We start from the raw sequence: 144,179 nt of genomic DNA on the forward strand, positions 1-144,179 counted from the left end.
CTTGCTTAGTGATCCTTATGCAAAAAATAGAACCCATGATGAAATCCTAGGCTTTGATGAGAAGCACCTGCCCAGTCCAAAGATAGTAGAGAACTGATTTTGGTATTCATCCAGTTTTATGTTAAGCCTCAGACTCCCAAAACAAGTCTTTTGAGTAATCATTCCTTTAATAAATGTTAATTGAGGATGAGCACCTGTGCCAAATAATGTGCTTGCTATTCATGGTGCTTGCTTTCAAGGAGCTTATAGACTAGCTGTGGAAACTAGTATGCAGAAGATAGGGTTAAAGGACCAGCAGAGGTGAAGGTTGCATATATAGTGTAAATTGGGGCATTTGGGTTGGAAGACACTTTCTCAGTTTAAGCTTTTAAGTAATGTTAGGAATAGTTTGAGAACCTCATTGTTTGGCCATGTTACACAGTGTTTGAAGTCTGATTTCTAGTTGAGACAGGTTTGTGTTTAAACCCTGGCTCTGTCAGTTACCAGGTTGGCAATTAACTTAACCAGACCTCAGTTTTTCTCATCTGTAAAATGGGGATGATAACAGTACCAATTGCATGGAGCAGCTATAGGAATCAAATGAGATGTTACAAGTAAAACAGTTTAGCACAGTGCCTAGAACATCAAAAAAAAATTTTAAGTAGATTTATTTGGGAAATGGGAAGGGCTTCGTGAAAGAAAGGGCCTGAGGAAAGTGAAAAGATTTTAAGATTGTTAACCAGTAATAAAACACAGGTTAAATGAAATCACTGTAATAAAACTGGTCACCATAGTTTTGTGACTTTCTTATTCTTCGTAAGGTTCAACGAATAGTCTTAAATTATGGATTTTTTGTTGTTTGTTTTGTTTTGTTTTTGGCCAAGTGGCATGTGGGATCTTAGTTTCCTGACCAGGGATCGAACCACGCCCCCTGCAGTGGAAGTGCAGAATCTTAACCACTGGACTGCCAGCGAAGTCCCTTGAATTATGGATTTGAAATTGTTTCTTAATAAGCAAACAAGTCAGAAAAGGAATAGGGAGGAAGAATTTAGGTTACTAATAAGAGAAGATCATTGAGACACCTGACTACATCTAGACTAGAATGGGAAGTAAGCAAAGCCAGGAGACAACTCTTGTGTTAGTAGTTGGGAATGACATGGAGATTGAAGAACAGATGTTAGTAGTGAGGTGAATTAGTAAGGTAGAAGGATATAAGTTGTGGTCAGAGAAGGGAATTCCATAATTTTGAGATGAATAGAGCGTTTGACTTCTAGAAAGAAGTAAAAGGTGAAGGAAATGGTCTTTTTTTTTCCCGGAACTTTACAATAGACTTCTTTTTTATTTCTCATTAAACTTGTAAATATGGAAATGTACTTTTTTTTTTTAAGGTTGAAAGCAGGCAATTAAATATTATGGTCAACAGAAGAGGAACTTTTTGAAAAATACTGTAGGAATTTATGCCCATATTCCATAAATGTAGGAAATTTAACAATGGATTTCGTGCTTTTTAAAAAAGATTAGGCTTGATTCATACAGAGTCTTTTTTAATTGCTATAAACCTAGACCTTTATTATTTTTTATTTTATTTTTTTCTGCGGTACGCGGGCCTCTCCCTGCTGTGGCCTCTCCCGCTGCAGTGCACAGGCTCTGGACACGCAATCTCAGCGGCCATGACTCACGGGCCTAGCCGCTTCACGACATGTGGGATCTTCCCGGAACAGGGCACAAACCCGTGTCCCCTGCATCAGCAGGCGGACTCTCAACCACTGCGCCACCAGGGAAGCCCAAACCTAGACCTTTATAAGACAATATTGGTAGCTAATTATGTGCCAGATATTGTGATAAGTATTTCACATGTATCTCATTTAATCCTTACAACTCTTTGAGAAAGGTACTATTATTATCTGCATTTCACAGATGAGGAAACTGAGGTGTATGGAGGTTAGGGCACATAGCTAGTAAGTGGCTAAGCCAGTGTGGAGCTCTAGGTCTGTCCTAACTCTACAGCTCAAACTCTTCAACACTGCTTACTGCTTCTTAAACATGGAGTTGAAGACACTAATCTAGGAGACCTGATTCTATAACTGATTCTTTCTGTGACCTTGGATAGGTCACAGTTAATGATATTGTGAGTCTGTCTCTCCCTATCTGAAAATGAGAAGCAGTCATACCTGCCTTGTTTAATTGATAGGATCTTTTTATCAAAGGAGACAATTCATATGAAAATGCTCATAAAAGTAAAGTGATATAATGCAAAGAGAAGTCAGTAGTAATTCCATGGGGGCAAAGTACAGAGGTTGCAAATTTATACTGCCCTCTAAAATTCTCTGCTTACTCTCAGCAGGATAAAGCAGGGTTCTAAGACAGGTAAATATATAGACTTTAATAAGTTAAAAAAACAGAGACCATGTGTGTACTTATATATAATATGCCTTAGCTAAATCTTCTGAAAGTTTTCCAAGTGACAGACATTAAACTGCAGAGGAGTAATTTTGTCCTTCTTTTTCCAGCTCCTATTTATTTAGTGTCTGAATTGTTCATAGGGTTGGTTGTTAGTATATGAGTGTAGTTGGAGCAGTTTATAATCTAATGGATTTTTCTTTCTTTTTTCTAACATGAAGATGATTTGTCCTTGATTCGGAGGAATAGAATGGCTCTCTTTCAACAGTTAACATGTGTGCTTCCTATCCTGGATAATCTTTTAAAGGCCAATGTAATTAATAAACAGGAACATGATATTATTAAACAAAAAACACAGATACCTTTGCAAGCAAGAGAACTGATTGATACCATTTTAGTTAAAGGAAATGGTGCTGCCAACATCTTCAAGAACTGTCTTCAAGAAATTGACTCTACATTATATAAGAACTTATTTGGTGAGTTTGTTGGTAAAGTTATTTTAGAAATTCTTGGGATTATGTTCATCTTTGTGTTTGACAAACAAAACGAATCCAATTAGCAAACTGTACATTTAACTTGTTCTAAAAAGTGAAGTCTTTTATTACCCAAGTAGCATGGCTAAATAATTTCTGATGATAAATAGCTAGAATCTGTGTTGTTCAGGATATAGTAGGTGAAAAATAATAGGTAGTAGATGAAGCAGTCTTGTATTTGGTAGAGTGATGCCTTAAAAAAAATTTTTTTAATTGAGATATAGTTGATTTACAATATTATATAAGTTCCAGTTGTACAGCACAGTGATTCAAAATTTTTGTAGATTATACTCTGTTTATAGTCATTATAAAATATTGGCTATATTCCCTGTGCTGTACCATAAATCCTTGTAGCTTGTTTATTTTATACATGGTAGTTTGAACCCCTTAGTCTCCCTATCCTTATCTTCCCCTCAACTTCCCTCTCCCCACTGGTAACCACTAGTTTGTTCCTTATATCTTTGTCTTTATCTTATTTGTTATATTCACTAGTTTTATTTTTTAGATTCCACATACAAGTGATAAAATAGAGTATATGTCTTTCTCTGTCTTATTTCACTAAGCACAATACACTCCAGGTCCATCCATGTTGTTGCACATGACAAAATTTCATTTTTTTATTAAAAAAATATTTTTAATGAGTTATTAGAGTGATATTTTTGTTATGTTTTTCTTTCTTCAGTGGAAAAGAATATGAAGTATATTCCAACAGAAGATGTTTCAGGTAAAACAAAATTAAGACTTAGGACCAACATGAAATATTACCCTTTCATTTTTTTTAATGGAAGTTTCTGTTGTTACTAGGTCTGTCACTGGAAGAACAATTGAGAAGGTTGCAAGAAGAAAGAACTTGTAAAGTGTGTATGGACAAAGAAGTTTCTATTGTATTCATTCCTTGTGGTCATCTGGTAGTATGCCAGGAATGTGCCCCTTCTCTAAGAAAATGCCCTATTTGCAGGGGTATAATTAAGGGTACTGTTCGTACATTTCTCTCATAAAAGAAAAATAGGCTATATGTTGCCTACATATAAAAGTATTTAAAATACTGTTTGAACATTTGAAGCTATCTGAAGTAAAAAAGGAATTATTTGTTCTTTAATTAGTAACATTTTTGTTCTACTCTGCTTTCTTTGGTACTAGTAATCTTGTTTCCAAAAGAATACCATATATAATATTTAATCTTAACCTCTGTTTATATGAAAGGTAAGATTTATGTTTGAGCTATATTACTGTACCTGTATGAACACAGGAGGAGTTAAAGGAGCAATCTTAATGCTATTATGTATCATTTTAGGAGTGACTAGGTTTGGTATTCTTTCTGAAAGCTTTGAGTACTACTTTAGAATGTAGTTGAAAGAAATGGAAACCAGGAGCTCTGGAGTTTATCACAGTTATATTGCCAAATTCTCATTGGTGTTTTTTCAGTTGTGTTGTAAAATAAGGATTTTTCTCTTACAGGTAAAAAAGCTTTTCCCTAATTTGTGAGAAACATCTTAATAAAGGTCTTTAAAAAGACTACATCATCGATTTTTTTCCTCTGATTTAAAAAGTAATTTCCGTAAGCCTTCACAGGGTTATATAAGGATGAGATAATGTACATAAGCATAGTATCTGTCACATTGTAAGCACTTCAGATGCTAGTTATTAAGTTAAAAAATTGAATTCATGAAACATTACCATGAAGTGTTTTTTTTAATAGTAATGGGATTTATGAGAATTTCCTTTAGATGGTAATATCTGTCTAGTTGCTTTGTATATTATAGATATTATTTGAATTAAAAATCCATATCAAAAATTATTAACAAATAGAATTATGTAAATCTTCATTGGAATTTAAAAAAATAGTTTAATCATTTTGTTGTTGAGTAAGTGTTGGTGGGATGAGGAGGTGGAATACAGGCAATGGTAAGTATCTTTTTTTGGGTCCAGTCATATTTGACCTTTCCCAGGTCTGGGTCTATGGCAGACATCTGAGGCCAGGTGGAAAGGAGGTCTAATATTAAAAACTCTTCTTATCCTAAAACTCCTTTAGATCCCTTTAAATAGAGAATATAGTAGGAAGAAAGAAAATTTATCCTTTTTTTTTTTTCCCCCACAGAGCATAGGTGCTCTTTAATGACGGTTAAATAAAAATAGGCAGGAGTTCTATAGAAAACAGTATCCATAAGGCCCTGGCATGCATCCCAAGGGCCATGGGGGTGGGTCCTGTGCCACCCTGGCCGCAGCATGGCCCCTTTCTTCTGTGACTTGTGGGACGCTCACCACTTTTGGCCTGGGCCTGGGTCCCCAGAAAGCCCGAATCCTCTGCTGGGCAGAGAGCTGCCCTGCAGGCTCCACGAAACTTCCATGGGCCCAGGCCTGGCCTTATAAGAAGTCTGAGGCTCTGTGTCTGTCAGGGAGCTGCAGCAAGTTTTCCATGATGCAGGAGAGGTCCTGGCTGATGGGGGGGTGTGTGGCAAAGCCAGGAGCAGGTGTGCTTGTGAGAGTCTGGGGCCCACCAGCTGGACTCTTGCTTTGTTTCCATCCTGATGTGTTGATGCATTTATTTAAGTCCAAATGCATATGTCTTGATGCAAGACCTTATGTCAGTGAGAGAAAGTTTCTCCCTGCCATCATAGAGGGAATCAAATCATTTTTGACACTGGTATTTAATAAAACCTATATTGAGGATTCACTGTGTACCAGGCACAGGGCTACTAGATTCTTTTAATAATTAAGATGTGTTGTTAGCTGAATTGTGTCCCCCAAATTTGTATGTTAAAGTCCTAATCCTGAGTATCCCAAAATGTGACTGTATTTCAAGATTGGGCATTTAAAGAGGTAATTAAGGTAAAATGAGACCATGTGAGCCCTAATCCAGTACTGTATGACTGGTATCCTTATAAGAAGAGATTAGGGCACAGACACACCCAGGCAGTGGACCATGTGAAGATACCTGAGGAAGACGGTCATCAGCAAGCCAAGGTAAGGACTTCCCTGGTGGCACAGTGGTTAAGAATCCGCCTGCTAATGCAGGGGATATGGGTTCGATCCCTGGTCTGGGAGCATCCCACATGCTGCAGAGCAACTAAGCCTGTGCACCACAACTACTGAGCCTGCACTCTAGAGCCAGCGAGCCCCGACTACTGAGCCTGCGTGCCACGACTACTGAAGCCCGCGCACCTAGAGCCGTCTGTGCTCTGCAACGAGAAGCCACCACGAGAAGCCCATGCACTGCATTGAAGAGTGGCCCCCGTTTGCGGCAACTAGAGAAAGCCTGCACACAGCAACGAAGACCCAACATAGCCAAAAATAAAAATAATTAATTAATTTAAAAAAAATCTTGGGGAAAAAAAAAGCCAAGGTAAAAAAGCTTCAAAAGAAACCACGTCTTCCAACATCTTGAATTCAGACTTCCAGCCACCAGAACTCTGAAAAAATAAATTTCTGTCGTTTAAGCCACCCAGACTTAGTACTTTGAATGGCAGCCCTAGCAAACTAATACAAGGTGCTAAATAATTCAAAGCACGTTAGCTATAATCCTTTTGTTTGGCTGTACCCTGCAGGCCTGCAAGCCCTTTACTTGCCCCACCTGTAGACAAAGACCGAAGAAAAAGCCCAAAGTCAGTGACAGAGACATCAACGGTTTAATGCAGGGGTCCCCAACCCCCAGGCCACAGACTGGTACTGCTCTGTGGTCCATTAGGAACTGGGCCACACAGCAGGAGGTGAGCGGCGGGCGAGCGACCGAAGCTTCATCTGTATTTACAGCCACTCCCCATCGCTTGCATTACTGCTTGAGCTCCACCTCCTGTCGGATCAGTGGCAGCACTAGATTCTCATAGGAGCATGAACCCTACTGTGAACTGTGCATGCAAGGGATTTAGGTTGTGTGCTCCACATGATAATCTAATGCCTGATGATCTGAGGTGGTGATGCTAGTGCTGGGGAGTGGCTGCAGATGCAGATCATCATTAGCAGAGAGCTTTGCATACAGACCATAATAAATCAGTTGCTTGCAGACTCATATCAAAACTCTATCAGTGAGTGGCAAGTGAAAACAAGCTGAGGGATCCCACTGATTCTGCATTATGGTGAGTTGTATAATTATTTCATTATATGTTACAATGTAATAGTAATAGAAATAAAGTACACAATAAATGTGCTTGAATCATCCCAAAACCGTCCCTCCCCCCACCCCCGGTCCATGGAAAAATTGTCTTCAATGAAACTGGTCCCTGGTGCCAAAAAGGTTGGGGACCACTGGTTTAATGGATAGGGGGATTTTCCATGTCTGAAGTAAGGTCCCCCTGGAGTGACATTTCACTGTCTGGTAGAAGGGGGCGGGACATGGCATCAGGTACCAGTTACAAGGCGAATTGATGTCAGGTTGGCTCTTCAGTTACCAGGGAAACCAGCAGAGGTGCCATGCCCCTCACTGCCCCTTTGATAAGCTATCTTAGTGGAGATGTTCTGATCTAAAGTCAGAACAATCATTAGCTGGGACATAGTGCAAGTAGGTAAGGTCAGTAAGGTGAGTAGGGTGTAGGTGAAGCAGGCACTGGTTGAGCAGGGGATGTACAGAGAGCAAGAGAACAGCCATCTTGAGGGCTGGACCATGCACCTTTAAACAACTGCAAAATAAAGTTTGAACATGGGTCTACTTTGACTCCTTAGCATGTGCTTTTTAGGCAAATTGTCCAACTAAGCTGTATTAATATTTTTGAAAATTTCATGTGCTACCATCCAGCATAAAAATTAACTTTCTATTTGAGTTTGAGAGTTTATCTTGTTTGGCTTTATTCAGCTAGTCAGTTTTTTTATTTTTTATTTTTTTTTTTTGCGGTACGCGGGCCTCTCACTGTTGTGGCCTCTCCCATTGCGGAGCACAGGCTCTGGACGCGCAGGCTCAGTGGCCATGGCTCATGGGCCCAGCTGCTCTGTGGCATGTGGGATCTTCCCAGACCGGGGCACGAACCCGTGTCCCCTGCATTGGCAGGCGGACTCTCAACCACTGCGCCACCAGGGAAGCCCCAGCTAGTCAGTTTTAATAATGTATAAAAACATTTTCGCATTCAGTAAAAATACTGCATAAAGTATAAGTAAATGGTAATGTAATTAATATGTTATCCACTAGCCAAATCCTCATATGCACCTAGATCAGAGAGTAGGATTTAACCTCTTGCTGGATAAGTCCCTTTTTGCCCTTCTAATGATAATAATCAGTGTCATAATGGGATTTATTATGTTGAACAAATAGGTGAAATGTCAGATCTTTGTTAGGTTTATTTATTGCCTTATTTAATCCTTAATACCTTAAGAGACTCGTTATCCCTTTTTTTGTAAATGTGGAAATTTAGGCTCAGTGAAATGATGCAGGTTGCCAGAGATATGTGTCTCAGCATGTTCCTCCTTGGGTTTATCTGTCTGGGACTCTGTGCTTCCTGGACTTGGGTGACTATTTTCTTTCCCATGTTAGGGAAATTTTCGACTACAGTCTCTTCAGATATTTTTCTCAGGCCCTTTCTCTTTCTCTTCTTCTTCTGGGACCTCTATAATGTGAATGTTGGTGTGTTTAATGCTGTCCCAGAGGTTTCTGAGACTGTCCTCATTTCTTTTCATTCTTTTTTCTTTATTCTATTCTGTGGCAGTGATTTCCACCATCCTGTTTTCCAGCTCACTTATTCATTCTTCTGCCTCAGTTATTCTATTGATTCCTTCTAGTGTATTTTTGTTTCAGTTATTGTGTTGTTCATCTCTGTTTGTTCTTTAAATCTTCTCTCTTTGTTAAACATTTCTTGTATCTTCTTGGTCCATGCCTCCATTTTTTCCCCAAGATTTTGAATCATCTTTACTATCATTACTCTGAATTCTTTTTCAGGTAGATTGCCTATCTCCTCTTCATTTAGTTGTTCTTGTAAGTTTTTATCTTGCTCCTTCTCTGTTGTCTCATTTTGTCTGACTTACTGTGTTTGTGGTCTCCTTTCTACAGGCTGCAAGATTGTAGTTCCTCTTGCTTCTGATGTCTGCCCCCTAGTAGGTGAGGTTGGTCCTGCTGCTTGAGCAGGCTTCCTGGTGGGAGGGACTGGTGCCTGCCCTCTGGTAGGTGGAGCTGGGTCTTGTCCCTCTGGTGGGCAGGGCCGTATCAAGGACTGTGTTTTGGGGTGGCTGTGAGCTTAGTACAACTTAAGGCAGCCTGTCTGCTGATGGGTGGGGGTGTGTTTCTGTATTGCTGGTTGTTTGGCTTGAGGTGTTCCAGCACTGGAGCCTGTAGGCTGTTGGGTGGGGCTGGGTCTTGGTGCTGAAATGGGGACCTCTGGGAGAGCTTATGCCAATTAATATTCCCTGGGGCCTCTGCTACCAGTGTTCTTACCCCACAGTGAGCTACAACCAACCCCCACCTCCCTAGGAGACCCTCCAAGACCTGTTGGTAGGTCTAGCCTAGGTTCCTATGGAGGGACTGCTTTGTGCTGGGTCCCAGTGCATGTGAGACCTTGTGTGTGCCCTCCAAGAGTGGAGTTTCTGTTTCTCGCAGCCCTGTGCGGTTCCTGCACTCAAGCCCCACTGGCCTTCAAGGCTAAATGCTCTGGGGGTTCTTCCTCCCAATGCCCGACCCTCAGACTGTTTTGGAGGGCTATTTTTATGTGGAAATGCCCCTGTGTAGGTTTTTTTTTAAATTTAATTTTACTTCATTTTACTTTACTTTTTACTTCACTTCACTCCACTTCACTTCACTTCACTTTTTTACCCTCCTTCCTCAGTGTATGCTGGCCATTACCCCTTTGATAGGGGGTGTAAGTGATGTTGTGGTGACCAGAGCCTGCACTGGACGTTGAGTGGGGCCTTCCCTTTGCTCTTGGTTGTCACTGCCCTGTCTGGGGTGGGGCCTACTCCCTAGTTGTTGGCGTAGAGGCCCCCAGATCTGTTTCTTAGCTGAGCTGTGCAGGCAGCTCAGACTCTGGACTGGCCCAACCCCTGCATGTACATGCCCACAAAGCCCACAGCTGCTAAAGCCACACCCATCTCAGCTACGGGAGCACTTGTCTGGGTGTTCCGCAGGCACTGGATTTATGAAGCCGTCAGCAGAGGTGTAACTCCTCAGTTTGCTCATCTGCGAGGAGAGATTTCAGCTCTTCTTCCTTGGTCACACAGTCCCTGGGGCTCAACTGTGGTTTCAGCCCCACCTCTGCGTCTGCTCCCAAGGCTGCCAGAGCATGCAAGTCCATCAGGTGGGAGGGTGCTGGGGCAGCAATTGGGGGAAACAGGCAGCCCAGGTGGGGAGGGGGTAGAGGAGGTGATGGCCAGGGGTGTGTGAGCCTACTCCAGCGGGAGCCCTCCCTAGTGTCTGTGGAGGCAGGGGCTGGTGCATGGGGAGAAAGGCTGCAATGGCGGCCTCACCCTTTGCACGTCACTCAACAATGGCACTTTGCTTCTGTGGTGCTCTGGGCTTCCTTCCATGAGCATTCCCGGTTGCGGAGCTCCTCACTCCCGTTGTTACTGGGCCCAAGCTCGTTCTGCTCGACACATGGCAGGCCAATAAATCAGGAGACAAGTTGTTGGAACAAGGAATAATTATTTTGATTGGAAAGCTAGCAGACTGAGAAGATGGCGGACTAGTATCTTCAAAAAACCATCTTACCTCAGGCTGAATTAGGGCTCCTTTTATACAGAAGAGGGGGAGGGGGAGGGTCCACTGTGGCATTGACCAATGGCTGAGCAGGACCACTAGCTGTTGCTCGTTGACAGTTGCTTGCTTGGGGGAGGGGCCCACTGTGGTGCCTGTCAGTGGCTGAGTGGGACCGCTACCAGTGGCTCATTGATGGTCGCTCACTTCGGGGAGAGGCCCACTGTGGCACCAACCAATGACTGAGCAGGGCTGCTACAGCTCATGCCTGCCCCGCCAGTATTACTATTACCCACTGTCAATGTCCATTCCACAATCTTGTGGGAAAGGAGGCAATGAACTTTCTGGCCAGTTCCTACTGAACAGGGGCAATGAGGGAGTGATTGTGAAATGGAATTGATCAGCTTTGGGTCGGGAATACTCCTTAAAATTTTTAGTAACCAATACAATTCTCTTTATCTACAACTATTTGAATCTGATGAAATTACTTCTACAATGAAAATTTCACCTCAATACTTATTCTTTTTGAAGAGCAACCTTAACCCTTCTAAGGGTTCACAAACCCATTGCTCTCTAGGCCTCTCAGGAGTTATGTCATTTTCTGATGACAGTGGTGCTGCTTTAACCCAAGTGTGATGAATCCATGGCTTTACTCCAGCTAACTTGACAGATGAGTGTGTGGTAAGTAATATCACTTGTGGTCCTGTCCACCTTGCAGTCAGCTGGTGTTCAGGCCCTTGCTCTCTCCAGGTTTTAAGGAGAACTCAGTCTGTAGGCCAGAAAGGATATAAGGCTACCTTAGTTGGATAGCCAGACCTGCTGGAAGCAAACTCATGAACAAAGGTTAGTATAGTGCCCAGAGTTTTAACAGAATTGGCAACTGCTAGATCTTTCAGAGCATTTATATCAATAGATTCTCCCACCTGGGCAGACACCCGAATGGCCTACCATAGAATATTTCAAAGGGGCTAAATTTAAGTCTCTTCTGGGAGTCACTCTGATCCATAGCAGGGCAACTGGCAAAGCCTTAACCCAAGTTAAATTAGACTCGACTTATTTTAGCAATGCTCCTTTTTGATGTATAATTCATTTTCTCAGCTTTTCCCATTGATTGTGGTCTCCAGGATGAATGTAGCTTCCAATTAATTTGCAGTGCTTTAGACACTTGTTAGGTTATGCTAGAGACAAAAGCAGGCCCATTATCACTTTGAAGGGAGTTAGGCAGTCCAAATCGGGGGGATAATTTCCTTAAGGAGGACTCTAACTACTTCAGATGCTTTTTCTGTCCTGGTGGGATATGCCTCTACCCATCCTGAAAGTGTCCACAAATACAGGTGTCTGAAATTTCCTGTGGCTCGAGGCATTTGAGTAAAGTCTATTTGCCAGTCCTCAGTGAGGTAGGTTCCTCTGTGATGAGCCCCCATCTGGGGAAGTCTGATAGCAGTCTTTGGGTTATTTTTAGCACAAAGCATGCAATTTTGAGTGACTCACTGGATGGCCCTTTGTAAGTTAGGACCTATTATATATTTTTGAATCCATTATAAGGTGGCATCTCTCCCGTAATGGGTACTATTATGAATGTGCTGCAGCGCAATGTCCAAGAGTGCCTCAGGAATCAAAACAATTCCTTGTGCACTACATTTCCAGCCAGATGAGTTGTGATCAAGAGGGAATCCCTACTCTTTGGCCCTCTCCTTGTCCTTTCCTGAAAACACTGGCTGGTATTTTGACAAGTCAATCTGTGGGAGAAGTGACCCTATCCTGACTTGATAATCCCCTTCCTTTGCTGCTTTCTTTGCAGCTTGGTTAGCTAACCAGTTGCCTTTTATTCTATGAGTTTCACCCTTTTGGTGGCCTGGGCAGTGCATTACGGCCACTTGGGAGGGTTTATAGACTGCTTCTAATAGTGATAGGATTTCAGAAGCATGTTTTATGTCTTTATGTTTTGAAGTGAGGAGTCCCCTTTCTTTCCAGATTGCCCTGTGAGCATGCACCATGGAGAATACATAGTGAGAGTCTGTGTATATATTTACTCACTTGCCTTCAGTGAGTAGTAAGGCTCTTGTCAGAGCAATGATTTCTGCCTTCTGAGCTGAACTCCCTGGGGGCAGAGCTTTTGCTTCAACAATCTTTCTAAAGGTTACCACCAAATACCCAGCACATCACCTACCTTGGTCCGTGAAGCTGCTTCCATCAGTGAACAGTTCCATATCTGGCTCAGCCAATGGCTGGTCCGTTAAATCCGGTCTGCTAGAGTACGCTAGCTCGATGACATGTAGGCAGTTGTGCTCTGGGGATTATGCAGCATCAATTGGGAGCAATGTGGCTGGATTTAGGGTTGAAGAGACCAGGAGCCTTATATTGGGATTGTTTAAGAGAATGGCTTGGTACTTTGCCATTCTCCCAGAAGTTAGCCAATAGCCCCTTTTTGTTCCGGTAAAGAAAGGACATGGTGAGGGACATACACTGTGGTGGGTTGCCCCAAGGTAAACTTACGAGCTTCCAGAAGTATGTCACAATTAGCTGCTACAGCTTGAAAGCAAGTTGACCATCCCTTAGCAGTCTGTTCTAGTTATTATTATTTTTTTTTGCATTTGCCATATTCCAAAGATGTTTATTAGCTCCATGTAGCTATTGAATACTGCATTGCACGGTACAGATATAGAATATTTTCATTATCACCAAAAATTCTATTGAGCAATACTAAAATTATACCCAGATATTCACAGAGAAGGCAACCAAGTCTCAAGGAAATAATATAACTTCCCCAAGATCACACAGCTGTGTTTTTAAAGAAAAAGAAAACGACACAAAGGAAATAGTAACAGAGGCATTAACGAAACCCAGTAAGTTTCTGGAGCAGTCAAAGTAGGGTTTAAAAGTGCATACTTAGCTGTTAGCAGGGCTGAAGCTCTTGATGGTTGGTAAGATCTACCTGCCTGAATTTGGACATTAGCATTTTATGCAATGAATTAAAAGCAAAAAATCATTTCAGCGAATGGCTACCAGCTCCATATTTTTAGCCACTGCCGTGCTTCCAGGTTATGTTTATCACTTTCATATACAGGGCACCACTGTGAGATGTGATGGTTTATCTGACCCCAGAGAAATCAAGAAATCTTGTGGGGGTTATGGCTATATTTGAAAAGGTTGATTTTTAAATGCATCATGCAGACTGGCCCTGTTTTAAAAGGGATTCCTGCCATCAAATAATCAAAATGTAAACTCTCTTCTCACCTTGCAAAAGTCAAAGATAGTCCCTGCATCTTTATTATTTCGTTGAAATCCAAATATTATTTTTCCATTCTCTCACTTGTTTTCCTCACAGTGTGATCAACTATTGCCAAGGAAGGAAAGGTTAGATTTATCAGTCAAAGTTCCCTAAAGGCCCCCTAGGTAACTGAACCCTCAGGAGAAACAATCGTCATGTATTCTTTTTCTGTTGTTTCAGTATCTTCGTAAAGATTCATTTCAGTATGTTTGGTTCTGTAGCAGAGGTTCTGTGAAGTGCTTATCTTCCTCAGAGGTCCAGAAAGCCTGCGAGTCTGGACTTGGGCCTGCAGCAGCACCGAGTTGCACCAAGAGTTCCCTTTATTTTCTCTTGCATCTCTGTTCCTCCTTTTCTCTCTGCTGGATTAGCCATGGGGACTCCCAAGTTCTTCATTGTGTGGTCCTGGTACCAAGATTCTCCAGAGTGCTGGGCTGCCGGCTCCGTTGGTCCGAGCCAGGCGAGGGGCTTTGGGGGGCGTCTGTCTTCCGGCCGCGGCAGCGACGCGGGCGCTCGGCAGCTTCGCCGCTCACCCTTAGTGGCCCCAGTGGTCATAATGACTTTCTTCCATTCAGCCTGCTCTCTTCTCACTAAGAGAGGAAGGTGGGACAGCACAGTTGACACTGGGCTTAACTGTTCTGGAAAACGTGGTCCCAGTAGGCATACACGCTGGTACATTTTCCCCACCTGTACACTCCTCCAGCACTCCCAACCCAAGCCTCTTCAGTGAGCTTCACATCCTTTTCCTTATCCCGTAGCGCCCATCAACCCGCCGCTCCCCGGGAGACGGGAGACCAGCCCGGGGTCCAAGTCCTGGGCGTGGCAGACTCGCCCCTCTCCGGGCCCAGCTCCAGCTCACCTCGGCGCGGCCCGCCTGGGCGCCGCCATCTTGACCACTCTAGTTATTTTTGAGAAGTAGGCAAAGGGTCGAGGGATATTTCCCAGAGTTTGAATTTACACCCCAAGACTTATGCCTTTTTCTCTCATAGACATATAATTTGAAAGGTTTTTCTAAGTCTGGTAGTCCTAAAGCCAGGGCTGAGACTAACTTTGTTTTTATTGTTTCAAAGGCTGTTGTGCATTCCGTAGTCCAAGTAAGGGGCTCAAAATCATGTCCCTTTAAAGCCTCATAGAGGGGCTTTACTATGAGCCCATAGTTTGGGATCCAGATCCGACAGAACCCTACCATTCCCAGAAACCCCCTCAGTTGTCTGCAAGTCTTGGGTGTTCCAAAGCCTGCAATTGCCTGTTTTCTATCAGGCAAAAGACCCCACTCTCCTTGGGAAATGACAAAATCCAGATACGTGACTTGTTGCTTACATACTTGGGCCTTTTTCTGGGAGACCTTATATCCACAATTACCAAATAGTTCAGGGTTCTTATTGGTATTTTGTAGACACTTATCATATGTAGGGCTTGCGATGAGCAAATGGTCCACGTATTGGAGTAAGAGTCTTTCATCCAATATTAAGTTTCTAAGGTCCCTAGCCAACGTTTCCCCAAACAAGGTAGGGGAATTCTTAAATCCTTGAGGTAGGACTGTCCAATAATAACTGTTGGACTACCTGTGTTTCTGGATCCTGCCATTCAAAAGCAAACAGCTGCTGTGATTCTTCTGCAATAGGAAAGCAGAAAAAGCATCCTTCAAGTCCAAAACTGAGAGCCAGCTGTATTCTACTGGAATAGTTGTTAAGTAGAGTGTATGGATTAGGTACCACAGGGTGCAAATCTTGGACTATTTCATTAATGGCCCTCAAGTCTTGGACAAAGTGATACTCTGTTGAGTTTGGCTTTTTGACCAGGAGGATAGGGGTGTTATATGGGAACCTGCAAGTTTTAATCAGTCCTGTTTTCAAAAACTTTTCAAGAATTGGCTGAATTCCTTTTGGGCCTCTTGCCTCAGAGGGTATTGTTCTAGATTAGGTGTCCCAGCGTCCCCTTTTTAACGGGATTAGCATTGGCCTTCTCTGGGGTGCCATCAGCCCAACACTTCTGGCCTTACCTTTTCATAGACCTCGGAGGGGAAAGGGCTGTGTCTCCTTTTCTGGGGTGTCCATGAGTGCTATCTGTAGTCTTACAGTGTGCTCTGGTGGGACCCTGATGTCAAGCTGTCCTGGCGAAAAAGTTACTTGAGCATTTAATATACAAAGGAGATCTCAACCCAAAAGAGGGATTGGATACGCTGGAACATATAAGAAACTGTGCTTCAGGGTGAGGTCCCCTAATTGGCATTTTAGAGATTGTAAGAAAGAACGATTTTGTACTTCTCCAGAAACTCCCGTGACCGGGTTGGACTGAGATGTTTTCTGTGCCACCTTGGTGTTTGCCACAGGATATGTTGCACCTGTATCTATCAGAAAGTCAATCAACTTGTTCCCCACTGTCAGAGTTACCTGGGGCTCCTGGGGAAATTGAAATTGGACGCCTCAAATCGAAGGGAGCCCGGGCCTCTTCATCATCAGAGTGTTGCTCTCTTTGTACGATATGAGAGGCTCCTGTCTCCTTTATTGTCTTCTTTCTTATTCTTTAGCCCAGGGCAATCTTTTTTTCCAATGCCCTTCCTCTTTACAGTAAGCACATTGTTCTCTCCCCAATGGAGGCTTACCTCTCCGGGTTACTTGCCTTCCGGGAATCCAGTGCTGCTGCCAGAAAAGCTGTGTTGCGTCTTGCATTCCTTTCTGTCGCTGTTTTCTGTTGTTGAACGCTTTAAAAGCAACATCTACCAATTGAGAAGGGTTCATTCCAAATGAACCATCTAACTTTTGTAATTTTCTTCTTCTATCTGGGGTAATTTGCCCAGTGAAGGTCATGTTTACCATTCTCATATTTTCGGGGACCTCAGGGTCTGCATCAGTTTACCACCTATAAGTTTGATAAATTCTTTCTAGAAACTCTGACGGGTTTTTGGTGTATCTCCTGAATTTTGTTTAAGCTCTTTTGCCTGGGTACTCCCTTTTGAAGACCCTCTAAGATAAACTTCCTATAACGTTTCCTATCATACACTTCCTATACCGGAGCGGCATGTCTCCATTATGATCCCAGTCAGGCTCAGCAATAGGAACTGCCCTAAAATCTCTGTGCTCCACCTACTCATCCCTCCCTCTGAGCTAACCCCTGGCAACCACTAATCTTTTTAGTGTTCAGTGGTCTTTTTGTTTTCTCTTATATAAGATCTATTGGTGACTCTTGCATTTTGAATGGATCTTTTACCATCATGTACCATCTTGTATTCATCATTTGGAAAATATTTGTTTACTGAATTATGTAGATCTCCCAAATGTTGACACATTTCATTATTCAGTATTCAAATCACGTTTGTTAGTCTCACCAGTACCACCAATATCGGGGCAAATCTAAGTATTGGGAAGCTCTCAAGCTCACAGAGGTAGATACAAATTTTCTAAAATTTTAATTTTTGCTTAAAAGCTTGATTTTTATCATTTAGCTACAACACTATCAGCTGTTTTCTCAGACTCACTTCAAGAGAATGACTGTCAAATACTTAAGACTGTCAGTATTTTTTCAGTCATTCTTTTAAATAAAAATGCTATCCCATGAAAAAAGCAACTAGTTCAGCTTGCAATTCAACCACACAAATGCTTTTCCTTGAGACAATTGTTGTACTTTTGTATGTAGCATGAGGACTTTGTGTTTTTCCATTTCGTCAGTATTAAAATGATGTCTGCTCGAGTCATACTTAAAACAAATTTTACTGCTTCATTGAAAATATTCTTACATGCAAGTTGGCAATTTTTTATACTGTGAATATGTGGCAGTAATAGACCTTGGCTGCTACCAACTCGATTCATGCTAAGGTCAACAGTTTTACCACCATTGTATTTGTACCATCAGTGAAAATGGTAAATAACATCTTAGTATTGTTTTTGAATTTCCAGAGCCCCAAAGAGTTTCAGGAACCCTCAGAGATCCATGAACCATCCTTTAAGAACCAGTGGTGTGTGGTAACCATAAAATATTATTCGCTACAAAAATTAATCCAGAAAAAACTGTATTAAGGGAGAGCATTTAGTCTACTTCTCTGAGGTTTCCTTTGGCATAGAAGGAACTCTCTTTGCCCCTGCAATTACCTTCTTGGTGCCTTTTGGAGAGAAACTTGGGTATGCCTAGTAGCTCAATCTCATCTTCCCTCTTTTTCCTCTTCGGGAGCCAGCCAGACTGCCTGCAGATTTTGTGATTTTTGGCAACACAGCGGCCTGCTTTGGTTTTTCAGTATTTCCAGTAACTGAGTAGTAAAGTTTCATTTTGGGATTCCGTATTAGGAAATCTACACCTAAGTGTTGTCCTCAAAGTCTTTATCAGTAATAAAGATGCCAATTTAATCTATGTGTGATCATTTCTTTTTTTCAAATATTTATTTACTTATTTTTGGTTGCGTTGGGTCTTTGTTGCTGCGCGCGGGCTTTTTCTAGTTGCGTCAGGCGGGGGCTACTCTTCGTTGTGGTGCGCAGGCTTCTCATTGCGGTGGCTTCTCTTGTTGTGGAGTATGGGCTCTGGGCATATGGACTTCAGTAGATGTGGCACTAGGCTCAGTAGTTGTGGCTCGTGGGCTCTGGAGTGCAGGCTCAGTAGTTGTGGCACATGGGCTTAGTTGCTCCACGGCATGTGGGATCTTCCCAGACCAGGGATCAAACCCACGTCCCCTGCACTGGCAGTTGGATTCTTAACCACTGCGCCACCAAGGGAAGTCCCATATGTGTGATCATTTCTTTTACCCTTTATTGGTTCTGCACTCGGGTAAAAGAGGGGTGTATTATTTATTGGGCCCCACAAGCCCACAACAGATTGTATTGCCTGGTTGATCTGTTGGGATATACGTGATTAGCTTAGTGGAAGCAGAAAAACCATGATAACAATTGATAATTATGCGAGGTCCTGTTACATTTCTGGTATAATTGTGTCCAGACAGGTTTTAACCAGTGAATCCTTGGCACTTTTAATCCTTTGCAGCTCTGGCAATAAAAGGTAGTGTATAATTATCTTGTGAGCCAAGTGACTGTGTATTGTGGTATTGTGAAAAGAGCCCAGAATTTCAAATCCAAAGACTTTGTCTCTAAGCTCAGTTCTACCATTTAATAAGGATTTTAGCAAGCCCTTTATAACCCTCTTTGATCCTCGGCTTTTCTTTGCAGATCAATTTCTGCCTTACTTATTCCTTATAAGATTATAGTGGGGTCTAATGTGGGACTGCACATAAGAATTTCTGTGTTCTCTCTTAGCGGGCAGTGCTGATGACAGTGTCATTGGTCTCATCCCCAAGTAGCAAGCATCTTCTTCGATGTCAGACCTGGATAAACTGAGTCACAGCATTGTGTTCCACTCAGTGTTTTTTTTTTTTTGTTTTGTTGTGCTTTGTTTTTTAAAGGCCAGGTAAAACTTGAATAGATACTTGTTGTAAAAGATTCAGAGTATTGATATATAAAGTAAATGTTTAAGTCCTCCTTAATTTCTCCCCACTGCTACTTTCAATCTCATTCCCAGGGCTTAATCACCCAGGGGTAATCATTAAATTTGCTATGTATTTAATGTGTGTGATTGTGTATACATACATGTGCATAGAAAATATGAATGTTCTTGGGACTTCCCTGGTGGTGCAGTGATTAGGACGCCACACTCCCAATGCAGGGGGCCTGGGTTCGATCCCTGGTCAGGGAACTAGATCCCACATGCATGCCACAGCTAAGAGTTCGCATGCCACAACTAAGGAGTTGGCAAGCCGCAACTAAGCAGCCCGCCTGCCACAGCTAAGACCCAGTGCAACCAAATAAATAAATATTAAAAGAAAATATGAATGTTCTTTAGGTTGCTTTTTCACTCAACAGTATGCCTTGAAGAACTCTACTTTTCCATGTCAGTAGGTAAATACCCCATGATTTTTCTATGAAAATAGAAATCATAATCTTGGTTTCAAAGTTACAAGGAAACTAAAGATTTTTCTCTGTTCTTATCTGGTATATATAATCTCTATAGCATTTCAGATGATTACATTTCAGATGATTGCACGTACAATCTCCGTTTCCACCAGAATTCACTGTCTCTTGAGGAAGCGTATCCATTTTGAAGCTATTGTGATTGCTAAAGTAATTCATAGAACAATGTAATTTGGAATAATTAGGATATGCTTTACAGATGTCAAAGGTGAAAAAGCATGGGGGCAGGTATAGAGACTGGTGATAGGTTTGGCATGTGTAAAGGCACAGAGGTGCAAAAGAATAAGATGGGGTACTGAGGCTCTGAGAGATATATTTTAATTCAAAGTAGAAAATAATTGCTGTAAGAGAGGTTCAGATAAAGTGCTATGGGGATTATTAAGAAGAATTTTAACTAAGGTAGTAATCAATTGGGTATTGAGGATTAAATAGGATTAGAGTATACAAAGTTGGAGAACAGAGTTATTGGGAAGTATTTTCCAGGTAGAAGGAAAAATATGAAGAAAGAGAAAAATGCATGAAGTAGTTTTTGGAAAAAGTGAGTAGTTGTAGGGTCAATGAAAGTATTTAGGGAAACAAGTTTAGAAAGTTAGGATGGGAACCAGATTTAAAAGGGCTACAGATTATGGGCTTTGCTGTCTAGACATCATTCTAAAGGTAAAGAAGAACTACTGATTTTTTCAGTAGATGAGTTATATGACTGTAGCTGTTATAAAGAATAATGTAGTGGCAGAATTGAATTTCTATATAAAAGGAGTTTGGGAAGGCTAGTTGGTTGGACTTGAAGCTCAATTCATAAACACCATAAATAATACTGAAAAACATCATTTGTGCCAAAAAAGGGAGAAGGGGATGTAGATTATGCAGATGACTAAAGCCAAAAGAGAATCCAGCACCCTTTAAGCAGTCAGTCCCCATGCCCTCTTCCCCATTGCCCCTGGCAAACAATTCGCTTTTTGTCTGTGGGTTTATTTAATTTGGATATTTTATATAAATGGAGCCAAACAATATGTGGCTTTTTGTGTCTGGCTTTTTTCACTTAGCATAATGTTTTTGAGGTTCTTCACATTGTAGCATGTATAAGTACTTCATTCCTTTTTATGGATGAGTAATATTCCGTTGAATGTATGTACCATTTTATTTATCCATTCATCCATTGGTGGACTTGTGTAGTTTCTACCTTTTGGCTACTGTGATTAGTGCTGCTATGAATGGTCTTCTACAAGTATTTGTTTGGGTACCTGCTTTCAGTTCTTTTGGTTATACACCTGGAATGAGGTTATTTAGGAACTGCCAGACTGTTTTCAACAACAGCTGCACCATTCATTTTACATTCCAAACAGCAATCCACAAAGGATCCCATTTCTCCACATTCCCTGCAACACTTTGTATTTTTTTCTTTCTTGCTCTCTCTTTTTTATACATGTCCTAGTGGATATGAAATTGTTTCTCATTATCGCTTTCATTTGCATTTCCCTAATGGCTAATGACGTTGAGCATCTTTTCATGTGCTTTTTGGCCATTTGTATATTTTTGGAGAAATGTCTATTCCAGCTCTTTGTCCACTTTTCAATTGGGTTGCTTGTCTTTTTGTTGTTGAGTTGTAGTAGTTCTTTATATATGCTGTATATTAGACCCTTCTTAAAAATATGATTGCAAATATTTTCTTGAATTCTGTAGGTTATCTTTTTACTTTCTTGATAATGTTCTTGATGCAAAAGTTTGGTTTTTAATTTTGATGAAGTTTGATATATCTAGTTTTTCTTTGGTTGCTCATGATTTTGGTGTTATATTTAAGAATCCATTGCCAAATTCAGGGTCATGACGATTTACCCATTTTAAGAGTTTTATAGTTTGGCTTTTGTATTTAAATTGTTGATCCATTTTGAATTAATTTTTCTATATGGTGTGAGGTGAGGGTCCAATTCCATTCTTTTGCATTTTTGAACAGGGACAACAGGATATTCGTTGAAGAGACTATTCTTTTCCCATTGAATGGCCTTGGAACCCTTGTCAAAAAATCAATTGAACATTGAAGGAAAAACTTAAAGAAAAAAATAAATGAAAAGATACCTTGTATACATGAATTGGAAGAATTAATATTGTTAAAATGTCCATACCACCCAAAACAATATACATATTCAATGCATCCCTATCAAAATTCCAGTGGCATTTTCCACAGAAATAGAAAAAAATTCTAAAATTTGTATGGAACTACACACACAAACAAACCCCCCAAACCTCTGACTTGCTAGAGCCATCTTGAGAAAGAAGAATAGAGTTGGGGGCATCACACTTCCTGATTTCAAATTATGTTGCAAAGCTATAGTAATCAAAAGAGTATGATACTGGCATTAAAACAGACACATAGACCAATGGAACAGAATAGAGGGCCTAGAAATAAACGCAAGCATATATGGTCAGCTAATTTTTGACAAGGGTGTGAAGAATACACAACAGGAAAAGGGTAGTCTCTTCAATAAAATGAATAGGGAAAATGATATCCACATGCAAAGGAATAAAACTGGACCCATATCATACACCATACACAAAAATAACTCAAAATGGATCAAAGACTTAAACATAATACCTGAAACTATAAAACTTCTGAAGGAAAAAAAAATAGGGAAAAAGCTCCTTGACATTACTCTTGGCTATAATTTTTTGTATATGACATCTAAAATTCAGACAACAAAAGCAAAAATAAACAAGTGGGACTACATCAAACTAAAATGCTTCTGCACAGCAAAGGAAACAATCAACAAAATTAAAAGGGAAAAATATTTGCAAACCATATATCTGATAATGTCCAAAATATGTAAGCAACTTGTACAACTCAATAGCAAAAAAACAACTCAATTTAAAAATTGGACAGAGGAACTGAATAGACATTTTTCCAAAGAAGACATACAAGTGACCAATAGGTAAATGAAAAGGTGCTAATGTGACTAATCATCAGGGAAATGCAAATCAAAGCCACAATGAGATAGCAACAAACACCTGTTAGGATGGCTACTATCAAAAAGACGAGATAAGTGCTGGTTAGAAAGTGGAGAAAAAGGAACCTTGTACACACTTGGAGAGATTGTAAATTGTATACTCACTATGGAGTTTCCTCAAAAAACTACAAATAAAACTATCATGACCCTGCAATCCCTCTTCTGGGCATATAAACAAAGAAAATGAAATCAGTACCTTGAAGAGATATCTGCTCTCTCATGTTTATTGCGGCATTATTCACAATAGGTAAGATGTGGAAACAACCTAAGTGTCCATTCAACAAAGAATGGATTAAAAAATTGAGAGATTTTATATATATAATATATATATTCCAGCCTTGAAAAAGAAAGAGATCCTGCCATTTGCAACAACATGAATGAACCTGGGTGACATTAGACTAAGTGAAATAAGCCAGACACAGAAAGAAATGAAAACATGATCTCACTTGTATGTCAAATCTAAAAAAGTCAAATTTAGAAGTAGAGAGTAGAATTGTGGATGCTGGGAAGAAGAAAGTGGGGGAAATGGGGAGATATTTGTCAAAGAGCACAAAATTGCAGTTATATTGGATGCATACATATAGAGATCTAATGTACAGCATAATGACTATTGTTATTATAGTTAATAATATTGTGCTGAATAATGGAAATTTGCTAAGAGAATAGAATCAGGCGTTCTCATCACAAAAATATCACATGGTAAGTATATTTTTTATTTAAAATATAAAATTTTAAAAAATGGGCACTTGCTCTCAAGTGTACAGCACACACACACATCTTAATTGGCCATAGATTATGGGTTTATTCCTGATGTTCAGTTCAATTCCATTGGTCTATATGTCTATCCTGTGCTATTATCACACTGTTTTAATTACTGTAGGCTTGTAGTAACTTTTTAAATTGGGAACTGTGATCCTCCAACATAGTTCTTATTTTTCAAGATTGTTTCTGCTATTTGGGGGTCCCTTGTAATTCCATATGAATTTGAGGAAAAAGCTGATGGACTTTCAATAGGGACTGCATTGAATCTGTGGATTGCCTTGGGTAGTAGTGCCATCTTTACAATATTAAATCTTCCCATACATGAACATGGGGATTTTTTCCATTATTTAAGTCTTTAATATCAGCAATGTTTTGTAGTTTTCAGTGTACAAGACTTGCACTTTCTTGGTTAAATTTCCTCCTAGGTGTTTTATTCTTTTGAATGTTGTTTTCTTAATGTCCTTTTGGACTGTTCATTGCTAGTGTATAGAGACACAACTGATTTTTGTGTGTTGATCTTATACCCTGCAACTTTGTGAATTTATTAGCTCTATATTCCTTGTTGTTTTATTGGGAATTTTTATGTCTAGAATCATGACATCTACAAATAGAGATAGTTTTACTTTTTTTCCAGTTTTGAAGATTTTTCTCTCACCTAATTGCTTTGGCTAGAATTTTCAGCACAATGTTGAACATCAGTGATGAAAGTGGGCTTCCTTAGTGGGAAAGTTTTTAGTCTTTTACCATTGAGTACGTTAGTGGTTTTTGTTTTGTTTTGTTTTTTAATAAATGCCATTTGTCAGGTTGATGAAGTCACTTCCATTTCTAGTTTTCTGAGTGTTATCATGAAAGATGTTGGCTATTGTCAAATACTTTTTCTCCATTGAAATGATCATATGATTCCCCTCCACGTTTGTTTATTAATGTGGTATATTGCATTGATTGATTTTGTTGTGTTGAAACGCCCAGCATTCCTGGGATAAATCCCATTTGATCAGGGTGTATAATATTTTTAATATGTTGTTGGATTCAGATTGCTAATATTTTGTTGAAGATTTTTGCGTTTATATTCGTAAGGGATATTGGTTTGTCATTATCTTGTGGTGTGTTTGTCTGGCTTTGGTATCAGGGTAATGCTAGCTAACTTCACAGAATGAGTTAGGAAGTGTTCCATCTCAGCTGATTTTTTTTTTTAAATATCCTTTGGTGCAGAGCATTTGAAGTTCCTAGAAACTTCCTTCCTGATCCCACAGCAAAAGCAGCAGGACAGGACGTTTTGAGAATCCTTTTGCTATATGCCCTCCTGTCAACACTTTGAAGCAGCAGCAATAGCAGAAAACACAGAACAGAAGAAAAAGAGCAGGCTTGAAGAAGAGCAGGGGCATGAGAAAAGTTATACATAAAAGAGGTGGCACTTTAACTGGTTCTTAAGAAATTATTAATGATTATGGTATTTTATTAATAAAAATAAGCAAGGCTTTTGAGCAGTCGGAGGTGATAAAACTAGACATTTTGGGGCAGAAATCTATCTCTTCCTGAAATGGAATGGAAGAGGGTTAGGATGGATGGATGTGTGTAGGGGGAAGATAGGTGTGGTGGTGCTACTGCAGGAAAAGGGCAGGAAGCTGAGTACTTTCTATTCACAGTAGAAATTTTCTAGAACTTAATTACAGATCTCCAACTAGTTTTTCTTAGTTATCAGCTATTTATATCCAGAGATATGTATTAAATTGTGTTCTCCCCTTTACTACAAACTCACTAATGAATCTGTGAATCTGCAATCACACAACAGCAGAGTAAATATAAAATGTTCATACTTATTAAATGTTTCTTTTTATTATGCATTACTTCTTAGGAAATTGTCAGTCACTGCACTCTTACACAAAATACTTGCAGGGATAATAACAAACATTTCTTTTGCCAGAAACATATTTAATGAAAATATACCATATGCTATTTAAATTACGCTCTTAGTTCCTTGCATAGAACAAAAATTAATTTTCCTATATTTATTAAATGTAAGCTATGGATTTGGAGAGATATATTTGTACACATATTACTGATGAAAACTTACATCAAGGATATACAGAAAATTACAAATCAACAAAAAGACAGAAAACCTATCAGAAAAATGGGCAAGAGATTCAAACAGGCACTTCCCAAGAGTATAGCCAAATGGCCAACAAACAAATGAAAATGTGTGTAACCTTGTATAAAGAGTTATCAGAGAAATGCAAAGTACACCCACAGTGGGATACCACCACACATCTGCCAGAATGACTAAAATTCAGGACAGATAAATCAAGTGCAGATTAGGATATGAGACAATTAGAACTCTCAGGCTACCATGGGGGTGCAGACTGATTGAATCACTTTGAAAAACTGTTTAGCTTTTTTTTTTATGTTCTTTTTAAAAAAAAATTTTAATTTTATTTTTTATGCAGCAGGTTCTTATTGTTTAGCATTTTCTACTGCAGCTATACTCACAAATTATCTGACCCAGCAATTCCTGTCCTAGGTATATACCCAAAAGAAATGCTTACAGATTTGCATCGATGGCCATGTATAATTAGTTCATACCCATGTTATTTGTGTAAACCAAATTCTGGAGACCCAAATGTGCAGGAGATAAACAAATCGATATGCTCATAATGGAATACTAAACAGCAATGACTATAAATTAGTGACTGCTTACAATAATGTGAATGAATCTCACAGACGTTGACTGGAAAAACCTAGATGCAAAAGTAGCATGATTCCATCACATGAAATTCTAAAACAGGCAATACTAATCTATGACCTTAAAAGTCAATGGGCTTCCCTGGTGGCACAGTGGTTGAGAGTTCGCCTGCCAATGCAGGGGACACAGGTTCGTGTCCCGGTTCGGGAAGATCCCACCTGCCGCAGAGCAGCTAGGCATGTGAGCTATGGCCGCTGAGCCTGCGCGTCCGGGGCCTGTGCTCTGCAACGGCAGAGGCCACAACAGTGAGAGGCCCGCGTACCAGAAAAAAAAAAAAAAAAAAGTCAAGCAGTTGTTAACCTCAGAGGAGAAGGAGAGAAATGTGGTTGGGAGGGGGCAGAGAGGGACTTCTAAAGTGTTGGTAATATTCTAGTCTTTGACCTGGGTGGGGGTTAAAGAGGTTTTCTCACTTTGTGATAAACCTTTGTTCACTTTGGGATAATTCATTGTGCTGTATATTTATGATTTATGCATTTTTAATTTTATTGAGATATAATTGACATTTGACACTGTATAAGTTTAAGGTTTACAGCATGAGTTGACTTACATACACTGTGAAATGATTACCACAATAAGTTTAGTTAACATCCACCATCTCATATAGATACAAAAGAAAAAAAAATTTTTCCTTGTAATGAGAATTCTTAGGATTTACTCTTAACTTTCTTACATATCATACAGCAGTGTTAACTGTTAGTCATCATGTTGTACGTTATATCTCCAGTATATATTTATCTTATAACTGGAAGTTTGTACATTTTGACTCCCTTTATCCAATTGTCCCCTCCCCCTACACCCCACTTCTGGGAAACAAATCTCTTTTTCTATGAGTTTAGGTTTTTGTTTGTTTTTTAGATTCTACATATAAGTGAGATATTTACTATTTGTCTTTCTCTGTCCACATATTTCACTTAGCATAATGTCCTCAAAGTCCATCTATGCTGTTAAAAATGGCAGGATTTCCTTTTTATGGCTGAATAATATTCCATTGTATATATATGCACCACAACTTTTTATCCATTCACCCATTAGTGGTCACTTAGGTTGCTTCCATGTCTTGGCTACTGTAAACAATGCTGCTAATGAACATGGGGGTGCAGATATCTCTTCAACATAGTGTTTTTATTTCCTTTGGTTACATTCCCAGAAGTGAAATTCCTAAGTCATATGATAGTTCTATTTTTAATGTTTTGAGGAACCTCCATACTGTTTTCCATAGTGGTTGTACCAGTCTACAATCCTACCAACAGTGCACAGGTGTTCCTTTTTCTCCACATCCTCACCAGCATCTGTTATATCTTGTTTTTTGGGGGATGATACCCATTCTAACTGATGTGAGCTAATATTTCATTGTGGTTTTGATTTGCATTTCCTAATAATGAGTGATGTTGAGCATCTTTTCATATACTTGTTTGCCATTTGTATCTTCTTTGGAAAAATGTCTAAATGTCTATTCAGTTCCTTTCCCCCTTAAATTTTTTTTTTGCTATTGTTGCATGAGTTCATTATACACTTTGGATATTAACCCCTTATTAGATATATGGTTTGCAAATATTTTTACCCTTTCCATTGGTTGCCTTTTCATTTTGTTGATCATTTCTTTTGCTATGCAGAAGCTTTTTAGTTTGATGTGGTCCCACTTGTTTATTTTTGATTCTGTTGCTTTTGCTTTGTGTCATATCCAAAAACCATTTGCCAAGACCCATGTCAAGGAGCTTTGTTCCTATGTTTTCTTCTAGGAGTTTTATGGTTTTTACATGTAAGTCTTTAATCCATTTGAGTTAATTTTTGTGAGGAGTGTAAGATAGGGGTCTAATTTCACTCTTTTACATGTGAATATCCAAATTTCCTAGCACCACTTATCGAAAAGACTTTTTCTCCATTGAGAATTTTTGGCTCCCTTGTCAAATATTACTTGACCATATATGCAAGGGTTTATTTTTGGGACCTGGATTCTGCTCCATTGTTCTATGTGTCTGTTTTTATGTGTCAGTACCATACTGCCCTGATTACTATAGCTTTATAATATAGCTTGAAATCAGGAAGTATGATGCCTCCTGCTTTCTTCTCTCTCAGGATTGCTTTGACTCTTTGGGGTCCTTGTGGTTCCATCTAAATGTTTGGATTTTTGTTCTACTTCTGTAAAAAAAATGCCATTTGAATCTTGATAGGGATTGCATTGAATCTCTAGATGGCTTTCGGTAGTGTTGATATTTTAACAATATTAACTCTTCCAATCCAGGAACACAGGATACATTTCCATTTATTTGTGTCTTCTTCAATTTCTTTCATCAGTGTTTTATAATTTCAGAGTAGAGATCTTTCATCTCCTTGGTTAAGTTTATTACTAAGTATTTTATTGTTTTTGATGCTATTGTAAATGGGACCATTTTCTTTATTTCTTTTTCAGATAATTCATTGTTAGTGTATAGAAATGCTACTGTTTTTGAATGTTAATTTTGTATACTGCAACTTTACTGAGTTTGTTGAATAGACCTAAAGTTTTTTGGTGGCATCTTTAGGACTTTTTTATATATAAAATCATGTCGTCTGCAAATAGGGACGATTTTACTTCTTCCTTTCCAATTCTGATGCCTTTTCTTTTTCTTGCCTGATTGCTCTGGCTAGGACTTCCAGTATTATGTTGAATAGGAGTGTTGAATAGGAGTGGTGAGAGTGAACTCTTGTCTTGTTCTTGATTTTGCAGGATAAACTTTCAACCCTTTCACTAATGACTATGTTAGCTGTGGGCTTGTCATATACGACTTTTATTATGTTGAGGTACATTCCTTAATACATAAAATGTTAAGTTTTTTTAATCACGAAGGGATGTTGAATTTTTCAAATGCTTTTTCTGTGTCATTGAGATGATATTTTTTCATTCATTCTATTAATGTGATGTATCAGACTGACTTATTTGCATATGTTAAATAATCCTTGCATCACCAAGATAAAAATCCCAGGGATTTTGGTGAATGATCCTTTTTGTGTGTTGCTAAATTCAGTTTGCTAATATTCTATTGAGAATTTTTGCATCTATATTCATCAGGGATATTGGCCTCTGGTTTTCTTTTCTGGTAGTGTCCTTTTCTGGCTTTGGTATTAGGGTAATGCTGGCCTCATAAAATGAGTTTGGGAGTGTTCCTTCCTCTTTGATTTTTTTGGAAGCGTTTGAGAAGGATTGCCATTAATTCTTCTTTCAATGTTTTGTATAATTCTCCAGTGATGCTATCTGGTCCTGGTCTTTTTGTGTTGGAAAATTTTTGATTACTGTTTCAGTCTCCTTATTAATAATTGGTCTGTGCAGATTTCCTATTTCTTCTGAATTCAGTTAGGCAGTTTGTATGTTTCTATTTTTTCCATTTCAGCAGTGGGCCAGGATATGACTCAGCTTTCTGGGATGGGGGTAGACCAGGCTCCAGGGCTGCTAAGTCTCTTTGTTTGAGGACCCAAATCAGGCAGACCTGCACCCCACTGAGTTCCCTGGTTAGACTGTGCCACCAACTTGATTCTGCAGATGAGCCAAGCTGCTGGCTGGGACTACACCTGCATGCTGCAGGTTGGAACTTGGTCTGCCACATTCTGAGTGTTGGTTATTGCAAGCCCTTCCCCTCTTCTCTGTCAGATTCCTGGTGGTCAAGCCCCACAGACTTCCCTGCAATTCCCATGGGGTGAGACTGGCGTGCGGGCTCCCAAGAAGTGAACCACAATGCTGGGGGAGCTAGATGTCCACTCTGGGCTCTTTTCCAAATGGGGTAACCAGAGGTTCAAGGGAGACCTCTTGGCATGGTGTTGTGCCAGGCTGGGGGGAGGGGCAGTGCAGTCACCATGTAGCCACTCCTCTTACTTTTTTTTTTTTTAATTTATTTTATTTATTTATTTTTGGCTGCATTGGGTCTTCTTTGCTGTGCTTGGGCTTTCTCTAGTTGTGGCAAGTGGGGGCTACTCTTGGTTGCGGTGCACAGGCTTCTTATCGTGGTGGCTTCTCTTGTTGCAGAGCACAGGCTCTAGGCACATGGGCTTCAGTAGTTGTGGCACTCGGGTTCAGTAGTTGTGGCTCACGGGCTCTAGAGCACAGGCTCAGCAGTTGTGGCACACGGGCTTAGCTGCTCCGCAACATGTGAGATCTTCCTGGACCAGGGCTCGAACCCGTGTCCCCTGCATTGGCAGGCAGATTCTTAACCACTGTGCCACCAGGGAAGTCCCTCCTCTTACCTTTTTAATGTGGTCTCTCTTCGTTTCTGTGGTGCAAGGGGGTGTTTCACCCTCACTCCTGCATTCCAGGATTTTCTCAGTGCATGAATAGTTATTAGCTGTGCTTCTGTTGCCATCTTGGTGAAGACAATCTGCATTTTTTTTTGTATGTATAACATACTTCAATAATTAGCTGAAACTTAAAAGGGTATTTTTTTCTGGACACATGTGATGTTTATTATATCTACACTCATACCATGGTTGACCCAAACAAGACACACATTCAAGCCTGAAGTTGCTGGGGGAGTAACTTTGCCCAGAGTGAAGCCGAAGTAATGATGGGGAGGAAGAATTGTGTACAAATATTGCTGTAAGAGTACCTTTTGTTATATAAATTTTCTGAAGACTGCACCTTTTCCCCTTGGTTACCTTATAATAACATATAAGTTATCCTTAGATATAGTTAAATTATTTCCAGTTGTAAAGGAAAAGAAGTGTTGAAAATACCACACTATACGTTAATGCATTTGCAGCTGATTTACATAAGGAATGGTAATTTTTAAATTTCTACCACGAATATACCTGTTTTTTTTTTAAATAAAGTTATTTATTTTATTTTATTTTTGGCTGCATTGGGTCTTCATTGCTGTGTGCAGGCTTTCTCTAGTTGCGGCAAACGGGGTCTACTCTTCATTGTGGTGCATGGGCTTCTCATTGCTGTGGCTTCTCTTGTTGCAGAGCACGGGCTCTAGGTGCACGGGCTTCAGTAGTTGTGGCATGTGGGCTCAGTAGTTGTGGCTTGGGGGCTCTAGAGTGCAGGCTCAGTAGTTGTGACACACGGGCTTAGTTGTTCCACCGGCATGTGGGATCTTCCCGGACCAGAGCATGAACCTGTGTCCCCTGTGTTGGCAGGCGGATTCTTAACCACTGTGCCACCAGGGAAGTCCTGAATATACCTGTTTTAAAAGTTCTACCCAGGGATTCCCTGGTGGCGCAGTGGTTGAGAGTCCGCCTGCCGATGCAGGGGACACGGGTTTGTGCCCCGGTCCGGGAGGATCCCACGTGCCGCGGAGCGGCTGGGCCCGTGAGCTATGGCCGCTGAGCTTGCGCGTCCGGAGCCTGTGCTCCGCGACGGGAGAGGCCACAGCAGTGAGAGGCCCACGTACCGCAAAAAAAAAAAAAAAAAGAAAAAAAAAAAAGTTCTACCCAGAAGAACAAATAAGAGGCTTCAAATGAAAATCCTTTGAGCAGTGCCTCTCATACTCTGGTGTTCATCAGAATAACCTGATAGGATTGCTAAAACACTGCTGGGCTCCACCCCAGAGTTTGTGATTCAGTAGGTTTGGGATGGGACTCAAGAATTTGCACTTTTAACAAGTTTCCAGGTGATGTTCCTGCTGCTGCTGAACCAGGCAACCACACTTACAGTGTCAGATTAGCCCCCACGATCTGCCTTTTTACTTTGGGCATTTTCTATTTGTTAATTTCTCTTGAGTTTGATAAAATGAAGCAAAACCATGTACTACTCTTAACAAAATTTTATTCTAAAAATAGATCTCAGTAACAATGAAATGCCAAAAGTTGGTCATTGTAATAAAAAGAAAAAAGTAACAGAAATTTGCTTTACATTTTTTTCTGAAAAATACAAAATTATCACTGTAATATACTGCCAGCTCTCATTATCTGTATTTGAATTATTCATTCTATGGATTATCCAAGGAAATTTTAAAATCATAGGTTGAATTCTACCTAATATTTAGACATACATCTGAATTGCTTTTATCTTCAAGTAAATACATTATCAAAGAATGCAAATAAAACTGAACATTTGCTGAAGTAAACATAATAAGGAAGATAAATTTACGCTTAGGAAATGTGCTCCAAAGGGAAATACTGGTTTATATAGCTGTTTCCCTCAATTTCTGCAGATAACCAAAAAACAAAAACAAAACAACAAAGCAAAAACCCCCAACACCTGATTGCATTGAAGTACTGATATTTGAAAGTAACAAATTATACAACTTATATACAGAAAAAAGACATAACTAAAATATTTCGAACCTAAAGCACAGGAAACTTTAAAGGCAAATAATGACATTTAGTACTTAAAAAGTGGTTTTATATTTTTCAAAGTGCTAAGAAACAAGTATTCAAGAGAAGTTCAGTCCTGTCTACAAAGTTCTGACTGACTTAAAGTACTGAAATATCAAGAATGCAGGAGACAAATCAAATTTAGAAAGCCCCCATTACTATAAAACGTATCTTTAGTATATTTTGCAAAGAAATGAAGCAGTGTTTAAAAGACCAGTTATGGTTAAGTTAGTAACATACAACTTATCAGCCCACATCTCTTTTTTCAAACTAATGCAAACACATGTGTTTCATAATATTTCTTCCACATTGCATGTGTCACATCCATCCATCCTGTCATATCCATATTCTGGATAATTTTTATTATTCATTTCCATCACATCAATTGGCCATAATACACAGTGAGTAGAAATGATCCTTTTATATCAGAATTCTTGATTCTCTGCAAACCAAAAGCTGATCACAAAAGTTACATTTAATTCCTATTAAATGTATGTACATATTTTTTAGGACTTCTTAGCTCATTTTTGGACTGTCAGACATTGGTGTGATTTACTGTGACCATCTAAGATAGAAGAAACAATATCTTAGTACACAGTATGACTAAATACCTCTTTTGTCAAAACTTGACCCTGAGTTTTGAGTGCTGGAATATAAACTGTAAAGCTGAAAACACTCCAAAATATGCTGGCTGATAATGGTGTCCCTCAATATTGCGTGCTTCCTCTCCATTAACATGGTACATCTGAACGTGCCTCCCCTCGTCAGCACGGGAGGAAGAGGACCCAAATAAGGAAGCAGGAACTTTTCTGTCTTAAATACTCCACAGGAATTTATTCTAAAGTACACTGGTGTCTTAGTATAAAAATGCTGTTTCCCCAAATCTTTGAGTAACATTGACAGTGCACAAAAATGCGGCATTCTCATCCTATAGGTTTAGTAGCCTGAGGGGAGCCCCACAATCCCTGGCCTGATAAACAGCATTCATCTATCGTTTGGACTAAAGAGAGTTCTAAATGTTGCTTTGGAAATCATATAAGAGTCTCTTTTTTTAAGGCTAGGTGTGTTTACATTACGTTAACCATTTCTAGATATTGAAAGCAGGTCTACATCTGTTAAAAATGTTCACTAAATATAAAATTAACAGCTGAACATGAAGTAAAGCAATTTCCAGTGGTGACAGTATTCTCACAGTAGCAAATAATCTAACTTATTATTTAACACTAATAACTAAGTCTTTAAAACATTATTATGTTAAACATTGCAATTTACTGAAATTACAGAGGAAAAAAAAGGCAATTACATCAACTGCCATTGAAAGCACCAAAGAAGTTATTAAAAATACAGGCTCTCCAATGGCTCTCTAACAGGGATAAGCCCACATATTGTTTCTAGTTTTATTTGACTTTTTCTTTTGGTGGGGGAGGGCATGCATTTTGTTTTTAAACCAAATAACTAAGCTTTAAACATATGAAATATGCTTTCTGAAGAGACACTTCAACTAAAATTATACTTAAGACTTGGCTTATTCATATAATTTCTGCTATGTGGCAATGGTAATTAGGATATATCCAGCTCTTAACAGCACTGAGGTTCTTTGTGTGACCAACAAAGACAGCAAAATCCTGAGTGCTGAGACAAGCTCCTTATTTGTATGAACACATGGCATCATACCCTTCACTGATGATGTTTTCCAATTACTGGCCCTATGTGACCAATGACACAAAAAAATGGGACAAGACTTGTCTTACTATATATTTTCTAACCATTGCATTAACTGTATGCTACATATGTTCATTAAAAAACCCAAATCAAACCCTTTTTACCTTTAGCAATCATGAGGAATCTTTACATATTTATATAATACATTGTATATTATATTCATGGCCTGTTTATGCTATTTTCAAGAAGAGAATACTGTTCTGAAGTAATAATAAATCAAAATTAATTGATGGGGTTGTATCAATCTTCTTTCCATTGATCCTTGGAGTCCCTTAAATGATGGCATCATGTTCATCGCTGTAATACATCAAAAGTTAAAGTTACTTTATGTTTTGTATTTGTATCAAACTACTTATAGTTCATAATTTTAAGTAATAAATAAATTTCAGAATCAAAACTGTCATTGCTTTGTGTAAAGTTTCTTAAGAAAAAGTACCTGGTATACTGTATTGGTTAAGGATTCAAGCAGTGTATTCAGGTTGCGAAATGGACCTATGCTCAAATCTCTGCAGTGCCTGTGTGACTTTTCATCAATTAGCTATTATAACCCTCTTTAAAAAAGAAAACAACCAAAACAGCGATCATTTCTTGAGCATCTTCTATGTGCCAGGTGTTACGCTACAGACTTTACAACCATATCTCATTTAATCATCACAGTACCCCTAAGCAGAGAGAGGGCACTTTAAAAAAAAAAATATATATATATAATGTTATTTATTTATTTAATCAATCAATTCCATTTCGCAGAAGATCAGAAGCTAAGCAAGCATGTGAACTCTCGTCTTGACCACTGTACACTGTACTACATCATTTATATAAACGTGGGTAGGCACCCTGCTAGTCAACAGTAGAACCAGAATCAGAATTAAGTCTGTCTGCCCCAAACCCCATCTCTTACCACTTCACTCCACTGTCTCTCCATGCAACTCTAAGAAACACAGGAGTTAACACTATAATCAGTGTTTTAATCAGTGTTATTATCCAATAAATGAAAACTAGAAATGCTAATAATTACTAGGTATAGAAGGTCTCAGGTTCCTTAATGGGACAAATATTAAGTCCTTACTTATGGAATGTCATTATTTATAACTTCAAAGAAACTACTGGCTTTAAAATGCACTCTTTAAAAAATGTAGCACTAAGAAAAACATGGCCTATTAAACTGCAACACAATGCTTTCTCATCCCATAGACTGTAAGATACATCCATCTCAGAGGTGTTAAAATGTGGAAATACACAAAAACAAAAATGTGTACTTAGACTCAACTAAATATGGTGTTTTCACCATCTACTGGTTCTGATATGAATAAGACTCCTGTTAGAGTCACACTGCCTTCCTTACATGCCACACAGCTCTGTCCTTACAGTTATGGGGATTCTGGACTCTGATGTCCTCCACAGGGCATGCAGCATTATGTGGTCATGTATACGTGAGGAAAAAGTCCATAAAGCTAAAATTATATACTTTGTAGTTAAGGCACTTTAAAATGAAAACAACACATTTAAATTTAATTCCTTCAATATTTTATAGCCTCAAGTATATCAATAAATATTGATATTATAAAAAAGGAGTTGCATTAAATTTACTATAATCAAAATGTGCCTTCTGTTTAACTGGTGAAATTTACCAAGAAAACAGATGATAAGTATTTCTAGAAACACAGTGGTTTTAAAAAATATTTCAAATTTTAAAGCATTTTTAGAGTCAACTCTGTTTAGTCAGTTTCCTTCATGTATTTTTTTCTTTTATGGGTTGATCTAAAAGAGAAAAGGATGAATGTTTCTGAATGTGCTTTTAATCTGACAAAACACCACCTTGATGCGCTTTTAAAGTAAGTTCGATATGATGGATACTGTATGTGGAAGGTAACTTCTAATTTAAATATACTTTTTTTAAAGTCTGGTTTTCTTAGTTCAATGAAAAATTTGAGACATATTTTCATACTCTATTCTCCTCCTAAAAATTCATAATGTACATCAACATATCAAAGGCTTACAGTATTCTTATAGTAAAGTAACCTATTCTATTTTACTTTGCTCAATTAGTAGTTCCCAAGTGTTTCTGACATGGAAACCCTGTGTGAGACACATATGCCTATGACAACTTAAACAAATCTTGGATAATGGTCATCTATTCTATGGTATTTATTTTATACATACATTAACAATCAAAAGAATGGATTTGCTCTTGTACATATAAGGCTCAAAAGAAAAAACCGAAAGGACTTTGTTGGAATAACAAAAATTGGGAGATGATACCTCCAAAAACCATCAGATCTTTAGAATGACATAGTTTGTTGTTGGGGACTTGTTGATAACGCTCACCTGAAAAGACAGTTTTGCTACAGATTAACTGATAATGTATATTATACTAACAACTCAGTATCAGGGAAAATGAGGCTGTCAGAAGAATTTCTTTATTTTCTTTGTCACAGAAAGCAAAAATCACGTTTTTATCAAGGATGTTATTTTAGTATGTCTTGTGTTTGTCAGTAACACTAGGTCAACAGCCTCAGGAGACCTGATAATGGTATTTCTTGCAATTATAGGTATAAGCAAGTGAAAAGGACTAGCTAAACTTGGGTCTCTGGTAAAAAAAAAAAAAAAAGTATGACACTAATAAAATACAATCATTTTTATAGGTATATCCATTTGCATTTGCAAATAATTATAATCACAAGCTTGCACACAAACAATTTGCTTTGGGCATAGAGGATTAATGGGAATATAACTCATAAATCTATAAATTATTAATCCCTGAGATGAACACTCGCTCTACTCTGATATTTTGTCATGATATTTAAATACAGAATTAATAATAATAAAAAAGTCCTGGCCAATCAAAACTTACATGGTTCTATACCGAATGCCTCTTCTTGAATAATACATTTTGCATCCAATGTAAAGAAAAGATAAAACTCCCAGTGTTAATACAATACCACCAACAAAGCTGCCAGTATCAAATTTTGATCCTTTATTTTCCTTAGAAATAATAGTTGCTGTGACTAGAAGAAAACAAAAGGAAACAAAAAAATAAGGCTTTAGTGCTTTTTAAACATATTGTAATAAGCTAAAACATTCTGAATTTCTATGTAAGAATGCTGATCTGGGGACAAGGGGGAATCATAAGCACATCAAGGTGCTCTCCAGATGATTTTGTGTCTAGTGACTGCCTGGTTCTAGTTTTCTTCACTTGATCCAACACATCCCTTAAATCCCCAGTGCCTACAACCCCAAGATCTTTAGGTGAGACTGGGCTTGGATGGTCTACCAAAACCTCAGAGGCAGCAAGATTTGGTTAATTCTTTTATGAATTTTCTTAAGAGTTCATGCCTTAAACAAAACAGGTCTGGGTAACAGCTGAAATCTTGAAACTGGATCCAATTTGAGTAAATGTTTCTAATTGAAATTTCTCCTTTTGAATAAATTGGGAATTTTAACTATTTTAATTTTATGGAGTCAAGAGCCCCTGAGACATTAAAGTTGATTTCAATACATAAGTTGTAGTAATAAAAAAATAAACTATTTGGAATAGAAGTATATAAAAACACACAAAAGAAACCATGAAGTCTGCTATTTGTTATGATAAATGTAATCACTAGCTTTTAAACAGAACTTCAACTTTGGATAACTTAAAAGAGAATCTTAAGGTTTTTGAATTCATGGTTTCACAGGCATTATATTTTAAACAAATGCAAAAAAATAAAGAGTGCTGAGACTAATACTACATATGTGACTATATATAATACCATTAAAAAATATTTTTATGGCACAAATTAAAACCAAAGTTCTCCATGATTTAGGTTTAGAAATCATGGAGACTGAGCCTGCCTAATTCCTTTCTAGAATGAGGTTCAAAGAGTTAAAGGTATGACAAGTTTTCAAACCATGCAAAATAAAATCCCATGTTAGGATAAATTATTTATTTACGGATGGATCTCATACAGTCATGATTTGGCATGGTTAAGTTGGAAGCTAATTTTTTTAAAGGGACAAGATAGTTACTAAGTCAACTGACTCTTCCTGATCTCTACAACTAATTTATTTAGGAAATGAGAAATAATTGTCTAAATTTCTACATTTTTACAGAATGGAATGATGTAAATGTGGCATTTTAACAACTATTTTTTCAGCATAGGAAAAATAGGTCCATTTTTATACATACTTGTTACTGATGAAGAAACAGACGTCACCGAACTATTGTGGGTTGTGGTCATTGTGGATGTTGATATCTGGGATATATTTTGTGAAACACTTGTGATTTTGAGTGTAGACCTTAAGGTGGTGGAAGTCATATTTGTTGAGACCTCTGGTGTTATCATTTTAGATGTTGCTATGCGTTTTGAGGTGGTGGCTGTCCCGTTATTTGAGACTGAAGCAACTAGAATTGTTGATGGTTTTGCTGTTTTCAAGGTAGTGGCGGTCCCGTTATTTGAGACTGAGGCAGCTGCAGTTGTTGATGGTTTTGCTATGGGTTTTGAGGTGGTAGCTATCATCTTTGAGACTGGGGAAACTGGAGTTTTTGATGGTTTCACATTGAAGTTGGAAGATTCACTTGTATGGCTGAAAAGTACCTGTGGGGCTGCAAGAATATGAAGAAACATTAAAGCCAGAGCTATGACGTAGATAATTAACTCCCACTTCACTGACTTTCGTGGTCATACATAAAGAAAAAGGTCTAACAAACACAGCATCATGAAAGATACTTAGCTTATTAATACTTTGCACTACACAGCAAGAAGCCATAAAACGTATAGTAAAATATTCAACAGGAACCAAGCCTGGATTTACGTAAAGTAAGAAATTTTTGTGAACGTATGGGAAAAAAAGAAACAACCCAGAAGACTGAGTTCTTTCGATACAGGGACAGTGTCTTAACCATCTCTGTGTCTGAATATTCCATGCTTCATGTCACAAATATTAGTTGAATGGATTATGAAACCAATGGATATAAAAAGGGTTTTTAAAGTTTAAGGTTTCTCTGCCACATTCTTCCAAAAAGCTTTGAGGACAAACAGTAGCTGCATGCTTCTAACCCCCCAGGAGGATGTGAGCATGAGCGAGATACTCTTCCTAAGAGTAAAACCAGCTTCCCATGGTGCATTAGGAAGTGAAACAACATAACAGAACGTGGCTAGTTGGAAATCTCACACTCGTGATAATTTTCTGTCATTGGGAAGGTATTTCTAAAATTATTTCTGAAACCTTTAAAAATGCAAAAGCCGGGCTTCCCTGGTGGCGCAGTGGTTGAGAGTCCGCCTGCCGATGCAGGGGACACGGGTTCGTGCCCCGGTCCGGGAGGATCCCACATGCCGCGGAGCGGCTGTGCCCGTGAGCCATGGCCACTGAGCCTGCGCATCCGGAGCCTGTGCTCCGCAACGGGAGAGGCCACAACAGTGAGAGGCCCGCGCACCGCAAAAAAAAAAAAGCAAAAGCCAATTTTGTAAAGGAGAATCATTGGTGTTAATTTAAAATAAACAATTGGAAATAGATAAATAAGCGCTATGACCAAAAATAAATACTAAATATCTATATATGTACAAAATGCCCTATGACCAAAAGCAAACCTTTCTGTCTTAACAATATTCTTTCATACTCTATCTTCATTGTAACATCACAACCTAACTGATATTTACAACTAAAGATAGTTATTATAATTTAGTATATACTATTTAAGGAATGAAAAATCTCTTTGCCCTATTAATAGGATGTAATTTATTTCTGTGTTTGTTTCCTAGTCTCAAAGTTTACTTGCAGGTTTAGTGGTTTGTTATGTTGCCTATATACTCCCATTTTACTCTTTATGGCCAAGAACTAAAGTGGAAAGAATTACCCACCGGGCTTGCCTTCTCCTTTCCCCCAGTGACAGCAGCACAAGGCCTTCAGGTTCTCTGTACCACTGCTGCTGTCACATACCAGAAGTGATTACTTCATGCATTATCACCCTTTCACAATTATTCTGGACTTTTTTTTTCTTTTTCTTTTTCTTTTTTTGCGGTATGCAGGCCTCTCTCACTGTTGTGGCCTCTCCCGTGCGGAGCACAGGCTCCAGACGCGCAGGCTCAGCGGCCATGGCTCACGGGCCCAGCCGCTCCGCGGCATGTGGGATCTTCCCGGACCGGGGCATGAACCCGCATCCCCTGCCTTGGCAGGCAGACTCTCAACCACTGCGCCACCAGGGAAGCCCCTATTCTGGACTTTTTATTCAAAGAATTCAAATATTTATTTTCAATTTTACAGGCTGGTTTTAATAGTGCTTATCTGCCCATCTGCTTTTACTCTTTAAATTCCTATCACATTTTGTGAACTTTGGGTCTTTACTGTGTGATCTCTTCCACTGAGTATTACCTAATTTTTAAAAAAAGACCAAAGGAATCAGTACTTTCGTATTATATAGGTGAATAAATCATAATTATTCAAGTAGAATGCTATGAACTTGGACTAATCTTTTATTATTCAATTCTGAATGCTCTATAAACATATAATTTAGCGTTGAAATAATCACCTATTATTTTAATGTAGAGAATGAATTCTATTATAATGAAATTAAATACAGCAAAGAACCATCATTTATATAATATCTTTAGAACAGAATGATCTTTCCAGAGTAAAACAATGAACACAATTCTGCTTTTGGATTCCACACACACACACAGCCTACTCTCTTCTCCCTGCCATAATAAGATATTCTTCAGAGATACTGTATGAAGTAACATGGGCAAAAACAGGGAGCTGTAACAGGTTAGTTCTTCACTAAGAAAATCCAAATGTGTTACAGAAACCACTAAGCAGCTAAAATTTTCTATAAATTGACAAAACAGGCCAATAATTTTTATGTTAAGGTGTATTTCACGATGTTTAAATGGGATAACTGCAATGCAAGGATGCTCTCTTCAAGGTCAGAACTCACATTCCATGACTCAACCCCCTTGTCTGTAATATAAGTAAACGGTCATTTGTGCTCCTCTGCAAAAGAGAACATCCCACCACGGACATCTGGGTGTCTTCCTTCTCCCTTAACTGTTCAGCTACTGACCAGTGCCCTCCAGGGCGTGGTTCAGTGAGTACCTGCAGAGATGTCAGAAGAACAGAGCATCCATGCAGGGCTTGGAAAGGGTTTAGCCCTATCTGACTTTGCTGTTTTAGCCAGTCTCCCCCTGCCTCTGAGAAGCAGAAGTTGTAAAGGCGTGGAGGGTGGGTGACATGAGTGAAGGTGGTCAAAAGGTACAAACTTCTAGTTATAAAATAAATAAGTCATGGGGAGGTAATGTACAGCACATGGTGACTACAGTTAATACTACTATATTGTATATTTGAAAGTTTTTAAGAGAATAGATCTTGAAAGTTCTCATCGCAAGAAATAAAATTTTGTAACTAAATATGATGAAATAGGTGTTCTATGTTATATACATTATTATATATTATGATAGATGTTACTTATTGTGATCATTTTGCAATATATAAATCATTATGTTGTACACCTAAAACTAATATAATGTTATACGTCAATTATATCTCAATCAAAAACAGTACAGAAACATCAAATCAAAACAAAACAAGTTATAAAGGCCCAAAGAGGGTACGTTACTGGAGAGTGTCAAGTGTGCTCTGTGTCCACCGCCACCTCTGCCCACGGAGGAAAAGAGGAGAACGCAGCCCCTCGCCTCAAACTAAGCCGAGGGAGTCACCTGAAGAGCAGGCCCAGTATCTCCTGGACCTGAAGCGACAAAGACTAAGATTTGACTCAAGCCTGAAAAGTAACTCTAAAGGCGAGAGGCTATGGCTGAGCTGTCTCTACCTGTCAGCAGAGTTTAAAAGGCTGCGCTGGGAGTAGACTCTTATTTCCACTGACAGCAAAGGTGCGTGTTTCCCAAGAACCAAACCAGGCCCCGTGAAACACAGCCAGCATGGGGCTGCCTTAAAAGATAGCCTCCCCAGAGAGTTCTGCGCAGAGGGATGAAGATAACCAGCAGAGAAGTGGAACACCGAAAGCTAGGGGCCAAGGGTGTGTAGTGAGGGGGTCAGCTGGAGGGGAGGCCCTACTGCATCAGGGGAGCTGAAGGGGGAAGCCCCAGCTGTAGGGTCTCCCCGGAATCTACCAAAGAGAACCACATCCGCCACCTAGGGGGCACCTTCGTCAGATGAGAACATCCCAGCTGGCTTTTCCCCTTAAGCCCCTTTAGGCCTGATCCTGGAAGGGTAAAAACCAGGAGAAGTGAGGGGGAGAAAGGCAGAGCAAGGAAGGAAGCCGACAGCGTCAAATTCCCCACTGTCGGTTCCAAACGTGAAGCAGGCCCAGGCTGGCAGAGGGAGAAATTCCAATCATTGTAGACTTTTATTTATTTTGGTATTATTCTGAAAACGAGAGACACCTTACTAAATACAACTGATTCAATAAACTGGACCTACGTACTATGGATAACACCTCAGCTAATGTAAGTGGAGGTGCGGGAAGGGGTGTATGTGGCACACAGTTGTTAACACTTATTTAGTGTTATGTGTCCCCCTAAAATTCATATGTTGAAGCCCTAACCCCCAGTAGTTTAGGATGTGACCTTTTTTGGAGACAGGGTCTTTCCAGAGGATTATAATGAAGTTAAAATGAGATTATGAAGATGAGCCTTAAATACCTGGTGTCCTTATAAAATGGGAAATTTGGAGGTAGACAGACATACGGGAGGAACACCATGTGAAGATGAAGGCACAGATCACGGTGATGCTTCCAACAGGCCAAGGAAAGCCAAAGATTGCCAGCAAAACACCAGAAATGAGGCGAAAGGCACAGGAAAGATCCTCTCTCAGGGGGCAACAACCCTGTCGACAATCTGACGATACATCTCTGCTGTTTACACTACCTAGTTAGTGGTCCTTTGTGTGGCAGCCCTAGCAAACTAATGCACTCAGGACCACAGTTCTTTCACTGCTAACAAAACGTGTCTTCAGGCAGCTGTGCCACAGCACTCGCCAGTGGCTGTGCTGAGCTTGTTCCTTTCACAGATCCTTGCAGCTAATCACTGTGAGATGAATTAAGTCATTCGGTACTTGTCAAACTACTCTCAAAACTTCTTAAATGAAACCTAAGATCACCTATAGATTTCAGAGCTATAAAAATTTCTTGACCCTAATTCTTGGTTTCAACTAACATAATCACAGGAAAACAAAGTGAAGGGCTGTAGTAAGAGCACCCATGCACCCTCCGTCCCAGCAACTGCCATGTTCAGGCGCAAAAGGGACAAGACAGAGAAAGTACAAATGGGGATGAGTTGATGTTTTGTCACTGCTGAAAAAATACTCAAGACAGTCCAATCAGCACTCCGTTCCTGTTCTGTAATAAGAGAACTATCCCTGGAGCACAATTTTTCTATGACAGAATTCGTACTTCCATGTACTGAGCTCTTCTCTTTACCAAGTGCTAGTGATATTTTTCAGGCATGGTGGGAACGAGCTCAAGCTCTGGATCAGCTCAGCCACTTACTTGCTGGGTTACCTTAGACAAGTTACTTAACCTCTCTGAGATTCAGTCTCCTTCCTCATCTATAAAAAGGGATATCACAGGGGTTTGGGAGAAATAACTGACATAATTTGTATTGAGCACTTAGCACAGTGCCTCCTACGGAGGACCTGCTCAATGAATGGTTACTCTGTATCTCAGCATTTGTTTTACAGAATATACCTCTCCTACGGAGCTGCACTACACAGTTCCCTTATAGGAGGCTGAGTAGTAGTCAGTCAGATCTACTTCCATGATTATCACCACTGCCATTTGAATAACAGCACATCAAAGAGGATGCTCTTAAAGGTATTTTCAGTTCATTGATATAAATATCCAAGAATAAAAAAGTGATGTTCCAGGCCTTTTTCTATTAACACCAGCCAGCCACCTTCTTATTACAGCAAGACCAAGGACACGATGAAGCAGCCTGTTTTTTCCTAGTACCAAGTAAAAGTACTCATCCTCTTCAAAGTCTGGATTTATTCCAAGTATCTTTGTATAACTGTGTTGTGTTGAAATAACTTTCTTTACTCCTATAACCTTGAGCCCCAAACTATCTAAGTGCCATTTTTGTCCTTTAACCTAAATATTTCAAAGTTAAGAGTGACAATTTGTTTTCTTTGGGGTATCAGATACACACTTAAACCAGAGTTGAAAATTCACATTCACTTTTTTAAAAAATCTCAGTTATTTTAAAACGGGATAGTAGTAGTTTTTCATTTCCTATTATAGCTGTCAAAAATACAGAGCTACTTAAGATCATGGATCATAAATTTCTGGTGCCACAGAGTCATTTTGAGGGTTCTATGATTCTAAGTACAGACTGCAGCTAGTACTAGTCTTGTGTGTGTCTCTTGGAATATTTTTAAACACTGAGAACCTTGAGAACCTCTTTCCCATAGATTTCCACGGATGGGGTTGGGGATGGTTTCATGATGATTCAAGCACATTTCATTTATTGTGCACTTTATTTCTATTACTACATTGTAATATATAATGAAATAATTATACAACTCACCATAATGCAGAATCTGTGGGAGCCCTGAGCTTGTTTTCATTTGCCACTCACTGATAGGGCTTTTTAAAATTTTATTTATTTTTTGGCTGCATTGGGTCCTCATTGCTGTGCGTGGGCTTTCTCTAGTTGCGGCAAGCGGGGGCTACTTTTCGTTGTGGTGTGCGGGCTTCTCATTGTGGTAGCCTCTCTTTGTTGCGGAGCACGAGCTCTAGGTGCGCGGGCTTCAGCAGTTGTGGTGCATGGGCTCAGTTGCTCCACGGCATGTGGGAACTTCCCAGACTAGGGATCAAACTCACGTCCCCTGCATTGGCAGGCAGATTCTTAACCACTGAACCACCAGGGAAGTCTGCTGATAAGGTTTTGATATGACTCTGCAAGCAAATGATTTATTATGATCTCTGTGCCGTCAAACTTCTCTGCTAATGATAATCTGTATCTGCAGCCACTCCCCAGCCAGATCATCAGGCATTAGAGTCTCATAAGGAGTGTACAACCTAGATCCCTCGCGTGCACAGTTCACAGTAGGGTTCGAGCTCCTATGAGAATCGAATGCCGCCGCTGACCTGACAGGAGGCGGAGCTCAGGTGGTAATGCAAGCAATGGGGAGTGGCTGTAAATACAGATGAAGCTTCCGTCACTCGCCCACCGCCCACCTCCTGCTGTGCGGCCCAGTTCCTAACAGGCCACAGACTGGTACTGGTCTGTGGCCTGGGGGTTGGGGACCCCTGCTATAGAGAATCTAAGTATCAGTGTAATCCCAGAAGTACTCATTATTTAGAAAGCAAAGGGGCCTTTCCTCATTGTACAAAGTCAGTAGATTCATTATGAAAATTCTCCTTGAATTCAAATTACCTGAGGACCAAAAATCCACAGAACTGAAAAATATAGATTAGAAAAAAACTTAAAAAGTTATCTTTTAAAAAAATCAAGAAAAATCTAGATTTAAAACAATCTAAGAGAAAATTGGGCTTTAAAAAATATATCATCATAAAGAGCTGTCCATTTTCTGAAAATCAAATATATTTTCCTAAACTTCTAAATTCAAAAATTAAAATTCCAAAAAGGAAAAAAAACCTCTCTCTCTCTATATATATGAACACAGAAAAATAACAACTGGGGTATTTTAAATAAGTTATAGTACATCTGCAATAAATTCTGTTCCCACATTTTGTTACACTATCATCACTCTACCTAAATCTTTTAATATAAACTCTGGCAGGAGCTGAAAGAGGCATTTTCAGTCAAGGCAATTATCTGCCTTACGGACAGTGAGAACTAACAATTGTGACACAGTCCAGGTTTGTTTAAGGAAATTCATTCGGAAGGGCGATCCTGTGCATTCCCAGAGCTGTACAGAAAGCAGATGAGCAAGAGAGGGTCAGAAAAGAAACTTGGCTTTTCAAGGCAGTCAGAACCCAACTCAGCCAAGGCTGAGCTGGCCGGGGCTGTGTAGACAATATCCAGGCTTTGTTATGATATTGCTATAGGTCTTGCCCATTCTATTTCATTACCACAGACCCAGCCCACAATTTGTAACCCTAGCTAATTAAAAATAAATAAATAAATAAGGCAAGAATCACATTCACAAGGGCATCAGGCAAGCTGATATTATTTTTCCTCTGTTCCTGCTCCAAACCTTCCCAGCCTCTCATCCTGGCAATCTTCACTCTCCACAGAATAGAATTCACTCTATCTGCTATTCTTCCCCAACACATTCCAGTCAGCCTGGCTTCTCACTCCTCCCAGCACTGAGTATTATTGGGCTGGCCAAAAATTCATTCAGGTTTTCCCCTAAGACGTCACAGAAAAACTGGAATGAACTTTTTGGCCAACCCAATACCTACTCAGTGCCAAGAACAATGCTAGGAGGCTCTGCAGAAACAAGAAAGATGCAATCCTTCTCAGGTACTCCTTTATTTTTAACTTTATTTTATTATTTATCTTCTTATTTTGCATTTTTCTGGACTCTTAATTGTATTATCTTACCTTTTAAATGGAATTAGTTGGTTATTAATTGCAAGAACTACATCTTGCATTTTCATTTTACTCTACATAAGTGCCAGGCACAGTTTTGGAAGAACTCGATCACTTCTAGCATGTGCTCCACACTATGCAAGGAGGGAAGGCCAAAAGCTATCTCTTCACCATGATGACAAGGCCATGGTCTCCTCTGCTGCCTAATCTTCTGCTACTCTTTTCTGCTCCAGAAGATTTACTGAGCTTTCCCTATGCAGTTTATTTATTTCTGTTGCTTTGTTATATTACTTCCTCTGCCTGGGATGCTTCCCACCCATTCTTTACCTGGTGAAACCCTATTACTGCTCCTGGCCCAGCTCAGAAATTACACTGAAGTTATATTAAATGTACAAAACAGGCCACGTAAAAGACAAAGATTATCAACTGGATAGCAAAACTATGAACTGTTCATAAGCAATATATCTTAAAACTAAGATTCCAAAAAGCTGAAAGGTATTGAAAGTGAAGGTATAGGAAAGAAATATACTATACAATTACTAATCAGAGAAAAGGTGATGAGTGGTACTGGTTCATGATGGTGACATGGGAAGATCCTAAACTCACCTCTTCCCATAGACACACTGAATCTACAGCCAATTACACAACAATTTCCTCTGGGAAAAAAGACACCCCAAAACTGGCTGAGTGACTCCTACACATCGGGCAAATGAGAAAAAAACCAACACTGAGGCAGGTAGGAGAGGCTGACACAATCTCGCCATAAACTCTGCAACCCGCTCCGGCCCTCAACCTGCTGCAGTGACACACAATCAGAAGGGAACTCAAAACCCGTAGCTTCTCCCTGAGGAGTGAAAGGTTTGAACCCCACATCAGGCACCCGACTTTTAAGACCTGCACCTGAGAGGTGAGCCCTCTAAGCTTTGAAAACCAATGGGGCCATGTCCTTGAGACCCCCAAGGCCATAGCCAACTGAGAAATGGCTCTTAAAGGGCACTCATCTTCAGACTCACCCCACCCCAAGGACCAGCTCAGAGGCAGTCAATTGAGAGGCACCCAGACTTTATGTGAAAGAGGCTCATTTCCTAATCTGAAAGTTTGGTATGAGCAGAAGGAATCTAATCTAACACATGTCTAAGGGCCTATTGGGGTACCCTCTAGGGACAGAGGTTGGCGGGCACCATCTTTTTGCTCTCCCTCACTCCAGCTCACCAGGATCTCCCAGAAAGGAGCCTATGCCCATCTCTGGTGCCCCAACTTTTGTGGTTGCTGCCAGGGGAGACCTTTAGAATGACTGGCTCTGGTCAGCAGGGTATATGCTCACAAGTTCCACAGGACTGTAACCAACAGAGAAAGAGCTCTCAACCAGCTACCACTCCCCAGGACACAGCAAGAGGCAACAGACCCAGGAGCTCAGCCTTTCTGTGAAAGAGGCCTATTATCTTATCAGCTAGGCCTGAGGGGCAGGCTTCTAATTAAACACACATCTAAGGGCTGACCACAATCCTTTCCAGAGACCTGGGGGGTGGGTGCTATCTTCATGTTCTCCCTCTGCCACACTCCAGAGCACCAGTGTATCCTGGAGTGGACTTGTATATGCGTCTGGTGCCCTGTTTTTTGTGGCTGCCCCTCCCCCCCACACACACCACCAGGGGATGCACTTGATTGCCTGGCTCTGGAGGCCAGGGGGGGCTTGTGTTCCTAGGTCCCATGGGACTGTAACAAATGCAAAGGTAGTTCCTGGCTGGCTGCCACCCCCAGAGAACCGTGCAGATAGCAGATCTTTCTGAGAGAGAGGCCTTCTTGCTTGTCCAGGAGCTTTGGCCTGAGGGGCAGGCTTAGGGTTTGGCACACTTTTAGAGGCCGACAAAGGCGCTCTCGGGAATGGAGGCCAGGGGACACCATCTTTGCACTCTCTCTTTGCCTCATTCCAGGTCTCTGGGATCTTCTGGAAAGGAGGCTGTCCATTTTTCTGAGGCACCAATTTTGTGATGCTGCCCAGGGGACACCTCCAGATCACCTGGCTCTAGCTGCCAGTGGGACTTGTGTTTGTGGTCCCAGAGAACTGTATATATTTGCATACTTTGAAAGCTGTTACCTGAGGGTTTAGCTTCCAATCAGGTTTAGTCTAGGTGTTGACTGAGATCCTCTCCTACACTGACAGGTCTTGGCATACTCTCAGCTACTAGAATCCATTAAAAACAAAATAGACTACTTAACAATCAAAAAAGTTTGAGAGACAACCAAGAGCTAGGGCAGGATTGAACAATAAGGTTCATCTCCTACATGGACTCACTCCTTCAAGTCTGGGCAAGGTGGCTGTTTCATCTAATGCATAGAAACCAATGTAGAGAATCAAGGAAAATGAAGAAACAGAGAAATATGTTCCACAGGAAAGAACAAGATAAAACATCAAAAAAAGACTTTAATGAAACAAAGATAAGTAATTTACCTGATAAAGAGTTCAAAATAACTGTCATAAAGATTCTCACTGAATTTGGGAGAAGAATGGATGAATACAGTCAGAACTTCAACAAAGGGAAAATATAAGAAAGTATCAAAAGAAGTCACAGAGCTGAAGAATACAATAACTGAAAAATACACTAAAGGGGCTCAAGAGTAGACTAGATAAAGCAGGAGAAAGGATCAGTGAACTCAAGGACAGGACAGTGGAACTCTCCCAATCAAAGCAGCAAAAAGGAAACAGAGTGGAAAAAAAAGTGAAGATACTTTGAGGGACTTACAAGACAACATCAAGCAGACCAACATTTGCATTATAGGGGTGCCAGGAAAATAAGACAGAAAGGGGCAGAAAATTTATTGAAAGAAAATAATGGCTGAGAAGTTCCCCAACCTGGGGAGGGACTGATATCCAGATCCAGGAAATCCAGAGAGTTCCAAATAAGATGAACCCAGAGAGACCCACACAAAGACACATTATAATTAATGTGTCAAAAGATAAAGACAAGGAGAAAATCTTAAAAGCAGCAAGAAAACCCCCCAACCTATTCCATATAAGGGAATCCTCATAAAAACAACAGATTTTTCAGCAGAAACTTTGCAGGCCAGAAGGGAGTGGCACAATATATTCAAAGTGCTTAGAGGAAAAACTGTCAACCAAGAATACTCAATCTGGCAAAGTTATCATTCAGAATTGAAGGAGAGATAAAGAGTTTTTCCAGAAAAGCAAAAGCTAAAGGAGTTCACCACTAAACCGGCCTTATAAGAAATGTTAAAGGGACTTCTTTAAGCTGAAACAAGAAGGTGCTAATCAGTAACAGAGAACATATTAAAGAATAAGTATCACTGGTAAAGGTAAAATTCAGAATAATCTAATGTAAAGGTGGTAGATTAATCACTTATAGAGCTAGTATGGAGATTAAAACACAAAACTAATAAAAATAACTATAATTATAATGATTAGTTGAAGAATACACAGGATAAAAAGATGTAAATGTGACATCAAAAACATAAAACGTGGGGGTGGGGAGAGCAAAACTGTTGAGCTTTAGAACCTATTTAAATTTAAGTTGTTACCAGCTTAACACAGACTGTTATAAATAAGTTCTTATATGTAAGCTTCAAGGTAACCACAAAGAAAAACACCTCTAGTAGATACACAAAACATAAAAGAATCTAAGCATACCACTAAAGTATGTCATCAAACCACAAAAGACGACAACAAGAGAAGAAGAAAGGAATACAGGACCTGCAAAACAGCCAGAAAACAATTAACAAAATGGAAGTAAGTCCATACCTATCAACAATTACTTTAAATGTCAATGGGCTAAATTTTCCCATTGAAAGATACAGAGTGGATTAAAAAAACCCACCCATCTATATGTTGCCTACAGGAGACTCACTTCAGATACAAGGACACAGAGACTGAAAGAGAGGGGATAGAGAAATATATTCCCTGCAAACGGAAACAAAAAGAAAGCTGGGGTAGCTATACTTACATCAGACAAAATAAACTTTAAAACAAAGATATTAATAAGAGACAAAGAAGGGCATCACATAAAGGTGTTAAACAAATAAGAAAATATTTGTAAATATTTATGCACCCAACATAGGAGCACCTAAATATATAAAGCAAATATTAACAGACCTACAGGGAGAAAAAGACAGCAATACAATAACAATGAGGGACTTTAATACCCCACTTACATCAATGGATAGATCATCCAGACAGAAAATCAATAAGGAAACACTGGCCTTAAATGACATGTTAGAACATAGAGACTTAACAGATATATACAGAACATTTCATCCAAGAAGCAACAGAATGCACAATCTTCTCAAGTGCACATGGAGTATTCTCCAGGATAGATAATATATGAGGCCAGAAGACAAGTCTTAACAAAGTTAAGAAGACTAAAATAATATCAAGCATCTTTTCCAACCACAATGGTAGGAAACTAGAATTCAATTACAAAAAGAAAACTGGAAAATGCACAAATATGTGGAAATTAAACAACATGCTACTGAACAAATGGGTCAAAGAAGAAATCAAAGAGGAAACAAAAAATACCTTAAGACTAATGAAAATGTAAATACAGCATACCAAAACTTATGGGATGCAGCAAAAGTAATTCTAACAGGGAAGTGCATAGCTATAAATGCTGACGTCAGGAAACAAGAAAAATCTCACATAAACAACGTAACTTTACACTAAAGAAACTAGAAAAAAAAACAAATTGAGACTCAAAGTTAGTAGAAGAATTAAAATAACAAAGGTCAGAGTAGAAAAATGAAATAGAGACTAAAATGACAATAGAAAACATCAATGAAATCAAGAGCTGCCATTTTGAGAAGATAAACAACAAATGGACAAACTTTCAGCTAAAGTCAGAATTGAAAGAGGTGACATCAAAATAGATACCACAGAAATACAAAGAATGTTCAGACACTACTATGAACAATTATATGCCAAAAAATTGGACAACCTAGGAGAAATAGATAAATTCTTTGAAACATAAAACCTTCCAAGACTGAATCATGAAGAAATAGAAAATCTGAACAGACCAATAGGGAGGTTGAATCAGTAATCAAAACCTCCTAAAGATAGCCTCATCCACCAGAAGGCAGACAGCAGAAGCAAGAAGAACTACATTCATGCAGCCTGTGGGAAAAAAAAAACACATTCACAGAAAGATAGACAAGATGAAAAGGCAGAGGGTTATGTACCAGATGAAGAAACAAGATAAAACCCCAGAAAAACAACTAAATGAAGTTGGAGATAGGCAACCTTCCAGAAAAAGAACTGAAAATAATGATAGTGAAACAGATTAAACCTCAGAAAAACAACGAAATGAAGTGGAGAGAGGCAACCTTCCAGAAAAAGAATTCAGAATAATGATAGTGAAGATGATCCAGGACCTCGGAAAAAGAATGGAGGCAAAGATAGAGAAGATGCAAGAAATGTTTAACAAAGACCTAGAAGAATAAAGAACAAACAAACTGAGATGAACAATAAAATAACTGAAATGAAAACTATACTAGAAGGAATCAAGAGCAGAATAACGGAGGCAGAAGAATGGATAAGTTACCTGGAAGAAAGAATGGTGGAATTCACTGCTGAGGAACAGAATAAAGAAAAAAGAATGAAAAGAAATGAAGACAGCCTAAGAGACCTCTGGGACAACAATAAACGCAAGAACATTCGCATTATAGGGGTCCCAGAAGGAGAAGAGAGAAAGGACCTGAGAAAATATTTGAAGAGATTATAGTTGAAAACGTTCCTAACATGGGAAAGGAAATAGGCACCCAAGTCCAGGAAACTCAGAGAGTCCCATACAGGATAAACCCAAGGAGAAACATGCCGAGACACAAAGTAATCAAATTGGCAAAAATTAAAGACAAATAAAAATTATTGAAAGCAGCAAGGGAAAAATGACAAATAACATACAAGGGAACTCCCTTAAGGTTAACAGCTGATTTCTCAGTAGAAACTCTACAAGCCAGAAGGGAGTGGCATGATATACTTAAAGTGATGAAAGTAAAGAACCTACAACCAAGATTACTCTACCCAGCAAGGATCTCATTCAGATTTGAAGGAGAAATCAAAAGCTTTACAGACAAGCAAAAGATAAGGGAATTCAGCACCACCAAACCAGCTCTACAACAAATGCTAAAGGAACTTCTCTAAGTGGGAAACACAAGAGAAGAAAAGGACCTACAAAAACAAACCCAAAACAATTAAGAAAATGGTCATAGGAAAATACATATCAATAATTACCTTAAATGTGACTGGATTAAATGCTGCAGCCAATATATATACTGTCTATAAGAGACCCACTTCAGACCTAGGGACACATACAGACTGAAAGTGAGGGGATGGAAAGAGATATTCCATGTTAATGGAAACCAAAAGAAAGCTGGAGTAGCAATACTCATATCAGATAAATAGAATTTAAAATAAAGAATGTTACAAGAGACAAGGAAGGACACTACATAATGATCAAAGGATCAATCCAAGAAGAAGATATAACAATTATAAATATATATGCACCCAACCTGGACCACCTCAATACATAAGGCAATTGCTAACAGCTAAAAAACAGGAAATAGACAGTAACAAAATAATAGTGGGGGACTTTAACCAATGGACAGATCATCCAACGGACAGATCATCAAAATGAAAATAAATAAGGAAACACAAGCTTTAAATGACACAACAGGCCAGATAGATTTAATGGATATTTATAGGACATTCCATCCAAAAACAGCAGGTTACACTTTCTTCTCAAGTGCACAAGGGACATTCTCCAGAATAGCTCACATATTGGGTCGCAAATCAAGCCTCAGTAAATTTAAGAAAATTGAAATCATATCAAGCATCTTTTCTGACCACAACGCTGTGAGATTAGAAATGAATTACAGGGAAAAAATGTAAAAAACACGAACATGTGGAGGCTAAACAATACGTTACTAAATAACCAAGAGATCACTGAAGAAATCAAAGAGGAAATCAAAAAATACCTAGAGACAAATGACAATGAAAACACGACGATCCAAAACCTATGGGATGCAGGAAAAGCAGTTCTAAGAGAAAAGTTTATAGCTATACAAGCCTACCTCAAGAAACAAGAAAAATCTCAAATCAACAATCTAACCTTACACCTAAAGGAACTAGAGAAAGAAGAACAAACAAAACCCAAAGTTAGCAGAAGGAAAGAAATAATGAAGATCAGAGAAGAAATTAATGAAATAGAAACAAAGAAAACAATAGCAAAGATCAATAAAACTAAAAGCTGGTTCTTTGAGAAGATAAACAAATTGATAAACCATTAGTTAGACTCATGAAGAAAAAGAGGGAGAGGACTGAAATCAATAAAATTAGAAATGAAAAAGGAGAAGTTACAACAGACACCGCAGAAATACAAAGCATCCTAAGAGACTACTACAAGCAACTCCAGGCCAATAAAATGGACAACCTGGAAGAAATGGACAAATTCTTAGAAAGGTATAACCTTCCAAGACTGAACCACGAAGAAATAGAAAATATACACAGACTAATCACAAGTAATGAAACTGAAACTGTGATTAAAAATCTTCCAACAAACAAAAGTCCAGGACCAGATGGCTTCACAGGTGAATGCTATCAAATATTTAGAGAAGAGCTAATACCCATCCTTCTCAAACTGTTCCAAAAAATTGCAGAGGAAGGAACACTCCCAAACTCATTGTATGAGGCCACCATCATCCTGATACCAAAACCATACAAAGGTACTACAAAAAAAGAAAATTACAGAATATCACTGATGAATATAGATGCAAAAATCCTCTACAAAATACTAGCAAACAGAATCCAACAACACATTAAAAGGATCATACACCACGGTCAAGAGGGATTTATCCCAGGGATGCAAGGATTCCTCAATATAGGCAAATCAATCAATGTGATACACCACATTAACAAATTGAAGAATAAAAACCATATGATCATCTCAGTAGATGCAGAAAAAGCTTTTGACAAAATTCGACACCCATTTATGATAAAAACTCTCCAGAAAGTGGGCATAGAGGGAACCTACCTCAACATAATAAAGGCCATATACAACAAAGCCACAGCAAACATCATTCTCAAAGGTGAAAAACTGAAAGCATTTCCTCTAAGGTCAGGAACAAGACAAGGATATCCACTCTCCCCACTATTATTCAACATAGTTTTGGAAGTCCTAGCCATGGCAATCAGGGAAGAAAAAGAAATAAAAGGATTACAAATTGGTCACTGTTTGCAGATGACACGATACTATACATAGAGAATCCTGAAAATGCCACCAGTAAACTACTAGAGCTAATCAATTGGTAAAGTTGCAGGATACAAAATTAATGCCAAGAAATCTCTTGCATTCCTACACACTAATGATGAAAAATCTGAAAGAGAAATTAAGGAAACACTCCCATTTACCACTGCAACAAAAAGAATAAAATACCTAGGAATAAACCTACCTAGGGAGACAAAAGACCTGTATGCAGAACACTATAAGACACTGATGAAAGAAATTAAAGATGATACCAACAGATGGAGAGATATACCATGTTCTTGGATTGGAAGAATCAGTATTGTGAAAATGACTGTACTACCCAAAGCAATCTACAGATTCAATGCAATCCCTATCAAATTACCAATGGCATTTTTTACATAACTAGAACAAAAAATCTTAAAATTTGTATGGAGACACAAAAGACCCCGAAGAGCCAAAGCAGTCTTGAGGGAAAAAACGGAGCTGGAGGAATCAGACTCCCTGACTTCACACTGTACCACAAAGCTACAGTAATCAAGACAATAAGGTACTGGCACAAAAACAGAAACATAGATCAGTGGAACAAGATAGAAAGCCCAGAGATAAACCCACACACCTATGGTCAACTAATCTATGACAAAGGAGGCAAGGATATACAATGGAGAAAAGACAGTCTCTTCAATAAGTGGTGCTGGGAAAACTGGGCAGCTACATGTAAAAGAATGAAATTAGAACACTCCCTAACACCATACACAAAAATAAACTCAAAATGGATTCGAGACCTAAATGTACGACCGGACACTATAAAACTCTTAGAGGAAAACATAGGAAGAACACTCTTTGACATAAATCACAGCAAGATCTTTTTTGATCCACCTCCTAGAGTAATGGAAATAAAAACAAAAATAAACAAAGGGGACCTAATGAAACTTAAAAGCTTTTGCACAGCAAAGGAAACCATAAACAAGACTTAAAGACAACCCTCAGAATGCGAGAAAATATTTGCAAATGAATCAACGGACAAAGGATTAATCTCCAAAATATATAAACAGCTCATGCAGCTCAATATTAAAGAAACAACCCCATCCAAAAATGGGCAGAAGACCTAAATAGACATTTCTCCAAAGAAGACATACAGATGGCCAAGAAGCACATGAAAAGCTGGTCACTATCACTAATTATTAGAGAAATGCAAATCAAAACTACAGTGAGGTTTCACCTCACACCAGTTAGAATGGGCATCATCAGAAAATGTACAAACAACAAATGCTGGAGAGGGTGTGGAGAAAAGGGAACTCTCTTGCACTGTTGGTGGGAGTGTAAATTGATACACCCACTATGGAGAAGAGTATGGAGGTTCCTTAAAAAACTAAAAATAGAATTACCATATGATCCAGCAATCCCACTACTGGGCATATACCAAGAGAAAACCGTAATTGAAAAAGACACATGCAACCCCAATGTTCATTGCAGCACTATTTGCAACAGCCAGGTCATGGAAGCAATCTAAATCCCCAACAACAGATGAATGGATAAAGAAGATGTGGCACATATATACAATGGAATATTACTCAGCCATAAAAAGGAACGAAATTGAGTCCTTTGTTGAGACATGGATGGATCTAGAGACTGTCATACAGAGTGAAGTAAGTCAGAAAGAGAAAAACAAATATCGTATATTAAGGCATGTATATGGAACCTAGAAAAATGGTACAGATGAACTGGTTTGCAGGGCAGAAGTTGAGACACAGATGTAGAGAACAAATGTATGGACACCAAGGGGGGAAAGCCGTGGGGGGCTGGGGATGGTGGTGTGCTGAATTGGGCAATTGGGATTGACATGTATACACTGATGTGTATAAAACTGATGACTAATAAGAACCTGCTGTATAAGAAAATAAATAAAACAAAATAGAAAAAAAAAAAAACAAACCCTAAAAACAAAACAAAAGAAAAACCTCCTAGCAAACAGAAGTCCAGGATAAGACAGCTTCACTGGTCAATTCTGCCAAATATTCAAGAATTAATACCAATCCTTCTCAAAACTCTTCCAAAAAAACAGAAGAGATAAGACTTCAAAAGTAATTTTAAGAGGTCAGCATTACCTTGATACCAAAATCAGACAAGGATGCCACAACAAAAGAAAATTACAGGCCAATACCCCTGATGAATATGGATGCAAAAATCCTCAACAAAATATTAGCAAACTGGACTCATCAATACATGAAAAGAATCATACACCATAATCCAGTGGGATTTATTCCAGTGATGCAAGGATGGTTCAACATCTGCAAATCAATGTTATATACCACATTAACAAAATGAAGGATAAAAACCATATGATTATCTCATTAGATGCAGGAAAAGCATTTAGGAAAATTCAACATTTATGATAAAAATTCTCTGCAAAGTGGGTACCGAAGGAATGTACCTCAACATAATAGAGGCCATATATGATAAGCCCACAGCTAACATCATACTCAATGGTGAAAAGCTGAAAGCTTTTCCTGTAAAATCAGGAACAAGACAAGTATGCCCATTCTCACCACTTTTATTCAACACAGTATTGGAAGTCCTAGCCCGAACAATTAGGCAAGAAAAAGAAATAGGGGCTTCCACTGGTGGCGCAGTGGTTGAGAATCTGCCTGCTAATGCAGGGGACACGGGTTTGAGCCCTGGTCTGGGAGGATCCCACATTCCGCGGAGCAACTAGGCCCGTGAGCCACAACTACTGAGCCTGCGCGTCTGGAGCCTGTGCTCTGCAACAAGAGAGGCCACGACAGTGAGAAGCTCACGCACCACGATGAAGAGTGGCCCCCACTTGCCACAACTAGAGAAAGCTCTCACACAGAAACGAAGACCCAACAGAGCAAAAATAAATAAATTAATAAACTCCTACCCCCAACATCTTCTAAAAAAAAAAAAAAGAAATAAAAGGCATCCAAATTAGAGAGAAAGAAGTAAAATTGTCAGTATTTGCAAATAACATGGTATTATAAATAGAAAACCCTAAAGACTCCACAAAGAAAGTGTTAGAACTAATAAAGAAATTCAATAAAGTTTCAGGATACAAAATCAATATACAAAAATCTACTGCGTTTCTATACACTAATAACAAACTATCACAAAGAGAAATTAAGAACCAATCCCATTTACAACTGCATGAAAGAGAATAAAATACCTAGGAAAAAATTTAACCGAGTAGGTAATGGACCTGTATACTGAAAACTATAAGACACTGATGTAAGGAATTAAAGAAGACACAAATAAATGGAAAAATATTCTGTGATCATGAATTAGAAGAACATTGTTAAAATATCAACACCATCCAAAGCAATCTACAGAGTCCATGCAATCTCTATAAAAATTCCAATGGTATTTTTCATAGAAATTGAACAAATGATCCTAAAATTTGTATGGAATCACAAAAGTCCCTGAGTAGCCAAAGCAATCTTGAGAAATAAAAACGAAGATGGAGGCATCACACTTTCTAAATTTAAGCTATAATTACAGAGCTATAGTAATCAAAACAGTATGGTATTGGCGTAAAAACAGACATATATATCAACAGAACAGAACAGAGAGCCCAGAAACCACACATGTATGGTCAATTAATTTATGACAAAGAAGCCAAGAATATACAATGGGGGAAAGAACAATCTCTTCAATAAATGGAGATGGGAAAACCAGACAGCCATATGCAACAGAATGAAACTGAACCGCTATCTTACACCACACACAAAGCATTAATTCCAAATGGGGTAAGGACTTAATAGTACCTAATGTAAGACCTGAAACCATAAAACATCTAAAAAAAAATAGGTGGTAAAGTCCTTAAGTCTTGGCTATGACTTTTGGGATTGACACCAAAAGCAGAGACAACAAAAGCAAAAATAAACAAGTGGGACTACATCAAACTAAGATGCTTCTGCACAGCAAACGAAACCATCAACAAAATGAAAAGGCAACCTATTGAATGGGAGAAAATATCTGTAAATCATGTATCTGTTAAGGGGTTAGTATCCAAATTATATGAAGAAGTCATATAACTCAATAGCAAGAAAACCAGTAATTTCATTTAAAAAATAGGCACAGAATCTGAATAGACATTTTCCCAAAGAAGACATACAACAGACATATGAAAAGTGTTCAACATCACTAATCATCAGGAAAATGCAAATCAGAGACACAATGAGATATCACCTCCTAACTGTTAGAATGGCTATTATCAAAAAGACAAAAAATAACAAGTCTTAGGAAAGATATGAAGAAAAGGGAATCCTTGTGCTCTCTGGGTGAGAATGTAAATTGGTGCAGCCACTATGGAAAACAGTTTGGAGGTTCCTCAAGATAGACCTACTGTATGATACAGCAATCCACCCCTGGGTATTTATTCCAGCGCCCCCCCCCCCCAAATGAAAACACTAAGTTGAAAAGATATGTGTGTGTGTGTGTGTGTGTGTGTGTATATATATATATATATATATATATATATATACACACACTGCCATGTTCAGTCCAGCATTATGTACAACAGCCAAGATATGTAACCTAAGTGGCCTTTGATGAGTGAATGGATAAAGATGTGACACAGACACACACGCACACGCACACGCGCACACAGTGGAATATTGCTCAGCCATTAAAAAAAAAAGAAATCTTGCCATTTGTGACAACAGGAATGGACTTTGAGTGCATTATGCTAAGTGAAATAAGTCAGAGGAAGAAAAATACTGTACGATGTCACTTTTATGTGGAATCAAAAGAAAAAACTGAGCTCACAGATAGGCGGCTGTCAAATGTGGAGAAGCTAGGGCGTGGCGGGGCAGGGGTGGTGGGTGAAAAGGATGAAGAGGACAAAAGGTACAAACTTTCAGTTATACAATAAGTAAGTCAGGGGATGTAATGTACAGACTGGCGACTATAGTTAATACTGTACTGCATATTTAAGTTACTAAGAGAGTGGCCGACCCGTCAGCAGCTGATGGCGGTCTCGAGGGGCAGTGCCATGCTGCTCCCTGCAAGCTGGTCCCGCGGCCAGGCGGGAAGCTGGCCCGAGGGCGCGGCGCCATGAAGCTGTACAGCCTCAGCGTCCCGTACAAAGGCGATGCCAAGGCGGTGCCGCTCAAAGCTGCGTACGACGTGTCCTCCTTCAGCTTCTTCCAGAGGTCCAGCGTTCAGGAATTCATGACCTTCACAAGTCAACTGACTGTGGAGCGCTCTTCAAAAGGCAGCAGAGCTTCTGTCAAAGAACAAGAATATCTGTGCCATGTCTAAGTGAGAAGCGACAGTCTGGTGGGAGTGGTCATTGCTGACAGTGAATACCCATCCTGGGTGGCGTTTACCTTGCTGGAGAAGGTACTAGACGAATTTTCCAAGCAGGTCGAAAGGCCAGACTGGCCAGTTGGATTCCCCAATACCATCCAGTATGCAGGCCTGGACGGTCACCTCAGTAGATACCAGAACCTCCGAGAAGCTGACCCAATGACTAAAGTGCAGGCTGAACTAGATGAGACCAAAATCATCCTGCACAACACCGCGGAGTCTTTGTTAGAGCGAGGCGAGAAGCTAGATGACCTGGTGTCCAAATCTGAAGTGCTGGGAATACAGTCTAAAGCCTTCTATAAAACGGCCTGGAAACAAAACTCGTGCTGTGCAATCATGTGACAGCAGCTGGCAGAGGCCCCTGAGCTGGAACGTCACCGTCATTCACGTCGCAACTGCAGCCCCCAGGAAGCAGAGCCGCTGTGGAACGACCCGAGGGGGACAGACTCAACTTTGGCTTTGGAGCTCCTGGGAGGAACCGAAGGGTGGAAGGGACCTGGCGGTGGGGAACGTTCAAATTCACATGTCTAGTAATTTGAGGCCCCCTAAAAGTGTATTTTTGGGGCCAAATGAAACCATAAAGCTCAGTGACTCCCGTTTAAAAAAAAAAAGTTACTAACAGAATAAATCTTAAAAGTTCTCATCACAAGAAAGAAAAATTTTGTAACTATGTGTAGTGTTGGATGTTAACTAGGCTTATCATTTTGCCAGTATACACGATTATCAAATCATTATGCTATATGCCTGAAACTAATATAAAGTTTCACATCAATTATACCTCAATAAATAAAAGGAATGACCTTTGCCTCTTTTAAAATTAAGTTTTATACACTATGCTTATGTAATAAAACAGATTCCATAGTCCTTCTCCTACCAATTTTGTCACTTAAAAACATGCTCAAGGGCTTCCCTGGTGGTGCAGTGGTTGAGAGTTCGCCTGCCGATGCAGGGGATGCGGGTTCGTGCCCCGGTCCGGGAAGATCCCACATGCCGCGGAGCGGCTGGGCCCGTGAGCCATGGCCGGTGAGCCTGCGCGTCCGGAGCCTGTGCTCCGCAACGGGAGAGGCCACAGCAGTGGGAGGCCCGCGTACCGCAAAACAAAAAACAAAAAACAAAAAACATGCTCAAGATTATAAGCTAATTCAGTAAAGAGACTTTTTTTGGTGGGGGAGGTTTCTTGTAAATTCAAGTCAGGAAAAGCTACGAATGAGGGCAGAAATCAGTTGTGATAAGTTAAAGGAATAACTAGTACCTACCAGCCATGAGTAAAAAGAAAAAAAACCCAGAGATAAGACACTGATAACACAAGCCAAATTATGACCATAAATAAAGTTTTCCTGGCACACAGCTACACTCATTCACTCAAATATTGTCTGTGTCTGCTGTGATACCAGGACAGAATTGATTATAGTTGCGATGGAGACCATATGGGCCCCAAAGCCACAAGTATTTACCATGTGGCCCTTCACAGAAAAAGTTCACTGATTTCTGTCACAGGTTGTGGGTTTGTTTAATAAATGTTAATGGTTTGTAAAAGCTCCTTCCTGTAAGAATCAAACACATAAAAATTACATACCAGCAGCAGACTGTTCCCTAACAGAAGAATGTGTGGTTTTTCACACCATTACTGAAGTAACTGTATCCTAAGCAAACACTCACCCTGGCCATCAATTTTTTTCTCGGGAAAGTACCCATAGCACTTATAGCTTAGAGCAGTATAACTCCCCGGTATTCCTTTCAAGATAAACTAGTCGCAAAATATACTTCTAGGCCACACATGTAGTCACTTAAAACACCATTTATAAGCTTCCAGTTGTGGAGGTCATAAGTACGAATGGACGGCTCAGCTGGGTCTCTGCTCAGGGTCTCATGAAGGCTGAAATCAAGGTGTGGCTACGCTTGGCTCTTATCTGGAGGCTCTGGGAAAAAACCTGCTTCCAAGATCATTTAGGCTGCTGATAGTATCCAGGTCCTTGCATGAGGGTCCCATTTTCTTACTGTCTGTCAGCTGGGGTCACTCCATGCTCTTAAAGGCCACCTGTATTCATGTGGTCCCTCTGTCTTCAAAGCCAACAGCAGCATGTCCTTCTCACGCTTCAAATCTCTCCGACTTCCACTTCTGCCACCAGCCAGAGAAAACTCTTTGCTTTTAAAGGGCTCATATGATTATGCTAGGCCCACTCAATAGTTTGTCTTAAGGTCAACTGATTACTAACCTTAAGTACATCTGCAAAAACCCCTCTGCCAGGTAAGATAACATAATCACAGGAATGATGTCTCATATTCACAGGTGAGGGAATAAGACAAAGGGTGAGGGTCACTGGGGTGGTCATCTTAGAATTCCACCTCCCACACAGTGTTTTGGGTAAAGTTGATCCTGATTTGCAAATCTGGGAAAACTAAATTCCTAGCTGTTGAATGGGAGAAAGTGTCAGCAACCCCTCATTAAATTCAAAGGTTCAAAAGTCGGGCAAACAAAATTGGCTCCCAACCATAGGCAGGCTAAAGTTCCCCTATGTGAATTTATTGAATATATTGTTTTTGGAGGGGGAGGGAAGGTTACAAAAATGTGTTTCCTCATGTCCTGAATAATTAGTTATTAGCTACCAACAACTAACTGTCAAACCAGGGTTAATCAGGTCCCTTGTGTACCTGAACACAGAATTAACCCAATGCTGTGAGGCAAGTGAGCAACCTTCTCAAGGCTCCAGGGAAGAAATTTAAAATGGTCCTCTAGCAACAAATCACCAAGAGAATTAAAGCCTGTTCATTCATCATCTCTCAGCTACCTCAACTCCCCAGGACAATGTGTGTCCAGTCTGTTAGACAATGGTTTCTTTTGAAGTGTTCTTTTAACCACTTTTCTTATTCAGAAAATTCCATATCAGCTTTACCTCCCATTGAAGACGTGAACATCAGAGTGAGCTCAATGGTACTCTAGTAGAAGAAAAATGAAAAAACTGATTTAGGCATAGATTTATTACTCTAAAAAGAGAATTCAATATATCTATTTATGAACAGGAATTATTGGTGCAGATTAGAAGCATATGGCACAAAGACTGGGGGATAGTTTTGCCAGCATTTCTACCTCGGAGGTAGTAGTATCAATTCTATCTATCAGCTCTTTAACATTTCCTACCATGCTTGGAATGGCTTTTCTGAATTAAGTGGAAAATGAACTGTGTTCCTCCTTTGTTTAAGCCAGGAAGTAGTAATGCTGGAAATACACTTTAAGTGACTGTGAGACTTTTTCATTCCAGTTACATGCCGAGATCACACTTCTTTCTGTAGAAACTTAGAAAATATATTGGAAGATAATGGAAAATTTATATAGAAATATGCACATACCTACATATCATATATGCACTATATATAAATATGCACTTTGTCTTAGAAACTGTGATGGATATTTTCTGTTTGTCCCTCTAGATCCCTCCCTACCCTTGTCCCACCAGCCCTCTGCCCTAAAAAATGACATAGGTTCCCTTAACCCCTAGGCTTCTGGTTTGGTGAAGCCAAAGGGAAGGCATCATCTGCTGATACTTTATATTCCTCCTTATCCTTATTAGCTTGTATAACTAATTTGCCTGAAAGGACAGTGTCTTTTACTGTTTGGGGACAGATTCAATCTGGGATGAGCCCACAGAGCCAAGCCCAGTCCTGTGTGCTCTATGCTCTACAGCTGTCTGTCTGCTATATTTATTTGATGTGTTTATTTAATGAATCTTTAAACAGTCCTCATTCTGAGCCAGACACTGCTCTAATATATTGTAAATATTAGCAATCTTCATAATTACCCCGAGAGGCAGATGTTATGGTCATCCCCATTTCACAGATGAAACTGAGGTACAGAGAGGTTCAGTGACTTGAGAACAAACTAGTAAGGGGAGGAGCCAGGACGTGAACTGAGCCTCTGCTTTCAAGCATTGTGTTCCGTTGCCAGTCACGAAAAGTAGTGCCACCAAAACAAAAAGCTTTGGTTGGGATGGGTGAGTGTGTCATTGCTCCAGTGTTGACCTTCAACATGTTGTTAGATAAGAATAAGCTAGAAAATAGATTTTAGGGAGAAGAAATGATAACATACTCAGAGTTACTCTAAGTATTTAACAAACCTCAGCTGGGTATATACCGAATACTCTTGCTGTTCCATGTTCTACAATCCTACATATAGCAAATACTACCAGTCTGTCTCCATTGTAAAATACACAAAAAACAATAACAATAACTTCTCATATCCTGAAATATCATTTCATTGTCCCAGTAGCGCTAAAATGTATGAGAAAACAGGTCTGAAATATTTTGAAATAACATTATTAGTGCTATATCTGCAACATCAAAAGACCCTGCAGGTGGTGGTGTCACTCAGTCACAGAAGATTCATGGTCTGAACGTGGAGAATAAGCATGTGTAATGTGCAGCTGCCACATAAGAATTTGGTCGTTAACGAGCTCAAAGCAACACAACAAAGAGAGATTCAGTCAGCAAAAAAACTGTCTGCTCAAATGTCAGCAAAAAGAAATCCCTAGAGATGACAACTGTACAGTTTATAATCCACTATTAAATAATTTTAACTCATTGTATAAAGGCACTCGAATATTTAATACTGAACATTTTTTCTTACATGACAAAAGAAAAATGCAAACTTTACATAATTACCAAAAATACATACTTGCTTAAATGCTAGACATGGTACCAGAATCATGATGGCAGTAATCTGTGGGAGTAGGAAGAAAATAATGAACATCTGCTGCGCCAGTAACTGGACTAGGTGCTTTTCATATTTTTAATTTTTAAAAAATTTCATGTGATCTGTATAACAGCACCGAGAAGTGGGTTTGCTCCCTGCAATTTACAGATGAGAAAACTGTGACTCAAGTTAACTAAATGCTCCAAATCGCTGTCAGACATGGTGGTGAACAGACCATAACACAGGTCGTTGGACTCCTCCGAGCCTGGTAATCTTTTCATTGATTTGCTCATTGTCTCCTGATGAAAATCCACCTGAATCCCAGAGCCTACTGTATTTACTTTAGATATTAACTTTACCTAAAAATTAATTAATTTGTGACTATCTTCACTGCACTAAAATCACCATCAATAAACAAATGTGTATACTTAATACCAAAAGTTGAAGCTAAAATAAGAGCTCAGAATTTAAAAATCAAGAGCCTCTCATAATTTTCATTGTGATAACTGTAGATGTACCAAAAAAGTACAAAGAATAATACCAACATCTGTGTCCTCATTATTCTGATAAAGAAATAAAACTGCCAATTAAGAAACCCCCTAAAAGTGTGTACCTCCTCAACTGCAGTCCATTCCAAGTAACCACTACCCTGAATTTATCATAGATTTCTTTATATTTTTACTGTACACTATTTCTAAGCAACAAAATACTGTTTTTCACATTTAAATTTTATATAACTAGCATGATGCTATATATTTTTCTGTTCTTGTTTTTTTTACTCAATATTACATTAATAAATTTCACTCATGTTGACATCTATACCTCTAATTCACACATTTCTCATAGTATTAAACTTGTTTTTAATACCGAGAATATTTTGAGATGTTTTCTGTTTGTATGAGTCTGATTACATGAAATGACTAACTCCAATATCTTTCTGAACCATCTAGCCAGAACACAGCTGAAAGGCAAAATATGCCTTCATGCATTCCAGCTCTTTAGTTTTAAGGGATCCATCCCCTTTGGCCCATCCTCAGAACCCAACAACTACTTTTACGTATCTGGCTAAATTCTAGCTCAAGTTGGTAAAGGTGTATGTGCGTATTCACTGAAGCACTGTTTAGATGAGTAACAGTATCTACTAATGGGGGCATGGTTAAGGAAATTATGGTACCTCCATACTATGGAACGTAACACAAACATGAAAATGAATGAGAGAGCTATACATACTCTGGAGGTTTAAAACATATCCACAAATTCTTTGATATGCCTCCCTTCAAAAGGTGAAGTCTAATTTCACTTCCCTTGTATGTGGACCTAACTTAAAAACTTGCTTCCAGCAAAGAATATGGCAAAATGATATAACTTCGGAGGCTAGGTCAGAAGAAGGATTGCTTCTACTTGGCTCTCTCTAGGATCTAGTGAATCTCTAAGATGGCTCATTCTTGGGGAAGCCTGCTACCATGTTGTGAAGATTCTCAAGCAACCCTATAGAGAGAGGAACTGAGGCCTCCTGCCAACAGCCTGTCTGTGAGTTTTTTCACCTTAGAAGTAAAGCCTTCAGCCCCACTCAAGCCTCCAGTACTGCAACCTCAAATCTACCTCCAGCTAAGTGCCCAGTTAAGCCGCTACTGAACTCCTGACTCACAGGAACTCAGGTAATAAATATAGTCAAACCACTAAGTTCTGGGGTTCTATTATGTAGCAATAACCAATAATGTACTGACACTAAAAGCTCAACAGTTTGGTCAAAAAAGCAAGTTGCAGACCATTATGTGCCTATCTCATATATTCATACCAGTAAATAGTGATTATTTCTAGGGAATTGTTGGGAAGGAAAGGGAGGATGGGATCAGATCTTTTTTATTTTATATGCTTTTGCATTGTTTGAAAGATTAAGTGCATGCATTATTAATTTCTAAAAATGCTTAAAAACTTATAAGATTTAAAAAATTAATATGAAATTTTAAGCCAATTGAGATTTTAAAAAAATTTCCTCTCACCCCTTGTTAAAGAGAAGAACAAAATTTCTTTAATTTTAGACATAGTGCCAGCAAGTTCTATTATGTGGTTTCCTAGTTGACTGCTGATTAAAAGCAAATTGAGAGAGGAGTGGGCTGTTGGAGGGAAGCATAATGACAATACAAAGACATGACAGTTGAGTCTGTTAGAAAAAAGGAGAAGCTAAAATAAGCCATCTGAAGCCACTCAAGTGTAGGAACAAAGACCCCTATGTATTCTCTGAGGATGTAACTGTTTCACAAGGCTATGATTATAGAAACAATATTTATAAGGCAGTGAACAGTTTATGAAGTATTCCATGTACTAAATTTTATCTTATCCCACAATAAACCTTGAGGCATATAAAAGTATTTTTACTGCTATTTTATAGATCTGGAAACAAAGCCAGGAAGTGAATGGAGCCAAGGCACAGAGTCCCTGAATTCCATTCTGAGTTTGAACTTGATTACACAGATAACGCTATTTATCTGATACTGAAAAGGGAGAGGGTCCAGCCTGTAGATGTGGGACCCCAAGTCACTACAGCCAGAACGACCATCCAACTCTGCACGGACTGCATGCTCACCAGCAACCTTTTCAGAAACAGTCTTGGGGAAAGACAAACCTTCTTAATCAGGGGTTTCTGGGAAACGCTGGAGGCAGAAAATCTGTTTGCTGAAACTGTAGAAGTGGTAATGAAGAAAATTCTAATTGGTATCAATTAGTATTCTCAAGATGGTAGAATGTGTTTAATTATCTGTCAACCAATCGCTTGCGATTTTGAAGAGGCAGCCAGGTATGTTAGAAAGAAACCCAGGCTTTTGCCATCAACCACTCCTGTGCTTAAATGGTTGTGCAGTTACTTTCTAAGTATACAACTTTTCCTCACCTCTAAAATAGGGAAAATAATACTTAGTTCATCTGGTTATTGTGTGGAATTCAGTAACAAGCGTGAAATACCTGCAAAATGCTTGGCAGCAGTATTATGTTCAACCAGTATCTACCATTTTTAGCACCTCCACCCTCATTTTACAACAGGGAAGGTACAACTAAAGACAGCCTGGACCACCTTTCCAGCACAGACCCACTCCTTTCCCCACTCCTTTCCTCACATCGTGTCCTCCAATGACAAATCTGCTTCTTCCTCACTCCATCTCTGAACGTCACATCCACTCAGAACTAGTTCAAGTGCTATTTCCTTCAAGATTTTCCTAACTGAAAGTAAATCTCTCCCTCTTCTGAGTGCAAGTTCCTACTATACTTAGCATATTTTTTTATTATAGCTATTTCTGTTCTTATTTAAGTATCATGAGGGCAGTGTCTATATCCATTTGGCCTCCATAGCTCTCACAAAACCTGGCACACTGCCCGACACATTAGGTTCAGAATGAACATTTGCTGAGTGGATATAACAAAAGAATACCAGAGGCTTATGTAGCAGAATTATCACTGAACTTTGATAGGAAGGTCAGCTAAATTTTTATAGCTTTGAGTCTAAGTTACTATAGCAACCTATTAGAATTCTGACTTCTCCACTCTTGAGCACTGTATTTGGATCGTTCTTAACAATAATAATAGTTAACATATAAATAGTGTTTATTATGTGCCAGGCACTGTTCTAAGTGCCTTACATGTATTAACTCACTTAATCCTCACAGCAACCCTATAAAGAAGTACTAGAAGAAAACTGAGGCACAGAGATTTTTAAGGTCATATCATAATTCCTTTCTCTCTAACTGTGTAAGAAAAACAAAGGCCAATGAAAACTCAGATTGGTAAAAATAAGAGCCAACAATTTAAAAAAGCTATAATGGCCAAAGAGAATTTATTATGTATTGTAACACTCCTCAGTTTACCTCAGCCAATCTTCATAAAACCCCTGTGGGTTGGAATTAGTTCTATGCCTTATTTTCCATTCTTCCCCTATGCATATTTTAATGGATATTATTGATAATATTTATGTTCTCCTCAAGGTAAAAGAAGTTTCTACTATCTAACATCCAAAATCAATTTCCACTGATCTACCGAAACACTTATAGTTACTTCTAACTAAATAGTGTCAATGTCAAGCAAAATTGTCTCCCTATCTCTAGGTACTGGACTTCCCAAGGGACTTAACTTTGCCTGAGGTCAGCTGCCTTGCAGCTAACTAGTAGATGGACAAAGCACATATAAGAGATTTTAAAACAGAACAAAAATGTATTTAACCAAAACCCTGTCCTGAGTAGAAAATAATGCAGGATCAATTTCTTTATAATAATTTATCCCTACTAAAGAGGTTGCTATGTAAGTTTTAGCTATCTCAAGGAAGTTATAAATTTGTCTTTGACGTCATAATAATGTAAAACCCCAGAAAAGTTTACACCCAAAGGTATACAAGGATTTTGGTATGCCTTTTGTTGCTGTTGTTTAACACGGAAAGCAAATTTACTTACTAGGATATGAAGATAAAGACTGAATGAGCATGTGGCTTAATGTTTACAAAGGCTGCTTCATTTCCCACTTATTGATCAAAAGCCATGGCTGGCTAATACATTCACAATTAGAAAACTTCTATTTGATTTAGTGATATCCCAACTACCATAGAACAGCAAATAACTGATGTATATGCCCATTCACAAAACTTTTTATTAACTGAACAGCAAGCTGTGGATAAAAAGTTTTGTGTCTGGGCACATGCAGCAGTTATTTGCTATTCTGTGGTAGTTGGGATATCACTAAACCAAACAGAAGTTTTCTAATTGTGAATGTATTACTGTCTACTGTGGGACAATTTAAGTTGCAGAATCAAGTTGCAGGGTTTTGGCTTCTTGCAAGTTCTCTTTGCACAACCTTTAGTCTGTGGTTGGAACACACTACATGTATCTTATCCACCCTCTATATCTAGCTAGTGGGCTGAAAAACACTAGTATTCACAGTTGGCTTAATGTCCCAAACGGTATATGCTTTTTCCCTGTAAAGGTTGGATTATGTACCTCAGGGAAGGAGGCTCAGTCCTTCTTGGCAGCTGTTTTCCTTAAAGCTGCTCAACCCCTCCCTCTTCCTCTAGGCACGGATGTGTGTCCCCACCCTTTTCCTTATGAACTTGAGGGCCCACTTGTCCTTGGAAACCTTGACAGTCCCATGTGTACACGACTCACACAGAGCGAAACCATATACCTCTGGGATTAGTCCAGCACAAACTGAGTGTGCTTGGCCACCTTGTGGTCCTTGCTGAGGTCCGTGGCCACGGCACAGAGTAATGACCACTGCTTTTCAATGGCTGCTGCAGCAGAAGGTTGAATTAAATTAACACATTTAAATTAATTCTTGTTCCCTGGGCTTTTTGATTGTATTTAGTTTCACGAAAGCCACCCCAGGTCCCTGCTGAAGTAGTACACGCCCAATAACTATGAGGAACAAGGGGAAGGGTAGAAGTGGTAGAGAAGGAATAGGGTGGGTATAAGTTCTAAGGAAACAGACTTTAAATGTAAACAGTCTGTCAGTCCATTCAGGGAGACAAAGAATATTTTCTCTATGTTGAGATGTAGAAAAGAAGAATATACATATACCTTTTGAGAATTATCATGATAACTTTCTGGCAAGACATACTTCTAGTGTAAGAGATTCCTGAAAAAAAAGTGAAAAGCAAACAAGAAAAGTGATTCTAGAATATTTTTACTCCATATCAGAAATTCCTGGCCATCTGGACAATTTACAAAGATAAATGAAAATGATACTCTGAAATTCATGAGAAATGGTCCCTCTCCATCAAAGTGGCATAATATTTTTCCCACAGCTCACATATGAATACAAAGCTGACAAGAGATGTTTCTGAAGAGAAATACCAATAACTATTGGCCATGTACTCTGGTCGGGCAAAATCATTACTACTGATTGTGGCTATGTGGTGTAGTGAACATCCACTGTTTTTTCCCTGTCCAGCTCCTGATGCTCATTTTTTTTTTTTTTTTTTTTTGCGGTACGTGGGCCTCTCACTGTTGTGGCCTCTCCCGTTGCGGAGCACAAGCTCCGGACACGCAGGCTCAGTGGCCATGGCTCACGGGCCCAGCCGCTCCGTGGCATGTGGGATCTTCCCGGACTGAGGCACAAACCCGTGTCCCCTGCATCTGCAGGCGGACTCCCAAACACTGCGCCACCAGGGAAGCCCGTGATCCTCAGTTTCTGTCACAGTTTCCACTCTTCCTGAGAGATGCATCCCTCACATTCCATGTAGTTTGGAGGGACTGTCAATGGGTGGGCAAGTGATTCAAATTAGGCCAATCAGACTCTCCCAGGAATCTGAAACTCGAGCAGTGTACACTAGGATGGAAAACAGTTGACAGTCATTTTAACGGCAACTCCCTAAAGATATCTTCTGTTCACTCCTGCCCTTGAAATCCCTGGGACTAGGTCTAGTTGTTCAATTCTTTCTCTTTGATTTTGTGAGTGACCCCATTGGTGTCCAACAATTTCTTATTTGCCTAAGTTAGCTAGAGTTGGTTTCTGTTGCTTGCAACCAAATACTTTCAACAATATGAAAACTAAATCTGTGACGATGTCTACTTTATTTTTCCTGTTCTTCATAAACAAGTTTATCATTTCTCTTCAGTTTTTTCTTTTTCCTTTCCAACAATGTACTTTTCAACTTGTGCCAGCAGGAAGATTACACAAGCTATTTACTGAAAGGCAAGTTCTGGTGTGTGAACTGCAAGCTTCTAAAATTAGACTTTTCTCTTTGAAATGGACTTTGATACCCCTCTATGAACCTTTGACTCTAAGCTAACAAACACGAAAACATGAATGCCTGTGTCTGTGTGCTGTAATGCTACTATATTTATGCCAAGCCAACTGGATTATGTCTTGATTGTAAACTGTTATAATCATAGCACTCAACTAAGAAGATGTTTTACACCTTATACATAGCACCTTTAATTGGTAAGCTAGTATGTATTTCAGATGCAGCTAGACTCACCGAATTTACAGGGACCTAGCATCATATAAAGCACTTAGTCTAAAGATTTTATTCTGGGTCAGTATGATCTAGAGCTTAGTTATAAACAGAATCATTCTCAATCAAACCTAACATGAAGAGAGATTAACCTCTTTACAGAGATGGCAACACATACGTTGTACATGTGATGCCAAGTCTCATCAATACAACTATGCAATGCAACTAAGAATGTATTATCCTTGGTGTGTCAGAATTACTACGGATTGCTTAATCTCAAGGCTACTTTGTGAAACAGAAGCTTTTTGAATAAAAAGAAAGAAGTCATGGCAAAACTTGGATTACATAACAACTCTTACAAGAAAATTTAATACCTAGGACAATTAAACTCAATTGAAAAAATTAGGAACTGAATACTTTCTCCTCTCTGGTAAGTTTAGGCATTCACTGAGGAACTATATAGTACTTTTTGGTTTATAATTTTCACATATAATTAAGCATTAGCATAGCTACCAGCATAAATAGGTTAAATAAGCAAAAGAAACAAAATCATACAACTAAGGGAAAGACAAGTGATGTTTCCTGCTGACATCTTCTAAATCCTATGGTTTCTCCATGATAAACCCCTGAGAAGTTGGACAGTTGACTTTCCTTCGGAGGGAGATTCCAGAGACTTTCATTTTTCACCTCTGCCCTTGGACTTTCTGTTGCCTCAATCTGGAGTGTCCTGTTCTTCTCCTGGTGAGCTCCTATGGGTCTGGCAAAGCTGGTGACTTCTTCTTGTTTCCTCACTGGGTCTTGAGAACACACATCACATGGTGCTGGTCACTCTCGTTCATGACCATAGAGCATGATCTTGACAAGAGCAAGGATTCCCTTCTTTCACTGTTGTATACTGAGTCTAGCAGTGTTCCTGGGACTTGGGAGCCACACATTAATTGTTTACTAGATGTAAAAAGACAGCTTCTCGGGCTTCCCTGGTGGCGCAGTGGTTGAGAGTCCGCTTGCCGATGCGGGGGACACAGGTTCGTGCCCCGGTCCAGGAAGATCCCACATGCCGCGGAGCGGCTGGGCCCGTGAGCCATGGCCGCTGAGCCTGCGTGTCCGGAGCCTGTGCTCCCCAACGGGAGAGGCCACAACAGTGAGAGGCCCGTGTACCGCAAAAAAAAAAAAAAAAAAAAAAAAGACAGCTTCTCATCTATGAAAGGAAGCAGATCATAAGATCCACATTTTGAAAATTTTAAAATTCACCCCTCCCTTTACTTAGAAGTATTTGTATTCTTCCTCTTCCTGAAATGCTGAAAGTAGTACATGTTGATGAAACACAATTCAAACAGCAGTGACTGCATATTTGCATATACTAAGAAACTCTTCAGAGTGACATCACCAAGATGGCAACATAGAACATTCCTGACTTCACTCCCCTTCACGAGAAGAACTAACGATGACTGTTCACTGACAAGACACCACTGAGAATCCAAGAATACGAGGGTGAGGCTAAAGCACCCCCGCCTCCGCCGCACCACAGAGACCAAGACAGACTGCATTAGAAGGGTACTGACCCTCCCCTGGACAGCACAGCACCATGCCAGGAGGTCCCCCTGCGCCTACAGTTCCTTTAGGGGTAAAGAGAGCCCAGCGTGGACATCCAGCTCCCACATTTTGTGGGTAGCTTCTCGGGAGCCCCCACTCCAGTCTTGTCCCCTGGGGACTGCAGGAGAATCTGTGGGGCTTGACCACTGAGCACCTGATAGTGATGAAGAAGGGGGCTAGGGGCTTGCAATGAGCGGCACTAGGATCTTGGTAGACCAAGTCCCTGCCTGCGCACCCAACTAGTAATCCCAACTAGCAGCTCTGCTCATCTGCAGAACCAAGTCGGGGCAGTCTGACTAGCGAACTCAGTGGCATGCAGGTCTGCATGCCTCAAATGAAGAGATTTGCTGGCCCTGGAGCCTGGTCTCCGTCCACTCCCAGGCAGGGGAGCTGAATCATACCAGGTCTACAGCTGAGTGCAGCTCCTGGCCCCTCCAGACCAGAAAGCCTGACAGGGAAAACCTGCAGGTGTTTGCCCTCCCACCATACCCAGGCAAGAGAGCTGAGTCATAGTCCTGGCCACTGAAGAGTGAAGCTCCCAGCCCTACCCAGGAGCTTCTGACAAGAATGCCTGGAAATAGCTGAGCAGTCAGAGCTGGCAGTCAGAGCTGGTAGTCTGCAGAGCAAAGCAAGTGGCACCGTTTGGCCAGGAAGCTTGGGGAACAGGTGGCTTGAGTCAAGACCACAAACAGACTTACCAGCCTTGGAGCAGGTTCTCCCCCTGTGCCTGGGTAGGAAAACTAATTTGTAGCCCTGACTGTTGCTGAATACAGCCTTCAGCCCATCTCAGCAGAGCACATGGGTGGCTGCGTGGCCCATCCAACAGCCTTGCTTACTGTTACTTGTCACGTGCTTACAGTGACACCTGAATAAAGAGCCAGTGGCTCTATCTGGCCAGAGAATTCAGTGTACAGTCTTGCCTGATTCAGGTTCCTAAACAACAAGCTGTGTAGGCCCTGGGACCCATTTTGCTACCACACCAGGGGAGAGAAGCTAACTCATAGCCCCATCTACTTCTGAATGTAGTACCCAGTCTGGACTGCCTACTAGGATTGACCAGAGAATCCAGGCAGTCGTGGAGCAGGGGACAAAGTCAGCAATCCTATCTACCTGCTCTTGGTTAGTGGTACCACCCCCTTACCCCTGACCTTAAAGCCCAGGCAGTGGCCTCACTCAAAATATACCCTGATAGCAAGCCCCACCTGCTCAAGGATGTTACCAGCAGACATATGCACAGACCCAAACTGAGCTGACTGGTAAAGAGCTGTCTCTGCCAAACCAGACCTGTAAAGACTGGAAGCAGAGGCCACTTACTCAAATGTACAGATACCAATATAAGGAATGAAGGATCACGAAAAATTTGTTGAGCATGACACAACCAAAGGAAACTAATAAAGCTCCAAAAACTGAACCTAAAGAAATGGAGATCTATGAATTGTCAAAGAATTCAGAATAATTAAAGAATTTTAGTGAACTGCAGAAACACACAGGCAACTAAATGAAATTAGGAAAACAATGTATGATCAAAACAGAAAGTTCAACAAAGAAATATAAACAATTTAAAAAAACCCCACAAATCCTAGAGCTAAAAAATACAATGACTGCACTGAAGAATTCAACAGACAACTCAAAAGCAGACTTGACCATTCAGAAGAATCAGTGACCTACAAGACAGAACATTTGAAATTATCCAGTCTGAAGAGCAAACAGAAGAAAGAAAAAAGAGTGAAGAAAGACTATGGGACTTATAGGACATAATCAAAACAAACAATATCTGCATTATGGGAATTCCAGAAGAAAACAGAAAGTATATTTAAAGCAATAACGCAATGTTCACAGCACCACTATTTACAAGACATGGAAACAACCTAAATGTCTGTTGATAGATGAACAGATAAAGACGTATGCATGTATACACAATGGAATATTACTCGGCCATAAAAAAGAATGAAATTATGCCATTTGCAGCAACATGGATGGACCCAGAGGTTATCATACTAAGTGAAGTAAGTCAGACAGAGAAAGACAAATATATGATATCACTTATATGTGGAGTCTAAAAAAATGATACAAATGAACTTACTTACAAAACTGAAATAGATTGACAGACGTAGAAAAAAATCTTATGGTTAGCAAAGGGGAGAGCAGAGTGAGGGGGGAGAGATAAGTTAGGAGTTTGGGATTAGCACATACATACTGCTATATATTAAACACATAAACAACAAGGACCTACTGTATAGCACAGGGAACTATACTCAGTATCTTTTAATAACCTATAAGGGAAAAGAATCTGAAAAAGGAAAAAAAAATATGTATAACTGAATCACTTTGCTGTACACCTGAAACTAACACAACATTGTAAATTAACTATACTTTAATAAAAGAAAAAAAATAAAGCAATAATGGCTGAAAACATCTGAAACTTGAGGAGAGAAATGGATTTCCAGATCCACAACGACTAAAGGACCCCAAATAGGTAGAATCCAAATAGAACTACACTGAGATACACTATAATTAAATTGTCTAAAGTCAAAGACAAAGATTTTTTTTGAAAATAACAAGAGAAAAGAGTACTTACACACAGTGAAACCCCATAAGACTAGTGGTGGATTTCTAAATAGAAACATTTCACGCCAGGAGAGAATGGAATTAGATATTCAAAATATTGAAAGAAAAAAGCTGTCAATCAAGAATTCTATACCTGGCAAAGGTGTCCTTCAGAAATAAAGAAGAGATAAAGATTTCCTGAAAAAACAAAAGCTGTGGGAGTTCATCACCACTGGACCTGCCTTATAAGAAATGTTAAAGAAATAAAATGGGACAATATAACTACTAAATGACAGTTTCTAAGATTTATCCTGCAAGAAACCCCTAATAACTGGCTCATACAGGAAGTTAAAACTGCCTAATTTTCACATTGTAACCCCTACCTCCCATCTTTCTCAAAGGCAAGGAAGTGTAATAAAGTGGGATTCTCTTCACCCTTCACTTTATGTAACCCCCAACTTTGTCCTTACTCTTTTCCTCTGTCTTTCATTATGAGGCTTTCCCTCTTTGGATACTGCCCACTCTTCCCCTCCAGCCTGCCATGATCTCTCAGCTGTTCTCATTCTTAACTTCTCCCCTGTAATAGCTGCCCAGATACGTGGTGGCCAGGTGTCTGGGTTTGACTGGGCCAATAAAACATTTGAGCTCAAACTCAAATACCCAGCCACCAGCCATCCCTTCCTCTTACCTGGCATACCCAATCCATCAGCAGAATCTATCTTCATCTCCACCACTAGCCACCTGGCCCATCATCCATTTAAACTAATTTGTTTAAAATCCTGCAATGGCTTCCCACTGCATTATTATCAAATCCATACTCCCTAAGGAACTTCAGCAACCCCTTCCCCTCCCCCAACATCAGTAAAGCCTCGCAACACCTCTTCCCTGCATCACCTTTATGACCCTCTTACGTCGTGCAGAGCACAGATGTCTTGCCATAAGGTCACCAGGGCTGAACAACCTGGGTATCTCCTACTCAGCAGGAAGACTGACCACAGCACAGCCCTGGTGAGCCTGGCAAGGTCCTCTCTGTCCTCTTGGATCTGAATGGCCCTGTCCCGCCCTTTCCCCACACCCCTCATTGCATCAGGGCCTTGTTGGAGGGGCTTTATGTGAACAAAAAGAAAGAAAAGAGTTGTCCAGAGACACAGTAATAGAATTTGTAAAGTGAAAAGCCTGGGTCTGGTTAAACATCAGGCAGAGAGCAGGTGGTGATTTATTTTGACCAAGGAGCTCCCAAATAACCTCGCAGGTAAGCCTGGGGCAGCAAGCGCAAAAACTGGTTTCCTCCTCCCAGAGCATTCATTTATCCTATGTTTCAAAAAAATGGGTCAGGTCTGAGCTGAGCACCAGCGATGTGGTGCTGAGTGAAATCAGCATTGCCCCTGAAGATGACTTTCTGGTCGGGAAGGCAGTCTTAGCTAAAGCATCACACAAACATATATGGTCCTCTGAAGGCCTGTAACCACAGGTCTATTCCCTGAGGAACTGAAGCTGGCGCAGAGATCTGAAGGCTGAATGGGTGTTAACCAGGCAAAGGCAAAGATGGGAGGGAAGAGTTCTTCAGGGAAACAGAACAGCATATGCAAAGGCTCTGTGGCAAAGAGAGCACAGATGGGAGGAATTAAAAAAAGGCTCATTCTCACAGGTACAGAGAATAAACGGGTGGTTGCCAAAGGGAAGGGGGTGGACGAACAAGCAAAATAGGGTGATTAACAGGTACAGACTTCTAGTTATTTATAAGTCTAAGTCATGAAAAGATAATGTACAGTATAGGGAATGTGATCAATAATATTGTAGATACTTTGTATAGTGACAGATGGTAACTAGACTTATTGTGGCGAACATTTCTTAATGTTTAAGAATACCACATTACTGTGCTATAAACCTGAAACTAATACACTATTTTAAGTTAACTATATTTCAATGAAAAAAAAAAGGACCATTGTGGCTGGAGAGCAAAGAGGAACACATTTATTTACTTTTTAGTCTGTGTCAGGTGCTATTTTAAAGCCAGGTGCTTTACTTGTTATTTATCCCATGAGACAGCTATATTATTTTATCAGTTCTAGTTTTTACAAAAGGAAATGAGGCACAGAGGGGTTACGCAACTTGCCCAAGTTCACTTAACAGCAAAGCAATTATTTTTCTCTTTGTATTTTCCCCAAAATACAACAGGGCACACACACACTGGGTGAAAAACACTAAAACTAGTGAATCAAATTCATTGCAGAGTGAAAAAAGTTGTCAAACCAGTTCTTACTGAAAGTCAGGTAATAGACTAAAATTGTCACTTTTCAACTAGTTGTTTTCATGTCATAAGTTGTAACCATAATAAAATGTTTTGTAGAAGAGGATTAGTTTCCATTTTAAGAAACTGTGCCTATATATTAAGTTTGAGTTTAAAAAAACCTAAAACCACTTAGTGGGAATAATTTGAATAATTAAAAAATACTTGCCCTAGTTTCCAAAATTTCGACAGGAACTATATACTATTTTATAATCAGAAAAAAATTAATAAAAGGACACAAAACACTCCCTCTTGTGAGAGCACCAGAATCACAACTACTGAACATTCATCAACAGGAAGACAATGGAACTCACCAAAAAAGATACCCCACACCCAAAGACAAAGGAGAAGCCACAGTGAGATGGTAGGAGGGGCACACTTGCAATAAAATCAAATCCCATAACTGTTGGGTGGGTGACTCACAAACGGGAGAACACTTATAAAAACGTCCACCCACTGGAGTGAAGGTCTCGAGCCACACGTCAGGCTTCCCAACCTGGGGGTCCAGCAATGGGAGGAGGAATTCCTAGAGAATCAGACGTAGAAGGCTGGTGAGATGTGATTGCAGGACTTTGACAGGATAGGGGAAATAGAGACTCCACTCTTGGAGGGCACACACAAAGTAGTGTGTGCATTGGAACCCAGGGGAAGGAGCAGTGACCCCACAGGAGACTGAACCAGACCTACCTGCTAGTGTTGGAGGGTGCCCTGCAGAGGCCGGGGGTGGCTGTGGCCCACCGTGAGGACAAGGACACTGGCAGCAGAAGTTCTGGGAAGTACTCCTTGGTGTGAGTCCTCCTAGAGCCCACCATTAGCCGCACAAAAAGCCTGGGTAGGCGCCAGTGTTGGGTCACTTCAGGCCAAACAACCAACAGGGATGGAACCCAGTCCCACGCATCACCAGGCAAGCTGATTAAAGTTTTACTGAGCTCTGCCCACCAGAGCAACAGCCAGCTCTACCCACCACCAGTCCTTTCCAACAGGAAACTGGCAGAAGGCTCTTAGCCTCATCCACCAGATGGCAGACAGCAGAAGCAAGAACAACTACAGTCCTGCAACCTGTGAAACAAAAACCACATTCACAGAAAGAGAGACAAGAATAAAAGGCAGAGGGCTAGGTACCAGATGAAGGAACAAGATAAAACACCAGAAAAACAACGAAATTAAGTGGAGATGGGCAACCTTCCAGAAAAAGAATTCAGAATATGATAGTGAAGATGATCCAGGACCTCAGCAAAGAATGGAGGAAAAGATTGAGAAGACGCAAAAAATGTTTAACAAACACCTAGAAGAATTAAAGAACAAACAAACAGAGATGAAAAATACAATAACTGAAATGAAAAATACACTAGAAGGAATCAATAGCAGAATAACTGAGGCAGAAGAATGGATAAGTGACCTGGAAAACAGAATGGTGGAATTCACTGCTGCAGAACAGAATAAACAAAAAAGAATGAAAAAAATTAAGACAGCCAAGGAGACCTCTGGGACAACATTAAACATACCACCATTCACGTTATGGGGTCTGAGAAGGAGAAGAGAGAGAGAAAGGACTCGAGAAAATATTTGAAGAGATTATAGTCGAAAACTTCCCTAACATGGGAAAGGAAATGGCCACCCAAGTCCAGGAAGCACAGAGAGTCCCATACAGGATAAACCCAAGGAGAAACACGCCGAGACACATAGTAATCAAATTGACAAAAATTAAAGACACAGAAAAATAACTGAAAGCAACAAGGGAAAAATGACAATATACAAGGGAATACCCGTAAGGTTAACGGCCGATTTGTCAGCAGAAACTCTACAAGCCAGAAAGGAGTGGCATGATATACTTAAAGTGATGAAAGGGAAGAACGTACAACCAAGATTACTCTACCCAGTAAGGATCTCATTCAGATTTGATGGAGAAATCAAAAGCTTTACAGACAAGCAAAAGCTAAGAGAATTCAGCACCACCAAACCAGCTCTACAACAAATACTAAAGGAACTTCTCTAAGTGGGAAACACAAGAGAAGAAAAGGACCTACAAAAACAAACCCAAAACAATTAAGAAAATGGTCATAGGAACATACATATAATAACCTTAAACGTGAAAGGATTAAATGCTCCAACCAAAAGACATAGGTTCACTGAATGGATACAAAAACAGGACCTGTATATATGCTGTCTAAAAGAGACCCACTTCAGACCTAGGGACACATACAGACTAAAAGTGAGGGGATGGAAAAAGGTATTCCATGCAAATGGAAATTAAAAGAAAGCTGGAGTAGCAATACTTATATCGGATAAAATAGACTTTAAAATAAAGAAGGTTACAAGAGACAAGAACACTACATAGTGATCAAGGGATCAATCCAAGAAGAAGATATAACAATTATAAATATATATGCACCCAACACAGGAGCACCTCAATATACAGGGAAACTGCTAACAGCTACAAAAGAGGAAAACGACAGTAACACAATAATAGTGGGGGACTTTAAGAACTCACTTACACCAATGGACAGATCATCCAAACAGAAAGTTAATAAGGAAACAGAAGCTTTAAATGACACAATAGACCAGACAGATTTAATTGATATTTATAGGACATCCCATCCAAAAAAGAAGATTACACTTTCTTCCCAAGTGCACATGGAACATTCTTCAGGATAGATCACATCTTGGGTCACAAATCAAGCCTCAGTAAATTTAAGAAAATTGAAATCATATCAAGCATCTTTTCCAACCACAACACTATGAGACTAGATATCAATTACAGGAAAAAATCTGTAACAAATACAAACACATGGAGGCTACACAATACGTTACTAACTAACCAAGAGATCACTGAAGAAATCAAAGAGGAAATCAAAAACTATGTAGAGGCAAATGACAACGAAAACACGATGATCCAAAACCTATGGGATGCAGCAAAAGCGGTTCTAAGAGGGAAGTTTACAGCAATACAAGCCTATCTCAAGAAACAAGAAAAATTTCAAATAAACAATCTAACCTCACACCTAAAGGAACTAGAGAAAGAAGAACAAACAAAACCCAAAGTTAGTAGAAGGAAAGAAATCTAAAGATCAGAGCAGAAATAAATGAAATGGAAACAAAGAAAACAATAGCAAAGATCAATAAAACTAAAAGCTGGTTCTTTGAGAAGATAAACAAAATTGATAAACCATTAGCCAGACTCATCAAGAAAAAGAGGGAGAGTACTCAAAGCAATAAAATTAGAAATGAAAAAGGAGAAGTTACACGAGACATTGCAGAAATACAAAGCATCCTAAGAGACTACTACAAGCAACTCTATGCCAATAAAATGGACAACCTGGAAGAAATGGACAAATTCTTAGAAAGGTATAACCTTCCAAGATTGAACCAGGAAGAAACACAAAATATGAACAGACCAATCACAAGTAATCAAATTGAAACTGTGATTAAAAATCTTCCAACAAACAAAAGTCCAGGACCAGATGGCTTCACAGATGAATTCTATCAAACATTTAGAGAAGAGCTAACACCCATTCTTCTCAAAGTCTTCCAAAAACTTGCAGAGGAAGGAACACTCCCAAACTCATTCTATGAGGACACTATTACCCTGATACCAAAACCAGACAAAGATCCTACAAAAAAAAGAAAATTACAGACCAATATCACTGATGAATATAGATGCAAAAATCCTCAACGAAATACTAGCAATTAGAAACCAACAACACATTAAAAGGATCATACACCATGATCAAGTGGGATTTATCCCAGGGATGCAAGAATTCTTCAATATATGCAAATCAATCATTGTGATACATCATATTAACAAACTGAAAAATAAAAACCATATAGTCACCTCAGTAGATACAGAAAAAGCTTTCGACAAAATTCGACACCCACTTATGATAAAACCTCTCCAGAAAGTTGGGATAGAGGGATCCTACCTCAACATAATAAAGGCCATATACGACTAACCTACAGCAAACATCATTCTCAATGGTGAAAAACTGAAAGCATTTCCTCTAAGATCAGGAACAAGACAAGGATGTCCACTCTCACCACTATTATTCAACATAGTTTTGGAAGTCCTAGCCATGGCAATCAGGGAAGAAAAAGAAATAAAAGGAATACAAATTGGAAAAGAAGAAGTGAAACTGTCACTGTTTGCAGATGACATGATACTATACATAGAGAATCCTAAAGATGCCACCAGAAAATTACTAGAGCTAATCAATGATTATGGTAAAGTTGCAGGATACAAAATTAATGCCAAAAAATCTCTTGCATTCCTATACACTAATGATGAAAAATCTGAAAGAGCAATTAAGGAAACACTCCCATTTACCACTGCAATGAAAAGCATAAAATACCTAGGAATAAACCTACCTAGGGAGACAAAAGACCTGTATGCAGAACACTATAAGACACTGATGAAAGAAATTAAAGATGGTGCTTCCCTGGTGGTGCAGTGGTTGGGCGTCCGCCTGATGAGGCAGGGGACGTGGGTTTGTGCCCCGGTCCGGGAAGATCCCACATGCCGCAGAGCGGCTGGGCCTGTGAGCCATGGCCGCTGAACCTGCACGTCCGGAGCCTGTGCTCCACAACGGGAGAGGCCACAACAGTGAGAGGCCCGCATACCGCAAAATAAAGAGAAATTAAAGATGATACCAACAGATGGAGAGATATACCATGTTCTTGGATTGGAAGAATCAGTATTTTGAAAATGAATATGCTACCCAAAGCAATCTACAGATTCAATGCAATCCCTATCAAATTACCAATGGCATTTTTTACAGAACTAGAACAAAAAAATCTTAAAACTTGTTTGGAGACACAAAAGATCCTAAATAGCCCAAGCAGTCTTGAGGGATAAAAACGGAGCTGGAGGAATGAGGCTCCCAGACTTCACACTATACTACAAAGCTACAGTAATCAAGACAATATGGTCCTGGCACAAAAACAGAAATACAGCTCAATGGAACAGGACAGAAAGCCCAGAGATAAACTCACGCACCTACGGTCAACTAATCTATGACAAAGGAGGCAAGGATATACAATGGAGAAAAGACAGTCTCTTCAATAAGTGCTGCTGGAAAACTGGACAGCTACATGTAAAAGAATGAAATTAGAACACTCCCTAACACCATACACAAAAATAAACTCAAAATGGATTCGAGACCTAAATGTAAGGCCAGACACTATAAAACTCTTAGAGGAAAACATAGGAAGAACACTCTTTGACATAAATCACAGCAAGATCTTTTTTGATCCATCTTCTAGAGAAAATAAAAACAAAAATAAACAAATGGGACGTAATGAAACTTAAAATCTTTTGCACAGCAAAGGAAACCATAAACAGGACAAAAAGACAACCCTCAGAATGGGAGAAAATATTGGCAAATGAATCAACGGACAAAGGATTAATCTCCCAAATATATAAATAGCTCATGTAGCTCAATATTAAAAAAACAATCAATGAAAAAATGGGCAGAAGACCTAAATAGACATGTCTCCAAAGAAGACATACAGATGGCCAAGAAGCACCTGAAAACCTGCTGAACATCACTAATTATTAGAGAAATGCAAATCACAACTACAATGAGATATCACCTCACACCAGTTAGAATGGGTATCATCAGAAAATCTACAAACAACAAACGCTGGAGAGGGTGTGGAGAAAAGGGAACCCTCTTGCACTGTTGGTGGAAATGTAAATTGATACAGCCACTATGGAGAATAGTATGGAGGTTCCTTAAAAAACTAAAAATAGAATTACCATATGACCCAGCGATCCCTCTACTGGGAATATATCTAGAGAAAACCATAATTCAAAAAGACACATGCACCACTATGTTCATTGCAGCACTATTTACGATAGCCAGGAGATGGAAGCAACCTAAACGTCCATCAACAGATTAAAGGATAAAGAAGATGTGGTACATATACACAATGGAGTATTATTCAGCCATAAAAAGGAACAAAATTGGGTCATTTGTGGAGATATGGATGCATCTAGTGATACTGAGTGAGCTAAGTCAGAAAGAGAAAAACAAATATCGTATATTAATGCATATATGTGGAACCTAGAAAAATGCTATAGATGAACTGGTGTGCAGGGCAGAAATAGAGACACAGATGTAGAGAACAAACGTATGGACACCAAGGGGGGAAAGTCCCTGGCGGGGGGTGGTGGTGTGATGAATTGGGAGATTGGGACTGACATATATACACTAATACGTATAAAATGGATAACTGATAAGGAAAAAAAAAAAGACAAAAGACAAATAACCTAATTTAAACATGGGCAAAATACTTAAATATTTTGGAGTGGGAGGTTGGGGTTAGCAGATGTAAGCTTTTTATATACAGAACAGATAAACAACAAGGTCCTACTCTATAGCACAGAGAACTGTATTCATTATTCTATGATAAACCATAATGGAAAAGAATATTAATATATATATGTATAACTAAATCACTTTGCTTACAGTAAACTAATAAAGAGTAGTTAACACATTGTAAATCAACTATACTTCAATTAAAAAATATGTAAATAGCTATTTCTCAAAGCAAGATATGCAAATAACCCATAAATACATGAAAGATGCTCAACATCATTGGTCAACAAAGAAGTGCAAATCAATGAGATACTATTTCATACCCACTAGGATGGCTAGAATCAAAAGTTTAAAAGTGCTGGAAAGGGTGTGGAGAAATCAGAATCAGGATACACTGCTAGTGGGAATGTAAAATGGTACAGCCATTTTGGAAAACAACCTGGCAGTTCATTGCGCATGGTGTTACCACATGACCCAGCAATTCTGCTCCTAAGAACATATATCCACACAAAAATGTGTACACAACTGTTTACAGCAGCATTATTCATAGTAGTTCAAAGGTGGAAACAACCTAAATGTCCATCAATGGATGAATGTATAAACATCATATGGTATATCCATACAGTGGAATATTATTCAGCCATAAAAGGGCTACAACTTGGATGTATCTCGAACAAATTATGTTAAGTGAAAGAAGCCAATCACAAAAGACCACATACTACAATGATTCCATTCATATGAAAGTCCAGAATAAGGAAATCTATAGAGGAAGTAGATTAGTGATTGTTTGGGGCTGGGGGTTGGGGTGAGAGGGGGGATAAGGGGATGATGGCTAGAGGGCACAGAATTTCTTTTCTGAGATGATGAAAATATTCTCAAATTAACTGTGGTGATGGCTGCACTTATCTGAATATACTAAAAACCACTGAATTATACACCTGCAATGGCTGAATTATATCTCAGTAAAGCTGTTTTTAAAAAAAGAACCAAAAAACCCCCCAAAACCAATATGAAAATATTCTAAACTTAAAGGACTCTAACTCCAAACGATAAGATTTTTTATTAATCACGTATCAGACTGGCAAATATTAAAATGTTTGCTATTACCCAGTGCTGTCGAGGCGTGGAAAGCAGGCACCTTTTACTGCCAGTGGGAGTAAACTAGTGTAATTTTCTTGGAAGAAAATTTAGCAATATATCACCAATTAAAATACATGCATGATTTGACTCAGCAATCCCACCACTAGAAAAGAACACCACAGGTGCCCTAGCAGGGGTATACTAGCATGGAATAGGAAGGATGCTCACTGCAGCACTGCTTAAGTTAGCAGAGATTGCAAACAACCTAAATATCCATCAGTGGGGGCCTGGGTGAACGACTTATGCTGCATCTGTACCGTGGAGTCCACATAGCCATTAGGAAGGATGAGGATAAGTGAGACCAGCTGAGTAGAGAACAGTGTGCTGCTTAGCAGTATCCATTTATGTTCATAAAAAACACATATGCTAGATTTGCATTATGCTTAAATTGTTTTTTGGAATGATACATGTAAAACTGGTAACTACTTCTCACTTTAGATAATGAATGGTTGGTCCCTCAAGTGAGATACGAAATACAAAAGCAGATCTTTGGGTGGATAATGAATCTGGCTTTTGACTGTTGAAGTACATTTGGGAAAAGGACTGAGTGGGACTCCGTAGAGAAAAGAAGATTGGTATTATGTATTTCATATTTTCAAGTACTGTTTGAACTTTTAAATTATGTACACGCATTACTCCTATTGTATAATAAGTTGTAAACAAAATTAAAATATGAAGGAAAAAAAGAAGATATTACAAGCAAAAAGATGAATGCCTGATACCAACTACTGCTTAACTCTATAATCAGTACATCGAAGTCTCTTCCTTGGAACATTATGCATCTGGGGAAGTTATTCTTGAGAAATCTCTATGTATTACTGCACATAATTGGGTAGGTAAGTCATTAATCTCAGACTGAAAGAAGTCACGAGAGTCCAGAGCAAGCCTACCAGATTTCCATGAAAAAGAAAGATAAAGAAGAAGTGTTGTGTATTCAATCCCAGTTGAGTCCATTTTCCTATTCAAACTAGAATTCACATTCAACAAGGACCCATGGGGCACTCAATGTGTGGCAGCCCCTTCATGGGCAAACTGAAAGACAACAGGAACCGAGGGTCTGATGGTTGGCTTTTCTGCCCTAGGCCTACTTTTGCGGGGAGGGAGGACCTATATTTATCTTCTACACCAGCTTTTGTTTTTCTGGCTTTTCAAAAGGAACAAAAGCATAAAAAATTGCTCAAACTTTTCTCAGTGCATGTGCATCAGCACTGTTTATCTCTCCTAACCTCCGTTCATCATGACCTTCCCCCCTCCCGCTGCCCCCACGAACTGAAGCTAACGTTCACAATTTCCTGGGTTTTCCCAGACCTCATACAGCAGGCTGGTTACTCAGCCCCATTATCTCTAACCCTTAAAATGATTTAAACGTTAGATATTCCCTTAGATGTTCACATCACAATAAAGTGCAAGCAGCAGTTCTTGATCTGAATTTGAAGCATTTCATTTGGCTCCTAATTGTAACTTCAGGATAGAGGCACGCTTCAGGAAAGAAAACACCAGAACAATTCCAATTTGTTATTACACCTGCTGTCTTGAGTGCAGAGTATGAAGGTGCATAGTGGTTTAGAATCACTGTAGCATTTTAATGCTTGAAGAAATAACACCCACCTCCCACCAAAAAAAAAAAAAAAGACCCAGAAAAATTAATGAAGTTGGCAGAATCCACATCCCTCGGCCTCCTCTTCTGGAGCCTGCTTTGCTTTTGATGTTTCAAAATACAACTCTTACATCTTAAATACTGTATTTCCACTTCAGAATTTCCTATATGTGATAACATAACTGCAGTGTACACCCACGGCTGCATGCCACATGACCTGCAGGCAGCCACACGACCTGCAGGCAGCCACATGACCTGCCTGTGCTCCTTGGACACAAGAGGCTCACTCCTGTTTCACACCTGCACCATTTATTCCTTCTGCCTGCAGTGCTCTCTCCCTGGTATATGCAGGGCTGGCTCCTCCCTGTTAGTCAGGGCTCAGCTCAGATGACCCCATCTCAGAGAGGTCCTCCCTGACCACCCAGTCGGAAGCAGCCCTTCCTCAGTCATTCTCTACCGCATTACCCTGTTTATGTATTTACATATTTATACCACCTTGTTTATTTCTAAAAATCACTATCTGAAATCCTCTTCTTTAGTTGTTTATCTCCTTATAGTCTGTATCTCCCCACCTGATTATAAACTTTTTGAGAGCAGGGACTAATCTGTCTTATTTATCACTGTATGCCTTGTGCCTAAAACAGTGAATAGTAAAGTGGGCAGTCAAAACAAACATCTGTTCACTACATAACTGAACATAATATTGCATGATTTCCCACTCTACATTCCTTGAGACAAAACCTGATGCTGTTAAAAATTACCAGCAATTTTCAAATGCAATCTCAAAAACATGAGTTGAACACAATAAACAGTCTTTGAGGAGTAGAAGCAGTTCCTTAAGTACAAATTAATCCTTCAGAGTGGTCAGGGAAATTCTTTCCTACATCAACTCTCTAGTTAGAAACAAGTATCAATATCTATACCTACACGTCTGTCTGTCTGTCTGTCTATCTAACACCATTTGCATCTGAAGCAACCTGTTGGGCCAACTGGCTCCTGTCTTACAGCAGCTTACAACCTAACAGGAAGTTTCCATCTAATGTTTCTTTCACACATAAAACATTTTACCCAAAGTGAGTAAAAAAAGGTAGTAAGGAATATGGGATTATATATCTGAAGTAAAATTCTTTCCACTTCAGTAAGACTTTCAGTGTTTCCATTGGGGGTAAAAATTGGAATAATTACTTGAGTAAGCTGTTCCCAAATTTCCGCTGCCCTCTTCTGCAGAAATCTAACCTCCAAATCAGGTCCATCTGTTCAAAATTGCTATGGTCCTGCCAGGTCTGTGGATAAAGCCAACCCTATTAGAGTAGCCCAAGTGACTGTACCAAGGATGGGTTACCAAGCCAAAGGCAATTGTGTATGGATAGAACGTTAAGGAAGATCAACTGCTTTGAATCTGGTTTTGTAAAATTATGCCCAAGAAAAGCGCTTTAGACTGGACAGTGATACCCTTAACCTCTGAGATTCCCCTTTTGGGGAAAGCACTGATGCTAACTGATTGAGGAGAAGGCTGTATCCTGAATGATACTGAGCTGTTGTTCTGAGACCTACTGTCCATTCTAGACCATGTTACATCTCCTTGTATCCTTGCCCAAACCCCTTTTATGAAAAATAATCTGGACATGTGCCTTCCTTGCACCATGAAGAATAAACCCATCCATCCACAGACCCTAAATTATAAGCCCCTGACTATACATGAAATGGGGGAAATTATTTTCTCTATAAGCTTATAAATCATCAAACAAGTCCCTGCACAAAAGAATATCAAAAGTATGTCTGTCTTCAAATAATGATTAGAGCATATTAAAAAAACAGAACTGTTACATATAATTCGGTGGTACAGTTAGAAAGTAACCTTAATTTCTGTTTCTTTGACCTTCAGTATCTACCTTACTCTATAAACAAACAAAAAAAAAATCCAGCTACGATAATGCATAAGATTGGGGCATGGACCAGTCTTGTCTGAAAAACATATATAATGGTTCTTTGATAAGGTAAATCAGCAACTACAAAATATGTACTTGGTTCCACAGTTCAGTTCAACCAACATGTGTGCATACCTACTATATGTATCAGGCATAGTGTTACGTGCCAGGATGAATAAATCATAGATACCACTCATAGAACTTAGACAGAGACCAAAAAAACAAACAAAATAGAGAAAAATTGGATTTGTTGAATCCAATGTGGTGAGTCCTACAAAAGTGATAGGCACCAATGCTGTAGTATTGCTGGCTGTCTCCACTTTTCCCAACAGCACATTCCTGGAATACACATCACACAGGATTCCCCAAAGATGTTGTTCTCCTTTTGGGATTGGTGCCAAATAAACTGTGCTAAATTGTATCCAATAAATTGGCAAACAGTACGTCCAAAAGACAACCTTTCAACGATTAGAAGTGTGTTACTACAAAAGAGAAAATAGAGGATATAAAAGGAATAAAACAGTTATGGAAAATGTTACACAATGAACAAAACATTTTTATAATATTTGTATTATCTGGTCTCTTCAGAAAAATATTTTGAGGCAATGCTTTTTTTCCCCTCAGAATAAATTTCCCTGTGCTAGAAGGGGTATTTGAAATCATCTCACTGACTCTGAAGCTGTTCTCAAAGTACTGAATTGATCTTTAATGATCATTCAGCAAGAAAAATAACTTAGTAGGATCAGATTGTCATAATTAATCTCAATATAATTGTTAAAAGCAAGTAGATGTACACAGAATACTAAGTTTTTGGGTAAACTTTTAAAATAGTTCCCCCAAATCTTTTGGTAATCTGGAACCTTAAAGTTTTGCTAAGTTCAGTTAAATAATGAGTTAAGTTAAATTCATTGAATACCTGAATCATTTCCAAATAAGATACAACACTGAAACACTAAATACTGAACCCAGGTTTATCCACTTTGGGCTTTCTTTTATAGAGTCACTAAAGATATTAAGTTCTCTTACTAAACACGTTTTGTGCCATGCTAAAAAACTGTACTATGAGAAAGCATATGTTTCTAGAAATTATGAAATATATTCATAAACTGACCAATCTAAAGAATGCTGGTCTAACAGTTCACAGTTCTTTTTCTTACTTTCACTAGAAATTAAGGTTACTTAGTGTTAAGAATTTTAATGCTTCAACATAATTAAAGCTACTAGAAATAATAAGGGAAACATCTCCATATGCAAGAAAACTAGGATGTGCGTTTTTGGTAAAAGAAGGTATGAGAGATGTGTTTTTGTTGAGAGAAAAGAAAGTAATTTGTCCTAAAGTGAGGCTTGTTATTTCAGAAAGGGAAAGAGGAAAAAACACAGAACACAATCTGAAGGGATATTAAGAAAGTTGTAGGAGGTCTGTGGAAAGAGAATCTTGGGAAAGAAGTATTATGTGTGATCAAGCTGGATAAGATTGAACAAATTTGTTCTAAGGGTTTAAAAAAATAACCTTTAATATCAATGGTGTACTTATGTAAAACTGGAACTTAATTTTCTTTCATCTACTAAAAGAACAAAGTTTGCTTGGACTATTGATCTGCTCCTGATAAGATTCTGTGAAAGGTTTATTCTTATCTTTTAAGTAACCTGCCTAGAAAGCAAAGATTTTGTGTTTTATCAAAATTATTTCCTGTGCTTCATGTTATCTTAATCAGGTCTTTGATTACTTGGGAAAACAGAGTCTTCTCAATTTTAAAAGAACTAAGTTTTGCTCAGAACTATGTAAACTTTTTAGATAATAAAGTATTGCTTTATAATAATCTGTGATTTCATTTAGTCAAGTGTCCAAAACCTTCTGATAATTTTGACAAACTTCCCCAAAATCAAATTCTAAATAATGTCTTTTTGATCTGAAAGTAACCCTGGGCATTTCCAGAGCTCCTACATCTCAAAAGATTTGTTCTCTCTCTTTACAAAGAGATATTAAACTAATTAGGCTTATTTGGTATGTTAAATTACATGGGAAGCATTGTCAAATAAACGATAATAAACCTTTTTAAGTTATACTGCATGGGTGAATGTTATTAACATAAATGTTCTAGAAATTGTATAAAATTCTGATACGTCCTGGTATGATGTTATCAGTCATAATTCTAGTTAGCATCCTAAAATGTGTGTCACAAAAATAACCATACTTTAGTAGAGCAATATTTTCATAGTGCACTCCTGGGAGATGAAGGCCTCAAACAACACACACTGCAGCCTGGAGATTTCATCTATTGGAAAAGACATCTCTAGAAAGACTCCTTTCAACCCCACTAGAAAGGCCTCTATCAGGTACTGTTAACCAACCCTTGTGTTGCCAAACTTCAAAAATATAGACTCTTGGATTTAACACATCACATCTCAAGAAAGCATCAAACACTAACTGGACCGGTACACCAACTGGTGACCTGAAAAATAAAGATTTACAGGAATTGAAGCAGATGACACCTGAAGGAGACAGCTCTTCCAAGATGACTGAACCAGGCCTGTACAGGTATACACCTTTTTCTCCCCTTCTTTCTTGAAAAGACAGTTCTCTTATCTGCATTTCCCAATGTATTGCAAAAGGGGAAACCTCTCTGACTGCTGGATCTGTCACTAGATACTCCAACCTGTTCATGATGTTGGAGAGCCATCGTTTTTACCTGTAACTAATTTCTCATTAGTCCCAAATGCCACTGTCAATTATACCTACAAGCCTACAGGTGTTACCTATTTGGTTAGGCTGTTACATGCAAGTGTTCCCATGCCTTGTTTCAATCTTTCTCCAACCATAACAATACTAGTTCAATAAAAAACCTCCACCAACTGTATGACCTTAACTCTCCCACACCCTTTTCCTTATTAAAATACCATCTGTTTTCCTACACCCAAGGGAAATACAAGCGGGCAAACTTCTCTTTGCAAGGCTTTTAGAATAGACCCCTTTAGGCTAGGATAGTACCTTACAGAATGTCATCCCAATTCCTCTGACCCTTGGCTTGAAAAGGTCAATCAGGAAATTCTAGCTAATGAAGAACCAGACCTTAGATGGAGTTCTCTGCTCCACCTGGTTTTATCTTTTTCTGCAGTGGATGACATTTCTCATGGGTATATGAATGTTTAGATAGATGGTGAACTGGAGGCCAATGCTTATTGGGACATTTAACTGTCAACATTTGTAACAAATCAGAAGCCTCCCATTTGTTCTCCCCATTAAACCTCCATGGCTGCCTTAAACAGGAACTTCCAGGAAGCACACATGACTCTGGGTTTGCCTCCACAGGGAGAGCCCTTCTCCCATGGGTTGGGGTAAGAACCAGGGAATGCATACTCAAAAATCTTTCCCTAACATTAGAAGAGCTAGCCAACTCCACAGCCAAGGCAGTAGCTGCCTAACAATAATTACATGACTCGTTGGCTAAGGTAGTTTTGGACAATCATATAGCCTTTGTTTATCTACTTGCTGAGCAAGGAGGCATTTGTGTAATAGCAAATACCCCCTGTCACATATGGATTAATGTCTCTGGGAAGACAGAAATTCAACTGTACAAGATCAGGGAGCAAGTATACTGGTTACAAGGAATTTCACCTGACTCTCTCCATGGTCCTTTGATTTGTTCAGCTGGCTACCTTTGGGTCTAGGGCTATGGTTTAGAATCATCAAATAACTTGGATTTGTCCTGTTACTTTTGTTTTGCATAATTATTTTTCTACTTTGTACTGGTTGCCTGTCAAATCTCTGCAGAGGTTTTGCATCAAATAGAGGAAATGCTAACTCAATACTCTGAGATGATCTCCAAATGCTATGACCTTGATAAGATATAAACTTTAGATGAGAAGTGTCTGAGAGTTCTCCCTCCTACCTTTCCCTGTTACTCAAATGTAGCTTCAACAGTTTCCAATCTGTGCATTTTCCCACCAACGTGGGATATGACAACCAGGAAAGGACTTTCCTCAAACCAAGGAACAGAATCACCAAAACCTGACTCTTGATCAGTGATGCTTCTGAGGAAAGATACTAATCAACAGGGGGAAATGTGAAAATAAATAAAGGAACTCTTACTGAAAAATGGAGTTGAGAATCCCTGAAGGGAGAGCTCTCATACACTACCTCTTCACTGCCAGTTGCAGACCCAGCAGGAAGAAGCTTACTTTACATGCTGCAGAAGAAGGAAGAAAGATTTTCTCCTTGCCCAGCAACAGCCCAGCCCATGAGAAACTACCACATTCAGCCAATGAGAAGCTGCTATTACCCTGCACTCCTGCTCTGCTCCAGCGAACTTCTGTTTGAAGCAGGCCCCCCCAACTTCCTCCCTTCCTCTATAAAAGCATGCTTCTCTCCTTTGTTCTCCAGACTTGCCTATGATTCACCATATTTTGCTTGTCCTGAATTACAATTAGTCTGCTGTTCCCAAATGAACTCATTTTGCTGGTAAAATAACTGGCTATTTAGTTTTTAAGGTTGACACACCATACACAAAAATAAATTCAAAATGGTAAAGACTTGAACAAAAGACCTGAAACCATAAAACTACTAGAACAAAACATAGGTGGTAAGCTCCTTGACAGTGATGTTGGCATGGTAATGACTTTTTTTTTTTTTTTTGCGCGGTACGCGGGCCTCCCACTGTTGTGGCCTCTCCCATTGTGGAGCACAGGCTCCAGATGTGCAGGCTCAGCAGCCATGGCTCACGGGCCTAGCTGCTCCGCAGCATGTGGGATCCTCCCAGACTGGGGCACGAACCCGTGTCCCCTGCATCGGCAGGCGGACTCTCAACCACTGCACCACCAGGGAAGCCCAGTAATGACTTTTTTTGAATCTGACACAAAAAGCAACAAAAGCAAAAATAAAGAAATGGGACTGCATCAAACTAAAAAGCTTCTGCATAGCAAAGGAAACCATCAGCAAAATGAAAAGGCAACCTATTGAACGGGAGGAAATATTTGCAAATGATATATCCAATAAGGGGTTAATGTCCAAAATATATAAAGAGCTCATACAACTCAACATCAAAAAACAATCAAATTAAAAATTGGCAGAAGATCTAAATAAACATTTTCTCAAGGAAGACATAAAGATGGCCTACAGGTACATGGAAAGATACTCTACTTCATTAATCATCAGGGAAATGCAAGTCAAAACCATAATGAGATATTGCATCATACCTGTTAGAACGGCTATTATCAAAAAGATGAGAAATAACTACTGTTGTGAAGGATATGGACAAAAGGGAACCCTTATGCACTGTTGGTGGCAACATAAATTGATGCAACCACTACGGAAAACAGTATGGAGATTCCTCAAAAAATTAAAAATAGAACTATCGTATGATTCAGTTACCACTTCTCGGTATTTATCTGACGTAAACAGAAACAATAACTCAAATAGATATGCAAACCCCCATGTTCATTTCACATTACTTACAATAGCCAAGATATGAAACAATCTAAGTGTCTATCGATAGGTGAATGGATAAAGAAATTGTGGTATATACACACAATGGATTATTATTCAGCCATATAAAAGAAGGAAAATCTTGCCATTTGTGACAAATATGGATGGACTGTGAGAGTATTATGCTAAGTAAAATAAGTCAGACAGAGAAAGACAAATACTGTATAATATCGCTTATATGTGGAATTCAAAAAATAAACAAAACAAGCCCATAGATACAGAGAACAAATCAGTGGCTGCCAGAGACTGAGGATGGGGGCATGAGAGTAAAGGGTGAACTGTGCTTTATTTTTAGTCTGTTTAAATAAATTGAATTTTTAAAAATGAGAAAAAAAGTCCAATAGGAAAAGACACCGAACAACTGAGTAAAGTATTTAAAAACAAAAAACCATTCCCACAACTGCCCAATAATAATCACAAGTACATTTAGGGTAATGTATCTAGTCATTTTTCTCCAATTGAAAATTTTTCTGTAGAATTACTGTAACTAGAATAAAAGTATATTCTGACTATGTACAGCAGAAATAATAAAAAGCAAGCCCAGAGGCAACTGAGAATATGAACTACATGGAGCATTAGGAAACCCACAACAATAAAAATCCATGACAAATACAAGAAGAGGATTTTTACACTCGTCAACATATATGTACCTAAAATAGGAGCACCCAAATACATGAAACAAATACTAACAGACATAAAGGGAGAAACAGATGGAAATACAATAATAGTAGGAGATTTTAACACCCTACTCACATCAATGGACAGATCTTCTAGACAAAATCAATAAGGCAACAAAGATCCAAAGGATACAATAGAACGGTTAGACTTAATTGATATTTTCAGGACATTACATCCAAAAAACCCATAATACACATTGTTTTCAAGTTCACATGGAACATTCTCTAGGATTGACCACATACTAGAGCACAAAACAAACGTCAACAAATTAACAGTATAGAAATTATTTCAAGCATCTTCTCTGACCACAACAACATGAAACTAGAAATCAACCACAAGAAAAGATATATGAAAAAAAAAACGATTACATGGAAACTAAACAAAATGCTACTAAGAAACCAATGGGTCAATGTGGAAATCAAAAAGGAAATTAAAAAATACTTTAAGACAAGTGACAATGAAAACACAACCATACAGAATCTATGGGATGCAGCAAAATCAGTTCTTAAGAGGGAAGTTCATAGCGATACAGGCCTTCCTCAAGAAACAAGAAAAATATCTCAAAAAATAACCTAACCTATCACCTAAAAGAATCAAAACAAAGAAGAACAAACAAAACCTAAAGTCAGCAGAAGGAAGGAAATAATAAAGCTCAGAGAGGAAATAAATAAAATTGAGATAAAAAAATAGAAAAAAATCAATAAAACCAGGACCTAGAAGAAAAGACAGAACCCAAATAAGTAATGAAAAAGGATAAATATCAACTGATACCACAGACATGCAAAAAAACATAAGAGAATACTATGAACAATTATATGACAACAAATTTGACAAACTAGAAGAAACAGACAACTTTCTAGAAGCATACAGCCCACCACAAATGAATCAAAAAGAAATAGATAATTTGAACAGAGCAACCACTAGAAGTGAAATAGAACCTGTAATAAAAAAAAGAACTTCCTACAAACAAAAGTCCAGGACCAGATGGCTTCACAGGCGAATTCTACCAAACATACATAGAAGAAATTTTACTGATCCTTCTCAAACTCTTCCAAAAGACTGTTGAGGCAACACTCCCAAAGACATTCTACGAAGCCAGCATCACGCTGATACTAAAACCAGACAAAGATACCACTAAAAAAGAAAAGTACAGGCCAATATCTTTGACGAACGTAGATGCAAAAGTTCTCAACAAAATACTAGCAAACTGAATCCAACAACACATAAAAAAGATCATATACTGTGACCAAGTGGGATACATCCTAGGTTCACAAGGAAGGTTCAACACACGGAAATCTATCAATGTGATACACCACATCAACAAAAGAAAATACAAAAACCACATGATAATCTCAATAGACACAGAAAAAGCATTTGACAAAATTCAACATTCATTCATGATAAAAACTCTACCAAAATGGGTATAGAGGGAACATATCTCAATATAATAAAAGCCACTTTTGACAAACCCACAGCCAATATAATACTTAATGGTGAAAAGCTGAAAGCCCTGCTAAATTCTTGAACAAGACAAGGATGCCCACTCTCACCACTTCTATTCAAAATAGTACTAAAAGTTCTAGCCACAGCAATCAGACAAGAAAAAGAAATAAAAGGTATCCAAATTGGAAGGGAAGAGGTAAAATTGTCACTATATACAGATGACATGATACTATATATAGAAAACCCTAAAGACTCCACACAAAAACTATTGGAACTGATAAATAAATTCAGCAAGGTAGCAGGATACAAGATTAACATACAGAAATCACTTGCATTTCTTTACACTAACAATGAAATAGCAGAAAGGGAATGTAAAAAAAATTACTTTTTAAAATCACACCAAAAAAACCCCCCAAAACTTAGGAATAAACCTGACCAAGGAGCTGAAAGACCTATATGCTGAGAACTATAAAACATGAATAAAGGAAATTAAAGATGATTCAAAGAAATGGAAAGATATCCCATGCTCTACTACCCAAAGCATTCTACAGATTTAATGCGATCCCTATCAAATTACCCATGACATTTTTCACAGAACTAGAATAATCTTAAAATTTATACAGAATATAAAAGACCCAGAATTGCCAAAGCAATCCTGAGAAAAAAGAACAAAGCAGGAGGCACAACCCTCCCAGACAATACCACAAGGGTACAGTAATCAAAACAGCATGGTATTGGCACAAAAACAGACATAGGGATCAACAGAACAAAATAGAGGCCCAGAAATAAATCCACACTCTTACAGTCAATTAATCTTCAACAAAGGAGGCAAGAATATGAAATGGGAGAAAGTCTTTTCAGCAAGTGTTGCTGGGAAAGTTGGACAGCTGCATGTAAATCAATGAAGTTAAAACACATCCTCACGCCATGCACAAAAGTAAACTCAAAATGGCTTAAAGACTTAGATATAAGACATGACACCATAAAACTCCTAGAAGAGATCATAGGCAAAACATTTCTGACATAAATCATACCAATGTTTTCTTAGGTTAGTCTCCCAAGGCAATAGAAATAAAAACAAAAATAAAAAAATGGCACCAAGTCAAATTTACAAGCTTTTTCACTGCAAAGGAAACCATAAAAAAATGAAAAAAACAATATATAGAACGGGAGAAAATATTTGCAAAAGATGCGACTGACAACGGCTTAATTTCCAAAATATACAAACAGCTCATAAAACCCAACAACAAAAAAGCAGACAACCCAGTTGAAGACCTAAAGAGGCATTTCTCCAAAGAAGACATACAGATGGACAATAGCACATGAAAATATGCTCAACATCTCTAATTATTAGAAAAATGTAAATCAAAACTACAATGAGGTACCACCTCACACCAGTCAGAATGGCCGTCATTAAACAGTCCACAAATAACAAATTCTGGAGAGGGTGTGGAGAAAAGGGAACCCTCCTACACTGTTGGTAGGAATGTAAGTTGGTGCAGCCACTATGGAAAACTGTATGGAGGTTCCTCAGAAAACTAAAAATAGAATTACCATGTGATCCAGCAATCCCACTCCTGGGCATATATCTAGACAAAAGTATAATTCAAAAAGACACATGCATCCCTATGTTCATAGCAGATGCAAACTATTACATACAGAATGGATAAGCAACAAGGCCCTACTATATAGTACAGGGAACTATATTCAATATTCTGGAATAAACCATAATGGAAAAGAATATAAAAAAGAATGTATATATATGTATAACTGAATCACTCTGCTGTACAGCAGAAATTCACAGAACATTGTAAATCAACTATATTTCACTAAAAAAATTAATTAATAAAAAACTCCATGACATTGCACAACAATGTGAATGTACTTAATGCCACTGGGCTGTACACTTAAAAATGGCTAACATTGTGAATTTTATGTTATGTGTATTTTTCTACAATGAAATAAAACAAAAAAACAAACAAAAACTCCAAGAAGTAAGGGCTTGGTCCATTTTGTAATGTGTCCTTACATTAGAGGCACTCAATAAATATTTGTTGAATAAAAGTAGAGAAAATGGGTCCAGTGATAGGATTTGTGTACCTTTTTCTAGTTTCTACCTCTGTCAACTCTTAATAACAAGGATAGTAAGAAGATAAACTAAATACTGCTTACAAGAAACATGCCTTGATGGTTCACTATTTATAACATCAGCCTGGTTCCTATCTTTCCATGCTAATGAACTCAGAAAATCAAGAAAGAAATCCATTTGTCCCAAACTAAAAGCACAAGAAAAGTGCCTGAGCATCTTTTTGGGACGTCCCTGGTGGTCCAGTGGTTAAGAATCCGCCTTCCAATGCAGGGAACGCGGGTTCGATCCCTGGCTGGGGAACTAAGATCCCACATGCTGTGGGGCAACCCATGTGCTGCAACTAGACAGGAGCCCGTGAGGTGCAAAGAAGACCCAGTGCAGCCAAAAAACAAAAACAAAAACAAACAAAAAGGGCCTCGTCTATTGTTTCAATAGGGAAGCAAGAGGGTGGGTTGAAATCTAACTGATGGGTAAAATATAAGTAGGGTCTCCCTGGAGTCCACCAAGGCAAATTAAGGCTACTGTGGCTGACCAGCTTAGCGTGACTTGTTCTACCGGCAAGATCAGCAGACTTACATATTCATAGTTCACATCTGTAGGCAGAGTGCAAAATGTCATACCTAAAAATGTGCTTCAGAACTCAGTAATAAATTCCAGTATGCTTTTAGTTTCAGAATTTATTCACATCTTTGCTAAACTGAGAAAGACTATTAATCCAGTGAACTATCATTTACTGATGTCCACGAAGGGTAGCCCTTGATGGTAGGCTTTAGGGATTCACGAATGAACAAATCATGGTTAAGACAGGTCAGTGTACCAGCTTACATGTACTTGACTAGCTGATATTACTTTATGTATCCTAGACAGATAATCTGTTTCCTGACCTTTTTAAACTCACCTATTGGGTTATCATTGGAGTCTTCCACAGACATAGGATTCTTCTTACCTGGAGATCCTATAAAAACAAAGAAATATCCTGTGATGAAAGGACATTTAATATTTAACTAAGAACACTGGCAATATGTTTCTTTCTGTCTCTGGGGTGGTGGTGGTGTGGGGGAAGGGTAGATTATTCCACAGGAAGTTCTACTTTTGCCACTGTTGCTATGAAATATACCTTGAAACTGTCAGTAAATCTGCGACTGTATTATTGGATTTTTCAAGACAGAAAACATATGGCTAATGTAACACTTATATAGTACTTACTATGTGCCAGCCAATGATACAATAGTTTGCCAAAGTTCATTCACCCACATGAGGACACGGTGGTTGGTGAGGAATTTTTGCTACTGACAACTCTGCTCTTCTGAGTAGAGTGGACCATCCTGGGAGGGGCCCTTACTATTAATGGGTGCTCCTAGGTCTTGTACCACCAACATGCCTAACTGCATACAATGGAGAGAAGATGAAGTGGGTTAGGATTTTCATTTAAAATTGCAAGCCTTCTCAGTATAATTCTTTGAATTTTTAGCTAGTACCTTAAATTTTGGAAAAAGTTTGGAAGAATTCTATGCCCCAGTTAAGCAACTTTTCAGAGTGGGTTATTCATCTTTGGTCTTTGTATAATGGAAGATTAACACATATACTACATGGGAGGCAAGTAAGTTTATTACTGTGTACTTTTCACAAAGATAGTTTTCCCCTACCCAAAAAACCTTCAAAGTACAAAGAAAGTAAGCAATAACAACTTTGAAGGAGCTATCTTTACTGTGCGTTTCTTCCTCTTGCTGGAACCATAATCCATTTATCACAAAAGGATATAGTGTGAAGATTAAACTTGAAAAAGATCAAGGTCCATTTATAATCCATTTATCACAAAAGGATATAGTGTGAAGATTAAACTTGAAAAAGATCAAGGTCAGTAGACTGTACAGATGTATTTAGCAGCAGGTAGCAAATAACTGCCAACATTATTAAGGGCTTACTACATGCCAGGCCTCATGGGGAGCATGTAACTTGCATTAGCTCATCTAACCCTCACAACAATTCTGTGACAGGAACACTGTTGTGCAGTGACAGAACTGAGACCCAGAGGAGGCCACCCAGCTAGTAAGTGGCAGAGTCTGGATTTGGACCAGGCTGTTTGATTCCAAAGCCTGTACTTGCGAATGCCAAAACGGAACCGTTGATTTTCTGCTATAAACCTGCTTCTGCCCCAGTGTTCCCAGTTGTTGCATTACCAGTTGTTCAATCCTAAAACCAAGAGGTCATCTTTTGATTCTTCCTTCTTCCTCACTCCACCATGCAATCCATTAGCAAATGATTTCAGTTCTACCCCCCAAAAAGATCTAGACTCTATCTACTTATCTCCATTACCACGTGCTTTCATCTTTTGCCTGGACTGCTACGAGAGCCTCCTGTTTTCGTCTACCTGCTGTTGTCACTCTTATGAGGGATGATTTCCTGGCAACCCATTTTTTTTTTTTTTTTTTTGCGTGAGGAAGAAGGCAGAAGCAGTGTTCTTTCTAAGCTCTTTCTAGCTTTAGGACCTTTTCTCCTCTTTTCAAAAAATACTTATGAAGTACCTACTATGGGCAGGCACTGTTTCTATGTCCTAAGAGATAAAGAATGTCACGGACAATCTAAGAACAAGGAGGCTGATGCTTTACCTGACAAAATGACCAAGTATTAAAATAGAATATTGCACTAAATAGAAGAAAAGAAAGTTAAGTTCATGAAGTGGCATAGGCTCATTAAAGATTAATTTCATATCCTAATTGGCTACCCATTATGGTGGCTTTTGAAGCCTGGGAATCACTTTAGAAAGTCCCTGTTTTTTGCATTCCCCCTGCAGGCTAAGAACACTTTAACTAGGGCTTGCCTATGGTTTGATAGATGTAATCTAGAGAGCCGGAAATGGCCATCTCTTAGCGGAAATGGCCATCTCTTAGCAACCTATTTGAACTCTTTAATGCAGCATTTCTGAAGCCACCTTAATCCTTGGACTTTTCCATTTAAGGGTCAATAAAGTCCTTCCTTTCCCCTAAGGCTGTTTAAGGTGGGTTTCTGTCACTTGCCACCAAAAGTCCTAATTAATAGCCTCCCCCACCCGTACGTCTTTCATTGAACGACCACAATCTATCCTGTCTGCTGGCTTGCTAACTTGCTCATAGTATCCCTCCTCCTTCAACTGAAGATATTTATGAAACTATGCAGCAGACTGTGAAGGATATTTTAAAAGAAGAATTTCAATAATGTTTTTATCTTCTCCCACAATATTCTGGGCAATGTCAGTATTGTGGATAAAAGTATTATCTACTTGAAGAGCCAACATCACCTACTGTAGCTTAGTGGCAAAATGGTTAATTGAGAGTTTAGATTCTGGCCTCTGAAATCAAACATGTATTAGTTGTTTCACTTTGAATAAATTAGGTAACTTCTAAGCCTCAGTTTCCTCATTTATAAAATGGGGATAATACTGTGAGGATCCAATGGGAGTAAGTATGGACCTCAATTAGCATAGTGTGAGAAGCACAGGAAAAGTGTCTAGTAAAAATTAGCTATATAAGCTCTAGTATGACAAAAATCACTGTACTTCATAATGACACTTTATACAGATTACACACTGCATATAAAGACTAGGACAACCTTTACTTGCTCTTTTGAGACATCCTCTACAGAACCTTCCTTTACTCTAGTTTCAAGGTGACCGTATAGTCTGCAGAAATGGATTCCAGCTCATATTGGTTATACTAGTTTATGAAATCAAGGCTTTCATATAGTAGAGCATTCCAAGTTTTCCAAATAGCATTAACGTCTAGTGAGACATCAAGTAACAAATAGAACAAACAGTGAGTATTAAAACAGGGCAAAAAAAAATCTGTTATGAGGGCAAAAGAAAAGCAAGCACACTCAGTTTCTCTACTCAGTAATTCTTTAGAGAAACAATAAGCAGGTGTACTTTCACAAAGTAACAAATAAAAAAATGGAAAGCAACTCACATAAATATTGGCTTAAAATTAGCAGCAAAATATACTGTTTAATTCCAGATAGTCCACTTTTACAATAAAATACCTCATAATATTGAAACTATGACGGACATGATTTTACTGATCATTCTTTCCTGAAATGATCTCAAAATTAGCTCTACAAAGCCAGTCTGTCACATGTGCAATTCAGCAAACAAAAAAATTCAGCAAAACAAACAAAAACTGTTATTGTCTAAGTCACCCAGATTATTCTGGCAAAAGCAGGTGTTGTGCCTGAACCCTCTGGTTTTGCAAACTGCTGGATAAAACTAATGTAATATACAGTGGATAGAATTTAAAACCAGGAAAAACTTGGGTCATTTAAACTAACTTATTCTAGTTTACTGACCATTAATCAGTGACCTGACCTCTATAAGAGCTGACAAAGAGAAAACAGAATTTACACAGCAAATCAGTTATCCAAAAAGTCCCCAAAGGGCCAAGGGCCTAAAGGGACACCTCCACTTCCCCCAAAAGAGAAATGTCAAAATCATTTTGTTATGATTTTACTGACGACGTCGTGGACTCCTAACAATAGCGCAGCTGTGATCGTAAGGCTGCACAGCTGATACGCGCCTCGGCCCGCCTCGGCCGGTGTTTACGGTACACGAGGGGCTGGTAGCGCCCATCCACAGAAGCACAAGCATCACCTGCGCCCGGGAGCGCTGTCCGCACCCCGAAAGCTCCCAACCAGCTACACTAGCCCCATAGCGTCTGGGGTCCTTAAGACTATAAATAATTGGTTTGATATTACACAATTAGGCGATGAAACGCCGGAAAACGCCTAAAGGTTCCGCAACTAACTGGTAGACATATTTGCTCAGGAATCCGTAGACATATTTTTCAATCCATCTAATCGTTTACAAAAGGAAGACTTAGATAATCTCTAACCTCCCAGGAAAACATTAACTTCGGGGAAAGACTGTAACAACTGAGTTGAACCCCTGCTGAAGGCCCATCCTTCGGTAACTCAACAGGTTATACGCAGTCCTCCAGGCCTGCGTCCGCTGCTTGCAGAAAAACTGAGGGGAAGGATTGGACCATTTCTTAAGCAGGCGGCCTTGGGACAGGTGGGGGACTGGCCCAAGTCTCAGTTTTCCCTCTGATGGGGCCATCAGGTCACCTCCAGGACAGCCCCGTGCGTTCGGCCTAAGACTTGCAGAACTTTCTGCACAACCAGATCCAACTTGGAAACTCCCGATGGGCAGCGCGACTCCTCCCGGAGCCGGGGCTGGCGACCCCCGCAGCCACTTACCCTCCGGGTCTGTGCTGTCGGCGATGATCTTCAGCAGCGCTACCCCCACCACGACCCCCAGGGCCAGCACAGCCAAGATACCTCGCGAGCCGAGTCCCATTGTTCCGAGGCAGGACGCAGAGGCCGCGTGGGTTCCCGAGGAGGTGGCGGCTGCGCTGGTTAGAGCTGTGCCTTGGCGCACCCGAGCCCGCCCCGCGTCCCCTTCCGCCGCGCACGCCTCACCTCCCACCGCCTGCCCCCCAAAGACCGAATAGGGCGCGGGAGCCTGGCCTGGAGAGGGCGTCGCGTGCCTGCCCCGGCGGCGGGACGGGGCGGGGCTGAGGCGGCGGGGCGGGGCCGACACGCGGGGGCGGGGTTTGCGATTTGAAGCACCCGGACCCTCCTAGCCGCTTCCCCGTGTGACGCGCGCATGCGAGCCTCGGAATGCTCGAGCAGTTTTCTTTTTTTTCCGGTAAGGGCAGTTTTGTTTTTTTGGATAGAAGCGAGTACCTCTGCCTCTCCAGATACCGAGTACGCCGGGCTTTGCTGGGCCCGGAAGGAAGTCTTTGAAGAGTAGTTTTTAGGTGAGGCACGGAGGCTGCGTGCGGCTCAGAGTGAGAGGGAGAAGTCGCAGGCGAGGACAGCATAAAGGGAGGTACAGGAAAGAGGGTTTTTTTCCTCCGAGTGACCCAGCCTAAGATGGGGCGGGGGTGAGGGGCTCGACAAATTCGTTAAGTGCATACGTAAAACATCCATGATCTCTATACCCCAAATAACACCTCATCCTCTTGCACAGGTTCCCTGCTTCTCTGGCTAGCTAACGTGCCTAAAGAGATTTTCCGAGTGGACGCGGGGGGATGGTGGCGGGGGGATTTGGAAGAATTGGTAGCTGTTCATAGGCAAGTATAGCCAGCAAGGCCGAGGCTGCACACGTCTAACCTAGTCCCTTTTCTCCTTGGTGTCTGCTGTCCCAGTTCAGATGGATTAACCTGTTTTGAATAGTTTTTGGCTAAGTTCCTCTTCAGCCCTTGGAGCCAATTCTACTCACCTGTCTTGACTTGCAGTGCTCCTACAGACTGCATTTTGTTTTTGCTAAGAAACTCCGAAGTGACCTGTAGCAACCCGTGGCTGATGCAAGAGAACGACAAAGATTGAGTCCTCATTTGGGTGGGAAACCTTCAGTTGAAAAGGATCCAGGGCACTTAAAATCCTGGTGAATCCACCCCCCTTCCCAACACTCTAAATGTTGCAGATCTAAATGTTGTTGATTCTCTTGGTACCTGACCCAGATTCATGACATAAGGACCACGATATCATAGTTGTATTCCCAAAAATATGTTATGATAGTACTTTCTGATCTCAGGTAAGGCTATCAGTATAGACATGATTAATCATAGGGATTAAGTGGGGCAGTCTGTCCTAAATTTGCAGACTCCCATCTGTTGTTTCAACCAAACTTGCAAATACTCATTGGCATCCACCATGGGCAAAAAGCAAGCACTGCACATTTAGCTTTTGGTTACTCCATTTGATTGGGGAATCTGGTTTAGGAATAAATTGTTCTGGTGACTGCCTATACCTTTGTTCAATCATTTCACAATCCAGGCTCAACCTGTCTTTCCAACCTTGGTTCAGCTACCAATGAACAAGGGTGCTCTCTGGTTCTTTGGCATTTGACAGGAGTAGCAGCAGAGGTGGCTGACTTTGTTGGCAGCACTGGCAGCAACAGCAGTTTCTCAGTGGTTGCAAGATTGAGTTTCCGATGCAGAAGTGGCATGGGTGGGGAACTGCAATGGAGACAGTTTCCTCACTGGACTAGTTCTGCAGTGATTTTGTGCATTATTCCTGGAGGCCTAGCGTCTGCCATGATTCTCTTTACCCTCCAGTAATTCTGAGAGCCACCCAATATCTTCAACATGCTCCTTTTCTGCTATATCAACAAGAGTTAGCTCTTCTTTCTCAAAACTAAGAATCCTGACTTTATACGGTTCATTATGTCTTTTCCCCCTAGTAGGCTACAATTTCCATTGGTAAATTGGTAATAGCTGGTAAGGCATCTTTAAGCAGATGCTTTACCAGCTATTTACTGAGTGCTTACTGTGTGATGGGCAGTGTCCTAATAGAGCTTACAATATAGTGGCAAGACAGATACATTGACAGTTACAGTCTAGTAACGGAAACAGAGTGTGATTAGAGGCTATGATGTAGTCATGGAAAAGCACACATTGGATCCAGGGTCTGTATCTTTATATTTGTACTTGAGGGTATAACACACTTCCTGTCACATAGAAGGCATAGAAGGCATTCAGTTTCTATTCGTGGAATGAATTTTAGGTGGAGATAAACAAAGCAGCAAAACTCTGGTGATCTTCTCCCTCAATTATGTCCTTTTTAAAAATCCATCCTGTATTTCCCGTATGTCTGTATCTTTGGCTTAAGGTCACCTAAGGGTGCACCAGAGATTGGAACCATCATTTATTCATTAATCCAATCAGTCAGTATCCAAAAATTTATTGCACGCATGACATGTACCAGGCGCTATTCTAGGTGCTAGGAAATAGCAGTGAATAGCACTGATCTACCTGATAGGCCAAGTGAGTGGTTTCAAAGTGAGTTAGTTTCTGGATAGGAATGGCAGAAACCGCTTCTGTTATGACTGTACAAGAGATATTGAGATTTCATGTTATTCCACTGAAACTTACTTATATCCCACAGTAAGTTTTTAGTTGTAAAAAGAAAGAGGTGATAGAGGAAGGCTCATCCGGTTTGATGTCCACAGATGATTATTACTTTCTAGCTATGTATAAATCAGTCTGTTGATAAATCCATACTTGCATGAGGAACAAATCAGAATCTACCTAGCTTTGAGACCGTGAGGTAGCTGCAAATAAGGCAAGGCAGTGGAAAGATTTAACACAAGAGTATAACTTGGCCTGTGGCCATCTCCCTGTCTCTGCCAATTTTCTGTCAACTTCCATTTTAGCAGACTGACAACATGTTATAAACTGTGATTAAGTCTTCACAATGAAAGCTGATTTTTTGGGTCCTTTCCCTCTTCTGCACCCCTGCTTCCTTTCCCTGTGTATTAGAGTCCCTGTTTTTCTCACACCTTCTTCTTCCCTCTCCTTTTAGTTTTTCCTTCTTTTTTTTTGTCCCTGAGGGTACAAACTTCAGCCAGAGTGTGAATCTGTTCAATTAATCCAAAACCCCCCCCCAAAAAACCTTACTGGGTATCTTGTGTTCAGTGCTACATAGGATTCTAAGTTTAAGACAAGAGCAAAAATAAAAATAAAACAAGCAAAAAAAAAAAAAACAAGTAATGGTAAAGATAAACAAACAAAGAAAGACCAATGAGCTCCACAATTGGATTTTACTTTTGAAACAAGGAGGTCAGAGAAGAGAGTTCTGGGTGGACTAAAGTTTTAAGGAATGACTTCTCAAAAAGGAATTGGAGAGTTGTGTCTGAATCTGAGAGGTCTGGTTGAGAGAGAGGTGGTGACGGTGAGTTTTCAGTACGGATCTGGCAGGATTATGTTGTGCTATGAGTACAGTAGGAAGGTGAGATCTGAGTTCAGAGATTTCAGTGGCAGGCACTAGGAAGTCCCATGGGCCTACTTTGACTCTTTTTGTTTCTTCTCTATAGGAGGCTATAGGGATTCAGCATACTTTCCTTTCCTGTTTGAAGTCACTGCCACCTACCCCATTCTTTGGTGTTCTTATTTCTTCAAGGCTTCATATGGAGTTAGTTGCAAGTCCCCATGCCATTCTATAGTAAGAACTAATCACGATGGAGAAAACTGACAATAGATAAAATAGCTATTGTGAGGAAGTTAAAGAAAAATCTGAAATAAAGTTCTTAGACATTTTGATTTTTAAAGAACTTCACATTACCTTTTAATTAATTTATTTATTTATTTTTGGCTGTGTTTTAGGTCTTTGTTTCTGTGCAAGGGCTTTCTCCAGTTGCGGCGAGCGGGGGCCACTCTTCATCGCGGTGTGCGGGCCTCTCATTGTCGCGGCCTCTCGTTGCGGAGCACAGGCTCCAGACGCGCAGGCTCAGTAGCTGTGGCTCACAGGCCTAGTTGCTCCATGGCATGTGGGATCCTCCCAGACCAGGGCTCGAACCCGTGTCCCCTGCATTGGTACGCAGACTCTCAACCACTGCGCCACCAGGGAAGCCCCAAGTTCTTAGACTTTTGATCCCTGCTCAGTATTTCCTATCTCGCATATAAGAGATGGAAGAGTAAGGCTTACCATCCATTCAACAAAAGTTTGAGCAATTGAAAACATACATACACACAAGAAACAACTAGAAATGTGTCATGCTGATAAAACACAGCAATGTGATGGAGAACAACTAGAAATATGTCATGCTGATAAAACACAGCAATGTGATGGAGAACAACTAGGTGGTTACTTTAGAATAAATAGGTAAGTCCTCTCTAAGTAGTTACACTGAGTCCTTAAAAGGAGCCATGTGAAAACCAGGGGAAAGTACATTTTAACCAAGCTTGATGTGTCGGGGAAACAGAAAGAAAGCAAGTGTGGCTGAAGCAGGAAGTATAAAATGAGGTTTGGGCCTTTTCAGGTTAGTTGGGTGTTAATTTAAGTATGATGAAAAGCCATTAAAGAGTAGGCAGTGGCATTTTATAATTTATATTTTTATAAAAGATTACACTAGCTGCTATAGAGAGGAACAAGAGTAGAAACAGGAAGTGCAGTTAGAGGGTGATGCATTGTGGGCTTGAACTAGGGTAGAAGTAGTGAAAATGGAAGAACTGAATGGATTTGGGATGTGGATTGAGTGTGGAGTCAATTGGATGTGGTGTTTGAGGGAAAGAGAAATTAAGGCAAAATCCTAAGTTTGTGGCTTGAGAACTGGATGAGTGGTAGCTCTACATCCCTTATCCTGGAATATTCAGTCACACTTTCTGAGCTCCGTCCCACTGTCCTTCTGAGTCTCTGCATACAGAGATAGCCAGGGAGAACAAAAAGTTTCAGTGATTATCTGTTGGTACTTACTCGACCCATGTCAAGTAGTATTAAGTGTTACTTAAGTCTGCTGTCACCTAGGAGTAGTGCACTTTGGATATTACTGGACTGGGGGAAGAGATGAAATAAGAAATATAGTTAAACAGATGTAACTGTCGTTTGGAGGACCATATCATAGTGTTGGGGAAAGAAAACAAAGACTCCAACAAAAGACCCCTCTGTACCAATATAGAAGAGAGAGAGAATGTAATTTTACTATTAGGTAAGCATTATCAGTGATAACATGCATATAAGATATCACAAAAGTGAATACAAAATTTGGAGAAATTTCCACACAGATTTATGCAGAAAGTAGAAGAGAGAAAAATGAAAACTTATCTCTGTGAGAGACAAGATGATGTACCTTGTAATTGTCTCATTATACCCATGAGAGACCTCTGACCTAATTCCAGAGTAAATGTTTACAGTTTCAAGGGTCAGAAGGCCTGTGACTCTGCTTTGTAAGATCAAAAGATCAGACCATTTTTATCAGCCTATTATATGCCCTCAAGGTGACACCCCAAAGAGGAGAGGGTGGGTAGGCTGTGACCTCCATCCTCAAAGAAAATTTCATCATTTTACCTTTACAACTTGTCACATTTTTTTCCAAAGAACTTTCATGTAGCCCACCCCAAATAAATAATATATGAGAATTTCATTGCGTGATGAGAATAAAAGAAAGGACAGTACATTATAAGCATTTGTGATTTCTCCCACTTCCTCCGCCTTCTTCTCCCCCAGTTCTAACTCCTGGGTCTCCTTCCAAGAGAGGGGCTGAGTGTGCCTGCTCTATTCCTGAACTTTCCTGAAAGAGAATCAGAGACTGAGGAGAGAGGGGCTGAGCTGAAGAAGTAAGAATGAATGCCAAGATGATACAAATGGCTGTAATTTTTTGGCTGAAAGGAAGAAGAAATAGAAGATAAAGGGGATGAAAAGCAAAACCAAGAACCACAGGGATGAAGCTGAGAGAGAATTTTTGGTGAAGATTTTGAGACTGGGCCTTTAAGTCAGCTGTGGACTTGAAATGTACTGAAGTGAAAAGAATGGGGCCAAGGAGGTTTTAAGAAGTGCTACTGGGCTTCCCTGGTGGCGCAGTGGTTGAGAGTCCGCCTGCCGATGTAGGGGACGCGGGTTTGTGCCCCGGTCCGAGAAGATCCCACATGCCGCGGAGCGGCTAGGCCCGTGAGCCATGGCCGCTGAGCCTGCGCGTCCGGAGCCTGTGCTCCGCAACGGGAGAGGCCACAACAGTGAGAGGCCCGCGTACCGCAAAAAAGAAAAAAAAAAAAAGTGCTACTGTGGGTTACAAGTTGAATTACCTATAGTATTCAAGTAATGGAAGTAAAGGTTCAAATGACTTTTAAATTATCTTTGATTATGGAACCAAATTCTGTGGAGTGTGAAGCCCTGCCGAGACTGGGTCCTGCAGTGCCTGAATTGGGTTTACCCCTTATGGAGACTCTGAGGGGTGTTAACCTTGAAGATGGTATGATATCAGTAATAATCATTCAGAAGTTCTTTACTGAATACCAACTGTATTTGTAGCACTGTATGAGGGACAGAGGGAGAAACAAAATAGTGCATCGTGTGGCCATGTCCATATGGACAGGTAAGTAAGAACATACCACCGAAAGGGATGTCATAAGACTGCGAGGGCTGAGACTTGGTAGGAAGGAGTGCTAACTCTATGTTGGGTGCTTTCCTAGACTTTGATATCTACTTTTCCTTATTCTGTTTTTTAAGCTTACTCCCCAAATTGTAATAATTTTCTTAAGCTTTAAGATTCTATCATTTCGACCATGTATACCAAACAAAAACACCATGTTTAGGACAACTAGCATGGAAAAAAGTACTAAAAAGTGAATATTTTTCAGGTTGACAGTTCTCTAGGTGACCCTTTCTTTTTCCTTTCCACTTTTCTGAATTTTCCAACTCCTCTAAAATAAGTCTTTATTGCATTTCAAGGAATTTTTTTTTAAAAAGCCCTTAGTTCAGAATGTTAAGACTAATAATGATACAAAAATGTTTCTATGATTATTCTACAATTAGGTACTAAGCTTAAGACAAGTATGACTTAATCTTCTCTTAGAGCTTAGACCTGAAGAAGAAAAACAAAATTCTCTCCATTTTGGAGAGCAAAATCCAGAACTTAATTCAAATTCTTTCTTCCAATATATCAATTTATCTATTTCCAATGACCCACTCTTTGTGTAGACAATACTGCAATTTGCCTAGTCATCTGAGTTAAATCCTCGTGGAGTTAACCTTTGAAAGAGGACTGTATTGGGAGTCAAGATACTTGGTTTCTGATGTCAGCTCTGCAGTTGACTTTCTGTGTATATGGTCAAGCTATCTAACAAGTTTTACCCTTGCTTTCTTCATCTTAAAAATGAGGGATTTACATGCATTGTCGGTAGGAATGTAAAATGGTGTGGCTGATGTAGAAAACAGGTTGTCAGTTCCTCAAAAAGTTAAATACAGAATTACCATATTACCCAGAAGTTCTACTCTTAGGTATATACCCAAAAGAATAAAAAATGGACTCAAACATACAAATGGTTCTGAAGACAGTTCCATAGTGGCAGCAGAGGGGGTTTTCCCAACAAACAATGCTTTCACACCAGTTAGGTATCCTGCAATTTAACTCAATTTTGATACTTCCTACCAGGAGATAGCATCAGATTCCACAGGTCAGGGGCTCAGTTCTACAAGGCTACCCTGTACTTCACATGCCAATCAGAAGTCCAGGTTGTTACCTGTGCTTCTGACCAACTGGCTGTAAATCAGAGGTTCCCATGACCCCCTCTTTGGGTTCAATTTGCTAGAGTGGCTCCCAGAACTCAGGAAACCAATTTATTTACTAGATTATGGGTTTATTATAAAAGGATATAACCCAGGAACAACTAGACAGAAGAGCTGCATAGGGCAAGGTATGGGGAAAACATGCTGAGCTTTCATGCCCTCTCCAGGTGCATCACTCTCTCTCAAGTCACATGTTCACCAAGGTGGAAACTCTTCAAACGATGTCCTTTTGGGTTTTTACAGAGGCTTCCTTAAATACTCACAGTTGATTAAATCAATAGACATTGGTGATGATTCAACATCTAGCCCCTCTCCCCTCTCTGGAGGTCAGGGGGTTGGAGCTGAAAGTTCCAAACCTCCAGTCACAGGGTTGGTTCCCCTGGCAACCAGCATCCATTCTTAGGTGACCTAGGGGCATTCCAAAAATCACCTCATTAACATAACAAAAGAAGCCTTTATTTCTCACACCACTTAGAAAATTCCAAGTGTTTTAGAAGCTTTTGTGCTAGTAATGGGAACAAAGACCAAATACATGTTTCCTAATATGAATCACAATATACAATGAAATATTACACAGTTGTAAAAAGGAATGAAGTTCTGATACATGCTGTGCTGTGGATGAACCTTAAAAATATTTAGCTAAGTGAAATAAGGCAGACACAAAAGGACAAATATTATATGATTCCATTTATGTGAGGTACCCTGAATAGGTAAATTCATAGAAAATAGATAAGAGGTTACCAGGGACTGGGGGAGGGTGGGGTGGGGAGTTATTGTTTAATGGGTACAGAGTTTCTGTTTGGGGTGATGAAAAAATTTTGGAAAGAGCTGGTGGTGATGGTAATGAAACTGTGCAACGCAGACTGGGACTTGAACCCATGTCCCAGGACTCGAACCCAGCCAAAACCCAGATTGAGACTTGAACCCACGTCCTTTAATTGAGATCACACACCTGGTCTCAGGACTTAATGAAGCTCAGGTTCTTGATGTCTCATTGCAAAAAGAATTCAGTGAGAGACAAAGTGTGAGATAAGAAGTGGATTTATTTAGAGAGAAAAATACTCCACAGACAAAGTGGACATCTCAGAAGGCAACAGGCCCCAAAATATGGCATGGTTAGTTTTTATGGACTGGGTAATTTCATAGGCTAATGAATGGGAGGATTATTCCAGTTATTTCAGGGAAGGGGCAGTAATTTCCAGGAATTGGGCCACCACTCACTTTTCTTATATTTTTTTGAAATTTTGTATTTTATTTTATTTTACTTTTTATATAGCAGGTTCTTATTAGCTATCTATTTTATACATATTAGTGTATATATGTCAATCCCAATCTCCCACCGCTCACTTTTTGACCGTTTATGGTTGGCCTCAGAATTGTCATGGCACTGGTGGGTGTGTCATTTATCTTGTTAATGTATTACAATGAGCATATAGTGAGGCTCAAGGTCTACTGGAAGTCGAATCTTCTGCCATCTTGGACCGAGTTGATTCTAACCAGTCCTTGTCATGTCCTATGGCTATGTCATTTTTTTTAAAGCTTGTGCCCTGCCCCCTTCCCTCCTGCTTCATTTGCATAGCATTGTGAATGTAATTAAGGTCACCAAACTGTACACATAAAAATGGCTAAAATGGCAAATTTTATGTTATATGTATTTTGTTACCATAAAAAATTGATATTTTAATGAGATTTAAAAAAATATGTTTGAACTCTAATGTTCTATAATACCATGGCCAAAGTGCTAATGGAAGAAGAGGGAACTGATCTGGGTGATGAAGGATGTGTCTGTCAGAATTAGTCCACTAGAACTCTGTGGAGACAGTGAAACCCAAAAATGGCAAATGGGAGGCTGCAGGCCACATCCAGCTAGGAGATGTGTTTTGTTTGGCTTGTGCAATGTTTACCAACGTAGCAGTTATTTATTTATTTTTTTAATATTTAGTTATTTATTTTGTTGCACCAGGTCTTAGTTGTGGCACTTGGGCTCCTTAGTTGTAGCATGTGAACTCTTAGTTGCAGCATGCATATGGGATCTAGTTCCCTGACCAGGGATCGAAACCAGGCCCCCTGCATTGGGAGTGCAGGGTCTTATCCACTGTGCCACCAGGGAAGTCCTCCAACATGAAATTTAAGATTTTAAGAAATCGGTTGTTAAAATGTAAAACCTAGGTGTATTGCTATTAAAAATTCTGGTTTATGGGCTTCCCTGGTGGAGCAGTGGTTGAGAATCTGCCTGCTAATGCAGGGGACACAGGTTCGAGCCCTGGTCTGGGAGGATCCCATATGCCACAGAGCAACTAGGCCCGTGAGCCACAACTACTGAGCCTGCGCGTCTGGAGCCTGTGCTCTGCAACAAGAGAGGCTGTGATAGTGAGAGGCCCGCGCACCACGATGAAGAGTGGTCCCTGCTTGCCACAACTAGAGAAAGCCCTCGCACAGAAACGAAGATGCAACACAGCAAAAATTAATTAATTAATAAACTCCTACCCCCAACATCTTTAAAAAAAAAAATTCTGGTTTCTGATTTCCTTTGAAATATTAAAAGATCTGATAACACCAGATCCATCTTCTCACTTAGCTGGAGTTTTGAAGTAGCTGCTCCCTTTAAGCAGTACACACTCTCCAAATAGTCCCTCTGGTCCTTGCTGTCTTATTCCCAGCTGGCCTCATTAATCTGTTACTTTCCAGTCTCCTCTGGCATTTGTATTTGTGGCCCCTAGCATAAATCAATGATCAGGTGAATTATTTCTGAGAGCCCTCTGCTTGGTTTGTCAATTTCTTTAAAAAAAGTGTTGTCAACTAAAAAAAAAAAAAATACACAACCTAAAAGTTGAAAATTATGTTTTATTCGGTGGACTTACTGAGGACTTAAGCCTGGGAAACACACTCTTAGATAGCTCTGAGGAGCTAGCTGTTCCAAAGAGGTACAGGAGTAGCCAGGATATATGAGTTTTTGCAATATACAGGTAGTTGGAACATCAAAAGATTACTGTTAATTAAAAGAAAACCAGACATCTCAAGTTAATGAATTTAGCCCCGCTTTACAGTATGGGAAGGTGCAAGAGCCTGGGCTCATTCAAATCATTCCTTTGATATGCACCTTAACTGTTTAGGGCCAGTATCCTGTTCTTTCCCATCTTGAGTTCCCTCAGGGTGTACACTTGGAGGTGTCTGCAGTTGATGGCTTCAGCATCCTTTGTTTACTGATAACAGGTGACATTCTTCGTACACAGTGTTAAAGGAATTTCTTTTTTCCTTTCTTACCTCTTCTAAAACATGGCATGACTATTATGCTACCACATAAGGTTTCAGGTTTTGGTAACTGACACAAATACGTGTGAATAATTTTGTGAGCATAGAGTTCTAAAGAATACTTAAAGAGATAATTCATGCATGCAGTTCCTGAAAGTTTGATCACTGCTTTTGTGAATCTTCAAACATTTTATAACTACTTTAATTAGGTTTATTTTTTATTTCAGAAAAGTCAAAAGTATTACGTTGATGTTGCAAGAAAATTTAAACAATGCATAGAAATACACAACAGGAAAAGCCCTTCCTGCTTTACCTCCCTAGGGGAAACCGCATTTAGCAGTTGGGTGTTTTTCTTTCCAGACCTTTGTTTTTGTTTGTATGTTCGGTTTTTTTTTTTTTGCGGTACGCGGGCCTCTCACTGTTGTGGCCTCTCCCATTGCGGAGCTCCGGACGCGCAGGCTCAGCGGCCATGGCTCACGGGCCCAGCCGCTCCGCGGCATGTGGGATCTTCCCGGACCGGGGCACGAACCGGTGTCCCCTGCATCGGCAGGCGGACTCTCAACCACTGCACCACCAGGGAAGCCCGTATGTTTGTTTTTATTTTTGTTTTTGCACATAGACTTATGTAGAAATTTGTGTATTTATATGAACACAGAAACATGGAACACGTCTTTTTTCCCCACAAAAAAGAAATTATACTACATTTACTGCTTTGCAACTTGCTTTTTTTTTGACAATATATTGTGATCATTTTCCCATACCTACACATATAGATATGGTTCATTCTTTGTGATGGCTATGTAGCATCAGAGTATGAATATAATTTATTTAAACATCTCACTTTTGACATATTTAGGTTATCTCTGATTTCTACTAATATAAATTTAATGGCACTGTGAACATTCTTCAGCCAATATCCTGGCAATATGGAAAAAGTTATTCTGAAGAGTAGATTCTTAGAAGTGGGCTTATTTAGTAAGGAATGTGTGTTTTAAAAATTTTGATCAGTATTGTAAAGTACCTTTTAAAATTTACATTCCCACCATTGCTGACACTGAATATTATCTGTCTCTGCCTTTTGCCAGTGTGGTAGGCAAATGATGGTGTCTCATTTTGTTCCATTTGCATTTCCCTCTTTATTAAATAAGATGGCACATCATTGTCTATTTCATTAGCCATTTGTATTTCCTTTTCTGTGAACTATCTGTTTTTGTCCTTAGTTGCTTAACTCTTGTTTGATCTATGTACATGAAAGTATGTAATCGGGAAATAGATCTGTATGTCTGCATACTAAGAAAGGTTTCAAAACCTGGCTCCTGGCTTGCAGTGTATGTGTGCTCTTGTTCCTTGCTAGTGTGTTAGCTTCCTCTTGTTGTGGCTTGTAGTTATACCTCAGTCAACCATCAGACAAACAACATTTGTTTTTTGCCCAGAACAACTAGCTAGGTACAGTGTGTAACTTAAAGAGAAATTAAAAAAAATAAATGAGTCTCTTACTGGCCTTTAGAAGATCATAATCTAATGGATGTGAAATGTACATGGAGGCAAGTACAACAATAAAAATGAAAATTCCTTGCCTTTGATCAGTGCTTTACAGTTTAGATTCTTCTGATAAAGAAGACAAGAACATAAGTAGTGAAAATATTAGATTAAAAAAGATAAGTACCATAACACTGTAATAGCAGTTTGGGGGATATAGAGATAAGTTGGGAGCATGGGGCTTGGGATTGTGGAACAGCAGAGTATTCCAAGAAGGACGACGGAGAAATGAAAGATGAGATGGAAAGGATTTTTATGGGTGGAAGAAAACCATGTGAAGAAACAGGACAAAAGGGTGAGAGTCTATCTTGGAAAGAAAGATCAGTTTCCTTTGGATTTGAGCATGGCATTTGGAATGCTTGGGAAGTGACCGTAGGAGTGAAGAATCCCTTACTAACTTTTCTTTGAGTATCATACTCTTGAGAGAAGAGTTTGAGAGAAACTTTGAGAAGAGTTTGAGAGAAACTTTAAGTTTGAGAGAAACTTATGGAAAGGATTTTTATGGGTGGAAGAAAACCATGTGAAGAAACAGGACAAAAGGGTGAGAGTCTATCTTGGAAAGAAAGATCAGTTTCCTTTGGATTTGAGCATGGCATTTGGAATGCTTGGGAAGTGACTGTAGGAGTGAAGAATCCCTTACTAACTTTTCTTTGAGTATCATACTCTTGAGAGAAGAGTTTGAGAGAAACTTTGAGAAGAGTTTGAGAGAAACTTTAAGTTTGAGAGAAACTTAAATCGTCTGCTGTTTTCACACAGACCTTGTCTGTGACCACAGAAGGAAGATGCCATAACTGAACCATCCTGTCCCTGACCTTCAGTCTCACTCACATCCGTTAACTCATTGACTCCTTCATTTGTCTAACCTTTACAACATTCCAAAGACAGGTATGGCCCACCCGCTAAGCATTAGGACCATGCTAGATGCTGGGGAGACAAAGATGAACATGGCAAATTCCCTTCCCTTTGGAAGTTTCAGGCTGGAATAAGTGAAGCCCTTAAACACTTAGCTAGCTAGAACACCATGAGCATCCCAGTCTCAGAGATAGCATGTCCAGACCTGAATCAATTTGAGGATCTCCTGATCTTCACTCTTGTTAATGAGGACTAACTTCGCTGAGAGGGGCTGCCAAGTGGCCTGCTGGTACCTGAGACTCAAGGGACTAGTGAGATGAGCTGAGTCTGGGAGGTGGTAATTCCCATTCTCATTCAGGACAGCCTTAGTTTTATTTCTATTGTATTTTGTTATACCTGTTCACAGAAGATGAGTATGCTTCAGTGGAAGGAGGAAGTTTTACTGAGGCTTGAAACATTTTTTTTCTTGCTAACCAGGTGGTTCACATGACCCTCTAGCATATTAGAAAGATGGTGTGGCACTAATGATGGCGGCATTATAATCCAATCTAGTTAAACCTATTTCTCCTTTGAAGATACTTTTGCTCAAATTGCTTGGTTTTGTATTATTTGTTTTACTGTTTGTTTTATTAATATAGAAATCCAGCAAGTGCAAAACGTTTTCACCTAAGTTTATTATTGTTACATTTATAATTTACATATCAAATAACTCAGGTGGTGTGAATTCAGATGGTGTGAATAAATAAAACTTTGGCTTCAGGATTAAGGAAGTAAATGAATAAGTGTTAGAGTGTTGTGTTAGAAGGCCTCATTTCTGCCACTTCTAATTGTGGAGCCCAAGTCACAAACTTATAGCCCCAATTTCCTCCTAGGTAAAAGGGAGAGGATTCATTTGACAAAGGAGTCTTTAATGTCCTATCCAGCGGCCAAAACAACGGCAACATGGAACCAAACCCATGAATTCAAGGGGTGAAAGTGTGAGCTGACCCCAGAGATGTGCTGCCCCCCTTCTTGGTTAAACATACTCACTGTGAGGTCTGACAGCCTGACTTTGAATCTGGGCCTTTCTCCATCACAAGCCTAAGTAAGTCCCCTTACGCTGGGCTGCACCCCGCAGGCCTGCAAGCACTGTACTTGCCCAGCCTCAAGACCGAAGGAAGAAACCAGAGTCAGCAACAGAGACATCAGTGGTTTAATGGATGGGGGATCTTACATGTCTGAAGTAAGGTCCTGGAGTGACACCCTACCGTGTGCAGCCGATGGCCGGCAGGACATGGCAGCAGTCTTCACTTCAGGGGAGAGAAGAAGGTTACCGGTCAAAGGGGGAATTGATGTCAGGTGGGCTCACTGGTTACCAGGGAAACCAGCAGAGGAGCACTCTCCTCATTGCTCCTTTGATAAGCTATCATAGTGGAGATGTTTTGATCTAAAGTTTTGAACTATCACTAGCTGGGACCAGGTGCAAGTATGTAGGCATTTACTGATTAGGATCTATAATTAAGAGGGAAAGTCAGTTAGATGAGTAGGGTGTAGGTGAAGCAGGAACTGGTTGACCAGGGGGTGTACAGAAAGCAAGATACAGCCATGTTGGGTGGCCCAATCATATACTTTAGCTTCTCAGAACTTCCATTCCTTAAACTGTAATATGAGAATAATAATACTACCTGTGTTACAGTGACGTTAGAAAAAAAAGATAATTCATAGAAAGTTCTTACTGTTATGCCTGGCACAGTAAGTGTTCAGTGTTAATTCTTTTATATAAAACACTTAGGTCTGGTTTCTCTAAGGTTCGTATGGGTATGGCTTTTATATGGTTTTTGAGCCAATGAAGCACAGGCCTCTAGGATTATGTGAAAAAAAGTTACTAATTTATAAATGTTGTCACTGACAGGTGCCAGGTAGTTACACTAATTTTAATAATTTAATCATATTACAGTTTTAATGGTATAAAAAATATAACACTATGTGGCAAGCTATGTTCTAAGAGCATTACATATATTAACTAATTCAGTCCCTAATGTTAATTCAGCCCAGGGCTTCCCTGGTGGCGCAGTGGTTGGGAGTCCGCCTGCCGATGCGGGGGACGCGGGTTCGTGCCCCGGTCTGGGAAGATCCCACATGCCGCGGAGTGGCTGGGCCCGTGAGCCATGGCCGCTGGGCCTGTGCTTCCGGAGCCTGTGCTCCGCAGCGGGAGAGACCGCAGCAGTGAGAGGCCCGCGTACCGCAAAAAAAAAAAAAAAAAAAAAAATTCAGCCCAGTAAGTTTGAAGATCTAATTGGCCTTAATGAATGATTCATGAATCAGGCAGCATCCCGTCTAGAAAACAGAAAGGCACTCTGAGGGGTTGTACTAAATGGTAGGTTTTTATAGGAAGAAGTGTGGGATGAGGAAGCTATTAGCAAAAGAAAAGAAAGGATATCTTTTTGGGGGGAGGAGAGAGAAGGGCAAGGGTTTTATCATGTAGATTGCCTCTTATTCCTCTGGGGATGGGGGAGAATGGAGAGGGCCCACTGTGGCAGATTACCTCCTTGATACTGACCAGGAAATTCCAGACTGGATGAATAAGATTACATTTCTGGGGAAGGTTGAAACTGCAGTTCCCTTAGGTATTAAATCTATGTTTGGCATCATGGTCTTTAGCAGAAGTGATGCCATTTTGGGCCTGTGGTTTTCTCTTTAATACTAACAGGAGGGTACTATTATTATCACCTGCATTTTACACATGAGGAAGTTCAAGATACAGGTCTCCCAGCTAAGTGGCAATGAGTGTTTGAGCACAGGAAGTTTGGGTCCAGAACTCATGCTCTTAACTACTCTGCTCTACTGATTATTTTATGAAAATTGCTCATACTCCTGACCACTTACTTGCTTTAGTCAAAGGTTAGAAAATTGTAAGACACCTGGGAAAACTTAGACAAATTAATCATGAAATATGAGAAGGAAAATCATATAGACTAAGACATTAAAATATTCTACAATAATAAAGATAGAAGACGCTAAATAAAGGAAAGATTTTTGAATGAAAGCAGTGGAAGTCCGTAAGAATAGTAAATAAAACTACCAGTCAGAGACTTGTGTTTCTGGCAGAATGGCAGTCTAGATATCTTGGTTGACTCTCACAATAAAAATGCTGGATAAAGGATAAAAGGACATTTAGAAAACAATAAATGGAAGAGGAAGTTAGGAATTTTAGAGGCTAAAAAGTAAGTGAAAGCAGAAACACAAAAAGGTCAACAAATTGGCTTTAACTGTGGGAACATTTGCCAAACCAAGCTCTGGTTTTCAAGTGATAGGGTTTAGGACATGCTATCCTAAAATATGACGTCTTGGTATATTGAATATTTTAAGTTGAAGGAGTCCGAGAAAATGGCAGAAGCAGGAGGGTCTCTCTGACCTTCCCCTGGCCCTTCCCGCATTAAGCAGGTCATGAGACCCTCATGTGAGAGAGACATAACAAGAAAGGTAGACATATTTCCTGTCCTTCCAAAGCTTACAGTCTGACTCTCGGAGTGGGCTCTTTTTATTCCCAGATAGCAAACAAGGCAAATGAAGCTCAGAGAGGCTAATAGTCACATAATTATTGAGTGGAAAAACTATATTTGTCTCAATCTTTAGCCCTTTCTCTTTCTACCACACAGGCTACTTATTGAAGGTTTGTGTTAATGAAGGCTTTTGGGTTGCAAGTGACAGAAAAGGAACTCAAACTACCTTAAACCAAAAAGGAATTTTTTTGTTTTATGAAACCAAGCCCGAGACAGGGAAGAGAACGTGCTGGCTTCAGGGATGACCTCGCCCCGGGAATCCCACAGTTTTGGGAGTCTCTCCTTTGCACTCTTGTTCTATCTCTATGTCTCTCTGAATTTTGAATTTATTTTTTTCCCCATGTACTGGGGAAAAAAATTTTTTCTCCATGTACTGGGGAATACGCTACTGGTAATCTGTACCATGTCCTAATGACTCACAACAAAGGAAAAAGAGCAACTTCCCTGCTACCTATAGTTAGAACAATTCTGGGGAAAAATGATTTATTCTACATGGGTAATGAACACACCACTGGATCCATCATTGAGGCCAGAAGGGTGAGGTATTTTGATTGACTCTTATGTCGCTTACCAGCTTCTGTAGCCAAGGATGACAAAGCCTATTATCAAAAGAAGGGGAAATGGCACAAATGTGGCTGCCAAAGGGACCATGAATGGTGCCAACATTTAGTAAGTACCTAATAAATGTTAAGTGAAGAACAAATTCTCACAAGTGCGTAGTACAGCACCTTTGCATCAATATTTACTAATGACATTGCACTAGAGTTTTCAAATGCTATATCGATCAGGTTTGTTCTACTATGATGGCTTCTAAAAAATTAATTGGAAAGCCTGTCCTGTTTTATTCTTGTCTAAATAACATTCGATATATATGTTCCTTGAATTAAAAAAAAATCACGCATAAAAGTCCTTGTACTCTTTGTGGAATAGGTTTTGAAATAGAATGCTAATATTTATTTAGAATTGTTTCCTGGGAATTGGGTGTATTTAAATGTGCACAATTAATAACATATGGTAGACACTCAAAATATGTTAGTTTCCTCTCTCTTCAACTGGAAAACAGAGGAGATTGTAATGTTGGAGATGCTTGAGAAAGAGCACAATATATTGAAAGCAGACTTTTCAAAAGATTAATGTGATAGCAGCGTTGAAAAAGAAAAGTATTAGAAAAGTCCTGGAGGACGATGTGTCTCAATTTGTAATGGAGTATCAGTTTCTTTTTTTCTTTTTTAAATCTATTGCAGATCATTTGTAAGATATAATTACAAATTACTAGAAAAATAAAATTTAAACAACTGGTATACAAAATATAAGCAATCTTCTATTTTTAGATTCAACAGGCATAAAATTACTGTCTCAAATGGTTGTCAATGTTTCTAAACAACAAATCCTAATTTTTACCTTGTATTGGTCTGGGAACAAACTGTTCATGGAAGGGTACTGGTCCCCACTGACTAGGAGGTTGTGCAATAATTCTTATGTCAATGCCGTCCAGTCAAAGACCACAGGAACACATCTGTTCCTGAGAAAGGTGGTTATTACTTGTTGTAGCAAGATGAGTTACACACCCTGCAACATCTTAGTAAGAACAGTTAATATCCCCCCCATCCTCGGGGGATACGATCCAAGACTCCCAGTGGATGCCTGAAACTGTGGATAGTACTAAACCATATACATACTGCATTTTTAAAAAAATACATACATACCTATGATAAAGTTTAATTTATAAATTAGGCCTAGTAAGAGATTAACAACAGTAACTAATAATAAAATAGAATACTTATAACAATATACTATAATAAAAGTTATGTGAATGTGGTCTCTGTCTCAAAATATCTTATTGTACAAATTTAAGATGCCTTTTCCATCTTAACTAAGCACTTATGCACTGTGGTTATAACATCTTCAGTTTGAGGTGCAGCAGCAAAACTGGCATGAATTTCTTTTTCCTTTTTCACAATTTCATGGATAGAAGACTTGTTCTTACTGTAGATCTTAGCAACCTCAGCATACTATTTCTTATGTCGAAAACTTTCACCTTTTCACTTAAAGGAAGCACTTTGCCTCTACTCTTGGGCAGATCTGAATTGCCAGCATCATTACTCTTGAACTTGGGGACCACTGTTAAGTAAGGGTAACTTGAATACAAACACTGATACCGTGACCAGTCGATCTGATAACTAAGTTGGGTACTAAGTGACTAAGGGGCAGGATAGCTGGACAAAGGAAGGATTCACGTCATGGGTGGGATGGAGCAGACGGTGTGAGATTTCATTATGCTACTCAGAACCACACACAATTTAAAACTTATGAATTGTTTATTTTTGAAATTTTCCATTTAATATTTTTAGACTGAGGTTGACCACAGGTAACTGAAACCACTAAAGTGAAACTGCAGATAAGTGGGGGCTTACGTAATTAGAAAGGACTTATTTTAGGATTTGGGCTTGTGTCAGGTAATATTGAGAGACGGGGCTTTTTCTGGGATTGGATGCTGTCAGGAAGTGGGGGCAATTCTATGATTGGGTATCTTATAAATCTTATTGGAAAGGGGCAGGAATAAAAAGAGCCTAAACTTTAATTGGCAAAGAGGCAGTGGCCGCTTATATTAGCTAGGATGGAAAATATTTTGGTTATTTTTGTGGTTTGGACATGTTCCTGTTTTTGTGTGTGTTCAGATGTGATTTCGGACTGGGTTTGTTTTTGTCTTGATCACAGAGTGGCCTGATCTGATGATGTTCTGTGAAATTGAATATGTTCTACACCAAGACCTAAGCCGTGAGTGCCAGATCAGCTCCCAGATGTCAGTGACTACTTTTCTCTTTCTCACCTCTATAAGGTGACAAGGGCCTGTCTAAGGGTAGGAACATTGCATTTGAAATGTAAAGGAAAGGATGTGGTGAACTGCTATTACAATACAGTGTCAATCCTCAAACTTTAACGTGCATCAGAATCACCTGGCAGACTAGTTAAGACACAAAATGTTGGGCCTCACCCCCCAGAGTTTCTGATTCAGTAGGTCTGGGGTAGGACTTGATAATTTGCATTTCTAATCAGTTCCCAGGTGTTGCTGATGCAGCCAGACCACACTTTGAAAACCACTGAAGAAGATGGAAGTATCAAAGGTGAGGATGATTACAGGGAAAGAAAAGACCTATTGTAGTTAGCTGCAATTCCCAAGATAAAAATCTACCACTTTGTCCTGGTAATACTCTGATGCAATTCTGACACTGGACTGCACTGTGCATTTTCCTGTTTTAAATTACAAATCTTTGAGGGGGAAGTTCACAGAGGAAAATTCTCTCCAAAAATAATTTGTGCAAATTGTTGACTACTAAAGTTTGTACTTAACGTGAAAGTAAAATTTATGTGTTTATTATCCATTTTCCAGGAAGTTTCCAATTACAAATAGGCAGATCCATTTTAGAAAAATGGGTTAGAAAACGAGCTCTTCAACTGGATTATCTGCAAATTGGCTTATTTGCAAATAGACGTTGTACCTACTAAAAGCAACCCTTACCATCCCTCTGTTAATTATTCTACTCCATCAATTTTAAGACAGAATTCCTTAAAAGGCATGTAACTGCCCATGCCTTTGAAATATTTAAATGTCTTTACTAAAAATTTGACTTTGTTTACTTAATTTTGTTCATTCTTTTCTGGGATAAGAAAAAGTGGTAAATGGAAAAGAGGAAGTGGTAAATCGGGGTGGGAATGGGTGATCCCTTCTTGTTCCAAAAAATTGGTTTTAATTTAATTTCCTCTATATTTGCCTGATATGGGGTAAAAGAAAAAAGTGTGGCATGGACCTCTTGTGGTTCAGCTGGGTTGCCTCTGTCATATAATGTACATTGAGATTCAGTTAGTTCTTGAACTAAAATTAAGTATCATGCAAAGAATCTGTATAAGAACTTAATAAAATGATTTTTATAGCTCTTATAACAAGTTATAAACCATTTTATTAACTCTCTCTTTAAAAGGCTACCAAGAATCTGGTGATTCATGAAAAACAGCTTCAACAAGTGTAAATTATTGCTTATAGAATTAGGAAACTTGGCCTTCTTTTTAAAATAATTTCATCACATCTCTAGAGAGAATAGTCTTTGGCAGAGAGCTAGATTCTGCAAATCTAAGCTTTTTCAGTTTAACATCCAACTAAGAATTCAAGTAGAGTAAGATGATTAATCTTGGGGTTGAGATGGGTCTACGCCTGATTAGCTACGGTCTTGCTCTGATGCGTAATTTACCTTCAGTTTCTTCATTTGTGAAATGAGGAGCTTAAACTAGTTAACCCCTAGGGATTCTCTGAACTCTTTAATGTTCAAGTTGTTATACTAGGCCTAGGGCTGTGGGTTTTAATTACATTATACCCCTCTCTTTCACAGCTCCTCTTAATTATTTTTTCAGTATCAAAAGGATGTTGATGGTAAGGGCATGCATGGAGATGGCAAAGGGACTGGGAACAGATTAGGAAGAGTTGAAGGAACTGAGGTTGTTGAGCTTGGAGAAGAAGAGGTTCATGGTGGGGGAGATATGAGATCTCCCTGAAAAATATGTGGAACTTGTCATGTGAAGAAGAAAAACATATATTCCAAGTTCAAAGGGTAGAAATTACAAGGAGACAAATTTGGGTTCAGTGTCAGGAAAAACTTTTCAACTATTCATTCAAACATTACTAAATATTTGTTGAGCGTCTACTATGTGCCAGGCACTGATCTAGGTTCTGGGGATTTGCCAGTGAAAAACACACAAAAACTCTTGTCCCAGTGAGGCGTACATTCTGTTAGGGTAGTCTTACGTGGCAGTCACTGGAGGTTTTCAAAGAAAGATGGGCTGATCAGAGAGAATACAGTGGCTGGGATTCCTTCTTTGGACTGGATAACTTCTACAGTCTCTAAAGTCTCTGTGTGTGTGAACATTAATCAGTCAACACACATTTATTAAACAACTTCTAAGTGTCAGGTGTAGCCCTGGGTGCTGGAAATGCAAAAATGCATAGACAGATCTTGCCTTCAAGGAGCTCTCAATCTTGTTGGGGAGAAAGACATAAACAATGTAAAAGTTTGGTATGAGAAATAGGCAATGGAACAAGAGTATGCCAATGGGGAAGACAAACTCAGCTTGAAGGTGTTCTGAAAGAGGGGACACCTGAGGTAAGTGTTAAGTGTTGAGGACTTCACCAGACCTCAAAACAAGGTCATAGAGGCCATAAACATATGGTGCATGTAGAAAACTGCAGATAGTTATAGGATCCTAGTTTTTATTTTAATTCCCCATGGATAAAAATGGGATAGAGACCATAGTGACTTAGGATTATACAAGTATCTATGCCCTTTGAGGGTGAATCCCAAGATTTGGTAAGGTAAACTGATCATATATATTGACTTATTCATGCATTCTTTCAAAAATCATTGAGTACGTATTATGCATTAGATACTCCATTACACTGATTGGGTTACAGAAAAAAATTAGACCAAGTCTTTGTCCTCAAGGAGGGTCCAGTCTACAGGAAGGAAACAGACATAGAAATGAGGTAGAATAAAGTGTCAGAAGTACTGTGGTAGACATTTGTGTAGGGCATTTGAGGCCCTAAAAACTAAATGAGAAATGATGAGACATGAGAGAAGAGAGACCAGGAAAAGCTTCATTGAGGAGCTGACCTTGGAGTTGAGTCTTGAAATTGAGAGGATTCCACCAGGAGAATGGACAGCAAAAGGGAGGCAAGTCCATGGGAACTTGGTAAAACAGCAGGGTGCACTAAGAGTCAGTCTTGTTAGTGCTTGAGTGTGGAATGCAGGGTACCACATCATGAAAAGTTTTCCTTATCATGCTAGGGAATTCTAAAAGTATCCTGAGCAGACCTAGGGAATTCTAAAATATCCTTATACTTGTGGGGCCCAGGCCAAAAACACAAGTACAGTTTCCTGGCTGGTCCCCTTCTCATCTTACCCTCTCTCCTGTAATTCACCTCACACACATGTGTGAACAACCCAGCTTGCATGTCCAGGCTCTGTCCCATCTCCCTGAAAATATCTGCCTTTGGCCACTTCTAAGGCCTAAGAGTGAGCCCTAGCAGTGGGATCAGGCTGTTTGGGTTGGGAATTCCAGGACTGTTGTCTGGAAGGGAGGAGGACACAGGCTCTCAGTGGGACCACCCTTTGGATAGATGGGGACTCCTGGCCCTGAGTGGGGAGGGGAGTGGTTGGAGGAGGGCCAGAATGGAGTCCTTTAAACTTAAGAGGGGCAGTAAACTTTTTCTGTAAAGGCTAGATCGTAATATGTTAGGCTTTGTAGGTCATATATGGCAATTGTTTGGTATTCTTTTTTTTTTTTTTTTTGGTTAAAACACTTAAAAATGTGAAATCCATTCTTATCTTGAGGGCTATACCAAAAGAGGGTACAGGCTGGATTTGGCCAGGGTCCGCAGTTTGTATGACATGGGACAGCAGAATAGTGAGGTACCACTGAAGGATGCTAAAAAGGGGAGTGACAGTCACTTTGTGTTTTGGAAACATTGATCTGGCTTTGTGGAAAGTATACTGGAGTTTGATGGGTTAGGAGGCTGTTGTAACAATCCAGGAAGGAGATGATGAAGTCCTGAATGAAATCAGAAGTAATGAGACCTGAGAAGATGGAGAATAAAGAACATTTAAAAAGAGTTGGTGACTTTGGGTTTCTGATTAAGGCAACTGGTTGGTGGTTCTAATTACTGAGATAGGGACATCTAAGGGCAGGGTGGCACAAGCTAATGAGTTCTAGTTTTAGCATCTGGAACTTGAGTTCTAGGTAGGGTACCAAGGGGATGTCACATATATGAACTGTTATTCTATAGTCAGGACAGGGCTGGAGATACAGACTTGAGAGTCACCAGGGGATAGATGGTGAACATTTGGAAAGTAAAATTGAGGAAGAGAAACTTCTCCATCCTACAAATATCTCTTTCTTGAGATAAACCACATCAAGACAAGGTGGGAGAGAAGATACAGAAGGCTTGCCCTGGACACCTGGCAGGACTGAGGATGAATGCTGAGGCTGGTGAGCAGTGTCATGCCAGAGGCTGAGGCATGGTTGGTGTGGCAAAAATGAGTCTGGAAGGGTGACCAAGGAATGGTCAACAGAGATCTCTCCTCCTGGGGTTAGTCCCTCAGCTACTGGATTTACACCCCAAGTAGGAATCTACTATATTGTAACAGGTCTGAATCTAAGACCTTCTGGTGTGCAAGAAATATCACATTTCTTTGTGATCCCTGAATCAACCTAGTTTTGACTCCAAGGTGCCACTCCACTGGGCTGGTAGGAAGGTGTACACAACTTATTCCAGCAGCCTTGCATTGCCGCCTCAACTGTGCTCCCTCGTTTCACCAAGCTTCCGGAGGCCTTTCTTACTCATGAGTCATGTCTCCCACCCAAGTTACTGCTGGTCTGCCCGTTGTCTCTGTCCGCACAATCCTGTCAGGTCGGGCAGCTTTTGGCAGTTTCCCTGACACATTTAGCATACTAGAATATTTGTCAAAGCTCTGAAAACCAGTGCCTAGGCCTCTGCTTCCCTAGGTAAACCACGTACCTCCTTCTGGAGTCTTGCTGCTTCCTGGGGTAATGACTTGGAGCAGAGCCTGGCTTCCTACTGCTTCTAGACCTATGGACCTCTTCTCCCCACCATTGCCAAGTAATCTCTAGTATGGGTGGAAGTTCCTCCCTCTTGCTCCGTCACCAAACACTTTAAGTTCATTAAATCTGTAACTTGAGAAACATGTTCTTCTTTGCTCCAGGGAAGGGAGGGCTTTCTTCACCAAAGATGAGGAAAAATATTTGCATTTCACTTTCTAGTGCATCAAAGAAAAAGAAGAAAAACAAAACCAGATAAGATTATGCATTGGAACAGTGTGAGTATTTGTATCCTGGCACATATTGGTAGAGAGGAGATTGGCAAGTGCAAGGAAGAACCCAGGCCTCTAAAGGGCTTTATGAATGAGGTGGGACAAGAGATGGGGACGAAGAGTAGCTGAAGGTCACATCTTTGGACTTAGGCTTCCCTGATTTTTAGAATGGAGCATTGCAGGGAGCCTGCACTCAGGGGTCATAGATCAAGCCTTGAATATCCCCAGTTATCTAGTAAACAGGGTTGCAGGTGGTGGTGGGGTGGGGAGGGGGGAGCACTGGGCACTGTTGCCTGTATAGGAAAAATACCCAGTCTTCCTCCTGTGTTTCTCCTTGACTTCTACATTGCCACACTAACAACACTTCTGACACCAGATGTGTGGAGATTTTCCCCAACAACGAGCAACACCAGGTGGATGTCCTATAATTTAACTCAATTCTGACACTGTCTACCTGGAGATAGCCTCAGATCCCAGGAGATTCCCCCTCCCTCAACCCACACACACACTTCAGATGCCAATCATGAGTAATAGGTCCTAGGTTACCCACAACTTCTTTCCAACGTGGCTACAAATCGGAGGTTCCAAAGAAATCCCTTCTAAAGTCAGTTATTTGCTAGAATGGCTCACAGAGCTCAAGGAAATACGTATGTTTGTTTACCACTTTATTAAAGGATGTGATAAAGGATACAGATGAATAGCCCGAAAAAGAGATACATGGGGCAAGAAGTCTGGAGGGTCCTGAGCTTCTGTCCCCATGGAGTTGGGGTACACTAACATGGATGTGTTCACCAACCTGAAAGCTCTCCAAACCCCTTACTTTGGGGTTTTTTATGGAGACTTCATCACGTAGGCATGATTGATGATTAACTCATTCCTTCTCCCTCCTCAAGAGAACGGGGTGTGGTTGGGAAAGGGGCTGAAAATTCCAAGCTTCTAATCATGGTTTGGTTTTTCTGGTGACCAGCCCTCATCCAGGAGCCCACCCAGACTTGCCTTAGGAGAACAAAAGTTTATATCACTCAGGAAATTACAAAGGGTTCAGGAATCCTGTGTAAGGAACTGGGGTCAAAGACCAAATATGAGAAAAAAAATATGTTCTTGGTGCTGTTATCACTTCGGAAATCACAAGAGTTTTGGGATCTCTGTGGCATGAAGTGGGGGCAGAGACCAATATATATTTTGTCTATTATTTAACAGTGGTATAGCCTCATACATACTTTCCTACCTCTAGTCAAGATGGCTTTGGAATTCTGTTGGGTTGTATCTGGGTGCCGGGATCATTGCTCTAATCTGTGGATTGCTGGGAATGGCTGGTGCTGGAATCAGCTAACTTTTGTTTAGAAGTTAAGCATTTACTTGCTTTATTCAGTTATCTCTTTAAACCACCCAAGGTGGTAAATTTTACAATTTCCATTCTGCTGATGGGAAACCTGAAGCTCAGAGAGGCCAGGTGAATTTATCACAGTAACACAGCTAATGTGTGGCCTACACACTTGTCAGTTGTAGGTTCAACCTATGGATGATTTATTGCCCAACAGCAATATTTTCAGAATAAAAGGGGCTGCTCTTAATAATTATGCCAGCACACTAGGTGTACAATGGAGTTCTCTTTAGCAGATTGAGATGTGTGGGCAACTGGTTATTTTTCTATTTTTATTAACTTTTTTAAAGAATGAATTGTAATTTTGGTAAGCATTTCTACTTTAAAAAATTCCCTACCTTACAGATTTGTAACAGTTTTATTATTTCCTTTCTTTAAGAAAGATATGATTGCCACCACCTTTTATGAAGCCAATTTAACCCTAACCTCAAAACTTAATAAAAGCTGTACAATAAACATAGGTTACAGTCCAGTCTCACTTGTGAACAAAGGTGCAAGAATCCTAATATGTACTGGCTAACTAAATTCAGTAATGATTAAACAATGAAATATAGACACATAAACAAGCCTCTTAGATAGCCTCATCCACCAGAGGGCAGACAGCAGAAGCAAGAAGAACTACATTCATGCAGCCTGTGGAACAAAAACCACATTCACAGAAAGATAGACAAGATGAAAAGGCAGAGGGCTATGTACCAGATGAAGGAACAAGATAAAACCCCAGAAAAACAACTAAATGAAGTGGAGATAGGCAACCTTCCAGGAAAAGAATTTAGAATAATGATAGTGAAGATGGTCCAGGACCTCGGAAAAAGAATGGAGGCAAAGATCGAGAAGATGCAAGAAATGTTTAACAAAGACCTAGACAAATTAAAGAACAAACAAACAGAGATGAACAATACAATACTGAAATGAAAACTACACTAGAAGGAATCAGTAGCAGAATAACTGAGGCAGAAGGACGGATAAGTGACCTGGAAGACAGAAAGATGGAATTCACTTCTGTGGAGCAGAATAAAGAAAAAAGAATGAAAAGAAATGAAGACAGCCTAAGAGACCTCTGGGACAGCATTAAACACAACAACATTCCCATTATAGGGGTCCCAGAAGGAGAAGGGAAAGAGAAAGGACCAGTGAAAATATTTGAAGAGATTATAGTAGAAAACTTCCCTAATATGGGAAAGGAAATAGCCACCCAAGTCCAGGAAGCGCAGCGAGTCCCATACAGGATAAACCCAAGGAGAAACACACCGAGACACGTAGTAATCAAATTTGCAAATATTAAAGACAAAGAAAAATTACTGAAAGCAGCAAGGGAAAAATAACAACATGCAGGGGAACTACCATAAGGCTAACAGCTGATTTCTCAGCAGAAACCCTACAAGCCAGAAGGGAGTGTCATGATATACTTAAAGTGATGAAAGGGAAGAACCTACAACCAAGATTACTCTACCCAGCAAGGATCTCATTCAGATTTGAAGGAGAAATCAAAAGCTTTACTACAAGCAAAAGCTAAGGGAATTCAGCACCACCAAACCAACTCTACAAAAATGCTAAAGGAACTTCTCTAAGTGGGAAACACAAGAGAAGAAAAGGACCTACAAAAACAAACCCAAAACAATTAAGAAAATGGTCATAGGAACATACATATCGATAATTACCTTAAATGTGAATGGATTAAATGCTCCAACCAAAAGACACAGGCTCGCTGAATGGATACAAAAACAAGACCCATATATATGCTGTCTACAAAGAGACCCACTTCAGACCTAGGGACACATACAGACTGAAACTGAGGGGATGGGAAAAGATATTCTATGCAAATGGAAATCAAAAGAAAACTGGAGTAGCTATACTCATGTCAGATAAAATAGATTTTAAAATAAAGAATGTTACAAGAGACAAGGAAGGACACTACATAATGATCAAGGGATCAACCCAAGAAGAAGATATAACAATTATAAATATATACGCACCCAACACAGGAGCACCTCAATACATACGGCAACTGCTAACAGCTATAAAAGAAGAAATTGACGGTAACACAATAATAGTGGGGGACTTTAACACCTCACTTACACCAATGGAAAGATCATCCAAAATAAAAATAAATAAGGAAACAAGCTTTAAATGACACAATAGACCCGATAGATTTAATTGATATTTATAGGACATTCCATCCCAAAACAGCAGATTACACTTTCTTCTCAAGTGCTCATGAAACATTCTCCAGGTTAGATCACATCTTGGGTCACAAATCAAGCCTCAGTAAATTTTAGAAAATTGAAACCATATCAAGCATCTTTTCTGACCACAATGCTATGAGATTAAAAATGAATTACAGGGAAAAAAACATAAAAAACAAACACATCGAGGCTAAACAATACATTACTAAATAACCAAGAGATCACTGAAGAAATCAAAGAGGAAATAAAAAAATACCTAGAGACAAATGACAATGAAAACACAATGATCCAAGACCTATGGGATGTAGCAAAAGTAGTTCTAAGAGGGAAGTTTATAGCTATACAAGCCTATCTCAAGAAACAAGAAAAATTTCAAATAAAAAATCTAACCTTACACCTAAAGCAGCTAGAGAAAGAAGAACAAACAAAACCCAAAGTTAACAGAAGGAATGAAATCATAAAGAGCAGAAATAAATGAAATAGAGACAAAGGAAACAATAGCAAAGATCAATAAAACTAAAAGCTTGTTCTTTGAGAAGATAAACAAAATTGATAAACCATTAGCCGGACTCATAAAGAAAAAGAGAGAGAGGACTCAAATCAATAAAATTAGAAATGAATAAGGAGAAGTTACAACAGACACCACAGAAATACAAAGCATCCTAAGAGACTACTACAAGCAACTCTGTGCCAATATAATGGACAACCTGGAAGAAACAGAAAATTCTTAAAAAAGTATAATCTTCCAAGACTGAACCACAAAGAAATAGAAAATATGAACAGACCAATCACAAGTAATGAAATTGAAACTGTGATTCAAAATCTTTCAACAAACAAAAGCCCAGGACCGATGGCTTCCCAGGTGAATTCTATCAAACATTTAAAGAAGAGGTAACACCCATCCTTCTCAAACTCTTCCAAAAAATTGCAGAGGAAGGAACACTCCCAAACTCTTTCTACGAGGGCACCATCACCCTGATACCAAACCACACAAAGATACTACAAAAGAAGAAAATTACAGACCAATATCACTGATGAATATAGATGCAAAAATTCTCAACAAAATACTAGCAAACAGAATCCAACAACACATTAAAAGTATCATACACCACGATCAAGTGGGATTTATCCCAGGGATGCAAGGATTCTTCAATGTATGCAAATCAATCAGTGTGATATACCATATTAACAAACTGAAGAATAAAAACCATACGATCATCTCAATAGGTGCAGAAAAAGGTTTTGACAAAATTCAACACACATTTATCATAAAAACTCTCCAGAAAGTGGGCATAGAGTGTACCTACCTCAACATAATAAAGGCCATATACGACAAACCCACAGCAAACATCATTCTCAATGGTGAAAAACTGAAAGCATTTCCTCTAAGACTAGGAACAAGACAAGGATGTCCACTCTCACCACTATTATTAAACATAGTTTTGGAAGTTCTAGCCATGGCAAGCAGAGAAGAAAAAGGAATAAAAGAATACAGGGCTTCCCTGGTGGCGCAGTGGCTGAGAGTCCGCCTGCCAATGCAGGGGACATGGGTTCGTGCCCTGGTCCGGGAAGATCCCACATGCCGCGGAGCGGCTGGGCCCGTGAGATATGGCCGCTGAACCTGTGCGTCCAGAGCCTGTGCTCCGCAATGGGAGAGGCCACAACAGTGAGAGGCCCGCGTACCGTAAAAAAAAAGAAAAAAGAAAAGAATACAAATTGGAAAAGAAGAAGTTAAACTGTCACTCTTTGCAGATGACATGATAATATACATAGAGAATCCTAAAAATGCCACCAGAAAACTACTAGAGCTAATCAATGAATTTGGTAAAGTTGCAGGATACAAAATTAATGTACACAAATCTCTTGCATTCCTATACACTAATGATGAAAAATACAGAAGAGAAATTAAGGAAACTCTCCCATTTACCATTGCAACAAAAAGAATAAAATACCTAGGAATAAACCTACCTAGGGAGACAAAAGACCTGTATGCAGAAAACTGTAAGACACTGATGAAAGAAATTAAGGATGATACCAAGAGATGGAGAGATATACTATGTTCTTGGAATGGAAGAATCAATATTGTGAAAATGACTATACTACCCAAAGCAATCTACAGATTCAATGCAATCCCTATCAAATTACCAATGGCATTTTTTTTTTTTTTTTTTTTGCGGTACGCGGGCCTCTCACTGTTGTGGCCTCTCCCGTTGTGGAGCACAGGCTCCGGACGCGCAGGCCCAGCGGCCATGGCTTACGGGCCCAGCTGCTCCATGGCATGTGGGATCTTCCCGGACCGGGGTATGAACCCGTGTCCCCTGCATCGACAGGCGGACTCTCAACCACTGCGCCACTAGGGAAGCCCACCAATGGCATTTTTTACGGAACTAGAACAAAAAGGTTTTAAATTTGTATGGAGACACAGAAGACCCCTAATAGCCAAAGCAGTCTTGAGGGAAAAAAACGGAGCTGGAGGAATCAGAATCCCTGACTTCAGACTATACTACAAAGCTACAGTAATCAGGACAATATGGTACTGGCACAAAAACAGAAACATAGATCAATGGAACAAGATAGAAGGCCCAGAGATAAACCCACGCACCTATGGTCAACTAATCTATGACAAAGGAGGCAAGGATATACAATGGAGAAAAGACAGTCTCTTCAGTCAGTGGTGCTGGGAAAACTGGACAGCTACATGTAAAAGAATGAAATTAGAACACTCGGTGACACCATGCACAAAAGTAAACTCAAAATTGATTCGTGACCTAAATGTGAGACTGGACACTATAAAACTCTTAGAGGAAATCATAGGAAGAACACTCTTTGACATAAATGACAAGAAGATCTTTTTTGATCCACCTCCTAGAGTAATGGAAATAAAAACAAAAATAAACAAATGGCACCCAATGAAACTTCAGTGCTCTTGCACAGCAAAGGAAACCATAAGCACGACAAAAAGACATCCCTCAGAATGGGAGAAAAGATTTGTAAACGAACAGACAGAGGATTAATCTCCACAATATATAAACAGCTCATGCAGCTCAATATTAAAGAAACAAACAACCCAATCCAAAAATGGGCAGAAGATCTAAATAGACATTTCTCCAAAGAAGACATACAGATGGCCAAGAAGCACCTGAAAATATGCTCAACATCACTAATCATTAGAGAAATGCAAGTCAGAACTACAATGAGGTATTACCTCACACCAGTTAGAATGGGTATTATCAGAAAATCTCCAAACAGCAAATGCTGGAGAGGGTGTGGAGAAAAGGGAACCCTCTTGCACTGTTGGTGGGAATGTAAATTGATACAGCCACTATGGAGGACGGTATGGATGTTCCTTAAAATTCTAAAATTGAATTACCATATGATCCAGCAATCCCACTACTGGGCATATACCAAGAGAAAAGCATAATTCAAAAAGACACATGCAACCCCAATGTTCATTGCAGCACTGTTTACAATAGCCAGGTCATGGAAGCAACCTAAATGCCCATCGACAGATGAATGGATAAAGAAGATGTGGCACATATATACAATGGAATATTACTCAGCCAGAAAAAGGAACGAAATTAAGTCCTTTGTTGAGACATGGATGGATCTAGAAACTGTCATACAGAGTGAAGTAAATGAGAAAGAGAAAAACAGATATCATATATTAACGCATGTATGTGGAACCTAGAAGAATGGTACAGATGAACCGGTTTGCAGGGCAGAAGTTGAGACACAGATGTAGAGAACAAACGTATGGATACCAAGGGGGGAAAACTGTGGGTGGGTGGGGATGGTCGTGTGCTGAATTGGGCGATTGAAATTGACATGTATACACTGATGTGTATAAAATTGATGACTAATAAGAACCTGCTGTATTAAAAATAAAATTAAAAAAGTATGTAATATATTGTGACCAATTATGGTTAATTTTTAGGAATGCAAGGAGAAAATTGTATGTGAAAAGAATCTATTAATATAATTTCCCATACTAACAAATTAAAGAAGGAAATACATTTCAGCAGATGCAGAAAAAGTATTGTTTAAAGTTTTATACTTATTTATGATTTAAAATAGATGTAGAAAGGAACTTCCTTAATGTGATAGAAAGGTATTTATCCTTTTACCTGGAGAAACTTGAAAAGCATTTGCCTTAAGATTAGGAACAATGCAAGGATATATGCTATCACAATGTTCTGCATAATGCTGGAGGTTCCAGCCAATGTTATAAGATAAGAAATAACACTAAGAAATACAAGATTGGATGGGAAGAGAGAAAATTGTCATTTTCAAGTGTCATGATCATTTACATAAAAGACTAAAGAAAATCAACAGACTCTTAGAAGTAATAAGAGAGTTCAGTAAGTTTGCTGATTATAAGATCAGTATACCAAAATCAGTAGCTTTCCTCAATACCAGCAATATTAATATCAAGAAGATAGTAGATAGTAAGATATCATCCAAAACAACAACATCAAAACTGGAAAATTTCAAGGACTTACTGGATAAAAACTCACAAGACCATTACAGAAGAACATTTAAAAACTCTACAAAAGGGCCTAAAGAAAGAGTTGAATTAATAGTGAGGTGAATCATCTTCATGAATGAGAATGCGGTATTTAGACATAACAAGTTTCCCCAAATGTAATGCAGTTCCAAGCAAAGTCATAGCTGCCTTTGGGGAGATGCTGCTCCTTTCATATTTTGAATGAACCATCAAATGACTCGTGATGGAAGGCAGGACTCTACCTCCGTCTATGGAAGTAGAAGGGTCAGACACTCCTTCTCACTCTTTGGAAGCTAGCACATGAGTATGTGATCCCAGCTTGGACATAAAATTCTCCTTCCCAGGACTCTGAATCTTGAGTGAGTGTTACAGTAGTGCAGGGAGAGTTCAGAAGGCTTTTCATTGTGGTGGCATGGTGGCATCTTAACCAGGTGTCCCTTGCATTGTAGCCTTGTCTGTCATGCTACTGCCAGGCCTCCCTTAGTTCTTGCCCATTTTTGAGGCTTCTTCTATAGCCTCCTTCCTGAGAACTTCTGTGAACTCACTGATATCTTCTCCAATAAATTTATTTTGCATTAAACTAGACAGAATGAGTTTCTGTTGCTTGCAATCAAGAACTTGGAACTGGGAAACTTGCCAAAATGATTCTGTAATTTATGTAGAAGAATTCAAGTCAGTGAGTAGCCTAGACCAGGGGTTAGCAAACTTTTTCTGTAAAAAAGCTAGATACTAAATATCTTAGGCTTTGGTGGCAGGATGCAGCTACTCCACTCTGCTGTTGTAGTGCTCAAAAGCAGACATAGATGGTATGTAAGCAAATGCATGTAGTTGTGTTCTAATAATGCTTTATTTACTAAAATAGCGGGCAAGGTTTTGCTCATGGGCTGCAGTTCCCTGATCCCTGATTAAGACAATCATGAAAAAGAAAAGCAAAGAAAAGACAGACTCATTCTACTAGATATTTAGACATATTACCCAGCCATCCTAGGTAAACAATGTGGTACTGGTATAGAAACATACAAATGCACTGTGGAACAGAATAGAACTCAGAAAGATGCACATGGGAGTTTGGGTTATTTAAATATTTTGTAGGAAAATTTGGTTCGCTATGTGAAAAAAATTAAACGATTCCTACCTCAGGCAAAATATAAAAATAAACTCCAGAATATAAAAGTAAGGTGCTAAATATGAAAGATTAAAATTGCTAGAAGAAAATATCAACTATCTTTAGGACTTTGGGGTAGGGAAGAATTATGATTGTTAGGCCAGTATTAAACTACTTTCCATTCTCGGAGGACACGTCACCAGAGAAATTGATTGTGTTATTAGGACAAGTTACCCTGGAGCTGAAATCTTCATGGTAAACTCAGGTGAGCATAGGCTCAATCAAAGAACCAGGACTGGTGATGCGCTGGTGGCTGAACAATTGTCTGTGTTGTGAAAAGAAAGGAATGCCAGGCTGAATAAAGAATGATTGTTTTTTTTTGGTCGGCAACAATGGTGGGAAAACCTGAAGGGGCAGACTTTGGAGGCAAAAAGCAATATGAGGCTCTGATTGATGATTCAATTGCCGGGACAAGAATAAAACAAGTGACCAAGTCCAGACACAGAATTAGATATCCAGTAATTTTGTTTGTTTTTATTTTGTATGTATCCTTAGTGTTATCTTCTTGGAGAGGCAGTTTAAAAAGGCTGGAAATATACAAACATAGCTTCAAATCCAAGTGCCATTATTGGCTGTGAGAATTTCCTCTTTTATGAAATGCAGAAAATAATACCTACTTTTCAGGGTTGCTCTAATGATTAGAATGTAAGTATGTAGGGTGGATTGAAGATGGTTACAAATTTTTTGTTGTGTTCTCCCGTTGAGAAATGGAGTTTATTTTCCTTCTCTTTGAATCTGGGCTGACTGTCACTGTGGCTGCTTTAACCAGTAGCACTTGGAAGAAGTGATACTTCTACTTCTTCCTCCTTGGAAGCAGTAGGTCCGGGGATTCAGTCACTGCATACAGAAGAGACCATTTGTGGGGAGAGAGGTCCCAGCTCTCCAGCCATCCTGCTAAGGCATCAGACATGTGAATGAAGCCATCTTGGATATTCTAGCCCCACCACCATCTGCCTGAAGACTTATGAGAGACCCTAAACAAAACTAGCAGAACTACCTAGTCAAGCCACAGAATTGTGTATTAGAAAATGGCTGTAGTAGTTTCAAGACACTAAGTTTGGGGTTTATTTGCTATGTAGCAATAGACAACCCAAAGAATATATTCAACAACCACCAGAATGCTTGGAACAGTATTCCAAGTAATTTTTCTAAGCATTTACATGTTAGCAATTATTATTCCGGTAAGCCCAGCACATGGAGGAATCATTCAGGAAAAAGTCAATTTCTAGCCAATGCTTTTCCAGGCCACTAATATATACATTAATTAATTCCTTCATTCAGAAAATATTAAATGGGTGCCCTACTCTTTGTCACATACTCTTCTGGGTACTAACAAAGCAGCTAAATTCCCTGCCTGAAAGTAATTAAGATGATATCCTCTAGTCTTTGTTTGTGATATTGATATAACCAGAATATTAGGGTTTAGCTAGAAAGGACTAATTATCTGATATGAACATATAAGAAATAAGGTTCAAAGGAAATTTGTCCTAGGTAAGTTATAATTAACATCTTCTAAGTATTAATCCTTAATAAGCTGAATAGAAACCATTAAAGTATTTCAAATTTAAATTAGCCTCCACCTCACCATTCTTGATTTATACCATCATCTTTTAGAAGATGTCTAAAATGAAAATTTTAATTGAGCAAGTTAATTCAAATACTGTATTCATTCAATCATTCAACCATTCAACAAATAAATTTATCAGACAACCTTTATGTGCCAGTGATGGTGCTAATCCTTAGGCTTCTAATTCAGAACAATTAACTCATAGACTCTGCCTTTTCTGTCAAAACTACACTTTTCTTATCAATGTCATGGGGAGAAGAAGTTTTAAAATATATTAGATTAATCATGTTTTTATACCAGAATGATTCCTTAGATAGAGGTTGTAATCTACTTACTTTGAGGTAGATTCATCCCTGAATATGATCTAGTTACAGATAACCAAAAAAGTATATTAGGTATTAAGTTTGAATAGAAGTCCAATTCGTTATTTAAGTTTCCCAAAATTTTCTACATAGTTGTTTGTTTTTATTCAGGGCTAGGTGTATTTGCTAATTTGAGAGGCAAGAAAAAGAAGCCTGTCGAATGTATTTGCTCTGATGCTGAGGTAGTTCTCAAGGCTTCTTCCATGTGAATGTTTAGTCCATACTCATGCACATAAAACAAACGACAATCATTACTATTAAAGTCTAGGAAAGCAAGTCCACCCTTACTTGGGTACTTTATATCCAAGGAGAATCATTGGTTCTTGGCCCTAAAGTCTATAATCCTCAGGAAAATGCTTCAGCAAAAGAAATCAGGGATTGGGCTTCCCTGGTGGCGCAGTGGTTGAGAGTCCGCCTGCTGATGCAGCGGAAACGGGTTCGTGCCCCAGTCCGGGAGGATCCCACATGCCGCGGAGCAGCTGGGCCCGTGAGCCATGGCCGCTGAGCCTGCGCGTCCGGATCCTGTGCTCAGCAGCGGGAGAGGCCACAACAGGAAGAGGCCCGTGTACCGCAAAAAAAAAAAAAAAAAAAAAAGCAGGGATGAAAGACTGTTGTTCCTTAAAATTTAACCCATTATCCTTTGGTAATCACACCACCATGCTTCTTTCTCACCAATTTAAGTTGCAGTAGTAGCTCACAGCTGTCGTTTAGCTGGAGTCAAGCTAAAGGGCAATTCACCATCCTCCTTATGCTCGTTGTAATGGGAATAACTCTTTCACACACTTAGCATGATCACTGAATAAGTGGGTAGGGGTCATGTTGCATGACAGCCTTCAATACATGCAGAAAGTAAAAAAATTACCCCCAAAGAAACAGTTGTGGTCACCAGGGTCATGGTCTACAGGTCTACACCTGAACAGTAAAGCACTCTGAATTCCCTTTTTGTTCATCGAGGTATTGACATCTGGGCTGTGATGGCAAACGAGGGTGCAAACTAAAACTTAATTCTGCTGATACATACAGCATTTTTATTGTAGCAAGTATACTTTCAGTTAGAATTAATCTCCCCTGGTTTAAATGATAGATGGTTTTGTAAGAGGAAGGGTGACCCCATGTGGCAGTTTTAAAACATGACTGCAAATTCTTTGGCACTTGTATCAAAGTGGGAGGTGTTCCCCCTCATCTTTACTCTGGGTGGCCTGTGATTACTTTGACTAGTAGGGTATAGCAGAAGTGATGCTATGTGTCTAAAAGGCTCTACAGTTTCTCTTTGTTTGTGGGAACACTTGCTCTTGGAGCCCTGAGCCACATGTGTGAAGTCTGACCACCTTAAGATCTCCATGCTGGAGAGGGCACATGTGGGCCATATGGTTGACAGTCCCAGCTGAGCCCAGATTTCTAGCTATTTATACCAAAGTGGCAGACATATGAGTGCACCCATTTTGGACCCTCCAAACCAGCCCATCTGCCTGATGAAACAAAAGAATTACCCCGTGGAGCCTTGCCCGCATTCCTGACCCACAAAATCATGAGATTTAATAAAATAATTGTTGTTTTAAGTGACGGTTTAGGGCAGTTTTAAATGCAATGATAGATAAACAGAACACCGCTTGTGTTACTTTGGGTCCTCCAAAGAGCAGATGCTAAGAGAGGATTAGACATGCCAGAGATTTATTTTCTTTCAGTATTATTGAAAGTATTATATGATTTCAGTATTATATGATTGACATACAACATTGTATAAATTTAAGATGTACAGCATAATCACTTGACATACGTATATATTGTGAAATGATTACCACAATAAGTTGACGTCCATCGCCTCATTTAGTTATGAAAAATTGTTTTCTTTGTGATGAGAACTTTAGGATCTACGCTGTTAGCAACTTTCAACTATACCATACAGCATTGTTAACTATAGTCATCATGTTGTACATTACATCCCCAGCACTTATTTATCTTATAATTGGGAGTTTGTACCTTTTGACCACCTTCACCCAATTCCCACACTCCCTACTCACTGCCTCTGGCAACCACAAATCTGATCTCTTTTTCTGTGAGTTTGGGTTTTTTTTAGATTACACATGCAAGAGATTTATTCTTAGGTATCCTTCCTAGAGTTAGGAAGAATAAAGGGGGAGGGAGTGGAGTAGGTAGGGAGAGCCTTCAGACCATGATGCAGGTCTGGTATCTGTGAAGTCTTAGGATACATCACAGTTCTAAAAAAGTTTTGATCAGGCTGGTGGGAAGTCCCAGGCCTATTTGAGAAGTCCTACTTATCTGGAATACTTTATGATCAAACTGGAGTTTTGGTCTTGCATATTATCTGTGGTATGCTAGAATTTGTTGAATGTAGCTCAGAAATTCATTAAAATAACTCCTGGAATCTCACTATTAGGACTTTTTCCCTCACACATTGTAAAATGCTCTATTATGACACTTAAAATGTTGTATTATAAGTATTTCTTGAGTAAATGCTTTATTAATTAGACTGACTTTGAGATTTTTGAAGGCAGGTTTTATGTATTTTTCACCTTTGTATACTTCTTTGACCCCCAAGTTCCTGACTCAATGAGTATTTTTTGAATGGTTAACTGAGAATAATGGTCAAATCATGGTTTCTGTGTAGTTTTTAGAATAAGTTATAACTATCTGGTAAATACAGGGATTCATTGTTGATGAAATAGATGAATGTTAATTACCTCTTTTAAAATGTGTTAAAAATTAATAGACTTCTAAATAATCTTGATGAAGAAAATCACATTTGACCTAGGAATATTTTTTTAAATTGTACTTTGCTGTTCCTACCATGGTAAATATTTTTTACAGTCTTGCCAACTAGTACTGGTCTCCTGCCCTTTTTTGACAGGGTTATAGATAGGAGATTTCATAATTCATAAGGCTGACATTTTAGTTGACATCTAGAAAACAAAGCTCATCAGTGAGTTCCTTACTGAAAACCTTCCCTTTCTTTGTAGCCTGCTACAGTGATTTCCAGATTTTTGGATTTTATGGACTAGTATCATTTAAAAAATTAGGGGCACTGACATGTATGTATGTATGTATTTATTTATTTTTAAACATCTTTATTGGAGTATACTTGCTGTACAGTGTTGTGTTAGTTCTACTGTATAACAAAGTGAATCAGCTATATGCATACGTATGTCCCCATATCCTCTCCATCTTGTGTCTCCCTCCCACCCTCCTTATCCCACCCCTCTAGGTGGTCACAAAGCACTGAGCTGATCTCCCTGTGCCATGCAGCTACTTCCCACCAGCTATGTGTTTTACATTTGGTAGTGTATATATGTCAATGCTACTCTCTCACTTCGTCCCAGCTTACCCTTCCCTCTCTCCGTGTCCTCAAATCCATTCTCTGTGTCTTTATTCCTAACCTGCCCCTAGGTTCATCAAAACTTTTTTTTTTTTTTAGATTCCATATATATGTGTTAGCATATGGTATTTGTTTTTCTCTTTCTGACTTACTTTACACTGTATGACAGACACTGGGTTCATCCACCTCACTCCAAATAACTCAATTTCGTTTCTTTTTATTGCTAAGTAATATTCCATTGTATATATGTGCCACATCTTCTTTATCCATTCATCTGTCGATGGACACTGAGATTGCTTCCATGTCCTGGCTATTGTAAATAGTGCTGCAATGAACACTGTGGTCCATGTCTCTTTTTGAATTATGGTTTTCTCAGGGTATACACGCAGTAGTGGGATTGCTGGGTCATATGATAGTTCTACTTTGAGTTTTTTAAGGAACATCCATACTGTTCTCCATAGTGGCTATATCAATTTACATTCCACCAACAATGCAAGAGGGTTCCCTTTTCTCCACACCCTCTCCAGCATTTATTGTTTGTAGATTTTTGATGATGGCCATTCTGA

General features: G+C 39.4%; 2 protein-coding genes and 1 pseudogene across 4 annotated transcripts in view; 2 read left to right on the top strand and 1 right to left on the bottom strand.

The window, feature by feature from the left end:
* BIRC2 (baculoviral IAP repeat containing 2) overlaps positions 1 to 4,430 on the top strand; it is a 19,954-nt gene extending 15,524 nt beyond the window's left edge. The window contains exons 7-9 of the mRNA XM_060160286.1: positions 2,601 to 2,855; positions 3,595 to 3,636; positions 3,717 to 4,430. Of these exons, the coding sequence (XP_060016269.1) occupies positions 2,601 to 2,855; positions 3,595 to 3,636; positions 3,717 to 3,910 (491 nt within the window). The 3' untranslated portion in view covers positions 3,911 to 4,430. The remainder of the gene's footprint in view (positions 1 to 2,600; positions 2,856 to 3,594; positions 3,637 to 3,716) is intronic.
* A 27,519-nt stretch (positions 4,431 to 31,949) lies between these two features.
* TMEM123 (transmembrane protein 123) lies at positions 31,950 to 104,542 on the bottom strand. Of its 3 annotated transcripts, XM_060160285.1 has the most exons (7): positions 104,241 to 104,324; positions 99,916 to 99,972; positions 64,968 to 65,012; positions 63,193 to 63,235; positions 38,405 to 38,821; positions 37,091 to 37,244; positions 31,950 to 34,536 (listed from the first exon to the last, which is right to left on the bottom strand). In XM_060160285.1, exons 3-7 carry the CDS (start codon positions 64,998 to 65,000, stop codon positions 34,512 to 34,514), a joined length of 672 nt encoding a protein of 223 aa, XP_060016268.1. In that variant the 5' UTR covers positions 65,001 to 65,012; positions 99,916 to 99,972; positions 104,241 to 104,324; the 3' UTR covers positions 31,950 to 34,511. The 3 variants fall into 3 exon arrangements, with proteins under 3 accessions (XP_060016268.1, XP_060016264.1, XP_060016267.1); XM_060160281.1 differs by lacking the exons at positions 63,193 to 63,235; positions 64,968 to 65,012 and having other exon boundaries at positions 104,241 to 104,542; XM_060160284.1 differs by lacking the exons at positions 63,193 to 63,235; positions 64,968 to 65,012; positions 99,916 to 99,972; positions 104,241 to 104,324 and adding an exon at positions 44,751 to 44,958.
* Positions 59,872 to 60,882, top strand: LOC132526257 (synaptobrevin homolog YKT6-like; annotated as a pseudogene).
* Positions 104,543 to 144,179: the final 39,637 nt, after the last annotated feature.

This window comes from Lagenorhynchus albirostris, chromosome 9, assembly GCF_949774975.1.
Source record: "Lagenorhynchus albirostris chromosome 9, mLagAlb1.1, whole genome shotgun sequence".
NCBI classification, from domain to species: Eukaryota; Metazoa; Chordata; class Mammalia; order Artiodactyla; family Delphinidae; genus Lagenorhynchus; species Lagenorhynchus albirostris.

Excerpts from the sequence above, each read along its gene's own strand:
- TMEM123 (XM_060160281.1), bottom strand. The coding sequence starts at position 104,340 with ATGGGACTCGGCTCGCGAGGTATCTTGGCTGTGCTGGCCCTGGGGGTC. Across the intron at positions 99,973-104,240 it reads CGACAGCACAGACCCGGAGG|GATCTCCAGGTAAGAAGAAT; the intron begins GTAAGTGGCTGC and ends TTGTTTTTATAG. Across the intron at positions 34,537-37,090 it reads GGCATTCGGTATAGAACCAT|CGATGAACATGATGCCATCA; the intron begins GTAAGTTTTGAT and ends GATGTATTACAG.